Source organism: Solanum dulcamara, chromosome 7 (assembly GCF_947179165.1).
Source record: "Solanum dulcamara chromosome 7, daSolDulc1.2, whole genome shotgun sequence".
NCBI lineage: Eukaryota > Viridiplantae > Streptophyta > Magnoliopsida > Solanales > Solanaceae > Solanum > Solanum dulcamara.
Window position 1 is genome coordinate 39675886 of NC_077243.1, and position 144179 is coordinate 39820064.

Here is a 144179-nt window from a genome sequence, read left to right on the forward strand (position 1 = left end):
TGGTGAGTCCTCATAGTTCGAGGACATGACGTCTATTTCATGTTTGACAGTCATACTTTCTTACTTCTATGTTATCTATTGGTGATCTGGGAGATTGTCTCATGCCCTCATCTAGTAGTAGAGGCATGTTAGATAGAAAAGAGTCCATGTTGTCATTTCTCATTTTGAGACTTATGTTATATTTGATATTTTGCTTCCATATCTTGATTTAACTTTATTGCTTAATTTCCTTATGTATGCTCATGAATATTATGCTAAGAGGCTTGGTTGGGGTCCTTCAGGATTCTAATCATCATATTATGATTAGGTTGTAGGTCGGGTCGTGACAAACTTGGTATCAGAGCACAAGATTCAAGTTTCTTGAGGGTGTAATATGTCGCACCGAGTAGAGTCTTGTTTATCACTGTGAAGCATGCCACATCTATGAATAGGAGGTTATGAGGCATATTAGGAAATACTTCACTTCTTTCATGATCTCATGTGCTATAGAGTTGAGCTCTAAGGTTTCTTCATCTAATGCTTTCCATTTGTGATTTCAGAATCATGCCTCCATGAAGAGCCCCCGTTCAAAGGAATGTTGTTGATGAGTAGCCACATGCCCTAAATGACCATGTAAATTATCAAGTCTATAATACAGAGTTCTAAGATACTTTTCAGATGTTATCCAAAGCCAGGACTACTAAAATGAATCGAGGGGTAGTATTTTCTCAAAATATGCCTACTCCAGCTTTAACGGTTAGAGACTTCATGAGGATTAACCCTTCCGAGTTTTATGGGTCCAAGTTTGATGAGGATCCTCAAGACTTTATTGATGATTGTACAAAATTATGGAGATTATGGGAGTGTACATAGAGGAAAAGGCGGAAGACGCAGCCTACAAACTCAAGGGTGTCTGTTATATCTCGCACTTTTGCGTATTTGGAAAGAAAAAAAATTGATTTGCAAGGAATGAGGATTGTGATTTATTTTATTTATTTTATTTACTACCGGTGTAATGTTCATGGAAAAAAAATTGATGTGGAAATATTAGAAAAGTGTAGGGGTAAAAATTGGAATTTCAACTTGGAAATATTAGAAAAGGTCAGGGGCAAAATTGGAATTTCTCATGAAGGCCTTTAAATCATCAACTCTTAGAACCTTCAAGACAATTCAAGAAAGAAGAGAAAAAAAAACCAAAGGAAAAAGATGAGAGAAAATCGGCCAAGAGGAGTAAATTTTTACTCCTTGAAAATTCGTCCCAAAAATTATTTTCTCCTAGTATTCCCACTAATTCAAGGGTCCTCTATTTCATGGTGGAGTTAATTTGGAATATTGGATATTTGTTTGGTTGATTTAGGACCTTGATTAAGTGAAGAAGTTAGAAGAAAAAGGTAAGAATTAATTCCTTTTATTATGTTATGAAGATTTGCTTATGTGTAGTATGTAGTAATGGGTAGAATTTATAGAAATATGGAAGTTTGCATGGTAGTATAGTGTCATTTATACATATTCTTATTTGGGCAAGATTTATTAATTTTTTTTCTTGTTGTATTCTAGTAGTAGTTATTGTGGAATTTATATTGGAAAAGGGAAGTTGAATGAATTTAGTTGAAGTTGGTATTGAAAATGGATTGTAGGGAATTATGTCATTTTAGTATGATTTTATAATATTATGGAAATAAAGTGGTTAAAGTGTAAATTGTTGTTATTGATTATGAATTTGAAAGAAGAAAGTGCATTATAATAGCTTTATTGCATATATGGGGATTTCAGGTGAAATATGGAATTGGTAAGTATTGTATAGATTAAATTGGAATTTCTTGGCCTATGCTTGAATGAGCTTAAATTAATACATAAACATGAAAATATTCATATTTATTTGAAAATGCAAAGTTGGGTTGGAAGTTGTTGCACTATTTGAAAAAGAAATCAATTTATGTTATGGTGCATTGTCAATTGATTGTTGATGTTATTGGTTTTGTTGTTGGCATGGTTGTTGACATTGTAGCCGAGTTAAAATATCAAGGATGGTGTATATATAGGGAAAATGCTGCCGAAATTTTGGTAGACAAGTATTGGGTAAGATTGAATTCTTACAACCTTATAATTAATATTTGGTAAATATGACCAATTGTAGATTTTAGAGGAATCGGAAATTGAATTTGGATAAGCGTAAAAGGCTAATAAGTATGTAAAGCTCTTCCTTTTCTTCTTTTGGCATATCCTAAGTGTAGTAAGTTGTAATTTGAGTCTCGGGAAAAATTCTGCTCATGGGAATCAAAGCTTAAATTTTCTATAAATCCATTCAGTGAAATTGAATTAAAAACTCGTGTATGTTGGAAAGAATCGTGTAAATGTCCTTAGCTTCTACTTATGAGACCGGATTATGCTACAACCTCGATAGCTAACTCCGTTAAGCCAAATATTTGAAATTCAAGTACGCCATCTCGGCTTGGCCGGAGGTAGGCCCACTACCTCCAAAACTCGTCTAGTTTGTCCTATTTTGTTTATTTTTATATAACATAAAGGGATAATTTTTGCCTATAATTTTCCCTACTAAAAAATAATGTCCTAATCATCCCCTTATGTTCCAATACCCATTTTGGGACTACAAATATAATTTCATAAATGTTATATATATATATATATATATTGTATTAGTTTCTCACTACTCTGCTCGTGCATACTACTATGACTTCATTCGCCGGAACTCGAGCCGTCTTTGTAATCGTGCGCCCTATAATGTATTCGGCAGTATGATGTGTTATGGGTCCCGAGACCTTGCCATAGGGTCGGGTACTATTTATGGTGTCATGATCTGATATGGCATATGATATATTTTAATGATATGACATATTATGATGATATGATGTGTTCGGGGTTTGTACGGAGACTTGAAACCTTTTGGAGCATGATGTTTGGTGGTACCAGCGTTGGGGTTGGTGACCACATTGCTGAGCCTTATACATGTTTTCTTTGTTTGCATTTTATATATATAGTTCAGTACAGATTTTGGATGTCCTAGGTTGGTAAATGCTCCTTGTACCTTTCCTCTTAGTTATGATTGGATCCTATATACTTCATGCTTTAAATACTCGGTACACATGTCATACTGACCCCCTTCCTTCGAGGGCTGTATTTTATGCCCGCAGGTACAGATATTCAGGATCCGTCGGCGTAGTTTACACACCTTCTACTAATACAGAGTGCTCCTTTGACTTATAGCCCGTATTTTGGTATATGTCTCTCTGATGTACATACCCTTGTATATTTGACCATTTAGGTACGACGAGGCCCTGTCCCGTCATATGTTTTCGTTATGTTTTGATAGAGGCCTATAGATATCAGTATTGGTCATGGGTCGTATATGTTCACTTATTTATGACTTCTGCTTTACTATGGTCCCTTCCGTTATAATGGCCAAAACAACCCATATGTTTGTATATATGCTCATGTCAGGCGATGCGCATTCCATTACCCCTTTTGGCTTAATATATTATTTTCTGCACGCGCGACTACTGAAATTAAGGATCGTCTGCTATTCTAATTGAAAAAAATATTAAATTCGAATTATTTTTTAATATGATAATTTTGTATGTAAGTTCATTTGGGTGTCCAAATAGGACACCAGTCGCGGCCCACGAGGCTGGGTCGTGACAAAATTGGTATCAGAGCAGTTTGTCATCGGAGTGCCTATAAGCCGTATCTTATAGAGTCTTGTTTATCGGTGGGTTATGAACTATATCTATAAACAGGAGGCTGCAGGACATTTAGGGTATTATCTTTCCTTAAATCTTAGATCGCGCGATAGAGGTGTGCTATTAGAATGACTCTTTTCTGATTGGTTGTTGTATTTTTCAGTGATGCCTCTGAAGAAGGCGATGGCGGCCCAAAAAGGCAAAGCGGTGGTAGGAGAGACTAGTTGGATGCCGAGAGTTACCCGGGCTCATGCTCAGAGTATGCCCGATATTATGCCCTAGTCAGAGGGTTCAGCAACACCACCACCAGAGGAGCCTAGAGAAGCTCCCCCATTATCTCTAGAGGCCCCAGCGCCCGAGCCTCCAGCTCTTCAGCCTAGGGCGGAGGATAGGGTGCTGAAAGAGGCTGTGCAGTTACTGATGATGATAGTAGTAGGTTAGGCACACGGATGCAGGCTGAGCAGTGATGATAGTGATAGACATGACAGTTTGAGGGTCTGCGATTTCTTGACATGTAATCCCCCAGATTGTTTTGGGGCTAAGCCCAATAAGGACCCCTAGGATTTTATTCAATAGATACAATGCTCATTGAGACTGGTCAGGGCTTCTAATACCGAGTCTACTGAGTTAGCTTCACACATGTTATGACATATTACGATTAATTGGTACGAGTCCTGGGAGCTGTCCAGGGGTGAGGGTGCTCCCCCACCTGTATGGGATGAGTTTGTAGCTTTCTTTCTCAGCCACTTCTTTCCCCTGGAGCTGCGGTGGGCGAGAGTTGATATATTTTTAAAGCTAAGGCAGCGAGGCAGAAGTGTTCAAGAGTACATTTAGATTTTTATTCTCTAGCCTGATATGCACCTACTATTGTAGCAGATATAGAGGACAGGATGCATCGGTGCATGATAAGGTTGGATCGTTATTTGGTTGACAGTTGTATGGCGATGGAATCTCAGGTCGGCATGGACATCGCCCAATTACAGGCCTACGCGCAAGGAATGGAGGACCGGTACAGAAGGGATTATTCTTGTAGAGATCGTGATAGGAGGCCACCCAAGATGTCCAGATTAGTAGGGTATTCTGTAGATTTCCGAGGCAGGAAGTTTTAGTTGTAGTCCGGTAGGTATCTTCCTCCATTAAGATGGGGTATGCAGTCCACCGGCATACGATTTGATGGAGCAGGTCCATGTGGGACCAGCCAAAGTTCTAGAGCGTCGGGTTCACAGACAAGCAGAGGCTCTGGTCAGTCTAGGCCCCTTATGCCTCGGTGTTCTTATTGTAGAAGATCACATCCCGGGGAGTGCTACCGAGATACATGAGCCTATTTTTATTATGGTCATCAAGTCCATATCATGCGAGATTGTCCGCTGGCGAGCGATTTAGTTGGTGCAGTTCAGCCGATAGGATCAGCTATTGGTTTATCGTCTACCCTTCTAGCTGCATGTTTTGTGGGATGAGGTATGCCGGCATCGGTGGGCTGCAGTCGAGGCCATGGCAGAGTTTCTAATTCTAGCAATCCTTTGAACTGCATATATGTATTGGCTAGCTGCTAGGATCAAGAGGCATCGCCAAATGTTGTCACAGGTACACTATTGGTTTTCTCTCGATATGTATATGCATTGATTGATCCAATATCTACTTTATCATATATCTCTCCATTGTTGCTGGTACAATCGGAATAACTCCCGAACCTATAGAGCCATTTGAAGTAGCTACACTAGTTGGGGATTTTATTATAGCTAGGCAGGTATATAAGGATTATTCTGTGATTATATGTGATCGTTGCACTAAAGCTGACATGGTGGAAATAGATATGATAGATTTTGATGTTATTATAGGTATGAACTAGTTGGCTTCCTATTATGCTAATGTTGACTATCGTAAAAAGGTAGTTCGATTTCAGTTTCTAGGGGAGCCAGTAGTAGAGTGGATAGGGAGTACAACATCACCGAGAGGTAAGTTTATTTCATTCCTCAAGGCTAAAAAGATGATTTAAAAAGGTTATATCTATCATCTGATTCGTGTACACGATACTAAAGATGAGAAACTTGCTCTCCCATCAGTTCCAGTAGTCAATGAATTCCCAGATATATTCTCGAATGAGCTTCCAGGTCTTCCCCTTGAATGAGAGGTAGAGTTCACAATGGATTTGCTGCCGGATACTCAACCTATATCCATCCCTCCATATAGAATGGCACGGGCAGAACTAAAAGAATTGAAGGAGCAGTTAAAAGACTTATTAGACAAAGGCTTCAGGCCCAACACATTGCCCTGGGAATCGCCAGTATTATTTGTAAGGAAGAAAGACGAGTCACTGCAGATGTGTATTGACTACAGATAATTAAATAAGGTGACTATAAAGAATAAAAATACCCTCCCCGGATTGACGATTTATTTTATTAGTTGCAGGGTTCCAAATATTTTTCGAAGATCTATTTACGCTCGGGCTACCATCAGGTATGGGATGAGAGGCAGATATTTTGAAAACTGCTTTCAAGACCCGATATGGGCATTATGAATTTAGGGTGATGTTTTTCGCACTGACTAATGCTCTAGATATGTTTATAGATTTGATGAATTAGGTATTTTGGTTGTACCTTGACATTTTTGTGATTGTATTTATTGATGAAATATTTACTCACAATCAACAGAAGAGCATTCCGATCATCTGAGGACAGTACTCGGCATACTTTGACAACAAAAATTATATGCTAAATTCTCCGAATGGGAATTCTGGTTAACCTCTGTGGCATTCCTGGGGCATGTTGTCGGAGTAGATAGCATTCAGGTCAATACACAAAAGATTAAAGCTGTATAGAATTGGCCCAGACCTACCACATCGACAGAGGTACGCAGCTTTCTGGGGTTAGCCGGGTATTACAGAAGATTTGTAGAGAATTTTGCTTCTATTGCGGTACTCTTAACAAAACTAACTCAGAAGGCAGCAAAATTTCATTGGACTGATGCCTATGAACGCAGCTTTCGGTTGCAGAAGGAAAAATTAATTACAGCTCCAGTTTTAGCCCTTCCAAAGGGGTTAGATAGGTACGTCGTTTACTGTGATGCTTCTAGTATTGGGATAGGTTGTGTGTTAATGCAGCACGGTCGAGTTATAGCTTATGCTTTTCGGCAACTCAGACTGTATGAGAAAAAGTATCCCACTCATGATCTGGAATTAGCTGCGGTGATTCATTTCTCAAAGATATGGCGGCATTACCTATGTATGCCACCGATATAAAATATCCTCCCCGAAATACTTTTAAGACTTCTAAGGCTAATTTAACATTCGGGGACGAATGTTCTAAAGGGGGGAGGATGTTACATCTCGTACTGTTGCGTATTCAGAAAGAAAAAAAATTGATTTGCAAGGAATGAGGATTGTGATTTATTTTATTTATTTTATTTAATACCGGTGTAATGTACATGAAAAAAAAATTGATGTGGAAATATTTGAAAAGTGTAAGGGTAAAAATTGGAATTTGAACTTGGAAATATTAGAAAAGGTCGGGGGCAAAATTAGAATTTCTCATGAAGGCCTTTAAATCATCAACTCTTAGAACCTTCAAGACAATTCAAGAAAGAAGAGAAAAAAAACCAAAGGAAAAAGAAGAGAGAAAATCGGCCAAGAGGAGTAAATTTTTACTCCTTGAAATTTCGTCCCAAAAATTATTTGCTCCTAGTATTCCCATTTTTAAGGCTTAAAGTTTGAAAGAGTTGACTTTAGTCAATATCCAAATATGAGGGCGACATATGAGAATTCCAATGATTTCATCAGCTTCAAAAGGTCTGTTTTGGTCTAGAAGGAAGGTTGGTTTGGGGTTTGGAGTCTTCATTTTAAGTTTAGGTGGTTTTGCCGTTTTAACTTTAAGTTTTGCCCAAGTTTAACTTCGGTCAACATTTTGAGTAAACTCTCTTGGATGAAAATTTTATAAGTGCGGTTAGCTCTAGATCGCCGAATTTGGTCTAGAACGACCTTTGGTTCGGTTCCTAAGGTGCTCGGAATGAGTTTTAGGCCGTTTGTATGTTTTGAATGCTCTCTTTGCAAATTTTTGACTTTGGTCAGTATTTTGACGAAACAATCTCCATTGGAAAATCCATCGATTCCATTAAGTTTATAAAAATATTTCTGGATGGGTAGCATAGTCCGTTTGTGTTTGCAGGATTTCGAATAAATTTTGGACCCCCATCAGAGACAAAAACTCCATTCTCCAAGTTCAGCAACAGCTGAACTGCTGGTGCAGGAACTTTCACTCTTTGCTTTCCCGACCAAGTGGTACGCGATCGCGAAAGTTTGTGACCCTAGGCATCACGATTACGTGACTGACCATCGCAATCGTCATGGGTTATCTGAAGCAGACCTCACGATCGCGATGAATAAAATCACTTAATCCATTGAATTAAATGCCCGATTTTAGCAGTCTAAGTCCCATTTTGGGATTTAGAAAAAGAGTGATTTGGAGAAAAATTCTTGGCTATTTTTGGATCATTTTTGTTCCGGTGCATTAGATATACTTATGGGAACGTTTCAGACCTTTTTTTCATTCTAAAAACCTTGTAAGTTTCGTGTAAATTTTGTTATTTCTTGCATATTTGAACTATTCTAGAGCTTAAATTTTGTTGGGTTGTTTGAGCTCTTTCGTTGCTCGAAATGTGTCCATTATTGGGGCATAAGTTCCTTGAGTTGTTTGGGCCCTTGTGATGGAGTTGGTTTTTTGATTTTATGTGTGGGTATGAATGTCGAATTTTAACCCAATTTTAGTTTTGTTTGTAATTATAGCAATATGGGTATCGTTGGCCTTATTTTGATGTGTTCTTCGACAATTTGATAGAGTGGCATCATTCGAAGGTGACCCGGAAAGAAAAGACTCAAATATTACGGTTCAGATGCTATTTTGCCTTTTAGGTAGGCTATGGCTTACTCTTTTTAGACTTGGCTTGGCTAGAATTGGTATATTTTGAGTAGTAACGCATGATTAGGTTGATGATTTAGATTTTGATAGTTCATTGAGAAGTTCGGAGTCGATGATCATCATTAGTGACTACTTTAGGGTTTTAGTCGTTGAATCTTTAGCCTAGGTGATATCTTTGCTTGTTTATACCAATTAGAATTCTTAGAATTTGCTCATAGGTGATTTGAACATAGGATGTCATTCGCTTGACTTACTTGATTTGGTTGCCGATTGATGTGATTTTGGTGTATGCCTATATCTTGCTTTCTTTTAATATTAAAATGTTGGGTTCGACGCGGTATTTTCAGGACATTAGAATCTCAGGTTAGTGATTTGGCACCTTTGTCGGGATTTTTACTCAACTCGAGTGATATATGATTTTGACTTACTACTTTTATTGATTTATATCGCCGGCGTTAAAAACCCTTTTTAAAGAATAAAATAGTGATATCAAAATTTTTGATTGATGAAAAAGTGTAATGATTTGAAGGAAATACCAGTGATATTTTAATTATGGCATTTTTTATTAAGAAGTGAGAGGTGTGAATTTTGGGCGACCCATTAATATATATTTTGGGTTATTATTATTATTAAAAAGCTCAAGGCGTGAATTTTGGGAAGCCTATGATACATATTCGGGTTACTATTATTACTACTACTATTGGGAAGCTCGAGGCATATGTTCCGGGTACTTCATGATACTTTTAAAGGATATTGAGCCTCAGCTACGAGTTTACATATGTGTATTATTTCTTTATTTTATTAGTTGGGATTATTGATGTGCTTACTTGATTGGTCGGGCTTACTTCACTACCGTATTATTATTTATATGCCCTCTTTCCCCGTATTTGTAGTTTGTGGTCTTTTCTTATTGTTATTAGTATCATCATGCTGCTTATTTTTTTTCATTATTTTTGACCTCAGTCAGCCTATGATGTCTACTGGGTACCCGTGTTTTGGTACTCATACTGCACTTATACATCTTTTTTGATGTAGCTCCCAGTTTGAGCCATGTCCAGTGCGCGCTTGATCATCCGTAGCGGTGCTAGATATGGATTATGGTGAGCTCCCTACATTCAGAGACTTGCTACAGTCCCTCTTTTACTATGACTTGTATTTTGTATTTTGGACAGTCAGATCTGTATTGTATATTCACGCATATTATCAGCTTTTATACTGAGTAGCTTTTGTATAGGTTTCACCAGGTCCTAGGTTTGGTATAGTGTCAGTTAGTCATTTCTTTTGGTCACTATCGGGCCTTTTGTATATATATTTTGTATCGTATTTACATATTTATACCTTGGCCCAACTTTTTTTGGTTATATTCTTTTATTGCCACCTTTGTATGTTATTAATTATTTAATTAGATTGAGATTTATTTTTTGCTTGTCTTGGGTTTGGCTTGCCTTTTAGGGGCTTATAGTAGGCTCCATCATTATCCGAATTTAGGTCGTGACATATTGGTATTATAGCTTAGGTTCACCAGTCTCATCATTATAGGAGAAAGTGTCTAGTAGAGTCCTGCAAATCGATACCTTGACATTCGTATTCAATCTTCGGAAGGCAATAGGATATTGATAGGAATTAAGTCACTATTATTTTTCTGATTGTGCGCTAATGATGATGAACACCTCTAAATCTTATGTATTTCAGTCTTTCTCAGATAGCGTGGACGAGAACTAGTCAGGGTGGATGAGTACCCCCTACACCTACAGATAGAGCCCCAGCTCAGGGTAGAGGCCGAGGTCGATACAGAGGCTGGGTAGAGCTTAGGTCACAGCACTAGTGTTGGAGCTAGACATTGAGGTTCAGCAGTTCGAGCCTTAGCCAATAGAGGAGCAACCAACCCAGCCTCCATTCGAATTCATGGTCACACCACTTTTATGGGATACCTGTCCAGGATCCTCAGCTTCATGGAGGGTATGTCTTGAGCAAGGACACTACCCTGTACTTCAGTCGGACATTAGGTTCAAGAGAAGGCTCAGAATTCAGGGCAGGCTAGAGCATAGTATGATACGGCCCCAGTTCTACAGCCTACTACTACATTTCCCCATTCGGTGATACTGCTTATTCCTACGGTGGTTCAGCACATGAAAGCTAGGCCGATTAAGACTGCAGAAGAGCAGAAGATATTGGATGGGTTTATCAGATTGTGCCCTCCTAGGATCTCCGGTGCCGCGGGTAAGGATGCCCTTGAGTTTTTGATTAGTTTCTAGGAGAGGTTGCATAACCTCGGGTTAGTAGGGTCTCACGGGGTTAATTACACTGCTTTTAACCTGGTTGGACTAGCAAAGCAGTGGTGGAGGTCTTATCTCAGCTGCGGACCCATGGGATCACCACTGATGTCATGGAATCAGTTCTACAAGGCTTTCTTAGATAAGTATGTACCTCACATTTTGAGGGAGAGGTTGAGAGATGATTTTATAGCACTGGTACAGGGATCGATCACGTTTATAGAGTATGTGTCTCAATTCCATGAGCTCTTCAGGTACGCAGCCATAATTATGCCAAAAGAGGAGGAGTGGATAAGCTAATTTGTCAGAGGGTTGCCAGTTTCTTTGAGGTTTGCTATAGAGCGGATGGTTTCATCGGGTTGTTCGTTCTTATGAATGGTAGATCATGCCCATACTATTGAGGCTATACGTTGCGAGGCCTATGAAGGCAGCGACAAGAGGCCTCACCGCTGGGGCAGCTTTAGTAGTAACTAATCACACAGTAGGGGTTTTTTAGCAGAGTCCATCCATAATGGTATCCACCGAGTAGATCGGTATAGGGAGCCTTATAGCTTACCGATGGTGGATTAGCAAGTACCGATAATCAAAATAGCCAGACTTCTAGGTATTTAGGCTATGGTGGCCATTTAGGTTCATCTGGGATATTACAGGGAGGTTCATTTAGAGGATTGTGCTATAAGTGTAGTTTGATAAGTCACTTTTCCAGGGAGTTTACTACTATTATCCATTGCAAATGCTAGATGCAACAGGGTCAGTAGGTTTAGGCCCCCAAGGCCCCAGTTCAGTCCCCTAGGGTCCAGTTCAACCGCCTAGAAAGGATGTACAAGGTGGTAGAGGCGAGTCTCAGGGTACTAGGGGTGGTCCCAAGTAGGCCAGATAGGTGGTAGAGGTGGATGCAATTATATAAATGCCTTTCTAGGTAGGCCGGAGGCGGAGACATCAGATATCATCATCACAGGTACGATCTCTATCTCTCATCAGCCTGCCTATACTTTATTTGATCTGAGTCCACTTACTCATATGAGTCTGCTCATTATGCTACTCGATAGGATATTTTATCTGACCAATTGCATGTGCCTATTTATGTAGCTACCCCCATAGGTGATTCTTTAGTAGTGGATCGAGTGTATCGATCTTGTGTGGTAACTATCATGGGGTATGATACTAGAGAGGAACTGATTATGCTAGCTATGGTAGACTTTGACTTGATTCTAGGCATGGATTGGTTTTCTACTCATCATGAGGTTTTGGATTGCCTCTCAAAAATTGTTACTTTGTGTATGCCTAGTATTCCTCCGATCGTGTGGGTAGGTGCAATTAGTCATGTACCGTGTGGTGTTATTTCCTTTCTCAAGGTTCAGCAGTTAGTGGGAAAGGGGTGTGTAGCCTATCATGCTTATGTTCGTGGCACTAGTGCTGACACTCCTTCTATTGATTCATTTTTGGTGGTCCTAGAGTTCCCTAATGTGTTTCCCACCAATTTATCTGGCCTTCCTCCTGAGCATGATATTGATTTTGGTGTTGATGTGAGCTAGGTACGCAACCAGTCTCTATACCACTGTACCGAATGGCTCCAGTTAAGTTGAGGGAGCTTAAGGTGCATCTCCAGGACCTCTTGAGTAAGGGGTTTATTAGGCCCAGTATGTCTTCTTAGCTGCTCCTATTCTGTTCGTGAAGAAAAAGGATAGTACCTTGCATATGTGTATTGATTTATAGGCAGTTGAATAAGGTGAACATCAAGAATAGGTACCCGATACCGTGGATTGATGACTTATTTGACTAGATTTAGGGTACAACAGTGTTCTCTAAGATAGACCTGAGGTCCGGTTATCAGCAGTTGAGGAATAGGGAGTCAGATATCTATAAGACTGCTTTTAGGACTCGATACAGGCACTATGAGTTTTTATTCATGTCTTTTGGGTTGACTAATGCCCCTGTAGAATTCATGGGTTTTATGAATCGTGAGTTTAAGCCTTACTTAGACTCCTTTGTCATCGTGTTCATTGATGACATTCTAGTCTACTCCAGGAGCAGAGAACAGCTTGAGCTGCACCTGAGGATACTACTTAAGACTTGGAGGGATCAGCAATTGTATGCCAAATTCAATAAGTATGAATTGTGGCTTGAGTCTATGGCATTCCTAGGACCTGTGGTGTCCAATGATAGGACTATAGTAGATCCGACAAAGATAGCGGCAGTTTATGATTAGGCTAGGCCCACTTCTCCTACCAAGATTCACAGTTTCGGTGGGTTGGTAGGGTATTACAGATGGTTTGTAGAGGGGTTCTATTCTATTGCAGCACCTTTGACCAGATTGACTTAGAAGAATGTTCATTTCTAGTGGTCTAATGAGTATGAGGTGAGCTTTCTATAGCTCAAAGCCTTGTTGACGTTAGCTCTGATTCTTACTCTTCCTGTTGAGGGCCAGAGATTTATAGTCTATTGTGATTCTTTAGGTGTTAGCTTGGGTTGCGTTCTAATGCAGTAAGGTAGGGTTATTGCATATTCTTCCAAGAAGCTGAAGGTACATGAGTGGAACTACCCCACATATTATTTAGAGTTGGCAGCGGTAGTCTTCACATTAAATATTTAGAGGCATCACTTATATGGAGCCCATTGTGAGATCTACACTGACCACCATAGTCTTCAGTACATATTCAGCCAGAAGGACCTTAATTTGAGATAGTGCAGGTGGTTGGAGTTGCTGAAGGACTATGATGTCACCATTCTCTATTACCTGGGCAAGGCAAATATGGTAGAAGATGCCATGAGCCAAAGGCGGTGAGTATGGGGAGTTTAGGTTTCTTATCAGTCTAGGAGCGGTCTCTAGATTGGGACATTTAGTCCTTAGCGGACAAGATGGTTCTCTTTGATATTTCTGAGCCGGACAGGGTACTTGCTTGTGTAGAGGCTAGGTCTTTCTTAATGGAGCATATTTGGGAACAACAGTTCGAGGACTCACAGCTGAGGGTGATTCCTAATAAGGTACTCAGTGGAGAGGCTAGGAAGACGACCTTAGATCTGGAGGGCATTTTAAGGATTGAGGGTTGTATTTGTGCTCCTAGAGTTAGAGAGCTAGTTAGGCTCATCCTTGCAGAGGCTCATTGTTCCAGATATTACATTTATCTTTATATGGCAATAATGTATCTTAACCTATGACAACATTAATGGTGGTGTGGAATGAAGTGGGACATTATAGCTTTTGCGGCTAGGTGCTTGAATTGTCAGCAGGTCAAGTTCGAGCATTAGAGGCCAAGTGGTTTAACCCAGCGACTACCCATTCTAGAGTGGAAGTGGAAGCAGATCGATATGGACTTTGTAGTGGGTTTACCATGTACCTTCCAAGGTTTAGATTCTATTTGGGTCATCATAGATCGATTGACCAAGTCTGCTCACTTCTTACCGGTCCAGACTACCTATACTTTACAGAAGTTGGCTCAGATTTACATCCGAGAGGTGGTTCGATTGCATAAGGTGCCAGTATCTATTATTTCATATCATGGTACTCAGTTCCCTTCATATTTCTAGGGGTATATACTGAAGGAGCTGGGTACCCGAGTCGAGCTCAGCACAGCTTTCTATCCCCAGACTAATGTCCAGCCAGAGAGGACTATTTAGGTCTTAGAGGACACACTATGGGCCTATGTAATTAATTTTGGAGGTCATTGGGATCCGTCCTTGGCTTTGTCAAAGCTTACATATAATAATAGCTACCATTCGAGCATCAAGATGGCACCTTTTGAGGCATTGTATGCTAGAAGATGCCATTCCCCAGTGGGTTGGTTTGATGCCTTTGAGGCTAGGCCTTAGGACACCAATTTACTGTGTGAGTTGATGGATAGAGTTCGTATGATTCAAGAGAGGCTATGTACTACCTAGAGTAGGCAGAAGAGTTATACTGATTGGTGTGCGGCCGTCAGAATTTATGGTTGGAGACCGGGTATTTTTGCGAGTGTTGCCCATAAAAGGCATAATGAGATTCGAGAGGAGGGGTAAGCTTAGCCCTAAGTTCATTGGCGCTTTTAAGATCTTGAGATGGGTAGGAGTGTAGATTATGAGTTGGCCCTTCCCCCATAACTATCAGGTGTTCACCCTGTCTTCCATGTTTTTATCCTACGATGGTACATTCCAGATGAGTCTCATCTACTTCAGTGGGATTCGGTCCAATTTGATGAGCCCTTAGCCTTTGAGGAGGAGATTGTAGCTATTTTGGATAGGCAGGTTAGGAAGTTAAGGTCTAATAAGATTCCATCGGTGAAAATCCAGTAGAGGCATCATCCAGTCAAGGAAGCTACTTGGAAGACCAAGCAAGACATGAGGACCAGATATTCTCACCTTTTTGAGGCACCAGGTACCTTTCTTCCTTGATTTTTGAGGTTGAAAGTCCTTTTAATAGTAGATGTTGCAATGACATCCAAGGTCATTTTCATGCTTTTGCATGATTTTTCCATTTTACCCCTTTCCGTAGCTTCTTTATAGCTCATATATGATGTTGGAATGGGTGGCAGTCTTTTCAAGGTGTCTGGTTGAGTTTTGAGGTAGTTTTGCCATTTTTTAGGCTTAAAGTTTAAAAGAGTTGACTTTAGTCAACATCTAGAGATTTGGGCGTTGTATGAGAATTCTGACGATTCCATCAACTCTGAAAGGTCCATTTTGGTCTAGAAGGAAGTTTGGTTTGGGTATTGGAGTCTTCATTTTGAGTTTAGGTGGTTTTGGCTATTTTAACTTTATGTTTTGGCCAACTTTGACTTCGATCAACATTTTGACTAAACACGCTTGGATAAAAATTCCATCAGCGCAATTAGCTCCGAAACGTCGAGTTTGGTCTCAAACCCTGCGGCGCTCGGAATGAATTTAAGTCCATTTGTGTGTTTTGAATGCTTTCTTTTGAAATTGTTGACTTTGGTCAACATTTTCATAAAATGACCTTCGTTGGAAAATCCATCGATTCCATTGAGTCTGGAATGTCATTTATGGTTGGATAGCATAGTCTGTTTGTGTTCGCAGGGTTCTAAATGAATTCCGAACCTCCATCGGAGAAACAAATCCATTCTCCTAGTTCAGCACCAGCTGAACTGCTGGTGGAAGAACTTTTACTCTTCGCGTTTGCGACCCAGTGGTTCGCGATCGCGAAGATTTGTGACCCTAGGCATCCCGATCGCGTGGCTGACCATTGCGATCGCGATGGGTTAGCTGGAGCAGACATCATGATCTCGAGGCCCATCTCACGATCGCGATGAATAAAATCACTGAATCCAGTAAATTAAATGCCCGTTTTAACTGGGACTTAGAAAAAGAGTGATTTGGAGAGAAATTCTTGGCCATTTTCGATCACTTTTGTTCCGCTGCATTGGGAATTCTTGTGGGAACGTTTGAGACCTTTTTCATCCTAAAAACCTTATAAGTTTCGCGTAAATTTCATTATTTCTTGCATTTTAAAACTATTGTAGGGCTTGAATTTGGTTGGGTTGTTTAAGCTCTTTCGGTGCTCAAAATGTGCCTATTTTTGGGGTACAAGTTCTTTGAGTTTTTTGGAACCTTGTGACGGAGTTGGTTTTTTAATTTTGTGTGCGGGTCCCAATATCGAATATTGACTTAATTTTAGTTACATTTGAATTATAGAAATATGGGTACCGTTGGCCTTATTTTGATGTGTTCTTCAATAATTTGATAGAGTGGCATCGTTTGGAGGCAGCCCAAAATGGAAAGACTAAAATTTAGCGATTTGGGTGCAATTTCGACTTTGAGGTAGGCTATGGCTTACTCTTTTTAGACTTAGCTTGGCTAGAATTGGTATAGTTTGAGTAGTAACGAACGATTAGGTTGGTGATTTAGGTGTTGATAGTTTATTGAGAAGTTGGGAGTCGATGATCATTTTTAGTGACTAGTTTGGAGTTTTAGTCGTGGAATCATTAGCCTAGACATATCTTGGCTTGTTTATGTTGATTAGAATCCTTAGAGCTTGCTCCCAGGTGATTTGAACATAGGATATCGTTTGCTTGACTTGCTTGGTTTGGTTGTCGGTTGATGTGATTTTGGTATATGCCTATATCCTGCTTGCTTTTAATATTGAAATATTGGGCCCAGCGCTGTGTTTTCATTACACTAGAGTCTCAGGTTAGTGATTTGGCACCTTTGACAGAATTTTTACTCAACTCGAGTGATATATGATTTTGACATACTATTTTTATTGATTTATCTCGCCGTGGTTAAAAATCCTTTTTAAAGAATAAAATGGTGATATTAAGATTTTTGATTGATGAATAAGTATAAGGATTTTAAGGAAATACGGGTGATATTTTTATTATTGCATTTCTTATTGAGAAATCTCGAGGCATGAATTCTGGGTGACCCATTGATACATATTTTGGGTTATTATTATTATTATTATTGAGAAGCTCAAGGCATGAATTCTGGGTGGCCCATGATACATATTCAGGTTACTATTATTACTACTACTATAGGGAAGCTAGAGGCGTGAATTTTGAGCACTTCATGATACTTTTGGAGGATATTGAGCCTCGGCTATGAGTTTTCATTGTGTACTATTTTGGTGTTTTATCAGTTGGGATTATTGATGTGTTTACATGATTAGTCGGGCTTACTTGACTACCGTATTATTATTTATGTGCCCTCTTTCTCCGTATTTGTAGTTTGTGCTCTTCTCTTATTGTTATTAGTATCGTCCTACTGCTTATTTTATATTTATTCTTTCTGATATTGGTTGGCCTACGATGCTTACTGGGTACCCGTGTTTTGGTACTCATACTGCACTTCTGCATTTTTTTGAATGCATTTCCCAGTTTGATCCACCCCCAGCACGCGCCTGATCATCCATAGCGGGGCCACATTCAGATTGTGGTGAGCTCCCAGCACCCGAGAACCTGGGAGGGGCCAATCTGATAAACCTTTCCAACATCTTTTTCTCTACCACAGTCATAACCGATCTAGCTGCCATGTGCTGAACAACTGTGGGAATAGGTTGAATCACCGGACGGGAGCTATAGAAGTTGGTTGTAGAATTGGGGCCAGATCATATTGTGCCCCTGCCTGCCCTGAAGTCTGAGCCTCCTCTAGGACCTAGGGTTCTGCTAAAGTGCTAGGTAATGTCCCCGCTCAGGACGTAGCCTCCATGAAGCAGAGGATTCGGGCAAGAGTATCCTGTAAAACTGGCATGGCCACGAATCTAGGTAGAGGCTGGGCTTGATCCTCCTCCACCGGCTAAGGCTCAAACTTCTCAACCTCTATATCTAGCTCCAGCACTGGTGTTGTGGACTGAGCTCTGCCCCGTCCTCTGTGTCAACCTCGATCCCTACCTAAAGTTGGGGCTCTTCCACCCCGAGTATATCTCGTCCTCTCCATCTGAGAAAGGGTGAAATAATAGGGATTTAGAGGTGTTCATCATCATTAGAGCACGATTAGAAACAAGAATAGTGACTTAATTCCTAACAATGTCCTATAGCCTCCAAAGGATTGGATGCGGACGTCATCGTACCGATCCGCGGGACTCTACTAGACACTTGCTCCTATAATGGTGAGATCGGTAAACCTAAGCTCTGATACAACCCTGTCATGATCCGAACTCGGGCCATGATGGCGCCTACTATAACCTCCTACTAGGAAAGCCAAACCCAACTAATGCGGAAATCAAATCTCAATTTAAATAAATAATTAATAACATAAGAATGCGAGAGAAAGGTGAATATAACAAAAGAAATCGATATAGATATGTAAATACGATACAAAATATACAAAAAGACCTGGTAATGACCAAAAATGATAGGCTGACACTAGACCAAACCCCAGACCTGATGTCACCTATACAGGAGCTACTAAGTACAAAAGTTGACAATATTTATAGACAATAAAGAACTGACTATCCCAAAATACAAAATAGAAGCCAGTACAAAAGAAGGAAAGCAGCAAGTCTCTAAACACCGAGAGCTCACCACAATCCGCATCTAGCATAGCTATAGATGATCAAGCGTGCGCTGGGGGTGGCTCGAACTAGGAGCTGCATCAAAAAGATGCAAAAGTACAGTATGAGTACCAAAATACGGGGTACTCAGTAGGCGTCATAGGCCGACTGAGCTCAGAAGGAATAAATATATAATAAGCAGCATGATGTTACTAGTAATAATAAGAGAGAAACATAAAACTACAGTTATAGGGAAAGAGGGTACGGGAAGAATCATATGGCAGTCAAGTAAGTCTAACCAATCATATAATCACATAAATAATCTCAAATCATAAAACACTGGAAGAATGCACAAATGTAAGCTCGTAGTTAAGGCTCAATATGCACCAAAAGTATTATGAAGCGCCGGAATAACCCTCGAGTTCATTTATAAAAGGGTCACCTGAAATCATACCTTAAGCTCATCAACATCGAGATAATAACTTGGAATATGTATGAGCAGACAGCCCAAAATTCACACCTCAAGCTTATCAAATGAAATAAAACTAGCTCAAAGTCAATAAAAGGGCCGCCCAAAATCATACCTTGAGCTCATCAACCATGAATTTCCATAAGTAAGATATCACCGTATTTCCTTAAATCCCTCATAATTATTCAACAACCAAAGGTCCTATTCTCATCTTTTACTCTTTCTTTTAAGAAGGGTTTTTAAAAACGATGAGGTAAATAAGACAAGTAGCATGTCAAAAATCATATATCACTCACCTGAGACTATGGTGTATCGAAAGCACGGCCTTAGGCCCAACATTTCAATATCATAATCAAATAAGGCATAAGAATAAGCCAAAAATCACCATGAGTGGGAAACCAAGACCAAAGGAATCAACCATGCGGCATCCTAAGTTCAAATCACCTAGGAGAAAGTTCTAAGGATTCTAAGCGATGTAAACAAGCCAAGCTAGCCTCTAGACTAAGGCTCCAATGGCTAATATCCCAAACTAGGTACTAACGGTGATCATCGACTCTAAAATGCTAAATAGGATATCAACACCTAAATCACCAACCTAATCACTCGTTACCACCCAAAATATATCAATTCCAACCAAGCCAAATCTAACAAGAGGAAGCCGTAACCTACCTCAAAGTTGAGACAGCACACGAACCGCTAAACTTGAGCTTTTCCCTTTTGGGCCGCCTTCAAATGATGCCACTCTATAAAATTATTGAATAACACATAAAAAAAGCCAACGATATCCCTATTACTATATTTAAAAATGGAACTAAAATTGGGTCAAAATTCGACATTCGGACGTACACACAAAATCAAAAAACCAACTCCTTCACAAGGTCTCAAATAACTCAAGAAACTTATGCCCCAAAAATGGGAACATTCCAAACACCGAAAGAGCTCAAACAATCCCACCAATTTAAAGCCCTAGAATAGTCAAAAATGCAAGGAAACAACGAAATTATGTGAAATTTATAAGGTTTTTAGCATGAGAAAGGGACCTAGAATTATCCCGCAAGAATTTTCAACACAATGCAACAAGAATTATTGAAAAAGACCAAGATTTGCTCTCAAAATCTCAATTTTTCTAAGTCCCAAGACTGTTGGAATACGCTTTTTAATTCACTAAAACCAATGAATTTACTCTTTGCGATCATGGGACCCAGGTTCGCGAACGCGAGCCCCAATAAAAATGACCTTCGCAATTGCGACACTCATCTCAACGATCATGATGACCAAGGAGTCATTCCTTCGCGATTGCAACCCCTAGCTCGCGAATGCGAAGTACAAAATTCCCTGCACCAATAATTAAGATAGTGCTGAACTTTGGAGAATTGGAATTTTCTCCGATGGGGGTCCAGAATTCATTCGGGACCCCGGAAAAGCAAATAGACTATGCTACCCAACAAGACATGATATTTTGGACTCAATGGAATCGACAAATTTCTCAACGGAGGTTATTTCTTTGAAATGTTGACCAAAGTCAACACTTTCCAAAGAAACCATTCAAAATGCACAAACGACCTAAAATCCATTCCGAAAACCTCGGGAACCAAACCAAAGGCCATTTTATATCAAATTCGGCGTTCCAAAGCTAACCGCATTGATGAAATTTTTATCTGAGAGCATTTACCCAAAATGTTGACCGAAGTCAAACTTGGTCAAAACTTTAAAATTAAAACGACAAATTGCACAAACTCAAATCGAAGACTCCAAAACCCAAACCAACCTTGTAGACCAAAATGGACATTTTGAAGCTGATGGAACCATTGGAATTTCCATACGACGCCCGAATCTCAGGATGTTGACTAAACTCTTTCAAGCCTTAGGCCTCAAAAATGGATAAACCATCTCAAAACTCAACCGAACACCTTAGGGAGCGTGCCACCCATCCCAATATCACATAGAGTTATAAAGAAGCTATAAGAAGGGGTAAAATAATAAAAACACGCAAACGTACGAAAATGACCTTGGAGGTCATTCCAGTTCTACTTTCCAAGGTAAGGTCCATGAAACATGAGTTAACGTGGATCTACTAAGCTTAAGTTGATTGTCCAATCGGGATATCCTATGGTGGCACGTAGTTCTAGGACCTGGATAATCGCTACTAGTCCAACTCGATGCTAAGTAAACTCTTAACGGAAATATATAATATATTCATAGTCTTTGAAATGGTAAGGATTTAGTAATACCAAGTTCATCATAAAATACTTAAATCGTAAGAATATCTCCTTTCAATATATGATAATTCATAACATAATCAAATCATAAGAGATACTTAATCGAAAGTGTCTAGATCATGATAAGCTTTTCCTAGAAAAATCACACTTCAATCTGAAGTGGCTAAATTATGGAAATCTTTTATAATGAGAATACTTCAATCTGAAATAACCTTGTTTTCATAAAAACAATATTGATACTTCTTTCAAAAGCATCCTTAAACCATAGTTTCTCAATTCATAATACATGCTTAAAGTCTCAAAATATGATTTCAAAATCAACATATTCATATAGTATGGGTTCATGTAAAATTCCTTTAAAACATGTAATTAAGATCAAATTATGCATAATAAGACCAATAGGAATAAATAAAATAATAATTGATTGAACTCATAGCATAATCATTGAAACCCTAGATTTTTTAATGACATCATAAAGAGAATTTGAAGGTTCTTTGGAACTCTATGGATGAAAAGGGATCCATGGATGAAATTCCCATATATGTTGATGATTCCTAGATTTGGAATTTGAAGAGGAGACTTGAAGCTTGAAGAGTCTTAATCCATCTTGAGAGATTCCTTGAAGAAGAAGATTTGAGAGCTTTTTGAGTGAATGAGAGGGAATGGAAATAATTTGAAGGGTAAAGTTAGTTATAAGACTTAGAAATAGACTTAAAACAACATAGTTTAGGGATTAAAGGAATAGAAAATGATTGAAATAACCCTGAAAAATTAACCGTTAGACTGATTCTACGGACACCCTCTACGGTCCATAGAACACTTCATGGACCATCCATGGTTTCGTGGAAATCAGGGGAATAAGTCAACTCACTAAAACTCATCTACAATCTCACCCTACGATCCGTATCTCCTTCCATGACCCGTAGACACCTCCATAGAATCAACGTACTGAAATACATTGTCACACTCCGGGAGGGTACCCTAGATGTGACCGGCACTTGAAAGCCATTTTTGACTTTCAAGCGAACCACCTGATTCAGTCACACTATCATTCAATAATATTCACTCAAAGAAGGGTTCAATCATATCATACTATTCACAATATGGAGGCCGAAGGAAAACATTATCAACTCAACAAAACAAGTATAATAGGACTCCTCAAGGTAACAGTCCAACCTCCCCATACTCTAGTCTATGAAGCCTCTATCAAAATCTAGGAGGTGCCAATGACAAGTCCATGGATACCAACAATCAAAATAAGGAGACAAAACGAAACTATACAGGGAGCTCAAGATCCTCCGGAAACTAGGAGGACTCACCAAGTAGCTGGAAGTGTGTTGATAATCAATGGTGCACCGGTTGATGATCTCTGGTACCTGTCTCTGCATCATAAAATGATGCAGGCCAAATAGCATCAGTACGTGAAATATACGAGTATGTAAAATGGCCGGAGGAAACAAACATCAAGAAAACATCAATATCAACTCAGGATCTCAACTCATATATATATATACATAATAACTCACTCAAGTGTCCTAAGTCTAATAAGAAATAGTTTAGACAGGACTAACTCGTAAGCCACTCAACTCAACTGACTCGGAGCACTATTAAAACCCAAATGGGAGTTTCTCTTATCCGACAACCATCACCTATGAGCCAGTGATAGTACAATAATCAGACGTTATTGCCACATCCGTCCATACCTTTCCAGGGCATGAACGCCTCCCTAATCATTGATACCATCGATTAGTCAAGTCCTATCATTTCAGGATAATAAAAAAATGGGAAACATTCGACTTTAATGATTCGATCCCACAGGAAGCATCTGACTTTCACGGTTCCATCCCTACCTACATTGGCGGCGTAGTTTCTGGGGTTCGAGTATGGACTGTACTCTCACCCTCTTCAGTGCTGGATACTCCTCCAATGACTCCATGCTCATAAAACTCCCTCCAATCATCTTAAACAAGCCCTCACGGCTAGTTTCATGTAGAACATTGCCAACTCATTAACTTTATTCTCATTTCAACTCAATTAAGTCACAATGGCAAGTCTCATTTAAGACCTCGTCCACTCGTCAATTCTATCCTCCAATCAACTCAATCAAGCCTCATTTAGATAAGCATTTATGACATCTCCTCAAGACTCATCACAACTCTATGGCTTTAGCCCAACAATTCAAGTAGAATAACACATTTAAGGAAAATAACTTATACAACAAAATTACATGGTTAAAGAGATCAACAAAACATATTAACAAGTCATCTCCATCAACTCATACTAACATGAAGGTTTTAGGAACTTTTAGCTCAACAACATCAACACAAATAGGATCAAATTAATAAGAGACAAAACTCATTCAACGTAAACCATACCAAGAAACTCCATTCTCATGGACCTCTAACCTCAAAGCAAGAGTAGGGCACATGGGTAGACTCATCCCATGTTTTAGATAGCCTTACATACCTTAGTAAAGACTTGGAGAAAACCTTGATGTCGGGTCTTCAATGGAGAACTCGAATCTTGGAGCTCTTGGAGGCAATTCCTTGTTAGAAATGAGAAAGAAGAAGAAGAGAGAGAGAGACACCTAGGGCTTTTAGAGAGAGAGAGGGGGATGAAAATATATTCCTAAATTGGTCAAAGATGATACATATATAACTTGGGATAATTCCCAAATTGCCCCTCCTCAAAAGTTCTGAAAAATAGGCTAAAACTCTCCAGGCGCGATAGTGGCGCGTCACGCCATTGCAGTGCCAGGTCGATTACGCCTAAAACCTGTACATTTGTTAGTGGCGCACCGCGCCAAGGACCAAACTATTGAGGCACATTCTTGGCGTGATAGTGGTGTGTCGCGCCCTTACAGCGCCAAGGCCATATTTTCTGGGTTCTGGAAATTTGGCTTAAAAAACCCTGCACACCTCATAGTGGAGTGCCGCGCCAGGGGCCAAACTACTGAGGCATGTTCTTGGCGCCATAGTGGCTCGTCGCGCCACTGCGGCGCCAAGCCCAGATCCCCAGCAGTTGTAGCCCAGGCCTATAATTTCTGTCGTGCTAGTTCATCTTAGGATCGTCATATCTTTTGACTCCGAACTCCAAAAATTACCTTCTTGGCGGCGTTAGAAAGAAGACTCGATGAACTTTAATTTAATAGGTCGTGGTCCACCCAGATTGTCGTCTTTCAAAAGATAGGGTCGTTAGAAGTCGACCCCTTTAAACGAACTCATCCTAAAACTTGGCCACGATGAACCATTTAGACTTAAATTGGTCCTAGGGGTCCTCCGTGACCCCACATCAGCTCTAACACTCTGCAATTACTCAGGGACTCATCTTAACTCAAGCATATACTTCTCAATAATTAAGTTAGACCCTACACGTATACAAGAAGGGTCAAAATCTTAGGAAACAATTTTGAGGGGTGTTACATACATAGTCTCTGAATCTCAATAATATAAGACCATCTATGGCTCGTAACTCCTCCTACAGACCATAAGGTCCACTCGTAAAACTCAAGTTTTGCCAAAAATCTATCAAGTTTAAATCTCAGCCTACAGGCACTTCCTACGGCCCGTAAGAGTTTTTATGGACTGTCCTATTGGTCCATAGTCACGCATCAGAGACTTGACATTTTTCAACTTTAGGACCTTTTCCAAGTCTTCTTTCTACGAAAGGTAGGACTTTTTAGGGTCCATAGGTCGCATCGTAGAACCTGCATCAGCAAAGTTTTTCTATATTTTTCTTTCCAACTCAACTTTTTAATTTCTAAAGTATTACATTTGTACTAGACTTTGAGTTATTTGAGGCATTAAGAATAGAAAAGTAACAATTCATCTTGTTCGATACAAGTTCATCGATTAAGGTAGGCTACGATTTACTTAGAGTAACACTTTTCTTAGTTACAATACATAATGTGAGTTGTATTGCATGTTGATTGGTCCTCAGACATAGTTATTATTTTGATGAAAGTAAGTGTTGCTTGTAACATTTAGCATACAAACTATTGAATTGACTATTCATTAAAAATATGGATTATGAACTTGTAATTACTCTATAATATGATGATGTCATGAATGATGACATTGTGGCTATGTTATGCTTGATGTGTTGCCCTGAGAGGTTATTACAAAGGATAGCATATTGAAATATGTCGATATAGTGAGTATATAACCACTAACCAAATGATGAGTCACTTGAGTTCGATGTAAGCTTACACTACACCAAAAATGATCTTTAGCAGAAATTAATTGATGACAATATCTTAATATCCACTAAATATGATATTTTAGAGGCAATTGTCACTATTTCTAAATGTCTCTAAGGTCTATAGTGACATTGGATCCAATGGTTAACAAATGTCGGTATAGAATTTAGCACTCTTTGTTAATATGCATATTTATTGCTGCTAAAAGTTATTTTTATTGTAGTTTTACAGACGAGTGATTGTGTGGGATTGGATACCATGTCAATACGATACATAGACACCTAGAGTATCTGCAGGTCATGACTAGATGAGTAAGAATAAGACTATTTAGTATGTGTGTACAGATGAGAGTGTGACTTATTGAGAGGTATGTGAGTGATTCCTAGTAGGCACAGTGATTATGCAACTACAAAGCCATGATGGATATAAATTCTGTTTATATTGTTGCATTATGACAAATATGTTGAAGTATCTTGTTGCATTATGACGAGTGTGTTGAATTATCTTGTTCCATTATGAAAAGTGTGTTGAATTGACTTGTTGCATTTTTGACAGGCATGTGATAATTTGTATTGACGAGTAATAGTGATTAATGTTCTTGCTCGGCGCTTCATTCTTTTTCATGCATAGTTAAGGACTAGTGATATTAAAAGGGTAGTACCCGCTTAACTCTTGCTAATTGAATCCTCTTATAAATGCTAAGTGTTATTGAACTACTGATTTATACGTGATAAGTCTGTTGATTGGGTTGTGAATGTGTTAAAAGGCTTGTGAAGTTGTGTTGTGTGTTAACTATGTTCAAATGCATGTTTACGTATTCTATGACTGTGATTATATATTTACTACTAATCTTAGTCGTCCTATGATTACTACTAATCTTAGTCGTCCTATGATACCTATATGTATATAGTCTTCGTACTGATCTGAGGATGAGCTACTTCCGTTCGAGTTGTCATAGATCCTCTTATTATCTTATGTCTTTCTTCCCAGACATTGAGACTGATTATTTATCAATTGTTACTATTCTTAGATTTGTTATATGATTTAGTACTATGCCTTTAAGATTATGAGGTTGTAATAATTAGACTTCCGCATAATTAATTATTTATTTATGACTACCTTTATTTTGTTGCGTTTTCTCATTTTGGCCAGAATTATTTAATGAATGCATGAATTAGGTTGATTAATATATTTTTGCCCATTGGGAGATTAGTGTGAGTTCTAGTCACGACGATTTGAATCGTGACAAATGGTCCGATTGTATCATTTTCGATGGTGACTACCAGGGGCAGACCCACGTGTGTTCAAGAGGGTTCAAATGAACCCACTTCATCAAAAAATTATACTATTTTTATAGATAATATCAGTTCTTAAAATAGTGAAAAGTTAATAAGTAAATAATTTGAATAACCTTGAAACATCCCTGGCCTATGCTCAGATGATCAAGTGGGTTCATTTTCGCATCTTGGTCATGTGTTCTAGTCCCCAATGAGCCTTTTATTACCTTTTTTTTTTGCTTAAACAATTTATTACTTTCACATCTTTTATAACCTTCCTTTTTTGCTTAACAATTCATTTCTTTTATTTGATTTTTTATATTGAAATTTCTAAAATTAGTATATAACTTCATTTCCTTAATTATATGTATTAATGTAGTTTAGTTGTGTAACTTTTATTTGGTGAAATTCATTTTTTTGTTAAAATATTTTTTCCAAAGTTAAATAATTTAATTGTTAAAAAATAGAAGTAAATAATTTGTTGCTCTTTCTTTTCTTAAACAAAATGTTTTCAACTTTTTTAAAATTACATCCGGATTTAGTGGGAGCTCCACGGGCTCTCTGGAAATTGGGTGAGAAATAAAAAAAATAAAAAATTACAAAGTGTTGACTTTAAAATAACTTCATTTTGTGATCGTCAAAAAAAAAATAGAAGCCACCAAGTCCGGCTGGTCATGTCGAATACTACTTATACTATTGGTTATAGTCGTTGCAAATTGACCCTCTTTGTATAAAATTCTAGAATCCACCACTGGTCACTGTCTTATGTGTCTTGGATGGTACATTTCTAAGTGCATGTGAGGCTTGTGATGAATAGTCATGAGTGAAACGTGAGGTCCATCTGAGCTTCTGATGAATGGATTTGTGGAGTTTCGTTAGTTATGCGATATGACAAATTTCATTAGTTCTTTGATTTTTTTTTATTTTTTTTTGCTTTTCCTTAAAAAGAATTACTGAAATGTTTCCTATATAACAATATCAACCCAACTAAATTAAATCTCGACGTGGCAATGTACACCTAGCTCTATAAATGGGCTAGTCACAGGCTAGGGGTGACCAACCCTCCGAACCGTATAGACTTCTTAGTAATGTCATGAGATCCTAGAAAGGAATATGCAGCTCTTTTTTTTGTGATTTTAATTTCCTCAAAACTAAGGTTTATTAAAATAAAGTAAATGAGTTGCATAGTAAAGTAAAACTTAAAAGAAATATAAAAAAGAATAAAGGAAAAATTGGGGAGGAAGTATCTCTAATGTGAATTACCAAATTTGTGGATGCGAGACAAGACAAAAAAGGGAAACAAAAGAAACGTAAGATCGACTTTGTTCACAATTAGAATGTGTGTGCTTCCTATTACTTGCTTTTTCATGCTTAGTGAAGATGCTTTTTATTGGACTTTAATGTTTCAAATGGTATGAAAACCTTCACTTAATTAAACTCTTTGTTTTGTCTTCTCAAATCGGTGCTAGCCATGATTTTAGTCCTAACAAACTTGCTTCTTCTCTTTGTAGTTCTTGTTTCATGCAATGGAGAAGATAAAAAAATATATTTGGTTCTATTGGAGGGTGATCCTGTTGCATTTCATCAGCTTAAAACATTTTCAGAACAAGGGAACAAGCTTGATGCAAATAGGTATTCAAAAAATTTATACACTTTCCAATATGATAATTGAGGTGTGTACGAGTTTACAATTTTATTTAGGAAACAAAAAAAAAATGCTTGCTAGCTATATGAGTTTAAACAATCTTCCTTACTCCTAATTAACAATATTGTATCCCAAATCCCTTAATATTAGTATGTTTTTGTGTCACGTAAAATACCTTTTTTTTTATGTAACAATTTAGAAACATCTCACGAGTCGGAATTTTATTTTATATATTTAGGGAAGAATCGAAGGCTTATGCAAACGAGTTGACAAAATCCCATGATGAATTTCTGCAAAGTTATTTGGAGACAGGGAGCTATGACAAGATTTACAGCTTCAAACACATCGTAAATGGCGTTGCAGTCCACACTACTCCATCTCAGGTATTTACCATCTTCAAACTATTACTTATCTAACTCCACATGATCTTCACTTATTTGCTAATTATATCTTATTTCACCAAAGAAAATGTAACCAAATTATCAATAATAAAGTATATATATATATATATATATATACTAGTCTCTGGGAACGTGCATTGTACGTTTGTCTTAAAATACTTAATTCAAAGTTTGTATTGCAAATGATAAATTTTAAATGAAAAATATATTATTGGACTTTCTTTGTGCTATAAAATAAAATCAAAACATCAAAAAAAATAAGAAGTAACAACTCATAAATTGAGGATACAAAATTTTGCAAATTTGATACTACTTTAGTGACATAAATAGTACTTTAATTTAAATAAATACATGCTAATAATGCTATAGTAGAAGTGTTTGTCTCCTAAAATTAACCATGATGCATGACAAATAAAAACTAAATAGATACATATGTCGAATCGCATCATGATCAATCCAAATGCAGTTAGAAGTCATTGAACCTTATTGTTACTCAAACATTTGAATATTAAAAATGTGTAGAAAAAATTTGGGGAGATGATAAGTATCTGAAACTGAAGATGGTGGAGAAGAAGACTCAAAAAGTTTTGATCATTTTAACCAAATGAAATAGTTGATATGGCTTGCTTATAATTAGATATTAGGAATAGTAGAAAAGACTCATTTGATTATGAGTAATAGAAAATACCCAATTTATTTGAGATGTTTTTATTTTAAAAAAAATATTATAGAAATGATAATACTACATTAGATGGAAGTAAGCAAAAATATATTTGTATAACAAGAAAAGAAATATATCTTGTCCTGAGCAAAATATCCGAAGCTAGAAGATCAATTAGTTTTTTATGGAAAATAAAAATTTTAGTAGAAAGAAAAGAAAAGGAATACAGTGCTCAAATGTTGACTCTTTGTGCTTTTATAAAGGAGTCTATAACAGAGAAACGAAAACAGTATACATTAATATAACATTTTAATGGTGGAAACTCAAAACACCAAATAAATGATATATATATATATATATGTTGCACAATAACTACCTACAGTTATGAAAGACAGATGAAGCTATTTCTGCAAATAACTGGCCAACAGTAATAAATGGCAGATGAACAATTGTTTCCACTATCAGGTTATTGACTGAATATTTAATTATTCATTAGTAGAAGGCTTTCTTAAGGATAAAATGGTCCACTAAATTTAATGAGCATTTTAGTAAAGTATTATAATTAATATTTAAGTAATAGTATAGGGGTAAAATGATAATCCAACTTTGAAATTAGGTTTTTTCCACTTTTATATATATATATATATATGCTTGTTTGTTTTTTAAAATTTAGAGTATTAGTTAGTGATAGTAACACTAGCAACGTTTGACCAACTCCATTGAAGTGATAATTTACCAAACTCACTACAACTATAGAATTAGCAACTCTTTACCAAGTATACTATTGTTTGTTTGTTTCAAAAATGGCAGTAACTTAATTTTGATGTTGGAAACTTTTGACCTTAAGTTTAGCAAACATCTTAACTTTCTCGTCAAAGATATTTTATTTGTTGGTGAAGTTTTAAAACTTGTTTGGCTCACCGAAACAATAATTACTATGCCCCAATTCCAACAAGTTGAGGTTGATAATATGAATCATCACTCACCATGTATTTTTCATTTCAATTACTCTCATGCCAATATTATAAAAAATAAAACTAAAACGTAAAAATTAATAAAGTTCTCTAAAGAATCTCTAATGAAAATAATAGTCCCCTTGAAAATTCTCTCTTTACAAAAGCCTTCTACTTAAAAAAAGGGTAATAATAGAGCCAATGTGCGGCACCACCATGAACAACTCCGGCAACACCAGACAGTAGGGAATTTCACCTATGGAAGACAAAGAATTGAAGAACTTAGGGACAAAGAAAGGTGCATATTGGAGCCTATGATTATAGACATGCCATTGTCGATTTTAACCAGGAATCAAACTTCAGTTATGTATGCTCCAAAAGACTCATGAGTTTCACATGATCTTTGATGAGGTCTTTAGATCTTGATCTAAATGAAGAAATTGCTTTGTCCCAGTATGAGTCCTCCTACCTGAATTCAAATACCACCTTTTCAATTGGACTATCTACGACAAGTTCAAGCTCAGGCTGGCACACCAATGAAGAAGGATCTTTCCACTCCTCATATGGCTAGTGTTGGTGGAAGTCTATCTAACAAAAAACCTCTAAAACACTTTGTATGGGTTAGATTAGAGGGTGAAGGATTATGCCTAGAGGGATACGAACAAAAATTGAAGTACAAGGGAGGTACAGATTATGTGGCTTCAAGGACATACAGCTCCAAATGCAAGGTTGAGACAAGAAAGCAATCAATATCAAAGCACAAAGGGGGGAGAAGGAAAAAAATATTATCGAAAAAGATAGCCAAGCCCCTGCCAAAACAAGATGGAGCACATATCACAAGTACAAGACAAGAACAAAAGCTTGGAAATGGAAAAAAGTAGTATGGTAAATTCAACTTCTAGAAAGAAGAGAAGAAATACAAATGGGAAGGAAGTTAAGAACAACAATCTTAAGGAATCAACTATAGTGCAGGAACAAAGAACAACAATCTTAAGGAATCAGCAGGAACAAACAAATAAAAAACTAAGTTCCCATACAAAATTAGTTGAGGTCAAGGAATTAGATGATAAACAGCTGAAAAGGAATAAAAAAGAAAGAAAGAAAAAGAGGACCAACACCTTCTTAAAAGTAAAGAGCATTCTTTGGAAAAAACAGAAACCAAGGCAAATGACAGAGGAAAATATTAGGGAGACTTTTGGAGCTGTAGAAAAGGAAGATAACACTTCATCAATTAGAATCACAAACAAAATAACTAACAACAAAAAGTAATCCAAGAAAGAGCAAAGTCATAGGCAACAACAAATAAAGGGACAAAGGGATAAGAAAAACTCCATGATAGACAGTAACCGATGAGCAACCATTGCATGAATCAAACATCGTTGTTCATTAAATCTAGTTTTTATACTATGGTGTCATCCTTTGAGATTGTAGAACCATGCTCGCTTGAAGACTGAAGACATTCACAATTGCGCCTAAACATTTCGCAGATCTAGAAGTCAACTTATCCAAATAAATCTCATTTATTCTCCATGATCACGACCACTAACCCCTAATGGGAAAGACCCAATTGTCGAGAACCTTGTGATCATGAGATAAACTCTATGATCACATTGTACTAGTTGACAAAAGAAAATTTATAATTTCAAATCTATTCAAAAAAAATTAATAATATGCCCAGTGATCTAATTGTGCTAAAATTCATCATAGCCCTCAGATCCTAACCCAAACGATCTTAACAAGGCTCCAATGATAATATTTATATGGCTCAAACATGAAGTGGATTGTAAAATACTCTAAACGAAGGGAGGTGAGTTGTCATATATATAGTAAACATTAAATTTGGAAGCCATGAATTTAAAAATTTAAGTGCTAAGAACCTAAATCTTGAACTCATCATGTTTTAATCCTGATCCTCCTTTGGAATTAAATTTTATCAGCTTTCTTATTTGTAATATTGAACAATTTTAGATTCAAAAGTTGAAGAATGCCCCAAGAGTGAAGTTGTTGGAGGAAGACAGGAGGTTTAAACAGATGACTACTTACACTCCACAATTTTTGGGGATACCTGCAGTATGGACACAAGAAGGAGGAGAGAGAAATGCCGGTGAAGGAATTGTGATCGGTTTTATTGATTCAGGCATTAACCCAGAGCACCCCAGCTTTGCGTATGATCCGACAATAAATAATTCTTTTACTGATAGCTTTTCTGGAGCTTGTGAGGAAGGTCCTTTATTTCCCCAGACTTCCTGCAATGGTAAAATAGTATCTGCGAGGTATTTCTCAGCTGGAGCACAAACTACTACAGCACTTAATGACTCCATGGATATTCTCTCACCCTTTGATGCTGTTGGACATGGCAGGTAAAATGCATATTGACTTGTACTTTGATATCTATTAATCTACGTCAATATTTCATCAGTATGTATCTAAAATGGAACTTTGATTCTATTTATCAATAAGTTTCATAATCCAAAACTAAAAAGGATGCATGATCGAAATTCGACAAGAGTTTCCCTATTGACAACCTTTTAACCTTGTCTTATAACCATTATATAAGCATTAAGAAAGTCAAAGAACATCACAAAATTCATTACTCAATTTTAAAGTCATACAAGATATGAAGCTTTCAAGTAGACACTTTTCAACATTTAAAAATTCAAAGTCACATGATCAACATTCAAATCACTCATCAAACATGTGAAACAAGCACCCGGTCCGCTCATCTACACTCGCATTTTATCACAAAATCATTCAGTTAATCATTCAAGCATTACATTAAACACCCTAAAGTCATGCAATTTGCTAAAATACACTTGAGTCTCAACTTTTCTTGTCCTTGAGCAAAAATTCAATCTTCTCAAACCAACAAGTTTGCTCAAGAGCGTCAATATCTACATAATAGTACTAATTCATAAAAAATATACTCAATAAGTTCAACTTACCATAATTGACTTAGGCCATACACATCCCATTTTATAATTCAATAGTCAAAAATTGTGGACTAGTTTTGAGGTATTCTTTGGTTCATAAAATGATATATATGATCATTTATGACTATTCAATTCATCACCCAGTGTTGTTAAAAAGCGCTCGCTTAAAGCGAGAAGCGAAGCAAGGCGACAAGACGACGCTCTAATGCCTTAAAGCGAGGTGATATTGAAAAAGCGTGCTCTTTTGGGTAGAAGCGAGAAGCGCGCTTTTTATAAAAGAGAGAAAAAGCTCGCTTAACTCGCTTAATTGAAATAGAGCGCTACTAGGGTATTTTTTTTAATTTCTGTAAAAATACTTACAGATAATTAATCCAATTACTTTCACTCCTATCAACTACTACTATGACTGCTACTGAAGGTTAGTTCTTCTCTTCTTCTTTCCTCTCTTCTCTTCTTCTCTTCTTCTTTTTCTGTTTATCTTCTGCGCGACTATTGCTGAAGGTAATTAGGTTTTTTTTCTTTCAATTTTCTGTTTGTAATGCTACTTTCCAAGGGAGAGACTGCATCCCTTTCCTTTGGTAGCTCGTTTGGTTTCCCAAGGATAGCGATAGCTGGGGCAAAGCCCACTTAAGTTGTTCTTTTTTCCCCTGATTTGAGGTTCTCAGTATGCTCTGTTTGTAATGCTGTGTGTATGCTCTGTTTTTATTGTTTTGCTGCCAGCTGCTCTGTTCTGTCTCTATTTCTTTTTTCCTTTGTTTTTTTGTTGTTTTGACTTCTGTGATTGAGTTACTGTTATGAATTGTGAGGATTATTGATATCTATTTACTTTTTAATCTAAGAATTGGAAGATTTGCTTAATATGTTACCTCTATTGAGTTTTTGATTATTTATCTATACATATTTAATATTTTTTATTTTTATACTAAATAGCGTTTTTTCTAAAAAAAAAAAAGCATGCGCTTCACTTCACCCTTCTCACTTCTGTGAAGCGAGCCTCGTCGCTTTTTTCCGCTTATTGCTTCTTAAAACACTACCCACATCATCTCTAGTCTCTATGACATGAAAAATAGAAAAATATCGAGACAAGGTCCGACTATACCCAAGTATATAACAATAAACCACTTGCCACCACAAAATAAAGTGGAGGTCACCAAAAATAATTGAGAAAGTGAAAGAGATGCCTAGCACGTATTAGCATCACCTAGATAATCAATACTTGGGTCCACCATAGGAGTACACTGTACACCCTCCCTTACCAACTAACCCCATAAATTCACTTAAATTTATATATGATCACATAAATGCAATTGGGATGGTGAAATTACCTCAAGTGAACAAAATCTTGAAACTCAATAGTGAGGTGTTCTTTACCAACTTGAGGATTCAAGCAAGAATCTAGAGATTTCAAGGTTATACATTGTAGTACTAGTGTTAAGGAGTAGTAATAATTCAAAAACACACTAAAAAGTTACCTTGTTTGATGGGGAGAATGTAGAAATGGCCATCGGAGAGTTCTGAGAGAGGAAATTTCTAGAGAGAAGTTGAGAAGAGGAAGTGAGGTTCTATATATTCTTGAGAGAAGAAAATATCTACAACCACTTTTTTTCTTATACCCAGCTAACTACACTTAACCATCTAACTCCCATAATTAATTTGGGACCCACATCTAACTAACATCACACATACAAAGCTAATACCACTATTAACTAACTCATTATTTACACCACATACACCATATTATTTACACCATGTGCATATGTGTGCACAACACATGTTATCATCTAATACTCCCCCTCAAGTTGGGGGGTGCAGAATATCTAGCACTCCCAATTTGGTCATCAAATATGAATGTTGTTGTCTGTTGGCCCCTTTGTCAATAGGTCTGCTTGCTGATCACCTGTGCTTAAGAACTCAGCTCTGATTGTTCCTTCCTTTATTTTATCTCTTATGAAGTGGCAATCAATTTTTATGTGTTTAGTACGTTCATGGTATACTGGATTTGCAACCAACTGGATTGATGACTTACTATCACTCCAAATCTTCACTGGTTGGTGTACCTGTACTCCCATCTCCTTAAATAGCCACAACAACCAAGTGACTTCTGTTGCTATTGCTGCCATGCTTCTATACTCAACCTTAGCTGAGCTTTTTGACACTGTTTGTTATTTCTTTGATTTCCAAGAGATCAATGATTCTCCAAACTTCACTACATACCCTGTGATGGACCTTCTTGTGTTTGGGCATGTTGCCCAGTCTGAATCACACCAGCAAGTCAACTTTTGTATCTGTTATGATCTGAAGATGAGGCCTTGTCTTGGTGCATTTTTGAGGTACTTGACCACTCTAATGGTTGCCTCTCAATGTGATATTTTTGTCTCTTGCATAAATTGCCTCAGTGTATGAACTGCAAAACTGATACCAGGTCTTATAATGGTGACATAGAGGAGTTTACCTATTAGCCTTTGATATTTTGCAGCATACTCTAAGACTTCATCACCCTTGACTCTAACAATCCTGTCATACTCCACAGTGGTCAGCTTGCTTCCAGCTTCTAATGGTGTGGCAGCTGGTCTTGTACCTGCTAGGCCCATTTTTGATATGAGCTCTAATATGTACTTCCTCTGATTAAGGATGATACCAGGCTGTGATCTCAAGACTTTAATCCCAAGAAAGTATTTAAGCTCCCCTAGGTCCTTGACTCTAAAGTCATGATGCAAAATCCTTTTGGCTTCTTCTATAAGAATACTGCTATTTCTAGTGATGAGTAAGTCATCTGCATACACTAGAATTATTACAATATGAATACCTGATTTCTTTTTTAATAGAGAGTAATCATGTGCACTTTGTGTGAACCCTACAGATACCAAAGCATTAGTCAGCTTTATGTTCCATTGCCTTGATGCTTGTTTTAGGCCATATAAAGACTTCAACAGCTTATTTATTTTGGTCTCCCGCTGTCTCTTGAAACCTTCTGGCAGCTCCATATATACTTCTTCATACAGGTCTCCCTGTAAGAATGCATTGTACATATCCATTTGATGAAGATTCCAACCCTTTGATGCTACTAGTGCAATCACAGACCTCACAGTAATTATTTTGGCCACTGGAGAGAAGGTTTCATGATAGTCAAGGCCTTCCTTTTGGCTATACCCCTTTGCCACTAATCTTGCCTTGAATCTTTCAACATCACCATTTGCTTTATACTTGATCTTATACTCCCATTTTGAGTCTACTGCATTCTTCCCATTTGGGAGGTCAACAATCTTCCAAGTATGATTTTCTTCCAAAGCCTTGATTTCTTGCTTCATGGCTTTTATCCATTTGCTGTCTTTTGAGGCTTCCTTGAAGGTTTTTGGTTCAGACAGATTTGAGAATTTGGCCAAATAACTCTTGTACTGATTTGATGTTGCTGCATATGACATGTATTTATTCATAGGATAAGTGCTAGTTCCATTATGGCTAGCATTGGAAATGTAGGCATTCAACCACCCAGGCCTTTTAGTGATCCTAGTTGGTCTTGCATTCACAACAGGAGGAGTAACAACCTGCAATGGAGTTTGTTCAACAGGAGTAGCATCATGATCAGCAATAGCAATAAAATTTGGTGGCTCAATCTCTGTTGGTACTTCTGGTGCAAGAGCAGGAAGAGCATCTGTTGAAGGATTACCACTATTGTCAGGTGCTAGTGGCCCCCTTGCTCCTACTGGTGTGGATTTAGGAGGATGAGGCTGGACTTGTAAATCAGAATAGGTGATAGTTGGCCTTGTTGAAGAAATAGGTCAGGACCTGAGTCTAAGGTGCTGAGAAAAGGAAACTCAGCTTCTCTGAATACCACATCTCTGCTAACAAAAAACTTATTAATAGCTAAGTCAAGGACAATGTAACCCTTTTGTATTTTTGAGAATCCCATGAGAACAGCTGTTGTGGCTCTGGAGGCAAGCTTGTCAGATCTTGGTAGTGCAGTGACAAAACATAGGCAACCAATGGCTCTAAGATGATCAATGGTAGCCTTCTTATGAAACAACAATTCATAAGGAGCCTGACCTTGTAGAATAGTTGATGGTAGCCTTTTCATGAGATAGACTGCAACCTTGACACAGAAACCCCAATATTTAGTAGGGAAATGAGCCTGGAATTTGACTGCCCTGGCCATTTCTAGAATTTGTCTATGCTTTATTTCAACCACCCTATTCTGCTGGGAGGTATATGGACAACTGCTTTGATGAACTATGCCTAAGCTATGGAATAATTCATAGCACTGTGAGTTGAAGAATTCAGTACCATTATCAGATCTAACAATTTTGATTCCATAATTGAACTGAGTGTTAACATAAGAAACAAATTGTCTCAAAATAATAATTACTTCAGTCTTCAACTGTAACAGATAGATCCAAGCATACCTTGTGTGATCATCAACAATAGTGAGGAAATAGTTTGTTCTATCAAATGTAGGGGTTTTATAAGGACCCCATAGGTCTAAGTGAATCAACTCAAAAGACTTATTAGTTCTAGAATTAATTAAGGGAAATTGCAATCTAGTTTGTTTTGCCATGGAGCAAATTTTACAGTGGTTATGAGTATTGACATCAATCTTATTTATGAATTCTGGTATGTTTTTCATGGTAGAGATGGAAGGATGATCCAGTCTCATTTGCCATAAGTTGCATCTCTCATCAACAGCTGCTAGGTAGGCCTGTTTTACACTTCCTTTCTGCTCTGTATCTTCATCTGACCCTTCAAAAATATATAAACCTCCTTGCAATCTACCAATCCCCTTTACCCTGCCACTGTACAGATCCTGAAAGATACAGTGATTAGGAAAAAAATTGACTGAACAGCATAACTCCTTGGTCAATTTTGACACTGATAGAAGGTTATATTTAAAGTCTGGCACAAACAGCACATTTGATATTTTCTCCATTCCAAATAGTTCAGTATATCCAGTATGTGTGATTGGTAATGTGTCTCCATTTGGAAAATGCATTTTTAAACCTCTGCTGACATGTGTATTGTGTATGTTCTTTAGTAACTTCTTATTTGCAGTGACATGGTGGGATGCACCAGAGTCAACTATCCACTCACACTTTGCTAACTGAGATAGAAAACAAGTTATAGTACCTCTCATATGAGCTTGATACTCTTCAGAGTCCTTGCAATCTGGAGCATAGTGGCCACTCTTGCCATCTTCTCTTCTGTTATCATCAGCATATTGACTTCGGTTGTCAGTTGTGCCTGAGTGTTTCTCTTGAGAAAAACCTACATTGTTAGCAACTGTAGTATGCGTGTCTCTTCTCCATCCTTCATTGTTGTCTCTTTTGTATCTATCTTTGTATGTGTCCTTCCCCCAACCCTCACGATGGTTGTTATGCCCTTCATAGTTATCTCTCATTCTTCTGTTAAACTTATTGTCTCTTTCTGCAGGGTACCCAATGATCTTATAGCAGTCATTCTTTGTGTGGTTTCTCATGTGACAGTTCTCACAATACATGGAACTTCCCTTGTAGTTGTCCCCTTTTTTGGCCTGCATTGCTATTGGATTAGACCTTTCAGTATTTGCCTGCTGAATTTCATCTTGCACTATCAAGGCATATGCCTGATTCACAATTGGTGTAGTGGACTTCATCAAAATTTGCCTCTTTGCCTGATCATATGACTCGTTCAAACCGCTTAAAAACTACATTAATCTTTGTTGTTGTAAGTACTCAATATAGTCTTTCGATTTTGGATAACCACAATTTGGAGAGGGGCTATCACATCAAATTCACTCCACAGTTCCTTCAACTTGGAGAAATACACAGACACTAGGTCAACCCCTTGCTTAAGATTCGCAGTTGTTGTGTGTATTTGAAAAATCCTTACACGATTCACCTCATCGAAACTCTCCGTCAAGTCTTCCAAAACTAGATGTGCATCTAATGCATATACGATACCACTGAGTAGGTTTTCCGACATTATGTTCATGATCCACGAAAGAACGATTGCGTTGACCGTCTCTCATTGCTCATGAAGAGACTCATCAAATGAGTCCTTTGTGCATGTGCCTGTTACAAAGCCTAATTTCTTCTTGGCCAAAAGTGAAATTCTCATGGCTCTGCTCCAAACTCCATAGTTTTCAGATTCGGTGAGTTTCACCAGTGCAAGCACGCACCCTGATGTGTCTGATGGATGCACATATAAGGAATGTCCATCTTCTACGACCATCCTTTCACGTGAAGAGTGCGGTTGTGATGAATCTTTTGGTCTTGCTAAGTGTTGACCATCCACCATTATCCCTTTCGATGTTCTTCATCTCGAGCTCTAATTGAGCTCTAATTCTTCACTGTTGTTCTTCAATTCGAGCTTCAATAGTTGATTGACTCCTTAATCCCACTCTGATACCATGTAGAAATGGCCATCAGAGAGTTCTGAGAGAGGAAATTTCTAGAGAGAAGTTAAGAATAGGAAGTGAGGTTCTGTATATTCTTGAGAGAAGAAAATATCTACAACCACTTTCTTTCTTATACCCAGCTAACTACACTTAACCATGTAACTCCCTTAATTAATATGGGACCCACATCTAACTAACATCACACATACAAAGCTAACACCACTATTAACTAACTCATTATTTACACCACATACACCATATTATTTACACCATGTGCATATATGTGCACAGCACATGTTATCATGTTATCATCTAATAGGGAAAAGTCTTTACCTGCAATATTTTCCTATTTTCTCATTTTTTGTTGGCTTAAATGTTTTGAAAAATGTTTTCCAAATCAACTTATGTTGCTAAATTTGAGGAAAATGACTTCCTTCCAAAAATTAAAGAAAATATTTTCCAAAACTCTCCTAAAACCTCAAATTATAAAAAAAAATTCTTAGCCCACCCGCACCCCAACCCTACCCATTCAAAAGTATTACAAGTAAAAAAAAATTACCCCTGACACCCATATCCCCAAGCCAGCCCCTAGTCTCCCCCCCCCCTCTCCAAAAAAATTAAAATTTTAGTTTTTGAAAAATACTTTAAATTTTAAAAAATTCAATTCAACCACCCCCTACCCCAACCACCAAGACCCCCCTCCCTCCCTCTACACACACAAAATAAATTTATTTTTGAATATTTCAAATTTTAAAAATTTTATTTTTTTTACATCACCCCTACCCCCATACTAACCCCCACCCCCAACCCCCACACACACAAAAAAAAAAGTTTATTTTTGAAATATATTTTGAATTTTGAATTTTTTTTCTTTACCCCAATCCCCACTCCGACCCCATACCATCTCCCCTCGCTCCCACAAAAAAAATTAAAAAAAAAATTTTGTAAAATATTTCAAATTTTAAAAATTTTAGTTTTTTACTACATCTCTATCCCGATCCCCTACCGGTCCCCCTCTCCCACGTCACCCAACCCAGCCCATCCCCGCCCCCCAAAAAAATTAAAAAATTAATTTTTACAAAATATTTCAAATTTTGAAAATTTTATTTTTCTTACTCCGACGACCCTATCATCCCCCCTGCCACAAAACAAAAAATTAAAAATATATTTTTTAAAAAAATCAAATTATGATTTGAAAGTTAGGATCGAAGGTGGAATTTCAGTTCGAATGTAGATTCTCGGATCGAGAGTCGGGGTCAGCTCCCAGATTGGAGATTGGAGTCGGATTCCATATCGATCATCGGGGATGGATCTTGAATCGGTCATCAGGGCCGAATTTCAATTCAGGTGTCGTGGTCAAGTCCCTAATCGATTCATGGGGTTGATTTTCATGTCAATAACTATTTTTTCTAAAAAATACTTTCCTCTTGCCAATTTGCATTACGTGAGACCCTAAGCACTGATTTTCTTTTGCTTTCAACTTTGGTCATTCTTTCCACTTCAAACACTTTCCAACTTAGACCAAGAATATTTTTTCATGCTTCATTTAATTCTTCACCCTCATGTAGGCTTCACACCCCACAACGTTACTATAGCTACTTCTTTTAACTCGTACTTAGCCCTAATTGAAGATTTAAATTTATGGAACTTACACATCTTCTCCATCAATCCTCCGTTGACACCCATTAATAGTGTTTTACTATTTCATCATACACAACTCAATAAATGTATTTAACGCTCTTAATACATCACAACAAGAAAGGACAAAGGACATGACGTAAATTGCCAAAGCAGCCTAGAAATCTACCATAACTGGCATTTTCAGTACAAAAGCAGAAGCAAACAAATAGGAACAAAAGTGTCCTTTTTAGGAAATTAACCGGACCTAGGTACAAAATAGAAAACTTATACTTGAAAAAGACCAGAGAAAAAACTGCATAATTGAAACTAGCCAAAATATGAATACCCTAACGACTTTAACTACCATGTACCACTTCTCAAGCATAGAGTATAACTGAATCCAACTTCATTTATTTATTATTGCATCATTCTTCTTCTTTAAAGGAAGGAAATTGGAAAACCTCGATTTCATGGTATTGTAGTTCTCCCAAGTCGCATCTTATTTGGGCAATTGGGACCATTGAACTATGATTTGATGAATTACCTTGTTACCTTTTTTGATCATCCTCCTGCCAAGAATATCATGAGGTTACGTATACAGAGGATCTGCCAGGTTGATGGAGGGATATGGTTGAATATAGTAGGGACTTGTTAACAAGAAATCAACTGTGAAACATGGAATATGTTGTGAACTAGTGCTTGAAGGGGGGAAAAGAGTTTGTAAGATATAGGGCCAACCATATGAAGAACTTAAAAGGGGCCATAATACTTGGCTGACAAGTTAGAAAAGGACTAGTTTGTATATTTAACTGCTTGTAAGGTTGGATTTTCAGATAAATCCACTTTTCTTCATTAAATTGTTTGTTTGTTTTATGCAGACTAGGTAGAGATACCATCCTCTACCAAGCTCAACAATATGAAATTTGAGAAGTTGAATCTTAAATTCCCTTGTAATGAGACTCATATACATCTCCTCTTTTGCTGAATCTCCTAAGAATATGTATGGGCGGGGGTTGAACATAGAGAGCCACATATGGAATTATTTGAATAGTTGAATGAAAGGTAGTATTGTACCATCACTCTGCCAATAACAAATAACTAGCCTTATCCTTTTGACTATCACAACAGAAACACCTAAAAATGTTTCCACTGTTCTGTATGATATCTCTGTCTGGTCATCTATTTGAGGGTGGTAAGCTGTAGATGTACTCAATGTCAACCCCTGCATTGTAAACATATCTTGCCAAATTTTGCTCGTAGAGACTAGATCTTTGTCACTGATATAATTTTTTGGAATCCCATGAAGTCTATACACATGATCCAAGAAGATTTGAACCATACAAGAAGAAGCAATATATAGATGGCTAATAGCCAAGAAATGGCTATAGTTGGTAAGTCGGTCTACCATCACTAAAATTGTGGTCTTCCCTGTTAACTTAGGGAGCCTATAAATAAATTCCATGCTTATGATAGACCAAACTATTTTAGGTATTTTGAGTGGTTGAAAGAGACATGGATAAGCAAAAGTATCATATTTGCTTCTTTGGCAAATTGCACATTGCCTAATGTAGTTGTTCACTTCTTCCTTAAGCCCCTTCCAATAGAAGAAGCTTCTTATCCTTTGGCAAGTGTTCTTAAGCCAGAGTTATCCCTAACTGGTATCCCATGCCAAATATGGATGATTTCTTGCCTCACAAATGACTCATTTCCCACTACCATCTTGCATTTTCTCCTAATTTTTGTGTTTACAAAAAGAGAACCCTTTCATGTTGTCTTCTTGATCATGTATTTTTATCAGAATCTCCTGAATTACAGGATCATTTTTTTCATCTCTTTTTTGATCTTTTTAAATAATTTAATCGGTTGGTAGGCAGGTACCTGGCATCTTCTTAGCAATATCTTAGACTCATTGTGCAGATATTATTTGTTCTCTGCCAGGAGAACTTCCAGATTCAGATTCGGACTACTTCTTCTTCTTCTTTCTTTTTCTTTTTCTTTCCTTTTGCTTGTTTTCCAACGAATACCTCCAGATCTGTTCAGATTTGGCCTAGATCTATTGATTTTCGACGTCGTCTCGCGGTTTTCCATTTTTCCGTCGTGAACAGTGTTTTCCGGCGTGAACAGTATTTCCGGCGTGAATCAGGTTGTTTTCAACTGGAGTTGGTACCTCCGGTTTACCTATATTTTTGTTCATACACTTATCGTTGCATTTTGCTAACTTTAAATTTTTGAATAACTTATTAATTCCTACGTATTTTCGTGACTTTAGATAGTGATGGTAGACTAAGGTCATGTTCTCATTCAGGGACGGGGTCGGGGACGAGGGTAAGGAGGGGTAAGTGGGTTAAAGGAGCGTCTAGACTGAGAGTTGGTTCTTGGAACATTGGAACGTTAACGGACAAATCCATAGAGCTGGTTAAGATCCTAAAGAATAGAAAGATTAATATATCTTGTGTCCAAGAGACCAAATGGGTAGGTTCTAAAGCTAGGGAGGTAGACGGGTATAAGCTTTGGTTTTCAGGTAGATCAAAATATAGGAATGGGGTAGGCATTTTAGTAGACAATGATCTAAGGGATCAGGTGGTGGAGGTTAGGAGAGTCAACGATAGGATGATGTCGATTAAGGTGATTGTTGAAGGAAGCACATTCAACATTATTAGTGCTTATGCGCCACAAGCGGACTTAAGAGAGGAGGATAAGAGGCGCTTTTGGGAGGATTTGGACGAGTTAGTGGGAGGTATACCACCTACTGAGAAGCTTTTCGTGGGAGGAGATTTCAATGGGCACATCGGGTCTATTTCAGGAAGGTACAATGAAGTGCATGGAGGCTTTGGCTATGGGGACAGAAATGGAGGAGGCATTTCACTTTTGGAATTCGCAAGAGCTTTTGGGTTGGTCATAGCCAATTCGAGTTTCCCAAAGAAGGAAGACCACTTGGTAACATTCCATAGTTCGGTGGCTAAGACTCAGATAGACTTTTTACTCCTGAGAAAGGTCGATAGAGGTCTGTGCAAAGACTGTAAGGTCATTCCGATAGACAACCTTACAACCTGACATAAGCTTTTGGTGATGGATTTAGGGATCAAGATGATGAGGAATAAGAGGGTCGGTGATGATCGGTCTAAGATTCGATGGAGGAGTTTGACCACTGTAAATGCCCTGGAGATGGGAGAGAAGTTGAAGGTCATGAGGGCTTGGGATAGTAATGGGGATGCGACCAGTATGTGGGATAGGACGGCTAGTTGTATTAGGACTGTGGCAAGGGAAGTGTTGGGAGTCTCGACTGGTAGTCGTAGTCGGCATCGAGGAGACTAGTGGTGGAACGAAGAAGTGCAAGAAAAGGTGGAAGCAAAGAAGATGGCGTACGCAAAGTTGATAGAAAGCATAGATGAGGTGGAGAAGTGGACGAATATGGAACTTTATAAAATAGCAAAAAAGGAGGCGAAGTCGGCGGTTTCGATGGCAAAAACAACAGCTTTTGAACGCCTTTATGCTGAACTAGAAGAGAAATGTGGGGATAGAAAATTGTTCAGGTTAGCCAGGGCGCGGGAGAGAAGGGCACGCGATGTGGACCAAGTGAAGTGCATTAAGGATGAGCATGGAAAAGTATTGGTAGATGAGACCCTCATTAAACAGAGATGGCAGTCCTATTTCCATAAACTCTTGAATGAGGAAGGGGACAGAGACTTTGTGTTGGGAGATTTAGAACATATAGGGAGGCGTCGCAATTTTGGATATTGTAGGAGTATTAAGGTCGAGGAGGTTAAGAGTGTCATTCGTAGGATGCGCTGGGGAAGAGCAACCGGATCTGACGAGATTCCTGGGGAATTTTGGAAGAGCACGAACTCGGTAGGTTTGGAGTGGTTGACTAGGTTATTTAATGTCATCTTTAAAACGGCAATGATGCCTGAAGAATGGAGGTCGAGCGTAATGATCCCTCTATACAAAAACAAAGGGGATATCCAGAGTTGCAACAATATAGAGGTATTAAGCTACTAAGCCATATTATGAAATTGTGGGAAAGAGTGGTAGAGATGAGGGTGAGGAGAGACGTGTCTATTTCAGAGAACCAGGGTAAGGACAGTAGGAGGGGACTCAGAGCACTTTCCAGTGGTGATGGGGTTGCATCAAGGATCAGCTCTTAGTCCTTTTTTATTTGCCTTAGTGATAGATGGATTAACGCGACAAATTCAAGATGCGGTGCCATGATGTATGCTTTTCGCGGATGACATAGTCCTGATCGATGAGACTCGCCGCGGAGTTAACGCTAAGCTGGACGATTAGAGACATACCTTGGAGTCTAAAGGGTTTAAGTTGAGTAGGACAAAGACAGAGTACTTAGAGTGCAAGTTCAGTGAGACGCCTCAGGAGGTTGGCGTTGAAGTTAGGCTTGGTGCTCAGGCCATCCAAAAGAGAAGTAGTTGCAAGTATCTTGGGTCTATCATGCAAGGCAGTGGGGAGATTGACGATGATGTCACACATCGTATTGGGGTAGGGTGGATGAAATGGAGGCTCGCTTCCGGAGTGCTGCGTGACAAAAATATGCCACCAAAACTTAAGGGCAAGTTCTACAAAGTGGTGGTTAGACCGGCTATGCTGTATGGGGCGGAGTGTTGGCCAGTTAAGACTTCTCACATTCAAAAGATGAAAGTTGCTGAGATGAGAATGCTGAGATGGATGTGTGGGCACACTAGGAGCGACAGGATTATAAATGAGGCTATTCGAGACAAGGTAGGAGTGGCCTCGGTGGAAGACAAGATGCGGGAAATGCGACTGAGATGGTATGGATATGTGAAGAGGAGAGACACAGATGCCCCAGTGCGGAGGTGTGAGAGGCTGGCCATGGATGGTTACAGAAGAGGTAGGGGTAGGCCGAAAAAGTATTGGGGAGAGGTGATTAGACAGGACATGGCACAGTTACAGCTTACGGAGGACATGACCTTAGATAGGAGGGTGTGGAGGACCCACATTAGGGTAGAATGCTAGTTCATAGTCTCGTTATTCTTCTCTATTCATAGGCGTAGTAGTGCATTACGATCTCTTGCGCTGTGAATTCTGATTTCTGTTATTTATGTTATTATTTATTACTTTCTATGCTTTGATTACTCTATTGAACCTGTGACGCTATCATTATTTATTTAATCGTTATTTGTTATTTGTATTTATTTATTTGTATTTATTTGTTATCTATTCGTTATTTGTTTGTTGTTTTTCTCATAAAGCTTTTAATTTCCTATTCTTATCTAACATTTTTTTTATGCATTATGCTTTTACTGAGCCGAGGGTCTCTAGGAAACAGCCGTCCTACCTTGGTAGGAGTAAGGTTTGCGTACATTCTACCCTCTCCAGACCCCATGTTATGGGATTTCACTGGGTTGTTGTTGTTGTTGTTGTTAAATAATTTAATCACCATAGGAGTCATCATCATCTCAAATACTTCTCCTTGCTTCACTCTAGATAGTGAATTTGTTGCCTTGTTCTCCTTTCCTCTCTTGTATTATAACTCATAATGGAATCTCATAAGCTTACAAATCTATTACATGTAAGCCCCTATGGCCAACTTCTGATCCAGCATGAATTTTAGATCCATTTAATCAGTTCTCACTATAAACTTTCTTCCCATTAGATATTATGTCCATTTAGTAACAATCATAGCTAGTGCAAGTAACTCCTTGTCATGTATAGACAAGCTTTGATGCCTAAGTGATAGACCTTTACTCAAGTAGGCTATATGATTTCCTCATGCATCAATAAAACCCCACTTCCTTTATCACAAGCATTATTAGCTAAAGCCAAGATAAAAGCAAAAAAGCATTATTGAAAATTTATCTATGATTGTGACCTTGTTGATCTCCTATAGTCCATACAAAGTCTCCAACTTTCATGTTTTTCCCACCAAGACCATTGTAGATGCATAATGACTAAAATTAGGTTGTATAATGCCCTGGTCCAGCATTTCATGTACCACTTTTCAAAAAAAATCCTTTTATCTTGAGGAGTACATGTATAGTCTCATATTAACGGGGCTACTGCTAGCTATCAATGATATTTCGTGATCAAAGGTTTCCCTCAGTTGGAGGCAACCCTTGTAGTTCTACAAACAAGTGAGGATATTCTTCTGTCAAAGTATGGATTTCCAAAGAAATATATTGTTCTCACTCTTCTTGTTCCTCTTCTATATGAGTTATTCTTATCATGAACAATTGGCTCCCAACTTGGCCATCTTGTCCAATCTTTTAGCCTCCACAGTTCTCACAATATCCACAGATCCTTTGAGAATACAATCTTCCCCTTGATAAGTGTATCCCAAAGCTAACTGCTGAAACTTTAAATTCAAATGTCCTAATGGTAGTAACCATTGAACTCCAAGGATCAAAACAAAAAACATCAAGGGTAATATCAAACAATCATCTGAATAATTCAAATTATGCATCTTTAATGATAAAGATTTGTGTACCTCATTAGTTGGACTATCATAACTGTTAAAATAGGAATAGGAACAAGAATAGAATATACAATCCTACTTAGAATAGAAATATTATATAGAATCCTACTTGGAAAAGGATTATAATGTAGTATCGATAAATAGAATCTCAATGTAATAATGTAGATACACAATTAAATAATATTTTGTCACGACCCAACTCCGGGGCCGCGACTGGTGCCCTATTTGGACACCCAAATGAACTTACATACTAAATAGTCATATCACAGGAGAATTCCGATTTAGTATTTTTTTTTTATCAGAACAGAAGGCAATTTTTATTTTAAGCGGTCGCGCGTGCAGAAAATATCATATCAAACCAAAAGGGGCGACGGAACACGTATCACCGGATATGAGCATATATACAAACATATGGGCTGGTTGGCCATTATAACGGAAGGGACCGTATTAAAACAGAAGTCATAAACAAACGAACATATACGACCCATGACCCACACTGATGTCTACAGGCCTCTACCAAAACATAACGAAAATATATGACGGGACAGGGCTCCGTCGTACCCAATGGTCAAATATGCAAGAGTGGGTACATCGGAAAGACATATACCAAAATGCGGGCTCCGAGTCAAAGGAGCACTCTGTAGTAGCAGAAGGTATGTAGCCTACGCTGACGAATCCTGAACGTCTGTACCTGCGGGCATAAAATGCAGCCCTCAAAGAAAGGGGGTCAGTACGAAATGTGTACTGAGTATGTAAAGCGTGAAGTATATAGAATCCAAACCGTAGCTAAGAGGAAAAGTACAAGGAGCACTTACCAAACCAGAACATCCAAAATCTGTACTGAAATGTATATACAAATTGCAAACAAAAAAAAACATGCATAAGGTTCAGGAACGTGATCACCACCCCGACGCTGGTACCACAACACATCATACTCCAAAAAATTACAAATCTATGTACAAACCCCGAACATATCATATCATCACAACATACCATATCATCAGAATATATCATATGTCATATCACATCATAACACCGTAAATGGTATCCGGCCCTATGGCGAGGTCTCGGGACCTTTAACACATCATCCTGCCGAACACATTATAGAGCGCACGATCACAAAGTCGGCCCAGGTTCCGATGAACGATATCATAGTAGTATGCACGAGCGGAGTAGTGAGGAATAAATGCAGCACATATAGATATAAAGCATTCTAAAATCATATTGGTGGCCCCAAAATGAGTATTAGATCATAATGGAACGATTTGGACATTATTCCTTAGTAGGGAAAATCATAGACAAAAGTTACCCCTTTATGTTATACAAGAATAAACTAAATAGGACAACATAGGTGAGTTTAAAAGTTAGTGAGCCCACCTCCGGCCAAGCCGAGGTGGCGTACGTGAATTTCAAATATTTGGTTTTACGGAGTCATCTATCAAGGGTATAGGATGATCCGGTCTCATAAGTAGAAGTTATGGATATTTGCACATTTCTTTCCAACATACATGAGTTTTTAACTCAATTTCACTGAATGGATTTAACTCGGATTCCTATGAGTAGAATTTTTCCCGAGACTCAAATTACAACCTACTACACTTAGGATATGCCAAAAGAAGAAAAGGAAGAGCTTTACATACCTTATCCTCTTCTTACGCTCACTCCAACTCAACTCCCGTTTTCTCCAAAATCTATAAATGGTCACGATTACCAAATGTAAGTTATACACCTTTAAGAGTTCAATTTTAATCCTCACTTGTCTACATAAATTTGGGCAGCACCTCCTCTATACATTCAACATCCCCGAGAATCTAACTCCGCCGAAATATCAACAACAACAACCACAACAATACCGAAAATATCAACAATCACTACAAAATACATTGTAACATTAGTAGTTTTTCTTCTTCTTCTTCTTTCTTCTTGTTACATAAAGCAATAATTTCTACTCCAACTTCACACCTTGCCACTAATATCAACATTTCATATTCACTCACTAACTAATTTGAAACCATTTAGACATAACTCAAAAGAAATTTACATTATTCCATACAATATATCAAAAATTTCACCAAAACCATAATCCATCCAAAACTTCTACGAACACAAGGAAACTACCAAATCACATTACCTTCTTCCAAATTCGTTAAGGATGAAAATAATTTCCATAATAGAATTCTACTTCCATAATTACATATAAAATATACTAAAATCACATAATCCCCTATAACAACTTGTAACCAATTTTGAGGTCGTCTCGAATCATGAAACTATTAATTACACCATAACCGCCATAACGACACCACTAACAAGCTAAATAAAGTTCAATTCCTCTTCTCCCAACCATCACCCCACACGGCCACACCCACCCACTTGCACACCCACATGGTCACACACATACATCACAATTACATGATTTTCACTTAATTCTACTAGCTACAACACACCCACTTCTTCCATAACATGAGAAGATAGAATTCTTACCTTATTCTTCAAATTTCGACTTGTCACAATCATAGTTTTCTCGCTTACCCAATTATACCACGTTGAAGAGGAGCTTGAACTTAGCAAGAATTCGAGAAAGACGAGAATTTTGGATCAAAGTTGAAGAACTTGGAAATTTTTCCCCTTTTGTTTCCTCAAGTTCGGCCCTAGTCTCACTCCCTCTTTAGTTTTGATGACTTTGATTTTTCTTGAAGCTTTTAGTGATCTAGATGATATATCTATATAGATAATATATGGGTAATGGGTCTTCCTTGCTTTGGGCCTCAACTTCTCTTATTATTATTATCTTCTTCTCTTTTTTTTTGAGCCCAAAACTATAAGTCTTAGTAGTAATTCACAAAACTAGTTTTCCAAAATTCTCAATTTTTCCCTCGGCCTTCCTCCGTATTTCCACACCAATTTTTTCATGAACATCACACTGGTACTAATTAAAATAAATAAAATAATTCACAACCTCTTTCTTTGCAAGCCAAAAATATTTTTTCCTCTTTCCGAATGCACAAAGGTGCGAGATGTAACATATTTTTTCTCCTATATTTCTCACATGGTATCAGAGTGAGGTTAAAAACGGGTCTTCATCTTGGCGAGTTCAATTCTAGACACAACCTATTTGACAATAAAGATTTTGTTGGAGAAATTTTTCAAGAGATGTTCTCTGTGTTGAGAGATAGATTTAATGGAGGAGATTTTGCAAAGGATATTCAACTTGTTGAAGATTATGTGAAAGTGGAGCAAATTTATTTTGTCAAAAATTCAGGCCAAAGGAGAGAATTATTGGGTGTTTGCCAGTGTTTTGAGAAGCGAGAAGCGGAAAAAAGCGACGGGGGCTCGCTTCACAGAAGCGAGAAGCGTGAAGCGAAGCGCATGCTTTTTTCAGAAAAAGCGTTATTTAGTATAAAAATATAAAATATAAAATATGCATAGATAAATAATCAAGAACTCAAAAGAATTAGATTAAAAAGTAACTAGATAGTCAATAATCCTCATAAGTAACAACATATAAAGCAAATGCATAACCAAATCACAAAGAGAGCAAAATCCTATTCTTCAACAAGATCCTCAAACTCTTGAAGTGCCATCAACAAGGGTTCTACTTCTACTTGGTCCTCATCTTCTTCCTCATCGGAGGACTCATCAACAAGAGTTCTACTTCTATTTGAACATGAACTTGAACAGAGCATATGCTTTATCTTTAAAAAAAAGGTCAAACTGCTGAATAAAAGTTGAAAAAAATAATTCTTCGCAGACAGCAGTTGCGCAGAAATAGAAAAAGAAGAAGAGAAGAAGAAAAGAAGAGAAGAAGATCGCAGCAGTTGAGAGCAGAGCTGCGCTGAATGAAAATAAAAATAGAAATACAAAGAAAAGAAGAGAAGAACAGAAGAAGAGAAGAAGAAAAACTAACTTGGTTGACGTTGAAATGTTGAAGTTGGACTGTCGAATTGAAGAAGTCACACTGAAAGAGCAGCTTGGAGAAGTCACAGAAGTTATACAGTTTTTTTTTTAAAAAAAAACCCTAGCGCTGCTTTTTTCCAAAAAAGCTCGCTTTTTTCTCGCTTTTAGATGAAGCGCGCTTCTCGCTTCTCCCGTGAAGCGCTCGCTTTTTCGAAATCGCTTCGCTTCACGATGTTGAAGCGCTAGTACCTCGCCTCGCTTCGCTTCACGCTTAAAGCGAGCGCTTCAGCGCTTTTTCACAACACTGGTGTTTGCCCCAACTTTCCTAGCATATTTGGATTTTTCTTTTCCTAAAAGGAAAACACAAAGTCTCTGTATGTGGCTAGTCCAATTTCTCGGACTACATTCTAATATTTAATTTGCGTAGTACCATGCATCTTTTCGGTGACTACTTTTTTATATCTTATTTGTGTAGCACTGTGTCATCTTTTTGGTAACTATTTTCTTATATCCGATTTGTGTAGCACCGTACCATCTTTTCGGTTACTACTTTTTCATATCTGATTTGCATAGCACCGTTCTAGTGACTAGTTTCTTATTTGTGTAGGATCGTGCCATCATTTCAATCCTACTCATATAATCTCTTTTTCAATAGGGTTGTGCCATCAATCCTACCCTAGCCATACAATTCTCTTTCTTAGTAGGTCGTGCCAACATTCCAACCCTATTCATATTATTTTATTTCTCATATTGTGACCACTTTTATACATCAAATCTAATACTTCAACGCATGAGCATGTTCCGGCTAGTTTTTTTGATAATTCTCTTGTTTAATACCGACTCATCTATTGATTCTCAAATGATCCATATATTTTATATCAGATTTTGAGCATTTTTTACTTATCATTGCACCATAAAGAAGTCTGCATGGAGCAACCACCTAATTTTGTTGCTCAGGGGGATTTTAGTAGCATTGTATGTTTATTATGCAAGTCACTCTATGGATTGAAACAGTCTTCTCGAGCATGGTTTGGAAAGTTTAGCACAATAATTTAAGAGTTTGGCATGACTCATAGTGGATGTGATCATTATGTTTTTTATCATATTCTGCATCAAATCCAGTATTTCATGAGAAGATAATCACATTGAGATTGACTGTCAATTTTATGAAGTCGAGTGATCAACTTGCAAATATCTTCACCAAGCTCCTCACCGGTCCTCGTATTACTTACATGTGTAACAAGCTAGGTACATATGACTTAGAATAGGAATAGGAATAATATATAGAATCCTACTTGGAAAAGAAATATAATGTAGTGTCTATAAATAAAATTTCAATATAATAATGTAGATACATAATTCTATTACATTTTTTCTCCTATATTACTCACAATAACCATCAACTACATTAATAACATGAGGTTTTACCATATGTATGTCACCCATGAGCTCCTTGACTAATCATTATCCATGAAGTTATGTGAATTTCCTCAATCAATAAGAATGTGTGGTGTCCTCTTCTGGAAACATCCTTCCTCTCTTAAAGTGTTGAATATTGGGATGAAATGAAGGACATGTACAAAGATCTCACAGACCACTTATTTCTCCACTTTTGTTTCTACCTCAATAAATGGTTGCTCAACCACTTCTTCTCTGTCTTTGCTAGTTTCTTACTCCACTTCTAGTAATTATAAGGACTTAGATCCCCCCACACTTATGACCAAGGAAGAATTTCTCATCACAAAATAAATATAATCCTTTCTGCTTCTTCTAATTCATCTTATCTGGAGTTAATCTCCTGCTGTTATTTCTATTCAGACCGGAGGATGTATTCCTCTTTCTTGGACCAACATCCATTCTACTGTTGGATACCTTAGGGTAAGGAATAAAGGAGTTTCCCTTGTCTTTTGAACTGCCACCCCTAAAAAAAGAAGGTCTGATCAGTTTAAGTAGTGCATTTACCTGAGACTCGGTGTTCTTAGCTAGCTAGTAAGCTTGTGGAAGAGAAAGAAGTCTATGGTTCTTGACAGTGTATCCAATCTTAGGTTTGAACCCTGTGATGATCTCACTTATAGCATATTCAGGTAGTATACTAATTCTATTTATGATTTTTTTCAAACTTATTCTAATAATCTTTGACATTATCAATTTGTCTAACTAATTTCAACTCAGCCATAGGGTCTACAAACTAAGCTCTAAATTTTCCTTGAGAGCAAATAAGTACTCTTTCCAAATAGGATTTGTCACGACCCAAAAACTGAAGTCATGATGGCACACATCCCAAACCCCATCCCAATGTGTAAGCCTAAAAGTGAAACCATACGAGACTCCCAGAGGGAAGTCAAGCCACAAATAAACGACATGGAAAGGACAACAAAGAAATTATCTTAAAACCTAAGGGTAAGAGCATCTAATTACAAGTTTGAGTCCAAATATAAAATGTAAGTCTCCGAATAAAATAAAGACTGGAAATGTAAGATGTAACTAGTGATGATCCGAATCCCAAGATCTCACCGCTGATCCGATAATAGTATATCTGCTAGAAATCAACTATCGCGCTGGATACACTAGCTAGAATTTGCATCGAAAGGGATACGAAAGTAGGGGTGAGTACAATCAACATATACTCAATAGGTTTAACCAACTGAGTATAAGGAATTAATCAAACATATGAAATAAACTAAGGACGCTTCCACCTGCACGCAGAAAAGTCCCACTCCAGCTATGCTGCCACTAGTTTATATAGAACAGCGCAATTAAAGTAAACACATAAGAACAGTTCAATATCACTGTTAATCATATAGGTCAAGTATCACATATATCAATGCAATGCAATATGGTAATGCAATGATATGATGGTACGGTGGAATTAAGGCTATTGCACAACCTATTGTATACCCCTACCGAGTTGTGCTACTAAGCAGAACCCATGGGGTCTCGCAGACCATTTACCCTCATCACAATCTCAATGTATCAACTACCTCACCACTCAACTCGTGGCCAAGGACTTATGATACTAATATCTCATCCGCTTGCCACCTAACTCGTGATCAAGGATATAAAAAGGTGTCACATTTTCTTTCTGCGTACAATAGACCCTTGTGGTCGGGCCCTTCCCCGAACCCTGCGCATAGCGGGAGCTTAAGTGCACCGGGCTGCCCTTTTTTCACATTTTCTTTCTCAAAACGATTTTCCATGGTACTCAACTTCCCAATGTTAAATGGTAATAGGAATGAAGATGAATGCATTCACAACACATAAGGCATGGAGGCAGTATTCAACTCAACATGTAGTATCAGGTTTAAAGTTTTTAAAACTTAACATAAACATGATATTCACTCTCAATAGACAATAATGAGAAGGAAATACCTTAAATTAAGTGTTCACCCTTTTTCAAAAATATTTCAGTACTCAGGTATGGTCAAACACCCCCCCCCCCCAACTCAACCCCTCAAGTGGGAATTACAAGTCAATAGTCTCCTCACACCTCTCTCGCAAGTAAATCATGATCCACATATTCTCAAAGTAGATAAAATGGCAAAATAAAGCCCCCACATGGGCTACACATCACAAATAAGCCTCCACACTTACCATAATATAAATAAGCCTCCACACGAGCATCTCAAAGTAAATTAACAGTCCCAAATTATACTACAACCCCATCCCAAAGTCTATAACATAGGATTAACTAATTACCCCAACTCAGGCCCAAGAAGGATAGTCAAACCTACCTCAATTGTCGAAACTGTACTCGAACACTTCTACCAGAAGAACAACCCTTGAATCTAATGCTCAAAACAACAACCCACTATCAAGAATGAAACATACGCATCACAAGGAGTCTAACGACACCCATATTGCAAGGATTCGGGACCAAGTATGGAAATTGAGTTCAAAATCATGTTCTATACAAAAAATGGGGACTCATGGGCAAAAAACCCACAAAAATGGAGCAAGATTTGAGGTAGAAATCACCAGTTTAAGTTTCAAGAAGAAACCCCCCCTCCCCAAAATTTGAGTTCAAAAACCTTGAATTTGAAGATGAAATCACAAAATAGTTGATGGAAATTACAAGGTTTAGGTTGAAAATCACTTACCAATTGAAGTTCCTCGAAAATCCCCTTCAAAAATCGCTCCTCAAAGCTCCAAAATTCAAAAATGGGATAAAAATGGATGTTTTCCCAAAAATACACCTCTTAGTCCCGAAAAGTCAAGTCTTGGATGTCGTAAAAGCGACCAATGGGTCGCTTAAGATACACCCACCCAAATAAACGGGTTTCGCTTTAGCGAACACAGATCGCTTTAGCGATGGTCGCTTAAGCAACCAAGTCTCACTTTAGCGAGGCCTGGCACCAGCAAACTAGCAACTCAAATCCAACACCCATCAAAATTCGGAATCACCCCTCGGAATTTGTTCGGAGTCCCATAACCACAAACCATATATGCACTCCTACTAAATCCCACCTTCCAAACTCAATGGAACCATTGGAACTTGAATTCGAGGTCTCCTTGACCCAAAACTCAATAAGTCATAACTAGACTAACTTCGAAACTCAAAAAGGCCAAAGTGAGCTCGGGACTTCCAAAAAATATAACGAAATCGCTGCTATGCCTAAAATCACCTATTGAAACCAACGGAATCATCAGAAATCCAATTTGAGTAACTCGAATTGTTGACCAAAGTCAAAATTAGTTCTTTTAAAACCAAACTTTCTAACTTGGGACCTCGATTTCACAATACAACTCCAAGTTCAAAAATGTAGTCACTCCTAGACCAATTTCCACATTCCAGAGCTGATGGAAATGACGGAATTCCATTTCGAGATCCGTAGCTCTGGTTGGTACTGAAAACCACTTTTAAGCAACTTAACTCTTTAAACTCAAAAACTTGTCCAACTCACATACTATTAGGATTTTAATAAATTCAACTACACAAATTGGCCAAATAACACTTGGGGACACTAACAAGAGGGGGAAAATGATAATTTCTCAAGAATTTCTGAAAATAACCCTCAAGGTCATTATAGATAAGTAAGTTGTTGTGTACTCTATGAGTAAGCTAAATGTCATTCAATAGCAAGACCATCAAAATGCAACAAAGCTACCTTAACTTTTTTATTATAAGGAATTTCATCAAGTTATAAGAACCAGTCTACCTTATACAAACAATACTTGAGATTTGTGACATTAAGCCTTTGGAATTCAATTTTTGATAGTCTTGACATGTTTTTCATGAACTAGTTATTTGCTAGTTGATAGCCTCCTCCTCTTTGGTAATCCATTTGAGCTTGTCCGTGGACTCCACGTGTTGGAGCCTAGTTCTGACCTTCTCCTTGAGTTTGTAATAGAGTTGAAGCTCTTATTCTCACCTATCCAGTGAACCCTAACCCCATAGTTGGATTCTAAGGCATGGTTCCTCTCAAAGGTGACTACAACTAATAACCACAGTAGTTACCATGTTAGGATTTCTATCAGTTTGTGAAGAAGAGATCCAAGTCATAGGATAAACTGGATTCATTTTTTAATCTCCCATGGACCTTAAGAAAGTGCTTTGATACTAAGTGATGCAATTATGAAAGATGAATAATGGAACAGTAAGAAAATGATACCAAAATGAAGGTATCAAGGAAATAAATGCAGATAAGAAGAAGCAAGAAGAAGAATTAAGAGAAGGAAGAAGAAGAACAGAGGAGGAATTGAGATAGAATTAGAGAGGAAATACAAATTGTATTGAGCTATCACATTCAAATCACGCCTTACAACTATTATCCATTCCTATTAATACTACATAATCAGAATTAAAGGAAAATGCAATTGAACTGTGAAAATGTACACATTAACTAAATCTTACAATTTTTTCCGCCAAAACAATGATCATGCCAATGGTGTGTGATCGTCCAGCTCAGCAATGATGTGGCACCTGTCATGTGACTGGAGTATTAGGTGGTTCTTGAACCAAAATTGGTACCAATACCCCCTTGTGAAACAAAACCCTTGTCCTTAAGGGCGATAAAAGGAAATTGAGCCTGCAGGGTAGAAACCAACTCCCAAGTAACATAATATTGATCAAGACCAGACCACTGAATAAGCCACTGAGCAACAGCCTTATTACCACGTTTCACCATGCGTCAATCCAAGATATATTTAGGCTCAGGGCAATGGGGACTAGACAAGTCAATGACAGGAGGATGCACTATAGTTGAGGGAAGTTTATGACAAAACTTAAGCTGAGAAATATAGAAGGTGGGGTGGATTTGTATCTCAGGAGGAAGGAGGAGTTTGTAAGCCACAACACCAATCTTCTCCACAATGGGATGTGGGCCAAAGTATCTAGAAGTGAGCTTGTGATATGAAAAAATAGACAAGGAAGATTGCCTATAAGACTAAAGTTTAACATAAACCCAATCCCCAACTTGGAAATGCCTATCAGACCTATGAGCATTGGCATGTGCACTCATCCTTTGTTGGGCTCGATGCAAATGAAACTTAGCCAACTGGAGTTTAAATTGCCTGCCTAACATTAAGGGGGTGTTTGGTTACTCGTTAGAATTATTCAGGTATTAGTTATGTAGGTTTTAGTTATACAGATATTAGTTATGCAGGGTTTAATTATGTAGGTATTAGTTATGCAGAATTTAGTTATGCACAGATTAAAATAAATTAGTGAGCTAATTCTTATTTCTTAATTTCAAAATATTTAGTGAGCTAATATTTATTATACTCATTAAAATAAATAACTATCTAAATGACACATTAAAATTTAAATAAATACCAATAGCTAAAACAATAAAGTAAATAACAAATAAATAAAAACAATTAAGTAATTTGTATTGAATAGGATTAAGCAATCAAGACCAAAAATCCAAAGAAAAAATTAATTATACTTTTTTTACATGTATTAATTATTTAATTTGTTGTAAATTAATATATTATTTAATTTCTCAAATAATTAAAGCACCGTTACAGCGGCCATCTCAAATAGTTACAGCACCAGTACAACAATATTTTATACGTACTAAAAAGTATAACATCAGCAAATTATTTTTGGTCTTGATTCGTTTTTATTACTCTAAAAAAGTAAGAAGTAAAATAAAACAAGAAACTGTAAAAATTCAGTTTTTTTAAATATATATATATATATATCAAGCCATTGTAAAAGGGATAAATATATAATTTATTATTTTAAAACATGTATAACTAATACCCACATAACTTATTCCACCTTCTATCCCAAATAACTTATATATAGATTCCCTCGTCAGTTATGTAAGTATTTATTATGTAGGATTACAAAAAACGCAACCAAATGTTGTATAAAAGTAATACGTGAATAACTTTTATCATATTTGCAAACCAAAATGGTATAAAATTAATACATGAATAATCAAAATTGTTCATGTATTAGCTTTGTATTTATCCCATAACCAAACAGCCCCTAAATCCTCGATAGCATCAGCATCAGAATCACCTGGCAAGTAAGGGAGGTGTAAGGGAGGAGGGTAGCCATACAACAGCTGAAAAGGAGAGCTGTGAATAGCAGAATGTGGACTAGAATTATACCACCATTCAGCTAAATCTAGGTAAGAAACCCAATCAGCAGGAGCATCAGTACAAAAACATCTGAGATAAGTTTCAACACATATATTCAGAACCTCAGTTTGCCCATCAGTCTTGGGATGGTAAGCTGTAGAAGTCTTCAAGGACACCCTCTGAGCAGTCAAAAATACTTTTCAAAAGTTACTAATGAATATAGGATCCTTATCACTATGATGGTTGCAGGGAACCCATGCAACTTGACGATGTTATCCAAGAAGATAGGAACAAGAGATTATGCACTATAAGAATGTGGTAAAGCAATGAAGTGACCAGCTTTGGTCAGTCTATCAACATCACCCAAATAACAGTTTTTCCTTTAGATCTAGGAAGCCCTTCAATGAAATCCATACATATATTTGTCCATGGCAAAGCAGGCATAGGCAGGGGCTGGAGTAGATCAGGAGAAGCTGAGGTATCATACTTGTTCCTTTGTCACACATCACACTTGTGCACAAAGGCAGCTATATCATATGTACTTCCCTTCCTATAGAAGTAGGTCATAACCTCCTTAGTAGTGGCATCAATGCCTGAGTGCCCACCAGTAGGAGTAGAGTGCCATAGAGATAAAATTTTCGTCCTGAGAGCAGCATCACCACCAATAACCAATTTCTCCTTTCTTCTGAGTTGCTCACCCAGCTAAGTGAAATGCTTATGAGGTTGTACCTATAAGGATTGAATAAGGACTTGTAATGCAGGATCCTTAGTCCAACTAGCTTGGATCTCATCCATAAATCAGTTTGGACTGAAGACATCATTAGGGACATAAGTTCTGCACCTTGGATCCCGGACAAAGCATTAGCAGCCAGATTTTCCTTGCCCTTCTTATATTGAATTTCAAAGTCAACAAGTAACAGTTTAGCCAACAATCTGATCTGAGAATCAGTATGCAACTTTTGCCCCAATAGATACTTCAATGCTTTTTGATCAATTTTACAATAAAGAGTTGACCAAGTAGGTACTGAGACCACATTGTGACAAAAAATACCAAGGCCAGTAATTCCTTCTCATACACAGATTAAGTAGCATGAAAAACATATAAACCCTTGCTAATGAAAGAAATAGGATGGTCTTGTTGCATAAGGACAACACCAATGCCAGTACAACTGGCATCTATTTCAACCACAAAAGGAATAGAGTAATCAGGTAAAGCAAGGACACCTTAAAATATCTCAACAACTCAAACAACCTAACTAAAATTTAAAATTCAAATTCATTTAAACTAAACAAGTTATTTTGCTAAAATTTACTGTAGCTAAAAGCAAATTTCAATATTCCTTCTTTGCTTTAGTCACTGCAATTAAAAAAGTTGCTCCTCCTCAATTTTTGCTCTAGTAGTTGATGCTGAATTTTACTTGGTTATTTTTGAACTTGCACATTTTTTTGATATTGATCTTTCTCTTTTTCTTTTTCTTCTTTTGATTTTGTGCTTCAAAAACACCTTTCATGATATTGTCTTGTGTAAAAGTTCTTTTGAAAGTGCTTTTATTTGGACAATTGTAGGATTTGCAGAGTGTTGTTGTAAGTATTTTTCTTACATTACGACAACACATATGATATAGGTTATAAAATATGATTGCATTTTCGCTGACCAAATCTGATAATTTTTGTCATTGAAATTTTTTTGAACATTCAAAAAGAGACTGCTGCTTAACATCTCTATTTGTTGAAAATAGGCCTACGCTTTTAAAATAAGCACAGGTTGAAAATGATAGCCCTGACGGGTTAAAAGGTAGCCCTTACGGGTTAAAATGATAGTCCTTACAAGTTAAAAATGGTATGGTAGTTCTTTAAAAGTACTCACAGATCTCGTAAGATCAATAAAGTTCTGATACCACTGTTGGTTTTTTTAAAAGATGGGGTAGCAAAAAGTATTGATTGAAATATCTCTCAATAGATTAAAATGACTTTGAATTGCTTTTCAATAATTTTACTAAGCATTGAGGGGCTTTAAATAACCAACATAAAACACATAATCTGCATAATTGAAAATTTAAAATACCCTAAAATATCTCAAACAACCTAATTAAAATTCAAAATTCAAAATTCAAATTCATTTAAACTAAACAACTTATTTCGTTAAAAATTACTGCAGTAACTAAAAGCAAATTTCAACACATAAAGAGCCAAATTAGCCTAGAAATCAAACATAACTTGCCTTTCCAGTAAAAAAAACTCAAAATCGAAAAGGAAAATTACACGACATAACAAACATATGGTATGTTATTTATAAAACATAGCAATTGTTTCAAAAAATTATTATTCGCCCCTATATGTTGTATTTTGTACAAATTCCCACTTTATACGCAACCACCTCTAATACGGCGAAATTCACTCCGCCTCAATCCCACTCTCTTTCTTTCCTCCCGCTTCTCTCTCTTTTCACTCCAAAATAAGTTCAAAACGTAAAATTTTCTTCCAAATCGAATCAAATTCTTAATGTGAAGGACCAAAAGTGTCATTTTTAGGAAACTATCTGCACCTGGGTGCAAAATAGCAAACTTAAACTTTAAACAGAGGACTAAACCGTAATTATAATAGTGATATCCTAACAACTTTAACTACCACCTACCACTTCACAAGCACATAGTACACCTGAATTCAACTTCATTTTTTAATTCTTGCATCACAATCCCAATTGATGGAATTACCTTTGAAGTTCTACCCTTTAGGATTCTTGATGGATTTTTTGTTTTCTATCCAAATCACAATTTCTGATGTCAAATTTCATGTTAAGGAGTATTAAATAATGCAAAGAAGCCTTAAAAAGCTTACCTCAATGTTGGGTCTTGAACCTTGGTAAGAATTCCATCTCCAAATTTACAATTTTCATTCTCTCTCCGTGAAGCCTGCTAGTTATATCACACAGTTACGACAATGATCCTCGTGATGCGAGGTCATCATGCTTGGCAAGAATCCTTGTCTGTGTGTTGCTAGCTCATCTCCCCCATGAAGGGTTAGTGATGTCCTAGAGCACATAGTAAAGGAGGAGGCCTTGCGAGATCTAGTATCCTGAAGCTGACTATGACCTTTCTTCTTCCATTTTAATAACGCTTTAATACAGAAAAACGTTTCAACACTCTTCCAAAGCATTCTCCAATATGATACATATAAGAAATCAATTTTCCATAGGTATAAAACACTATTTAAACATGAATGTAAGCTTTAAAATGTATCATAAAAATTCAAGGAATGAAAATTTTAGTTTGAGACATACGAGAGTAATATTCTGTTATCTTTTTTTTTTTCTTTACAGTCATGTAGCTTCAACTGCGGCTGGAAATTTTGGAGTTCCGGTAGTGGTGAATGGCTTGTATTATGGACGAGCAACTGGAATGGCACCACGGGCAAGGTAATTTCATACACATACATATAGGCACAGTAAAAAGGACTATAGATGGTTTCTAAAGGATTGTTGTGGAATTGCTTATGAAAAATAGGATTGCAGTGTATAAAGCTATTTATCCAAGCATAGCAACTCTTTCAGATGTATTAGCGGCAATTGATCAAGTAAGTATTACTTGTAACCTTTTACGATTTAACTAGCTAGCTAGAGGTAAATTTTAGAAACAAACTTTTAAAATGTGAATAATATCTATCCATCATTAAAGTATTTTCATTTATAAACTATTTTCTCTTATTCTAGTGTTTTAAACTATTTGTTTCTCTCTTTTGGCACTAGACTACTCAAGTATGTCATAGAAGGTCTCTATTGTTTGATTACTCAAATTTTTGAAAGTGCTTCCTCAATATGCTGAAATAAACCAAATTGCGGAATAACCAACCCGGTGATTATATCCAAATCCCATAAAATTACATGTAGCATATATGTAATCTTGTCGGGACATAGCCCTGTAAAATAAGAAAAATGGTGAAAGAAATATGCATAGCCACAATGGTAAAGTGGGCGAGTCAGAACTAGAAGCTTGATGAACCTATCAATAACGATTCACACTAATCTAGGCGTCGAATCTATACAAACATAACATAAGTAGGGTGAAGAGGAGTGAGCACTTTCGTACGTACTTAATATGTGGTTGTATCGGCACACGATGTCATGAGTTCACTATCGAGCGAATTAACCAATAATGGCATACTTAACATATTATGTCATGAGTATAAAACATAAATATTTTCCTAAATATTTGTAATAATGTAAAACATCGTATTATAAAAAGATATACATGTCATATGAGACTTTTACATAAGTGGAAAAACATGAACTAAAATCACAACATATACGGAACCTCTATGACATGATGATTCGAAACACGATCTCGGTTATACCTAAATGGAAGAAAAACAATAATTAACTAGCCACCACGAGCATAAAGTGGGCCTCACCCAGCAAATGTTGAGTAAGTGAGAGAGAAGCCTGACAAGTAATAGCATCATACGGAGTATCAATACATGCAATTAGAACATCAATGCAATGCTACCGCTAAGGAGTGAGTACAATTTAAATTTCAGTCAATATGCATTGTAGATTCCTTCATACATAGAACGCTACAAGACTTTAAAAAATCAACATGTGATATATATGCAACATTTTTTATAAAGTTTTTTCATGTCAAGGGGTTATTTATCAGAAGGAAATTACCGACCGGGCCAGGCCGAGTCAGAAAGGCTTTGGACTTGGTCTTACCTCTGAACACAACAAAGGATAAAAACTTGTATCCTTCACAAGAACAGGGAAGGGGAAGCTAATAAAAACATCTTGACCCTCAAAAAGAAGAACTACCTATACAACTAACTAACAAACAAAATTAGCTTTGTCATATTTGAGCCTCATAGAAGGCATCTGGCTCTTTTCCAGTTGGAGTGGACATTTAGCCCCCACAGGAAGATGCTTATAGGAGTCATAAAGGGATTCATTCTGGTCGAGGCTAATTTGACAAGATAGTCTGCAACCTTATTGACCTCTCTATAACAGTGTTCTGTTGTGACATTACCAAGTTTCTTTAGCTGTTGTATCTCCTCAATGGTCCAGTTTAGCTTGTAGCTATCGCATTTTTTGTCATTGATCATCTGAAAAAATAGATAGGGACTCTACCTTAAGGGTGAAGTTTATGTAGTTCAAAGATATACACATGTGCAAACCATATCTTGCAGTCATAGTTTCTGCCTTCAAGTTGTTGCCACACTGCACAAGCAATGAGAAGGCAATAAAATGTTCACCCTTATCATCTCTCAATACCCATCATATTTCAGCTTTTACACTTGCATAGATAAAGCTCCCATCTGTGTTCAGCTTCAAACAACTCACACTAGACAAATTCCAGCACACAATGGTTTTCTTGGGACGTGGTTTCAACCTTGTAAGAGTATCACAACAATAGATTCAGGGTAATGTCAAGCTGTAGTAAAAGCCTGTGAGATTGCTCTTAGAATACTCCTTGCAGCTTGTTGAATCATAATGAAAACTCTGAATTTCCTTTTCTCTCCATATTTTCACTCACAATATTGCTTCCAAATCTCCCAGCATATGAATAAGGGAACAATTTGTGACACCTTTTTATGAACTGCATTAGTGGTAACTCTGAGTCCACCATAAATTGATTAAGTACCTGATTGTGCCTTGATATTGAGTGATACCAAGTGGTCTTCCAAAAGGCATCCAAATCTGTTGTGCAGCTTTTCCAAAGATGAGGGTATATTGCAGTCTCGTTTACTGGAGTAGAACAACATCTGCAGTTAAGTAGACAAGTAGTAGTTGAAAATCATTCATGAAATTGATCATGCCTTAAGAATCTTAAACATGTGTCACTAGACCTTTCATAGCTTATTATAGCATTTTATCACGCCCCAAATCCTTAATAAGGCCGACTGGTACTTGATGTCTTTACTTTGACTGAGAAGACCAACCTTACGTACATCCATAAATAAGTTACATACTTAATTGCAAAAGAAAAAGCATTCCGTAAAATATTTGATATTTCAATAAGCATGAAATCACAAACCAAATGAACAGTATTCATAAAAGCCATATAAGGTTACATTTGAACCGATCTAAATGAAAAAAGATATCATAATTGTATGTTTATGGAGCCTCTATGACTTGCATGAATTTAAAAGATATCGGGATAAGGCCCCGGCTATACCCTGAAGAATACGAGGTCTGTATTATAACAAAATTACACCTCAGATACAAGTGACATTCACCAAAAGAGGAAAAATGCTGAGTGTGTCTAATGAGGACCCATGCCACCATGTGTATCAGTACTTGCATCCACAATAAAGATGTAGTGCCTCCAAAAAAAGACGTGAGTACATACAAAATAGAACTCACATGAAGAGAGATACCCGAACATAAAAGGTACGTAAAACAATATACATAAATCAAGGCATTAGACAAAATAGGTTTCACTCAGAAAAAACATTTAAATTAAATTTGAACATTAAACAAGCATAGCCTTTTCTTTTGTGGTAGTTTATTCTATTACCAACCTTATCATTAAACCACCATGTGGAGTCTGATCTTAGCTCAATCGTCAAAGTCATTCACCACAATGTTGTATGGATCGACATACCATTTTGCTAGTATTTCAAAATTCCCAATAAAGGGGATCCAACCAAGGAAATCATAAGAAAACGCCCGACCAAACAAAATGTTCCTTGTCCTACATCGACACATGTAGTTTCAAATATTTGACACTTCTACAAAATACACTCTTGGGTTAACTTAACAATACTCCCAAACCATTTATTGCATTTGGTGCCTTTGGTCCATTTCCTTAAATCATAACATTGGGGTCATTATCCCATAATAATCTTTATGTTCAAAATCAACAACAACAACATAACCAGTGAAATCCCACAAAGTAGGATTTGGGGAGGGTAAAGTGTACGCAGACCTTATCACTACCACGTGGAGGTAAAGAGGCTAGTTCCGAGAGACCCTCGCTCAAGTGCATAATCCCAAATAAAAGAAGAAAAACAATTGGAGAAAGCATAATGGTTAATAAGAAAAGTAGTATAAAATCTACAGAAGTGAAACAATAACAATGATAAAATAGCCTGATAACCGATTTATGTTCAAAATCATTTAACATAAATGCTTAGAAATCATATGTTTCATATGGAAGCAAATAGGAAAACTAAGTATCATAGTTCAATAAAATTGAAACATAAGAACGTTCATACATCATGAGATATGACAACAAGAAAGGTATGACATTTTGTAAATAGACATTTGATGCAAAGGTTTAACCCAACATACCTATAGCTAGTCGAGCAAATATAGCTCGTTCATTCCCAACCAACAAGCACGAGTAAAAACTATCTGATTTAACAAGTGCGAAACATGAATCCCCCAATCCCATAAATTTCAAACCATATTCACCCAATTTCAATCCCAAACCCTAACTTATGGTGTTCAACCAAGAACAAGTGAATGTCCTAATTCAACCACAACTCTCAACTCAATATATACCCATAATTAACTACCTTAACTCATATTTGGATTCTGGGAAAGAGACATTACCTTTTGCGTTTGAAGCCCTAGGTTGAGTGATAGCAATTTTTTGAACTTTTAGATGAGTTCCTACAATTTGAATTCGTTAAAGTATTAGAATCTAAGGGTATTGGTATGGAAAAATTGAAAACCCACTAAGAGACTTACATTTGGTGTTGGTTAGTGGGAATAGCTTTTCCTTCTCCCTAAAATTGAATTCCCGAGCCAAAATATGAAATTTATTTTCTCTCTCCTCAGAATTTCCTATCTATAGATAGCATGATCTGTGTCCCATTCTACAGACTGTAGAATGGTTTTGTGAGACACAAAAATTGAATCCAGGTGGGCAAAAAGTTGATAGATGTTGGCCTAAGAGAGCATCCTGTGAGCATTTCTACATATTGCAGAACAATTCTACGAACCAGGAAATGTATCCGGTAAATCCTTCCAGAAATTTCAAACTTGAGGGGATAGTCTGCGGTCTACTTTGCAAACCGCAGATCCATTTTGCAGACCACAGGTCCCATCTATGAACCACTATCTGTGTTTAGTATGAAAAAACATTTTGGAAAAAGTTTTTTAATTTTTTCATTTTAGATTACAACAACAACAACAACAACAACCCAGTGAAATCCCACGACGTGGAGTCTGGGAAGGATAAAGTATACGCAGACCTTACTCCTATCAAGGTAGGACGATTGTTTCTGAGAAACCCTCGGCTCAAAAGAAGCATAAAAAGAGGTCAGATAAGGCTAAGAAATTTAAAGCGATATGGGAAAGTAAATAACGAATAACGCAAATAATGAAAGCGACACAGATAAAATAGAGTAATCAAAGTACAGAAAGTAATAGAGAGATAATAATAGAAGTCAGAGCACAAGAAATTATAGTACGCTAATGTGCTTACTAATACGGAAGAATAACGAGACTATGTACTAGCCTTCTACCCTAATATGGGTCCTCCACACCCTCCTATCTAAGGTCATTTCCTCGTTAAGCTGTAACTGCGCTATGTCCTGTCTAATCACCTCTCTCCAATATTTCTTCGGCCTACCCCTACCTCTTCTAAAACCATCCATGGCCAACCTCTCACACCTCCGCACTGGGGCATCTGTGTCTCTCCTCTTCACATGCCCAAACCATCTCAAGTCGCATTTTCCGCATCTTGTCTTCCACCGAGGCCACTCTTACCTTGTCCCGAATAGCCTCATTTCTAATCCTGTCACTCCTAGTATGCTTATACATCCATCTCAACATTCTCATCTCGGCTACTTTCATCTTTTGAACGTGAGAGACCTTAACTGGCCAACACTCTACCACATATAACATAGCCGGTCTAACCATCACTTTGTAGAATTTGCCCTTAAGTTTTGGTGGCACCTTCTGGTCACATAGTACACCGAAAGTGAGCCTTCATTTCATCCACCCTGCTCCAATACGATGTGTGACATCCTCGTCAATATCTCCGCTGCCTTGCATGATAGACCCAAGGTACTTGAAACTACTTTTCTTTTGGATGGCCTGGTCACAAGCCTAACTTCCTCGCCAACCTCCTGAGGTGTCTCACTGAACTTGCACTCTAAGTACTCTATCTTGGTCCTACTCAGCTTAAACCCTTTAGACTCCAAGGTATGTCTCCAATCCTCCAGCCTAACGTTAACTCCGCTACGAATCTCATCGATCAGGACTTTGTCGTCCGCGAAAAGCATACACCATGGCACCTCACCTTGAATTTATCACGTCAATCCATCTATCACCAAGGCAAATAAAAATGGACTAAGGGTTGATCCTTGATGCAACCCCATCACAACTGGAAAGTGCTCTAAGTCCTCTCCTACTGTCCTTACCCTGGTTTTGGCTCCCTCATACATGTCCTTGATCACCCTAATGTACGCCACAGGTACACCTTTAGCCTCCAAACATCTCCATAGTATCTCTCGTGGAACTTTATCATAAGCCTTTTCTAGATCGATGAATACCATATGCAAGTCCCTCTTCCTCTCCCTATACTGCTCCACCAGTCTCCTCATTTTAGATTGTACTTAAATATTTTAGAAATTATTTTTCAAATCTAACTTATTTCCTTCAAATTTAAGGAAAATGACTTACCTCCTAAGAAAAAACATTTTTCAAAAATCTTTTTTAACCTCACACCTCAACTTTCCACCCAACTCAAATCTTACATACTGGTTGATAATATTAATCCAAGATTCGACTATTGTCGCAATTCAAGGCTCGACTCCCGACCTCAATTCGAGACCCAACTCTTGCATTGAGGTTGGATCTCAATTTGGGTGTTGGATCTCGAGTCAGGTGTCAAGGTCGAATCTCAAATTTGATATCGGAGTCGGATCCCGAGTAAGGTGTTGGGGTGGGTTTTGGATCAAATATCGATGTCGGATCCAAGATCAGCTATTGGGTGTCGGGGTCAAACTCCTAATTTAAAAATTGGGTCTCGGGTTGGGAGTTCGAGTCAGTTCCTACATCGGATGTTAGGATCGACTCTTAGTTTGGAAGTCGTGTCGTGGTTCAAATGTCAAATCAGGTGTTGGGGTTGGATCCCTATTGGAAAGTTGGGTCCCGAGTTCAAATTCCGGATCGGGTCCAGCATTGAGTGTCAAGGTCGAGTCCTAGTTCAAAAGTCGTATCCTGAGTTAGGATAAAACATCGGAATCCAATCCTAGATCAGTTATCGAGATCGGGTATCGGTGTTGGGGCCAGGGTCAAGTCTAATTCAAATGTCGGGTCTGAGGTTGTGAGTTGGGGTTGTGTCCAAGTTTGGGTGTCGAAGTCATATTCCGGATCGATTGTCGGATCCCAGTTTAAATGTTGGATTCTAGGTCGGGTGTCAGGGTCAAGACTTGAGTCCTTTCTCAGGATCGGATCCTAAATCGATCTTCGGGATCGTGTCCCAATTCAAATGTTGAAGTTGAGGTCGGATCTCAATTTAAATGTTGGATCTCGGATCGGGATCCGGGGCAAGGTCTCGAATTGGGTGTCGAAGTTGGGTAACAAATCGGTTATCGAAATTGATGTCCAGATCAAAAACTAGTTTGTTAAAAAGAATTTTCTACTTTTTAGTAAAAAATAAAAGATATTTTCTAAAAAATATTTTTTTCATTAACCAACCAAATGTGAGAAAATGAGTTAGAAATCAACTTATTTTTCAAAAAAAACATTTTCTAGCAAAATATTTTCCTCGTACCTTGCTTGTTCCATTTTACTCAGTCATCAGTTTTTTGTTCTTGAGTCCAAAGCGCATCAACATCCCTCCTTGTCTTGTATACCATTTAAATGACTTTATTATCATTTTAAAGGACCCATATTCCTAGACATAATTAACAATAAGTTTCTTTAACCAGAGTTTCACCGAATCCCGAGGTACGATTGTATGGGGTCTTACTTTATTTCCTTTTGAAATATTCGTCCTTGAAGGTTGAGTCGCTTACAGTTATCAAAAATCATCATATTATACTAAAAGTGGGAAGAATGTTAAGCAAAAGTTAGATTACGATTTTACCCTTATATTAAATTTTAAATGTTATAAACTATTTAATAAATTAAATATTAAATAGTAAATCATCATATTAGTACATTAATCAACCACCATAAAGCCTCTTGAATATGTAATCTTTGTATTAATTCCATGCTAGAGAAAATTCATGAATATTTTGTTTTGTTCATCATCCAATTGAAAATATGAAAGATTATGCTTGCCCTTCACAAAAAGAAAAAAACCATATATATCTATATTATATTCTTTTTTTATATATAAATATTTTTATTAATGTGAAGTACATTACATAAGTTTTATTTTCACTAACTCTCCATTACGTAAATATATGTAACTCCCACTAATAATTATATTCATTATGTTTTTTACTTCCACTTCTCATCCATGACCTCAAATGGATTAATGTCATATTCATGCCGACTCTTTGTGTTCCTCAATCTTATCCTATAAATAGAGACATTTGACACTATATTATACACACGTAAAACAATTGAAAAAAATATATGAGAAAATCTCTATGCTCTCTTCTCTTGTCTCTTTTTGTTTGTTTTGTTTAATGTTTATGTTTTTTGTTTGTTTTAATTGTACATGTTTCTATTGTTTTGTTATTATTATTAAAAATTTACAATGGTTTGTTGCTTTGTATATATTAGCCTAGAATGTAGTATTTTAGTATACTCATTTGAATATTGTATTTGTACAATAGTTAATAATTTTTACTTTACACATTTTTCATTAATTTTATAATTAAGGATGTATTTTTTAATTAGAAAGATATATGTATTTTCTATCATAAAAATGATGGATTTTTTTAGTAAATACCAATAGATTTGAAGGGGATAAAATATGTCATTTGCAATACAAAATTTATATAAAATATTTTGAATAAACGTGCAACGCACGTTTCCAAGACTAGTAATTAAAACATAAGAACTTTCTTACATGATGAGATATCACATTTAGAAGGGCATGTCATTTTCAAATATACATTTGATTCAATGATTCAACTCAACATATCTATAGGTAGTTGTCATGATCCAAGCTAGACCCTAGACGTGACATGGGGATTAGGATCTCGAGAGATCTCAATCAAGTCTCTTAGCATATCATTCATGAGCATACATAAGGTAAATAAGAAGCAAGAAACTTAAACATAGATGCAAAGTAAAAAGTCTCAAAATGAATAACTCGATAAAAGAGAAGTCAACTAAATCCCCGAATAAACGGGACAACATAGACATAATAAATCTAACATGTCTCTACTAGTCTAGACGGGGTGTAGGAAAAAATCCTAGCTCACCAACATAAGAAATGAAAGTCATAAAACATAAAGTAAGGAAAATCATAAGTGTCATGTCCCCGAAATATGAGGATTCACTAACAAGGAAGTAGTATCTCAATATATAGCCACGAACGGGATGCGAGTGAAGATCATCGGACCCTACATTATGATACAATGTAGATAAAAGTATGCATTAGTACATGGAATGTACTAAGTATGTGAGAAACATGGATGAACAATAATAGTCGAACATAGTCAATATGAACATGTGATGCATGGACAATTATCTTTAAAACATGAGATAAAGCTTGAAAATACTTGAAAATATTTAATAAGGTCAATGCAACATAAAACATCATAAGAGCTTATAGGTTATAGTAAATACGTATGTTGGATATTAACCTTAACTGACATTTAAGACCATGTGAGCTATATAACATGGAATTTGATATAACTCCCAAACCGAGAAGAGAGAGACTACTTGCCAAGGTAGACTCCGTATAAACATGAACATGAGCTATATGTGAATCCAGGTAAGCCATAAAGGCACCTATGGCTGCATGTAGTTTTAGAACTAAGGGGTCATTTGGTTGGGAACAAGTTATCCCAGGATTAATTATCCTAATAAGTTATAATGGGATAAGTTATCCCACCATGTATATGGATAACTTATCCCATCACTATGGTATAAATGGTAGGATAAGTTATCTCAAACTTGCAACCAAATAAGACATCAGAATTTTATTCCTGGACTATTTTTTTTATCCCATGACTATTTATTTTTATCCCTCACACCAAACGACCCCTAAGGGTTGCTACTAGGATTCCCTTGTGGATCCCCACCGAAAATTCACTCGGTGCTAAGTCAATCAATGGAATACATGAAAATATAATCATTAGGAAAGGAAAATAAATATCAATCCACATTCATAAAATGACATAATAAGAATAGCTTCTTGAAAACCATGATCATAACATAACATGTGGACACTTACCTTTCTAAGCATCCAAATCATACTTTTCTTCATATAGTGAGAAAACCTTTCATAAAATCATGGTTACTTGTTTGAAACATACTTGAAAACATAGTTCATGACTTTCATAAATCATTCATAAATTCATAGTTTAAAACTTGAATTTTCATAGCATAATACATGAATCCTTGCATAACTTAGAGAACAAAATAATTAAACTTAAATCATGCATGAATAGACTATTGAAATTGAATAAAAGTATAATTTAATTGACCCAATGCAATTTGATCAAAACCCTAGAACCCTTGAATTGAAAGTGATAGAAAAGAGAGAAATCTTTGGAACTCCATGGATGAAATAGGATCCATGGATGAATTCCCATGTACCTTGATGGATTCTAGCCTTAAAATTTGGAAGAGAAGACTTAAAGCTTGAATAACCCTAATACACCTTGGGAAGATTCTCGGAGAAGAAGGCTTGAGTTCTTTTGGGGGTTTTGAGTGAATGAAAAGGAATGGGGGAATTTTGAAGGAATTAGGTACTTATAGGCTTGGTTTAATACCCCCAAATGGCATAGCTTAAGTGTAGAAGAGATAATAAATACCCAAAATAACCCTCATTAAAACTGTTAGATGGGACCTACGATTGGGACCTACGGGTTGTAGGTCCTTCGACGGGTCTAGGGATAGAGTCGTAGGACTAGTGCACTAAAATTTGAGCTACTGGAAATTGCATAATCACTCTACAATTCAAGTTTAAGGGTTGTCGATGGTCTTACGGGTCATCGAAATGATTCATCAAACATCCCAATACTTTAGCAAAATTTCAAAAGTTAGGACCCATCCTACGAGTCAAGTTATGGGTCGTCAAATGTCCTATGTGTCGTAGGACCCGTTCGTCCTGCCAACTTTTCCAAAACCCAAAAACAAAGTCTCTGATCACTTTCTATGGATTGTAGAGACTTCTAGGGTCCGTAGGACCTCCTCATAGAGTTATTGGATACTTAGTCAAATTCCCTTTCCTAGAATCCTTCTTATGAGCCTCACCTACGGCTCGTGTAACTTTCTACGGACGTCAATTTGGCTCGTCTCAAAACTCCAAAAAATATTCAATTGTCTAGGCCTTCCATGGCTGCCTTTCTACTGCTCGTAGGACTTCCTATGGCTCATAGATCGGCTCGTAAAAGCCTGTATCAGATAAATTTCTGCAACTTTTCTTCTTTTTTTGGCTTTTCAACTTTCGAGGTCTTATAATAGTAAAACTAACATAACTTTTTTGACTCTCAATCAACAAGCATGCATGAGCCAAACTTGTATGTTTAATGAGTATGAAACATAAATCCCCCAATCCCTCAAACCCCATTCTCCCAATTTAAATCCTAAGCCCTAACTTATGGGATTCTACAAAGAACCAGTGATTTCCCTCATTAAAACCATGGCGCTCAACTCATCTATACCCACATTAACTACTCATATTTGAAAGGATCGGAGAGGCATTACCTTTTGAGTTTGGATCCCTGGGTTGTATGGTAGGAATATTTTAAACTTTTGAATGATTTATTATATATGATGTTGAATATGTCAGAGCGTTAGATCAATCAGTATTGGGCATGGAATAATCGAAAACCCACTAAGAGTTACCTTAGGTGTTAGGTAGTGATAGAAGTTTGTAGTGATAGAAGTTTTTCCTTCTCTCTAAAATGGAATGCCCAAACTAAAATATGTTCTTAATTTCTTTCTCCCTAAAATGCTCTATTTATAGAAAGCGTAATCTGCATCACATTATGCAGTCTGCAAAATGATTCTATGAGCAGTAAAAAAGATCCAGGGTGGGCACAAAAGTTGACAGATGTTGGCCTAGTGGGAGGGCTTTATGCGGAGCATTTTTATTGATCGTAGAACAATTCTGTGAAGTGTAGTATGTGCCACAAATCCTTTCAAATTATTCCAACTTGATGAGGTAGCCTACAGATCGCAAGTCGGTCTACAAACCACTAAAGTTTATTCCATTTTCCTTTGTCATCTCAACCTTTCATTCTTGAGTCCAAAACACATCAACACCCCTCCTTGGACTTTCCATTATTTAAATGACCTAATCATTCTTGTAAAGTCTCCACATTCTCAGAAATAGTTGGTGACTTTAATATTCTTAAACTAAAATTTGATTCAATTATGAAGTAGGAGGCTAGTACATAGCCTCGTTATTCTTTCCTATTCGTAGGCGTAGTAGTGCATTACGATTTCTTGTGCTCAAATTTCTGTTATTTCTGTTATTATATAATAATTTCTATACTTTGATTACTCTATTTTATCTGTAACGCTTCATTATTTGTTATTCCATAGAGCATTGAATTTCTTAACCGTATCTGACCAATTTTTATGCTTTTATTGAGCTGATAGTCTCCTGAAAATAGTCGTCCTATCTTGGTAGGAGTAAGGTCTGCGTACACTCTACCCTCCCCAGACCCCACATTGTGGGATTTCACTTGGTTGTTATTGTTGTTATGAGGTAGGAATCCATAGGATCTTACAATTTTCCTTAGTTGGAGTACATTCATCACTGACATAAAACAATTAGTGCACTGTGTGTAAGGCATATCCTATGATACCAACCAGATCGATTACGTCATCTCACCATAATATCATTTGTATCAACGTACTTTACTATAATTTATTTGAAAAGAAAAGTCAAAAAAGGGAAAAAAGGTAGGCACAGGCAACAGACAACAGTTTTTGTTGAAATTGCTAGTAGTTTTTGTTGAAAAATTATGCCAGCAACACATTTCATTAAACGCGTAAAATCATTTCACGCATGTTCAATCTTCTATAAATAGAGGGCCTCTTTCCCTCATTTAAATCAACCCAAAAAGAGAGAGTAAGAATACAAAGAGAGTTATACACCAAAAAAAATATTGTAGTCTTGAGTGTCCTCTTTAGTAGTCGTTCCTTTTACAAGAGAGAAGTATTAATTATTGTTTTCTCCTTGTATTTGAGAACAGTGTACTCCATATTTTAATAATGAGATCCTTCTACCTCGTGGCTTTTCCCTTTTATCTGTTAGAGGGGTTTTCATATAAAATTCTCGTATCTAATTTATTTTCATATTTATTGTCATATCAAATTTTAATTGTGGTGCTTCCTCTACCCAAAAGTGGTATCATAGCCATCGGTTATTCTGTTTGTTTTATGCGAAGATACTATTCATGAATAGTAAATTTTCGTGAATAGTAAAATTCGGTGAATAGTACTATTCACGTGAATAGTAATTTTGATGACGGTTCAATTTATCACAATTGTTCACAAAAATATTCATAAATAATCTAAAAGGATGTGAAGCAAATAACAATGTCGAATATAATAAAGTTTGACGTTGAGAATTCAATGGGACTAATTTCTCATTGTGGAAAATAAAAATAAAAGCGATATTGAGAAAGAACAATTGCTTAGCTGCAATTGAAGGCAGACCCACAGACTTTACTAAGGACATCAAGTGGAATGACATAGACAGCAACACAGTTGCTGATCTACACTTGGCATTAGCTGATCAAGTGTTGTCTAGTGTGGCTGAAAAGCGGACGGCGAAGAAAATATGGGATACTCTTACGGGGTTGTATGAGGCCAAGTCTTTGCATAATAAAATCTTCTTAAAAAGAAGATTATATACTCTTCGAATGGCAGAGTCCATGCCAATTACTGAATACATCAATACTTTGAATACTCTATTTTCACAACTTACGACAATGGGTTGCAAAATAGAGGGGACTGAACGTACAAAGCTTCTACTTCAAAATCTACCTGACTCGTATGATCAACTCATCATCAACCTGACGAACAGTACAGACAATCTAGTTTTCGATGAAATTGCAGCCACTGTCTTAGAAGAAGAAAATCGGTGCAAAAATAAGGAAGACAGACAAGCAAGTTTCCAGCAAGCTGAAGCTTTGATGATGGTGAGAGGAAGACCAACGGAATGTGGCCCCATTGGGAGTCACAATCATGGTAGATCGCAATCAAGAAGTAAGAAGAATATCAAGTGTTATAACTGTGGCAAGAAAGGGCACTTCAAGAAAGATTGTCGGTTCAAGAAGAAGAGTGAACACTCCGAGCCATCAAATGCTCAAGGGAATGTTGCAAGTACCTCGAATGATGGCGACATTTTATGTAGTGAAGCAATATCAAATAATGAAGGCAGAAAATATTTTACTAATTTCTGGATCATGGACACAGGAGCAACATAGCACATGACTTTCCTGGAGAGAATGGTTCCATCAATATAATCCTATCTCAGGAGGGTCTGTATTCATGGAAGATGATCATGCTTTGGATGTTATTGGTATTGGGTCCATCAAAATAAAAATATATGATGGAACGATATGCACCATCTAGAAGGTATGATATGTAAAAGACTTGAGGAAGAATCTATTATCTTTGGGACAATTAGATGATAATGGATGTTCATACAAAACTCATGATGGACTCGTGAAAATATCCAAAGGAGTGCTTGTAGTGATGAAAGCAAAAAAACTTGCTGCAAATCTATATGTGCTTAAAGGTGAAATACACTAAGAAGGAGAAACATCAACCACGTCAGCAAGTTCATTTAAAGAATCAACGATGATATGGCATCATAAACTTGGCCATATATCGGAATGAGGTTTGAAGATTCTTGTTGAGCAAAAGCTTCTTTCAGGGCTTAAAAAGGTTTCACTACCCTTTTGTGAGCATTGTGTTACCAATAAGCAAAATAGACTGAAGTTTAGCAGTTCTTCTGCTAAAACCAAGGAAATATTAGATCTGGTCCACTCTGATGTCTGGCAAGCACCGGTGGAGTCCCTAGGAGGAGCGAAATATTTCGTGTCATTTATCGACAATTACTCCAAGAGAAGTTGGGTGTATCCAATCAAGAGGAAGCATATGTTTTTTCAGTTTTCAAACAGTTCAAAGCGCGGGTAGAACTTGAATCTGAGAAAAAGATCAAGTGTTTAAGGACAGATAATGGAGGAGAATACACTGGTGATGAAGTTGATAACTTCTGTAAATAAGAAGGTATTAAATGGCAGTTCATAGTGGCATATACTCCACAACAAAATAGAGTAGCAGAGAGGATGAACAGAACCTTGTTGGAACGAACAAGAGCTATGTTGACAACTGTAGGGTTGGAAAAATAATTCTGGGTAGAAGTAGTCAAAACCGCATGTTATGTGATCAATCGGTCATTATCAACCGCAATTGATCTGAAAATGCCAATGGAGATATGGACAGGAAAACCAGCTGATTATTCTCGCTTATATATATTCGGAAGTCCTGCTTATGTTATGTACAACACCCAAGAAAAATCGAAGTTGGATCCAAAATCCAGGGAATGCATTTTCTTAAAGTATGCTGATGTAGTCAAGGGGTATCACTTGTGGGATCCCACAGCCCGCAAGGTGGTAATCAGCAGAGATGTTGTATTTGTTGAAAATAAGATACAAGCAAAAGAAGGTAGCACTTAAAAAAAAAATCAGAGACTACTACAGTTGAAGTTGAAGAAAAAGAAGTTCCAGTTTCTTCTGAAGCAGCACCAGAGCACGAAGAACAAGAGCAAGCTGAGATCAAAACTCCACATGTTCGATGGTCGACTAGGGAGAGAAGAGAACCAGCTTGGCACTCAGATTATTCTATGGAGAGTAATATTGCATACTGTCTACTAACAGAAGATGGAGAGCCTTCAACTTTTCACGAGGCTATGAAAGGCCAAGAATCATCTCTGTGGGTGGCAGTAATGCAAGAAAAAATTGAAGCTCTTCATAAAAATAAAACATGGGATCTTTTTCAATTACCACAAAGAAGGAAGGCCATTGGAAATAAATGGGTCTACAAGATCAAACGCAATGGTAATGATCAAGTGAAGAAGTACCGTGCAAGATTGGTGGTGAAAGGATTCGCTCAGAAAAAAGATATAGACTTCAATGAGATATTTTCTCCGGTGGTTTGACTCAAAATAATTCGAGTGGTATTGGAGATATATGTTATATTTGACTTGTACTTGGAGCAGTTAGATGTCAAAACTGCATTTCTTCATGGAGAACTTGAAGAAGAAATTTACATGCTCCAACCAGAAGGTTTTGAAGAACAGGGAAAAGAGAACTTGGTTTGCAGGTTGAATAAATCTCTATATGGTCTCAAATAGGCGTCGAGATATTGGTATAAGAGATTTGATTCCTTTATTATAAGCCTTGAATACAACAGCATAGTTCAGATCCTTGTATTTATTACAAGAGATTTGGTGATGACGATTTTGTTATTTTACTATTGTATGTTGACGAATATTGGTAGCAGGCCCCAACAAAGATCGTCTCACAAATTTAAAGGCATAGTTGGCTAGGGAGTTTGAAATGAAGGACATGGGACCAGCAAACAAGATTCTAGGAATGCAAATTCACCGAGACAAAAATAATAGGAAGATTTGGATTTCTCAAAAGAACTACTTGAAGAAAATCTTGAGACGCTTCAAGTGCAAGACTGTAAGTCAATTTCTACCCCACTTCCTATTAATTTCAAGTTATCCTCAAGTTTGAGTCCTAGCAATGAAGTAGAGAGGATGGAGATGTCTCGAGTACCGTATGCATCAGTAGTGGAAAGTTTAATGTTCGTCATGGTATGTACACGACCTGACATTGCACAAGCAGTGGGAGTGATTAGTCGATACATGGCTAATCCTGGTAGAGAGCATTGGAATACTATTAAGAGGATCCTAAGATACATCAAGGGTACCTCAGATGTTGCAATGTGTTATGGAGGATCAGACTTTAATGTTAAAGGTTATGTTGATTCAGATTATGTAGGTGATCTTGATAAAAGCAAGTCCACCACCGGTTATGTGTTTACTCTTGCTAGAGGAGCTGTAAGCTGGGTTTCAAAACTGCAATCTATCATGGCTATATCTACAACGGAAGCAGAATATGTAGCAGATACACAAGCTAGCAAAGAGGCAATATGGATGCATATGTTACTGGAGGAACTCGGGCACAAACACGAGAAGGTTGCTCTATTTTATGACAGTCAGAGCGCTTTGCATCTTGCAAAGAATCCGGCATTTCATTCAAGGACAAAGCACATACGATTTCAATATCACTTCATTCGTGAGAAGGTGGAAGAAGGCAGTGTGGATATTCAGAAAATTCACACTGATGACAACCTAACAGATATGTTTACATAGCCAATCAACAGTAACAAGTTCATATGGTATCAATCTTCTATTGGCCTAGCAGAAATGTAACATTGTAGTAATTGGATAGAAAGAATGGTGTGAAAATTTAATTAATTCTCAATTAAATCTTCAAGTGGGAGAATGAAAAGAAAAGTCAAAAAAGGGAAAAAAGGTAGGCACAGGCAGCAGAAAACAGTTTTTGTTGAAAAATTATGCCAGCAACGCGTTTCATTAAGCGCGTAAAATCATTTCACGCATTTTCAATCTCTTATAAATAGAGGGCCTCTTGCCCTCATTTAAATCATCACAAAAAGAGAGAGTAAGAATACAAAGAGAGTTATACACCAAGAAAAATATTGTAGTCTTGAGTGTCCTCTTTAGTAGTTGTTTCTTTTATAAGAGAGAAGTATTAATTATTGTTTTTTCCTTGTATTTGAGAACAGTGTACTCCATATTTTAATAGTGAGATCCTTCTACCCTGTGGTTTTTCCCTTCTATCTGTTAGAGGGGTTTCTACGTAAAATTCTCGTATCCAATTTATTTTCATATTTATTGTCATATCAAACTTTAGTTGTGGTGCTTCCTCCACCCAACATTATTCCCCGACACTATCATGGTACAATCAAGTTGTCCACTCCAATGGTCTCACCCATTAACCTAGTCAAAGTCAATCCTTAGGAAACGAGGTTAAATCTTTTGAGCTACCTTGATCTGAATATAGATTCAAGATCATAAGGATGATTGATAAACATTGTACAAGTGAAAATCTATGTAGAATAAAGATGGACTAAAAAGTAAAGAACCAGGTCCTAATTAGTAGATCTATAAAGGAATTGGTAAAGATGACAACACTACAACAAGTAGAGAATATAGTCCTTCAAACAAAACTGAAGATTATTTGGTTGACGCAAAAAAGAAGCTACATATTCCACGCACATAAAAGGAAACCTTGAAGAATTGTAATTAGCCTTAATTCAATACTACAAGAAACTGGAGTTCAAAACATGAAAAGTTTCCATATTTGAACAAAAAGAACTAGATTGAAATTAGAAAAAGTTTGGCCGACTCCAAATGAAGTCAAACAAGGATTGGATTGTTGGAAAGTCTTGAACCAATTCTTGGTTGGATTTGGAGAAACATAAACGGTGATTCTACTCTTGTATAAAGTATTGTTTTTATTCTTTATAGGCTGACCATCACAAAAAAAAAGGGCAGCCCGGTGCACTAAAGCTCCCGCTATGCGCAGGGTCCGGGGAAGGGCCCGACCACAAGGGTCTATTGTACGCAGCCTTACCTTGCATTTCTGCCAGAGGCTGTTTCCAGGCTTGAACCCGTGACCTCCTGGTCACATGGCAGCAACTTTACCAGTCAAAAGAGAGCCTATATATAGAGAGAGATCTATATGAAAGAGTCTTGAAGAAAAGAGTCAATTACTACAACAAAGAACATGTTCCTATCAAGTTTCATCAATATAGTTTCAAATTGCAATAGTTAGATTCTTGTGGTTCCAAAGTGTATGTTCTTACATTCCTATTTATTTGTGTAGTTGTTGATTTTGTATTGAGTTGAAAAGGGACTTTTTAGATTGCATAGAGTCTTTGAAGAACGGAGAGTAACCAATAATTAGGGAGAATTGTTGAGGTTAAATGTGGGGGCGGTAGGAGTCAATTCCTTAGGTGTACAAAAAAGTTGTAATCTTAAAATTTGTTATGTGTGATAGTGAAGAGTTAGGGAAAATCATATTGGAGATAGGTCGTGATTTTTGCCTCTATTGAACAAGGAGTTTCCCACAAAGAACTAGTTCATTCGGCAAGTAGGTCACATTCAAATTAACAAAATTCATGGACCAATAAGTTTATAATTTGTCCATAAGCCATCGAGTTCAATTATGATTAGTTTTCGAATCGGAGTTCATTTGTCATTGAATTCCTCAATACTAGTTGAGGTTTTAGGCCTCAAGTCCATAAGTTTCCCGTTCAAATTCTTACGTTTTAAAAGTAAAAATCAAGTATAAACATGCATGAAACATCATTTAAAATAGAAATACTCAATTTAAAGGGACGTTTCGTTACAATATCTTAAAAGTATTGGTCATTTTTCCTTTGCAATTTTGCCGCTATTCTTCAGTAATTATCATTTTAGTATAATGTGTGCAAGTTGATTGGACACTACTATTATTCATTAAAAAAAAGGTAAAAAAATTAATATTGTTTTAGCATTAGCATATACAAATGTCAAATTCCAAAATTAATGTCGAAGAGATTGACGGATGGAAATGATTTGCAGGCAGTATTAGATGGAGTAGATATCTTGACTCTGTCAGTAGGACCAGAAGAACCACCCGAAGATACACTAACTTTGTTGAGCCTATTTGAGATTTTTATGTTAGCTGCACACAAGGCTGGAGCGCTTGTTGTTCAAGCAGCTGGGAATGGGGGTCCTTCTCCTTACACTGTCATCTCTTATAGTCCATGGGCAGTGGGTGTTGCTGCTTGTGACACTGATAGAACCTATCCTGCTACTCTTATCCTTGGTAACGGTCTCAAAATTGGAGGTGTAGGATTATCAGGTTAGTACATTATGCTACATAATCATTATTTTTTACTTTATCTCAGAGTTTTTCTTCCTAGATATATAGCCCTTAACTTAGGAATAACCCAAGTCATTTAACTATTGAAACATTACGTTTTCTTCAAAACTCTTGTTAAAAATGTCAAACACAAATACAACAAATTGAATCTTTGTTGTTATGCACCAACACTATAAAGATAAAATACACCAGCGGGCATTACATTTTGCTGAGTCTAATTAGGCCTCCTCTAGTTCTCTGAAAACATTGAAAGAAACGACTGGGTACTTGAAGTGCTAGGCTGCTACGGGTAATAAATGTTGGGTTTTAAAGGATGAATGGGAAATAAAAGATTGTGACATTTACGAAAGATTGTGACTGTTCCGAAAGGTTATGACTTTTCGAAAGGTTGTGACCTTTAAAGTGTTGTGACCATTCCGAAAGGTTGTAACTTTTATGAAGGGTTGTGACTTTTCCGATAAGCTACAATAAGCACCTGTTCACACTACCTTAGTTGTCTATAAATAGAGGATTTTTCTCTCATTTTTAAATATTGAATTTCTCCCTCTTCTGCATGTATTTTCTTACAAACAAAGTTGAGTCTTTGTGTGATTTTGTTGCTGGCTTTTGAATTCGCTGAAATTATTGAAGTTTGAGGTACCGCTACTTCTTTAATAGTTTATCCGTTTTATCTTGAGAGGAAATAATCTATAACCTCGGGTACAGTGAGGGGATTAAATTCCTTAAGGACACACAGTGAATTCTGTGGACTCGGATACTATTTTTTTTATTTTCATCTTTATAGTTTCTGATTTACTAACCTTAATACAGGAGGAATAACAATAAAAACAAATATTATGTAGTTGGTAGGCTTATTAGACAACAACCACATTTTGTGGGACTGCACAAGGTATGTTGTTGTTGTAAGCTTATTTGATAAGGGAACATAGAACTCGAAGATGATAATAAAGCTAGCTAGTTTTTTTTTTTTTTTTTGAGGGATGTATATATATTGAATTATATATTCTTTTGTAGGAGCTACAGTAGGAGATCAATTGATGATTCAGTATAATAAGTTGGTTTTGGCTAAGGATGCGATTAAGATAAATACCACATTGCCAAGAATAGCCAATAATGCCGAGGAATGCCAATACCCAGAGGCATTTGACCCTCTTGTTGTGCAAGGCAGTGTTGTGATTTGCACATTTTCAACTGGTTTCTATAATGGGACTTCTACTCTTACAGCCATCATACAGACAGCCAACCTTCTACGATTCAGAGCATTTGTTTTTGTTGCAAATCCAACTTATGGAGATTTCATAGCCGAGCCTATTCCTTTCGCTATTCCTGCCATAATAATACCAGCAACTAATGATACACAGGTTTGTGCCAAAACAAGTATATTTAGCCTATTAAGAAAAGCACTTTTTAGATTATTTAGTCAAAAACAAACTCCGACTCTCCCAAAATACTTTTTTGATAACAATTGTACTTCTCAAAATAAATTAATTTCAACACCGTACTTTAACCAAACAGGCTTTGATATCAAACTGCATTTTTAATTAATTAAAACTTCATTTCTATTCGCAGAATATATTGCAGTACTATGAAAGAGAAACTGTAAGGGACACAAACGGGTTAGTGGTAAGATATGGTGGTAGAGCAGCAATAAGTGAAGGAAGAAATGCTTCTTACAAGGGTAGAGCTCCTATTGTTAGTAGATTTTCTTCAAGGGGCCCTGATTACATTGATGAAAGTAAAAATCCTACTGATGTTCTTAAGCCTGATATTTTGGCTCCTGGACACCAAATTTGGGCAGCTTGGAGTCCCATCAGTGTTTCAGATCCCATTCTATCTGGTATGTCACTATTTCTTACAAATTTTTCATAACTAGTTTAGTCCTAGTATAAAGTTAATACTCCTAGTTTAGTCCTTTCAGTATAAAGTTACTAAAACTAAAAAACCAACAACTTATAATAAGACTTCCAACTGCTGCTACTTTGATCTTTTCCTCTGTTTTATTTTGTTTTCATCCGATGTCCACAATTTATTTTGGAGCCGACTGACATAAAAAGGCGAGTCAATCACAAGACTCGAACCTGAGACCTTTAAGTATAAATAGGGGTTTTTAGCACCTCACCTCAATCAAGATCATTCATCTACCTCTTCTTCTATACAACCTAACAGACTTCCAGCTCTAATAATATACAAATGCCAAATGCGCAATTTGTTTATGTGTGTAGTTGTTCAAAATGATTATATATATATATATATATGTCGAGAGAGAGAGTTGAGATTACAAGGAATGAATGCAGGACATAATTTTGCTCTAATGTCTGGTACAAGCATGGCAACACCGCATATTGCTGGCGTAGCTGCAATAATAAAGCAATACAATCCATCGTGGACACCATCAATGATAGCTTCAGCAATATCAACCACAGCCAGCACCTATGATAATCTTGGAGAGCCCATAATGGCGCATGGATTTGATCTCTACAGCTTGCACACTTCTGCACCTTTTGGTTTTGGTGCTGGCCTTGTCAATCCCTCCCGTGCTCTCCATCCTGGTCTCGTCTTTTCAGCAGGTATATTTCTTTTCATTTCCATATCCATATAAGTGAAATTCATGTCTACTAATTATATTTCTAGCATGATCAAGTTGTAAGAGAATTTAATGAAATGACAAAATCAATAAGTTGAAGTTTTTAAAATTTCAATGCTCAATTTCTCAATCAAAAGACCACATGTGACAGATTCTAAATTCAGTAAAAAAAAAAAAAGTATTTTTTTCCTGCTAATTTTTATTCTTTCATCTCTTCTCATCTCATTTACTTGGATTTTCTTATTATTGCGCGACAGGGTACGAGGATTACATCAGTTTCCTCTGTTCTCTACCAAACATTGATTCTACCATGGTCAAAACTGCAACAGGAGGAATTTGTGGTCAGTTATTCGAAAATCCATCAGACCTAAATTTGCCTTCGATTACAATAACATCCCTTAATGGATCACGAATAGTACATCGGACAGTCACGAATGTTGCAAGAAAAACAGAGACATATCTAAGTGCAGTGTTGCCACCAAAAGGAGTGACGGTTAATATTGAGCCGTCATGGTTTAGAATAGCTCCACATGGAACCCAAGATTTGCACATTTCGTTCAATGTCACTCAGGCTCTTGATGACTTCACTTTTGGTGAAATTGTTCTAACTGGATCTTTAAATCACGTCGTGAAGATGCCACTATCAATTTTTCCTATATCTACAACGTGATATAATAAAAGGTAATGTAGTAAAATACATTATTAGGTACACTTTTTATCTTGTGTCAAGTACGTACCTTCATAGCTTGGCTCTGACTGTCACATAATTGTATGAAAAATGGACCTAACATTACCTGTATACTTTGAAAATGACACAGTAACTTATATTAGGTTTTTCTATTACTAGTATTTTCAAATTATGAAACATTGTGGTTAAGTAAAATACATTAGAAGATGAAATTAATTAATTGAAAATGTTGAATCCATGATTTTACAACTGAATTGGTATTTCTCCAACTTCATACCATTTTTTTTTTGGTTGAAATTGTAGGAAAATAAGGGCATTTGAGATTGGGTTTGGTGAATTTTCTGAACAAAATGGCAATTGATTTCGTAATGTGTAACAATCGGTCTAATATTTAGTAAGCTATACTAATAATCTTGGGAAAGAAAGGAATAATAAGTAAGCGTTTGGATATGCAATTGTGATTTAAAATCATGAGATGAAATCAGTGTTTGAACATGCAATTTCATCTCCTAATTTTAAATCATGAGATGAAATGTCAAATTCTCCAAAAAGCATGATTTAAAAATTTTATACCATGATTTTATAATTTTAAATACAAAAATTGACCACAAATTTATATTTGTATGTATACACATGTTTCCATACACGTATGATTGTCTTTTCCACTTTTACAAACCTTTCTCCTACACTAAGGAGTCATTTGGTTCAAATACAAGTTATGTTGGGATTAATTATCCTGCCTTTATTTTTTATTGACTTTTTGGTTTGTTGTACTAAAAATAATACTCATTGCATACTTCCCAAAATTAAATTATTTGTTTACAAAAATACCCTTTTATTTAGCTTTTTGTATATTTTTCTGGTAGATCTTTAGTTAATCATTCTTAAAAACAAAACTTCCACCTTATTTAGGCTTAATTATTTTTATGTATGAATTGTCATGAATTTTCTTTGTGTTTAACTATGTACTAATTTTGGAGGTGTCAATACTCCACTCTAAAAAAAAAATATGGCGTGATCACAAAAGTTTTTTACATATCACATTTACTATAAAACTGTGTATAAAAAACAAAGCAACTTATGGCTCAAAATATAGCAGCGAATGATCGAAAATGTAGCAGCGTTTGGCCTCAAAAAGTGGCAACAGTACAACAGTAATTTGTATCCATACGCAGCAGTAAATTGGTTTAAGATACAACCATAAAATTTGATCCACGACGTACTGATCAGTAGCAAGTACTGATGTTTATGGAAGAGAATATGAGTGTTGATTAATGGATCTTAATTACTTCTGCCATATAATCCTTCTTCTGTAATAAAAGAGCTCATTTTTTTCATGAATCTTCAAGAAAGAAGAGAGTATGATATCTAACAAATAGGAAATGCTTCCATATATATATGTATATGCTGTGAAGTTATCTTCTATTGTATCTCAATGTACTGATATTGCTCGATGAGATATTGAGACTAATTTGAAAAGTGACAAGTGATAAAGGGTTTGAAGGGTAATTTTGTCATTTAATAATTTTTCACATGACAAATTATGATGGAATTATTATACCACTCAAGAGGAGGTATAACTTGTACTATTTATTAATTCCGAGATAAGTTATTCCGAATTCGCCAATCAAACAACAACTTAAATAACACTATGATTTAATCCTTGGATTATTTGGTGTTATCATTCAAACCAGACCACCCTAATGTTCTTCTTCCTTGCACTTCACAAAAAATTACTTCCACTTTTACGGACCTTGATAAATTTGTGGTGGTCCGTTCCATATAAGTATAATTCCTCATTTGCCACCAAGACAAGTACACATTTGTTTACTAGTATAGCAGAAATTAAGTCATAAAAATATCTACCAAACTTTGAGTTTTCTATAGTCACTGATGTCATTGCTTACATCATCATGGACCATTTTTTTTCTATAAAAGGAGCCCTCTAGATCATTTCTGTATTTTCACTCATTTTTCGTCGATTAGAGCTTTTCTATAGCGACTTCGGTTAGAGTTTTCTGTGTTGGGAGGCCTGTTATAGCTTGAAAGACTATTTTGGGTTAAAGCCAATTCCATCAGCTCCAAAATAGCCAAATTAGGCTAGAAGCGTGGCTGGCTCAATACCCAAGGCTTTTGGTGCGAGTTTAAACCATTTTTAGTGTTTCAGCTTCATAAACTAGTCAATAGTTGACTTTAGTCAACATTCTTGGGAAATGTATCCGGATGAAAATTCTGATAGCGCAGTTAGCTCCAAAATGTCGAGTTTAGTCTAGAACAACCTTTCATTCGATTTTCGAGCTTCCGGGTTCATTTTGACCCCCTTGGTGGATTTCTGTATTCGAAGGTGAGACCAACATTTGATTGTAACAACCTCTGATAGGAATTTATACTACACCGTTGAGTCCGTAATGTTGTTTTCAATCAGATTTCATATACGGTTTGTATTTTTCCGACTCCATATGAGTCGAAGCATCAATACCAAAAACTCATTGTTTGCTGAATTTGGTGCACGATCGTGATGACGTGGCAGTAGTATATATAGGTGAAATTTCCAGATTTATCCCAAACATTTCCCCCAACTTTGGCTTGCGATTTTGAGAGTAATTTTGATCCGATTGGAGTGATTCCAGAGGCTATATTGCATGGAATTTCAAGGAGAACATTGTGAAGATTTCGAAAACTGCTTTTGACATGTACTTTGAGGTAATTTTGATTGTTTTTGCTGCTGATTGGTATTGTTCTTGCCGGAAACTTCAGAAAGTGATAACTTTGTTGTTTTGGCTCAGATTTCAGTGAATTTTGGGCCTAAATTGAATAACATTTTGAGGCGATCGCCGTGGTGTGGTCTGATTTTGCTGGTGGTACTACGTTAAGGTAAAATTTTCTGATTTAGTTGTTGCCCTAAGCTTTAAACTATTGAAAAGGAATGTCACATTTGTGTTGGATTGTTTACTATCGTTTTGAGCCTCGGATTGAGCTCTAATTTGAGGTACGGGCTCGGATAGCTGTAAGGACCGTTATATGGGCTTTGTTTCGGGATTTAGGGCATGGGTCCCACATTTTCCCCTTTTAACTTGGAATTGACTTCTTCTCTGCTTCTTGAGATATTGGTATCGATATGACCGCATCGGCGTCGTAAATCCTATTTTGACAATTTGACAGCGCTCTGCGGCCGCTAGAAAGGGTAAATCTCCTATGGACTGAGTTGAAGCGCGCGTGATCGGCATTCAGATAGGCTAGGTCTTCCATTCTCTTTTAGACTGAGTTGAATATGTAAATCTTGTTTGGATAGCATGAATATTGGGCAGGGAGTTATGTCCAAGACTGTTCTTGCTAGATTTGATATGTCTGAGGATGTGTTTTTTAGATTTGCTATGTCTGGGGCTGTATCTATTAGCTTTGTTGTAGTAGCTGATATATGGGGCTGACAGGGTATCTGTTTGACATGTTATAATTACCTATGATATGTATACTGGTTATCTGTTGTGGTTCTGATTATCCGCTAATTAATGGGCCTTAGTCTAGGTTTAGGCTAGTGATGCCTTGGACTTGCATTGTTCAGAGCCGATTACATACTATATACTCACTCGGTGTGATTTGAGAGACGTAGATCCTTGTAGACTGGCATAGCAGACTTGAGTCTGTAGATTGGAGCCTCAGATAGGCCATACTATGACAGGAACTTGAGTACTCATGTGATCTGCATATTCCTTGGGAGTATTTTCGGAATACACCAGACCTTGCTCAGGATTTGGAGGTGACTGACGAGCTATATTGGAGCTTGGAGTATAACCCCCTACAGTTTAAGGCCCGAGCACTTGATTGTCATTTATTCTCCTACTACGGATTTGACAGACGGGGTTCAGCTATATACCATATACCCCTGGTCTGAGGCCATATAGTCTGAGGTGATGTTGGATTATATCTGAGGTCTTAGGCCATTATTAGATCATATCGGTCATGTCTGACCATATCCACATCGTCTGAGGCAATGATGGATTTTAGACTGGGTCTAAGGCCAGGTACAGCCTGAGTCTAAGGCCAGGTCGGGTTGCTACGTGGGAATTAAGACTACACGTGTATCATTTTGGTTGTGGGTTCACCTGAGACCTGACATTATTACACCATACTCCGCACACCTTTCTTTCTTATCATTATGTGTAGGTGTATCTTCTAGGCTTATGGGGGCTCGATTGGCATACATGCTTAGTCGGTAAGGCCTTACACCTGTGTACATCCCTGCACCGTCGTCAGATTCTGGTCACTTCCATACTTGCACACAAACTTGCTGGTTCTGGTGTTTAGCTATTGGGATGTTATATTCTAGCTTATTCCATCTTTATTTATTATTCTTACTCAGTCGATCTATGATGCCTACTGGATACTTTATTTCTGGTAATCATACTACACTCAGCATTTGTATCGTGATGCAGGATCGAGCACGAGCCAGCAACGTTGATTCCCCCTGCGTAGTTGTCTGTTCCGGAGACTTGTGGTGAGCATCGGTATTCTTGGATCCTTTCAGTCTCCATCTACATTATGGCCTGTCTTTTTTTTTTTATCAAAGACTAGCATGTATATTTGTTTTATTTTGTATATGTATATATATTATTCTGGTTCAGTTGTGGTGTATCTTGTCTATAGTAGCTCTGTACAGGTGACTTTCAAGTTTTGGGAGAGAGGTTTTGTAGTTGTTTGTACCTAAATAGCATCAGCTCTTGCTTTTATTGTAGACAGGTTGCCTATTGACTTTTTTCGGTTATATGTTACCCTCACACTCGCTACTAGCCGTTTTGGCTTTGGGTTGGTTTGCCTATCGGTGGGTATGAGATAGGCGCCATCATGACCTGTAAAGTCGGATTGTGACAATTAGCTCATTTGTTAAATACATCAAGATAGAGAGAAAAAATATTAGAGAGCAAAGTGAGGTATACCATAGACTATACACGAAAATAGTATGTAGAGAAAAATAGAGTGTACGCGATATTTTTTTAAGTAAGATGGAAAATCAAAAGAGTATTATTTCTTTTGAGTGTGTAGTAGTCACTTTGATTATTGTACTCGTGATTACGCGGTGTAAAATTTTTTACTATAATAATATCAATTGTTTCTCTTGTCCCATGGTTTTTCCCTTATTTAAAAGGATTTCCAAGTAAAAATTTTGGTATCATTATTTTTTCCATTTTATTTTTATTATTTTGATCATATATTTTTTGTGTTAGTCCACATTTCTCCAACAAACTGGTATGAGAGCTTTGGTTTGCAATAGCCATATTTTTTGGGAGAAACGATGGAATTCAACACAAGTAGAATGATTACTTTAAATGACGTTAATTATGTCATTTGAAAGGGAAAATGAAAGATTTATTTTATGTCAAAAAAAATTATCAACCAGTCTTTACCATTATAAAACCATATGATAAAACAGATGAAGAGTGAAATATGCTGCACAAACATGTTTATGTATTTATTAGACAATGAATTATTGACTAGATGTGTTGAATCATTAGGAAATAGATTTATTAGCCTGATTGTACTTGGACCTATCTTTACCGGCCATCGTTATTTTCCCAATGTTGTAACTAAATGACCAAGCAAGCCATCATCATGGTTCTGAGCCATCGGGAGATGGAAATGACCTTACCAAGTGAGCTCAAGTGTTGAGGTAAGCCTGTTAAGTGGCTGACTCGGCCCACCTTTTTTTTGCCGAACAATTACCGGGTCGGGTCGGGTCGGACAACACCCTTACTGGGTCGGTTTAGTCCGGTTTCTACCATGAAAAAAATGTTAAAAAACCCAACCCATGACCCATTATGGGAATAGTGTCCGGGCTTAATGGGATGGGCCAAGTCGGACTCGTTGGGCTTAATTATTTTTTTTTGCGGCGTTTATGTATTTGAAAATTTGAGTCAATCATCAATATAGTGTATCATTATCTATTTAATTTAGAAATAATTGTAACAATTTATATGCTCACAATATACTATCTATTATAGTGATATACTTAATTGTATATTATATATATACTTACAATGTATATCTAATATACTAACATTATACTATATATTATAGTGATATAATTAATTATATATTATATATATACTTACAAAGTATACCAAATATACTCACAATCTATTATCTATTAGTATGTATATACTTATATTATAATATTTATCTAATATACTCATAATATACTATCTATTACAGTTGTATACTTATATTATATATACTTACAATATATATCTAATATACTCACAATATACTATCTATTATAATATATACTCACTATATACTCACAATCTACTATCTATTATAATTATATACTTACATTATATTATATATATGTACTGTGTATATCAAATATACTAACATTATACTATATATTATAGTGATATAATTAATTATATATTATATATATATACTTATAAAGTATACCAAATATACTCACAATATACTATCTATTAGTATGTATATACTTACAATGTATATCTAATATACTCACAATATACTATCTATTATAGTGATATACTTACATTATATATACTTACAACGTATATCTAATATACTCACAATATACTATCTATTATAATAATTTACTCACTATATACTCACAATCTACTAATAGGATTCTTCCAACATGACTTCAAAAAATTTATATGCATATTGATTAAAAATTATAGTTATAGGGGCTTTATAAATATTACAAGTCTTTAAAAAAATTATAAGTGGAATTCCACCTAGTCTCAATTTCTTCGGGCATTAATCTAGGTCTAAGATTATTTTTCTCGAATTTTCTTTTAAATTCTTTAAGTCTAGCTTTTCTATTATATCCTTAAATAAAATCAACTGCATGCCTAATTTTTTCAATTGTTGGCTCAAAAAAATAAAGTCCATCTTTTATAATTAAATTATATATATGACAAGCACATCTAATATGAAAAATATCATCTAAAGGGGGGGGGGGGTGTAACACTCCTCAAAATTTCTCCCTAAAAATTCAGACCTTCCTTGTACACGTGTAGGGTCAATCGTATTTATTTCGAAGGATGTGCTTGAGTTAAGGTGAGTTCCTGAAAAATTGAAGAGTGTTGGAGGTGATGTGGGATCACAGAGGACCCCTAGGACCGAGCTAAGTCCAAAAAGATTCGTCGTGGCTAAGTTAGGATGAGTTCGTGTATGGGGTCAACTTCTAATGACCCTATCTTTTGAAAGACGACAGCCTGGGTGGCCCACGATCCACCAAATTAAAGGTCGTTGAGTCTTCTTTCCAACGCCACCAAGAATGTAATTTTAGAATTCGAAGTCAAAAGATATGATGATCCTAAAATGAACTAGCACAACAGGGATTTTCAGGCCTGGGTTGCAATTGTTGGAAAACTGGGCTTGGCGCCGGAGTGGCGCGACACGCCACTATCGCGCCAGAAACATGCCTCAGTAGTTTGGGCTCTGGCGCGGCGCGCCACTAAAAGGTGTGCAGGGTTTTTCAAGCCAATTTCCAGAACCAAGAAAATATTGGCCTTGGCGCTGTAAGGGCGCGACGCACCACTATCGCGCCAAGAATATGCCTCAGTAGTTTGGTCTTTGGCGCGGCATGCCACTAACCAATGTGCAGGTTTTTAGGCGAAATCTGTCTGGCGCTGCAATGGCGCGACGCGCCACTATAGCGCCAGGAGCATTTTAGCCTATTTTCAGAACTTTTTGAGAAGGGGTAGTTTGGGAACTTACCCAAATTATATATGTATCGCCCTAGACCATTTTGGGATTATATTTTCAGCCCTCTCTCTCTAAAAGCCCTAGGCGTCCTTCTCTCTCTCTCTCTCTTCTTCTTCTTCTCCATTTTCAACAAAGAATTGTTCCAAGAGCTTCAAGATTCGAGTTCTCTATTGAAGACCCAACAATAAGGTTTCTTCAAGAGTCTATTCTAAGGTATGTAAGTCTATCCAAAATATGGGTTGAGTCCACCCATGTGCCCTACTCTTGCTTTGAGGTTAGATGTCCATGTAAATGGAGTTTCTTGGTATGGTTTATGTTTGAATGAGTTTTGTCCCCTATCTATTTGATGATATATGTGTTGATGTTGTTGAGCTAAGAAGTTTCTAAAACCTTCATGTTAGTATGAGTTGATGGAGATGACTTGTTATTATGTTTTGTTGATCTCTTTAGCCATGTGATTATGTTGAATGTGTCAATTTCCTTAAATGTGTTATTCCTCTTGAGTTATTGGTTTAAAATTCTTAAAGTTGTGTTGAATCCTAAGGAGGTGATAAATGAGAAGAGGAATGGTTTGTTACGTTATGAGATGTTATAAATGCTTACCCTATGTAGACTTGAGTGAGTTGATTGAGAATAGAGTTGATGAGTTGACAAGGTCCTAAATGAAACTAGCTGTGAGGGCTTGTTTGAGATGACCAGATGGAGTCTTATGAGCATAGAGTCATGGGAGGAGTATCGAGCACCGAGGCGGGCGAGAGTATAGTCCGTACTCGAATCCCAGAAACTACACCGCCAACGTAGGTAGGGATGGAACAGTTAAAGTCGGATGCTTCCCGTGGGATCAAACCGTTAAAGTCAGAGTTTCCCATTTATTTGTCCTGAAATGATAGGACCTGACTAATCGATGGAATCCATGATTAGGAAGGCGTTCATGCCCTGGCAAGGTATGGATGGATGTGGCAACGACGTCTGATTGTTGTACTATCACTGGCTCATAAGTGATGGTTGTCGGATAAGAAAAACTCCCATTTAGGTTTTGATAGTACTCCGAGTCAGTTGAGTTGAGTGGCATGAGATTCGGTCCGGTGTAAATCATTCCTTGTTAGACTTAGGACCCTTGAGTGAGTTGTTATGTATATGTATATGAGTTGAGATCCTGAGTTGATATTGATGCTTTCTTGATGTTTGTTTTCCTCTGGCCATTTTACATACTCGTACATTTCATGTACTGACGCCATTTGGCCCGCATCATTTAATGATGCACTGAAAGGTACTAGAGATCATCAACCGGCACTCCGTTGAAGATCCACATACACTCCCAGCTAGATGGTGAGTCCCCCTAGTTTTCGGAGGATCTTGAGCTCCTTGCATAGTTTTGTTTTGTCTCTGTATTTTGATTGTTGGTAGCCATGGGCTTTTCATTGGCACCTTCCAGACTTTGATAGAGGCTTCATAGACTAGAGTGTGGGGAGGTTGGACTGTTATTTTGAGGAGTTCTATTATACTTCTTTTGGTGAGTTAAGCATGTTTTACCTTCGGCCCCCATATTGTAAATAGCATGTTATAATTGAGCCTTCCTTTGAGCGTATAAAGTATATGACTGAATGATGGAATGATTGGGTTAGGTGGTTCGCTTGAAGGTCAGAAATGGCTTTCAAGTGCCGATCACGTCTAGGGTCCTCTCCCGAGGCATGACAAATATGGTATCAGAGCCTAGAGTTCTAGTGTCCTAGGGAGTCTATGAAGCCGTGTCTAGTAGAGTCTTGCTTATGGGTGTGTTGTGCACCACACTTATAATCAGGAGGCTATAAGATATAAGGAATTGTTTTACTTCTTTCATGCTCTGAATTCGTGCGATAGAGTTAAACTCTATAAAACTCCTTTCTAATTAGTGCGTTTACACGTTACAGATAATGCCTCCTAAACGTAGGGCTAGCCAGAGGAATGTTGATAATGCCGAGATGCCCTAATTAGAGATACGTACAGCAAGGGCTAGAGGCCGACTTGCGAGATACTCGGAGGCACCTCAAGTGCCAGCTACTCCACCTGCACTCACATCAGAGGCAGAATTTCGAGGGGCAATTGCAATGCTCACGTAATTAATGGCTGCCCGGAACGGTAACCAGAGTTCGCCGACTCTTAGCTCCAGTTCCCAAGAGCCGTCTGCTGCCACTAGAATTAGAGACTTCCTGAGAATGAATCTGTCGGCATTCACGGGTTCTAAGGTTGATGAAGACCCCCAAAACTTTATTGATGAGATGTGGAAAATTCTTAAAGCTATGCATGCTACGGAAATTGAGGGGGTTGAGTTGGTGTCCTATCAACTCAAAGGTGTGGCGAACATTTGGTATAGCCAATGGGAACAAGGTAGGGGTGAGGATGCTGAACCTGCTAGGTGGGATGAATTTGAAGGAACTTTTCTTGACCACTTCTTTCCCCGAGAATTGAGGGAAGCGAAGGAGGAGGAGTTTGTAAATCTGAAACAAGAAGGCATGACTATTAAGGAGTATGGCCTGAAGTTCATCTAGCTGTCCAGGTATGCTCCAAAAATGATCCCAGATATGAGGTCAAAGATGAGGAAGTTCATCTCCGGGTTAGGGAGGCATGTGAAGAAAGAATGCAAAGCAGCATTGTTGATCTCGGACATGGATATTTCCAGATTAATGGTGTATGCTCAACAGGTGGAGGATGAGAAGAGAAAAGACAGAGAAGAGCATATGAGCAAGAAGGCAATATTAGCGGGCCATGAGGATGAGTAGAGGCAAAATAAGGGCAACAAGTCCTTCTTCTAGAAGAGGCCTTCCAACTATGCCTCATCTATAGCAAGTGCACCTATGCCACAAAACAGGTATGATCGACAGGGATAGAGTCGCCAGAGTTTTTGACCCCAATGCTCTCAATCCCAAGCTAGTGTGAGTCAAGGTTCGAGAGGGAAGCCACCATGTGGCAAGTGCGGTAGGCTCCACTTGGGGGAGTGCAGAGGGGGAAGGGTTGGTTGTTATAAATGCGACCAAATGGATCATTTTCAGAGGGAGTATCCAACAGGGGGAAATAGAGCCCAACATTCTACCACCGCACCACCAGCTAGAGGCAATCAGAGAGGTACTACTTCAGGCACCAGCGGAGGTACAAACTGTTTATATGCTATGGGTAGTCGCCAAGATCAAGAGAACTCTCCAAACGTTGTGACGGGTATGACTCGAGTCTCTTCTCTTGATTGCTATGTTTTGATGGATCCGGGTGCCACACTATCTTTTGTGACTCCTTACGTGGCTAGCAAATTCAATAAAATTCCTGAATGTCTTCTTGAGCCTTTCAGTATAGCTACTCCTGTCGGTGATTCTGTCTTAGCTGAGAGAGTCTATAGAGATTGCACTGTGTCAATTCATCACAGGGATACCTTGGATGACTTGGTTGAGTTGTACATGGTTGATTTTGATGTGATCCTTGGCATGGACTGACTTTATGTCTATTATGCCTCTATTGATTGTAGGACTCGGATTGTTAAGTTCAAATTCTCGAATGAGGTTGTCATAGAGTGGAAGAGTAGTCCTGTTGTGCCTAAGGGTAAGTTTATTTCTTATCTTAGGGCCAAGAAGCTAATCTCAAAGGGGTGCATTTATCACCTTGTCCGAGTGAAATATGACAGTATTGAGTCTCCATCCCTTGAGTCGATTCCGATTGTCAACGAGTTTCCGGATGTCTTTCCTGAAGATATGTCTGGAGTCCCTCCTGATAGGAAGATTGACTTTGGGATTGATGTTCTTCCTGATACCCAGCCTATCTCATTTCCTCCCTATAGAATGGCTCCAGCTGAGTTGAAGGAGTTGAAGGAGCAGTTGAAGGACTTGTTAGATAAGGGGTTCATTAGGCCCAGTGTATCACTATGGGGAGCTCCGGTCCTATTTGTGCGGAAGAAAGACGGGTCCCTTAGAATGTGTATTGATTACAGGCGGCAGCTAAACAAGATCACCATAAAGAACAAATACTCTCTCCCCAGAATAGATGATTTATTTGATCAACTTCAGGGTACCGCGTGTTTCTCAAGGATAGACTTGAGATCCGGCTACCATCAGTTAAAGGTGAGGGAATGTGATATTCCGAAGACCGCTTTTCGGACTCGTTATGGCCACTTTGAATTCTTGGTCATGTCCTTTGGGTTGACAAATGCCCCCGCAGCTTTCATGGATCTCATGAACCGGGTGTTTAAACTATATCTTGATATGTTTGTGATTGTATTCATAGATGATATTCTGGTCTACTCCAAGAATGAAGAGGAGCACGCCTATCATCTTAGAGTCGTTTTACAAACCTTGAGAGACTAGGTATTGTATGCAAAGTTCTCTAAATGCGAATTTTGGCTTGCATCAGTGGCCTTCTTAGGCCACATTGTATCTGAAGATGGTATTCAGGTTGATACCCAGAAGATTGAAGTTGTGAAGAATTGACCCAGATCCATATCCCCGACGGAGATAAGAAGCTTCTTGGGTTTGGCCGACTATTATCGAAGGTTTGTAGAGGAATTCTCATCCATATCATCACCATTGACTAAGCTGACCCAAAAGAAGGCTAAGTTCCAATGGTTTGATGCTTGTGAGGAGAGTTTTAGGAAATTGAAGACCAAGCTAACCACTGTTCATGTCCTGACCTTGCCCGATGGAACAGAGGGCTTTGTGGTCTACTGTGATGCATCCAGAATTGGTTTGGGTTGTGTGTTGATGCAAAAGGGGAAGGTGATAGCCTATGCTTCAAGACAGTTTAAGGTCCATGAGATAAACTACCTAACTCATGACCTTGAGCTGGTAGTTGTGGTGTTCACGCTTAAAATTTGGCGCCATTACTTGTATGGAGTGCATGTTGATGTGTTCACCGATCATAAGAGCTTACAATACGTCTTTAGCCAAAAGGAACTCAACCTGAGGCAAAGGAGATGACTCGAACTACTCAAGGACTATGATATGAGCATCCTCTACCATCCAGGTAAAGCTAACGTTGTTGCTGATGCTCTTAGCAGGTTGTCTATGGGTAGCACTACCCATGTAGAGGAGGGAAGGAGGGAATTGGCAAAGGAGGTACATAGATTAGCCCGATTGGGAGTTCGTCTAGAGGAGAACAACGAAGGCGGAGTTACTGTTCAGGATAGGTCTACATCCTCACTTGTGGCAGAGGTAAAGGAGAAACAAGAGCAAGATCCCATCCTCCTCAAATTGAAGGGAGTTGTTCACAAATAAGGGGTGATGGTTTTCACCAAAGGGGGAGATGCTGTGTTGAGGTACCAAAGTAGATTGTGTATACCTGATGTCGATGATATTCAAGAGAGGATTATGGCTGAAACGCATAGTTCCAGATACTCTATTCATCCAGGCTCCATAAAAATGTATCATGACTTAAGGGAAATCTATTCGTGGAGTGGGATGAAGAGGGATATTGCGAAATTCGTTTCTAGGTGCCCGAATTGCCAACAGGTGAAAGTCGAGCATCAAAGGCCATGTGGTTTAGCTCAAAATATAGAAATTCCGGAATGGAAGTGGAAGATGTTCAACATGGACTTTATTACAGGTCTACCGAGGTCCCGAAGGCAACACGATTTGATTTGAGTGATAGTGGATAGAATGACAAAATCAGCTCACTTCTTGGAAGTAAAGACTACGGACACCGCAGAAGATTATGCAAGATTATATATACAGGAGATCGTCAGATTGCATGGGGTCCCTTTGTCTATCATCTCAAACAGAGGAGCTCAATTCACTTCCCAATTTTGGAAATCCTTTTAGAAGGGATTAGGTTCGAAGGTGAACTTGAGTACGGCTTTCCACGCCCAGATAGATGGCCAGACAGAGCGCACCATCCAGACATTGGAAGATATGTTGAGGGCATGTGTGCTTGACTTCAAAGGAAATTGGGATGATCACTTACCTCTCATAGAGTTTGCATATAATAATAGCTATCATGCAAGCATTTGAATGGCTCCTTATGAAGCCTTGTATGGGAGGAGGTGTAGATCACCAATTGGATGGTTTGAGGTTGGTGAAGTCGAGTTGATTGGGCCTGATTTTGTTCACCAAGCCATGGAGAAGGTGAGGGTTATTCAAGATAGGCTAAAGACAGCCCAAAGCCGTCAAAAATATTACACCGATGTGAGGAGGAGAGACTTGGAGTTTGAGGTGGGTGATTGGGTATACTTGAAAGTGTCACCCATGAAGGGCGTCATGAGGTTTGGAAAGAACGGGAAGCTTAGTCCTCGATATATTGGTCCTTACCAGGTTTCAAGGCGGATTAAGAGTGTTTACTATGAGTTGGAGTTAACCTCAGAGCTATCCTCTATTCATCTGGTGTTCCACGTTTTGATGTTGAAAAATTGCTTGGGCGATCCCTCGTTGGTAGTCCCCATTGATAGCATTGGAATTAAGGATAGCTTGTCTTATGAGGAAGTTCCGGTCCAAATTCTTGATCGCCAAATTCGCAAACTGAGGAACAAAGAGATTGCCTCAGTCAAAGTCCTATAGAGGAACCAAATTGTTGAGGAAGCCACATGGGAAGCGGAGGAAGCCATGAAATCTAAATATCCACATCTATTTATGCCTACCGAGGAGAATGTTGAAGGTAATGTCCATTTCCTTGACTTGAATTCATTTGTGCATTTTGAGTTTTGATTGATAATTGTTTGAGAATTTGATTGGTTGAATGACTAAAATGTTGATTGTGATTTGTACCCCGAGTCCATTCTTGGTTACTCGTCATTCGAGGACGAATGATCCCAAGGGGGAGATAATGTAACACCCCTCAAAATTTCTCCCTAAAAATTCGAAACTTCCTTGTACACATGGGGTCAATCGTATTTATTTCGAAGGATGTGCTTGAGTTAAGGTGAGTCTCTGAAAAATTAAAAAGTGTTGGAGGTGATGTGGATCACAGAGGACCCCTAGGACTGAGCTAAGTCCAAAAACGTTCGTCGTGGCTAAGTTATGATGAGTTCATGTATGGGGTCGACTTCTAATGACCCTATCTTTTGAAAGACGACAGTCTGGGTGGCCCACGACCTACCAAATTAAAGATCGTTGAGTCTTCTTTCCAACGCCACCAAGAATGTAATTTTTGGAGTTCGAAGTCAAAAGATATGATGATCCTAAGATGAACTAGCACAACAGGGATTTTCAGGCCTGGGTTGCAATTGCTGGAAAACTGGGCTTGGCGCCGAAGTGGCGCGACGCGCCACTATCGCACCAGAAATATGCCTCAGTAGTTTGGGCTCTAGCGCGGCGCGCCACTAAAAGGTGTGCAGGGTTTTTCAAGCCAATTTCCAGCACCCAGAAAATAGTGGCCTTGGCGCTGTAAGGGCGCGACGCGCCACTATCGCGCCAAGAATGTGCCTCAGTAGTTTGGTCCTTGGCGCGGCGCGCCACTAACCGATGTGCAGGTTTTTAGGCGAAATCTGCCTGGCGCTGCAATGGCGCGACGCGCCACTATAGCGCCGGGAGCATTTTAGCCTATTTTCAAAACTTTTTGAGAAGGGGTAATTTGGGAACTTACCCAAATTATATATGTATCACCCTAGACCATTTTGGGATCATATTTCCAGCCCTCTCTCTCTCTCTAAAAGCCCTAGGAGTCCTTCTCTCTCTCTCTCTCTTCTTCTTCTTCTTCTCCATTTTCAACAAAGAATTGTTCCAAGAGCTTCAAGATTCGAGTTCTCTATTGAAGACCCAACAACAAGGTTTCTTCAAGAGTCTATTCTAAGGTATGTAAGTCTATCCAAAATATGGGTTGAGTCCACCCATGTGCCCTACTCTTGATTTGAGGTTAGATGTCCACGTAAATGGAGTTTCTTGGTATGGTTTATGTTTGAATGAGTTTTGTCCCCTATCTATTTGATGATATATGTGTTGATGTTGTTGAGATAAGAAGTTCCTAAAACCTTCATGTTAGTATGAGTTGATGGAGATGACTTGTTATTATGTTTTGTTGATCTCTTTAGCCATGTGATTATGTTGAATGTGTCAATTTCCTTAAATGTGTTATTCCTCTTGAGTTATTGGTTTAAAATTCTTAAAGTTGTGTTGAATTCTAAGGAGGTGATAAATAAGGAAAGGAATGGTTTGTTACGTTGTGAGATGTTATAAATGCTTACCCTATGTAGACTTGAGTGAGTTGATTGAGAATAGAGTTGATGAGTTGGCAAGGCCCTAAATGAAACTAGCCGTGAGGGCTTGTTTGAGATGACCGGATGGAGTCTTATGAGCATAGAGTCATGGGAGGAGTATCGAGCACCGAGGCGGGCGAGAGTATAGTCCGTACTCGAACCCCAGAAACTACGCCGCTAACGTAGGTAGGGATGGAACCGTTAAAGTCGGATGCTTTCCGTGGGATCGAACCGTTAAAGTCGGAGTTTTCCATTTATTTGTCCTGAAATGATAGGACCTGAATAATCGATGGAATCCATGATTAGGGAGGCGTTCATGCCCTGGCAAGGTATGGACGGACGTGGCAATGACGTCTGATTGTTGTACTATCACTGCTCATAAGTGATGGTTGTCGGATAAGAGAAACTCCCATTTAGGTTTTGATAGTACTCCGAGTCAGTTGAGTTGAGTGGCATGAGATTCGGTCCGGTCTAAATCATTCCTTGTTAGACTTAGGACCCTTGAATGAGTTGTTATGTATATATATATGAGTTGAGATCCTGAGTTGATATTGATGCTTTCTTGATGTTTGTTTTCCTCCGGCCATTTTACATACTCGTACATTCCATGTACTGACGCCATTTGGCCTGCATCGTTTTATGATGCAGCGACAGGTACTAGAGATCATCAACCGGCGCTCCGTTGAAGATCCACATACACTCCCATCTAGTTGGTGAGTCCTCCTAGTTTCCGGAGGATCTTGAGCTCCTTGCATAGTTTCGTTTTGTCTCTGTATTTTGATTATTGGTAGCCATGGGCTTGTCATTGGCACCTTTCAGACTTTGATAGAGGCTTCATAGACTAGAGTGTGGGAGGTTGGACTGTTATTTTGAGGAGTCCTATTATACTTATTTTGTTGAGTTAAGCATGTTTTACCTTCGGCCCCCATATTGTAAATAGCATGTTATAATTGAGCCTTCCTTTGAGCGTATAAAGTATATGACTGAATGATGGAATGATTGAGTTAGGTGGTTCGCTTGAAGGTCAGAAATGGCTTTCAAGTGCCGATCACGTCTAGGGTCCCCTTTCGGGGCGTGACAGGAGGGGAACTCAATTTTTGAAGAATTAATAACAGCGGTGTTGTTAGATGCATTATTAAAATAAATACATAAAATTTTGTGTTCAAGACCATAATATTTTGCAACCATTGATATAAAATCAGAAATAAATTGTGCATTATGTCTTCCGTTTTTCATCATATTGAAATGCTAAAGTACGTTTTTACGTAATAAAATCACTATCTATCCAATGACAAGTAACAATTAAATAATCATTTTTATTTATATCACGACTAAGATCAAAAGTAAGTGAAACTCTATATGAAAGATTTGTTAATAACCAACGTAAATAATATGCATCTTGTCCATAAAATCTAAAAATATCTGATCTACAAGTGCTTCTAGAAATACCGTCAACACATGAGATTATAATTGATTGTATATAATGAATAAAAGCATCAGAAGAAGCAAATGAAAAATGTAGACAACCCACGTCTATCATTTTCACTATCTCTTCATGGTCCCTCATTTTATTATACGTCCCCATTAATTTTTTGATCTGTGGGTTTATTCTACCTTGAACTGGTTCAGTAGCACCCCCTAATGGTTCTTTCCAACTAGGATGCTCATTGTCTAGATGTCTAGTCAATTGACCCGTTCCACCTCTATTATCCCCGGTCTTATGCTCGAATTTTTTTTACACTCTTTACATTAAACTTTGATTGTTCCGGCTATGTGTTCAAAATAATGTCATACTAAACTAGTTTTTTTCTTTCTTTTACAGGTTGTGGAGGAAGATTAACAGTTCTAGATTGAGCATTATCTAAATCTAAATCAGGACTAGTTGGTATAACATCCACATCATCATTATCATCTTGTTTTATTTATAGTTCAAATTCATTTGGTTCTTCTATATCGTAAGTTTCTTGATATTAATTTTCATTCATAGCATGTGCACCTACACCTATTTCTCCAAATTCACTAGGTGGTGCTTCAGACATATGAGAATAATTTCTACTTGAACTACCTCTATCGGAAACACTTTTTTTCTTACTACCACTACCTCTGTCGGAACAAAATTTTTAAATACTTTTATCTATATTTTTTAATCTATCCATTATGCAAATTAAACTAATAAAAATTATAAACGTAAAAATTAAATATTTAAATATACTAGAATTAATTTACTAAATAAAAGCAAGAGAAGGAACGATTATATCAAATTATCGGAATTAAACAAAGAATCATAAAATTGATGAAATGTTGAACACTTGAAAGTTAAAAACTTCCACTTGATGTTGTTAATTGCAAATAATAATAAAAGATTAATATCACTTTAAGAGAGAATTAGATGATTGTTGGTGGAAAAAAATGATTAAATGTCGTAGGTATTTATAGAAAAAAAATTTAATTAATAATTTTTTTTTAAAAGGCCAAATTTCAGAATTGGCCTTTGGGCCAACGGCTATATAGCCATTGGACCCAACAACTCTTTTTAAAAAAGTGGCCCAAACGTTAATTTCAAAAAAAAATAATAAAAAAAATATTTTCCGAATCAGGCCGGTGGATCGGTGAGCCGGCTACCGGTTTCTTACCGGTCCAAGGCCAAAAAATGACCTGAATGATCTAATTTTTTTTTGTATTGGGCGGGTACCCAATCCGATCTCTCTCGTGTCAAACCCTGAGCCGGTCTTAGGGGGCCGATTAGTGGGCCATCCGGCCCAGTTGACAGATTTATGTTGAGGCATTGTCAATTTTGCCGAGTCTATCTAATTTGCCCCCCCCCCCCCCCGCCCAATCTCCACGTGCCACTCTTTGATTCGTCCAACTACTAAACCCAAGTTTTATCCATATAATAGGTAGTGAATAACATTACCCTCAATTTGAGCATCTAATGGGGCACCACACTGACTTTTTAATTTGGATAAATGGCCAAAAAAATTCTAAACTATCACAGTTTGCAAATTTCATACTTAACATAACTTTCAAGTAGAGTCAAAGCTCCCCCAACTCAATATTTATTAATGTATGTATTTTACTCTCCTAAAACAATTTAAAATTGTATCAAGTGACACAACACATGTCATTTGAACTTAAGAGTTAATATACAAGCCCCTTAAACTATCACTATTTAAGAAATTTCATATTTGAATTAGCGGGTGTTTAGGTTCCCCTTCATGAACTATAAGTTTTGAAGATTATAATTCCACAAAAAGACACTTTTGACACTACACTTTGACATTATAATTTCAACCCAAATTAGAACTCTATCAAAATTAGTACAAAAAATTAAACAAAATAGCTAAAACTAAATCAAATAAAATAACCAAAAAATTAAAATAGAAAGGGGGTCAATCGTTGGTTTTGTCGTAAAGATTGCAGAACACTGGTTCTTTTTATTTTTTTATTTTTTATATATACACTCTCTCTCTCTCTCTCTCTCTCTTTTTATTGACACTAGTAATTATTATGAAAATAAACTTTATATGGTTTGGGACTTCTTTTCTTTCAAACATTAGTATTTTCTGGGTTTGATATGAATTGTTCACTGCTACATAGAATATTAATTTTCATTCTGAAGAAAGTGTTCTTTCAATATAAATATGGAGAAAATGAAAGAAGAAAAGGATGGATAATTTCAAATGAAAGACAAATATATACAAGCCAGATCATACTGGTTTTGGAAGAAGAAAGTGTAATGAAAATAAAGGGGAAAAAGGTAAAACAATGTTAACTTTAGACTTAATTAGTGGTTAAAGAATTCAACGTGGCATTAGTTTTCACCTACCACGAGTCATTCAGAAAGTGAGTGAAAAATTGAGCACAGTTGCAGCTAAGAGCTACCTCGCCGGGAGGTACCAAGGTAGGGAGACTGCTGAGCTTCCTCCAAACACTAATCAACTATACTCCCAGATATCGTAAAATAGTAGACTCGAAACAAAATGACATTCAAATTATACTCATTAGCTTGTCAGAGACTTCAAACCACTAATAATGTAAGATGAAGATGTTGAGTTAGCACAACAATTATCTCAACTTCATTTTCAGACATACATATCACTTTCTCAATTTACAAAACCTAAATTATCCCAGATCGTATATATGGTTAGAACAAAATCATACACTTGTAACAACTATACATACATCTACAAACTAAGTAATATAGTATTCATACATCACCTGCAGGAACCAGGTTACCATTACCTTGAAGTCTTCCATATCAACAACATTGCCAAGACACTTGGTATGCTGAAGCATTTATGGGCTAACTCTATGATGTGAATGTCAGATATAACAATCACACAAAGGAGAAAAAATGGACTCTTGGATATGCTCTTTGAGAAAAAACCAGTAATTCATCGACACATTCTTATCCTTGACTAAGCTTTCTTTCTCTCCAATTTAGGATACAGCTCTGGCCTTGCTCTTTTCCGGACGTTCTTTAATCAACTTCCTTGATAGGTTCTGCAACAGAATGAATAAGAAACTTCAGGTCATTACAGAATTCTTTTTATAAATTAAGATTGAGAAATTTAAGGTCATTCCAGTAAACTTTTCATCAGTTGAGATTGTTAATGTTCATGTCACATTTTAAATGAAAAAAGGACAAGAAAGGAAAGAACCTCAATTCATAATCAAAAAAGAAAGGAAAAAGGAAATACCATAGCCGTGAAAGAACAGAGCATGTTATTCTTCATACTCCACTTGATAACCTTCAGTAGTTCGGTGGCTAAGACTCAGATAGACTTTTTACTCCTTAGGAAGGATGATAAAGGTCTGTGCAAAGACTGCAAGGTCATTCTGATAGACAACCTTACAATCCGACATAAGCTCTTGGTAATGGATTTAGGGATCAAGATGACGAGGAAGACGAGGGTCGAGAATGATCGACCTAGGATCAGATGGGGAAGTTTGACCACGGCTAGTGCCTTGGAGATGGGAGAGAAATTGAAGGACATGGGGGCCTGGAATAGTAGTGGGGATGCGAACAGTATGTGGGATAGGACGACTAGTTGTATTAGGGTTGTAGCAAGGGAAGTGTTGGGAGTCTCGACAGATAGTCGTAGTCGACATCAAGGGGACTGGTGGTGGAATGGAGAAGTGCAAGGGAAGGTGGAAGCAAAGAAAATGGCGTACGCGAAGTTGATAGAAAGCACGGATGAGGTGGAGAAGTGGACGAATAAGGAACTTTATAAGATAGCGAAGAAGGAGGCGAAGTCGGCTGTTTCGACGGCAAAAACGATAGCTTTTGAACGCCTTTATGCTGAACTAGAAGAAAAAGGTGGGGATAGGAAATTGTTCAAGCTAGCAAGGGCGCGGGAGAGAAGGGAACGCGATGTGGATCAAGTGAAGTGCATTAAGGACGAGCATGGAAAAGTATTGGTAGAAGAGACTCTCATTAAACAGAGGTGGCAGTCATACTTCCATAAACTCTTGAATGACATAGGGGACAGAGACTTTGTGTTGGGAGATTTGGAACATACAGAGAGGCGTCGCAATTTTGGATATTGCAGGAGTATTAAGGTCGAAGAGGTTAAGGGTGCTGTTCGTAGGATGCGCTGGGGAAGAGCAACCGGACCTGACGAGATTCCTGGGAAATTTTGGAAGAGCGCCAGCTTGGTAGGTTTGGAGTGGCTGACTAGGTTATTTAATGTCATCTTTAAAACGGCAACGATGCCCGAAGAATGGAGGTCGAGCGTAATGATCCCTCTATACAAAAACAAAGGGAATATCCAGAGTTGCAACAACTATAGAAGTATCAAGTTACTAAGCCACACTATGAAAGTGTGGGAAAGAGTGGTGGAGATAAGGGTGAGGAGAGGCGTGTCTATTTCAGAGAACCAGTTCGGATTTATGTCGGGACGCTCAACTACAGAAGCCATCCATCTTATGAGGAGACTGGTGGAGCAATATAGGGAGAGGAAGAGGGACTTGCATATGGTATTCATCTACTTAGAAAAGGCCTACGATAAAGTTCCAAGAGAGATACTATGGAAATGTTTGGAGGCTAAAGATGTACCTGTGGCATACATTAAGGTGATCAAGGACATGAATGAGGGAGCCAAAACCAGGGTAAGGACAGTAGGAGGGGACTCAGAGCATTTCCCAGTTGGGATGGGGTTGCATCAAGGATCAGCTCTAAGTCCATTTTTATTTGCCTTGGTGATGGATGCATTGACGCGACAAATTCAAGACGAGGTGCCATGGTGTATGCTTTTCGCGGATGACATAGTCCTGATTGATGAGACTCGTAGTGGAGTTAATGCTAAGCTGGAGGATTGGAGATATACCTTGGAGTCTAAAGGGTTTAAGCTGAGTAGGACCAAGACAGAGTACTTAGAGTGCAAGTTTAGTGAGACACCTCAGGAGGTTGGCGTGGAAGTTAAGCTTGGTGCCCAAGCCATTCAAAAGAGAAGTAGTTTCAAGTATCTTGGGTCTATCATGCAAGGCAGCGGGGAGATTGACGATGATGTCACAAATTGTATTGGGGCAGGGTGGATGAAATGGAGGCTCGCTTCCGGAGTGCTATGCGACAAGAAGGTGCCACCACAACTTAAGGACAAGTTCTACAAAGTGGTGGTTAGACCGGCTATGTTGTATGGGGCAGAGTGTTAGCCAGTTAAGATCTCTCACATTCAAAAGATGAAAGTTGCCGAGATGAGAATATTGAGATGGATGTGTGGTCACACCAGGAGCGACAGAATTAGAAATGACGCTATTCGGGACAAGGTAGGAGTGGCCTCGGTGGAGGACAAGATGCGGGAAATGCGACTGAGATGGTTTGGGCATGTGAAAAGGAAAGACACAAATGACCCAGTGAGGAGGTGTGAGAGGTTGGCCATGGATGGTTACAGAAGAGGTAGGGGTAGGCCGAAGAAGTATTGGGGAGAGGTGATTAGACAGGACATGGCTCAGTTACAGCTTACCGAGGACATGACCTTAGATAGGAGGGTGTGGAGGACCCACATTAGGATAGAAGGCTAGTACATAGTCTCGTTATTCTTCCCTATTCATAGGCGCACTAGCACATTACAATTCCTTGTGCTCTCATTTCTGCTATTTCTGTTACTATTTATTACTTTCAGTACTTTTGATTACTCTATTTTATCTGTGATGCCTTCGTTATTTATTTTCCTATAGCGCTTTGAATTTTTTAACCTTATCTGACCCCCTTTTATGCCTTTTTTGAGCCGATGGTCTCTCGGAAACAGCCGTCCTACCTTGATAGGAGTAAGGTCTGCGTACACTCTACCCTCCCCAGACCCCACGTTGTGGGATTTCACTGGGTTGTTGTTGTTGTTGTTGTTGTTGTATAATAGACAAGCAACCAATACATACAATGCATCTATATTCAAATGCATTTTGGGGTATTTAGACCTATAAAAAGAATATTAAAAGGCAAGGTTTTAGATGGCAACGAATGAATGCAAAAACCTCAAATGGCTCATGAATACTCAAAGGAAAAGCAACATCATAATTCGTTATAGAAGACTTTGCCAGGAGTGTAACAACTAACAAGTCTCAGAATGAACTACTATCAACGAAATTATAAAATTAGAGGATCAATCTTCAAATGATGCATTTGTTTGAAATTTTAAGCATCAAATTCAATGTTAATGGCACATCAAATATTTAATTCTTTTCCAAAGGAACAGGAATTATGAATAAGTTATACTAGCAAAAAATTAAACATCCAGGTGTTGGGCAATTCAAGATTCAGCAAGCACAGATAGGAAATAAATGATTAGAAATTGTATCAAACCTCCACAATTCTGCCACGATTGTCGTACCAAATGAGATTTTGAGGCAACCCATAATTTGTAATGGTGCAATCACGTGGGATCTCGAAGAAGGAAAGAGAAAACTGCTTAGAAACAACTCCCACATCAAAATAAATCAAGCCAGAACTGGGAATGTCGACACGAATCCCTTTAACAGAGAACCAAAGGAAAAGTTCCTGAGCCGCAACACCAGAAATTTCTGAAATCTGACCATAATTGAGGGTACCAGAGACGGTGCTATCATAACGTAAATGGGTTTCGAATTGGGCGGCACATGACTGGGGCAGATGTACCTCAAATCGTCCTGATGCAGGATCTATTGAAAAATTGGTAATTCCCTTGGGTAGAAGACCAACAGGGAGTCCATGGGAGTTGAGAACGTCATAAATGGAAGATGATGATGGATGGAGTTTAAGGAAGAAGATTGTGAAGAGAGTGAATATTGTGAAATGCATTGAGGCCATGTCTCAAGAGGAATTTCGTTCAGGTTAGGGTTTAGGGGAGGAGAGGATCCGAGGTAAACTGGTAAAGGAAGGAAACAGGTCCTTTCTCTTTTTGTTCCTTTTTTGTTATATATTTGTATAAAGTATTGTATTTTCTTCTTTTTGAGTTTGAAATTTAAATATGATCCCCGCATTCATTCTACTTTCAATAGCAAATTTAGAAATTTTCCTCAGAAAAAAATAGTTCCTATCTACTTATTTAGAAATCTAAGTGGGCGGTCATTAAAAATTAAACATTTTTTATTTTATTTAAGAAATTGTGTTTGATTATAATTTTTGCAATTAATATTTAGAATTTGAATATATTTTTTTGAAATATGATTTATAACTTTAATTTTTAAAATATAAAAAATCACTCAATTTAATTAAGTTATCTGAAATATATGGTTAAAATTTATTATAAAAAAAAAATCTCAAAATAAATAAATACATAATGTCATAGATTAGATCTCATATAAGAGTTATTACATACTATTTTAAATATCTTTTTACTTTATTTTAAAAAGTTTATATTGCAGTTAAAGTGAAGTTGTGTTTGGTTATAATTTTTACAAGTAAATATTTGGTTTTTTAGATTTACTTTTCCTAAAAAATATGAAATATGATTTAAACATGAAATAAATTTAAAATGAGACATTTTTATAAAACATTAAAAAAAAAAGTAGTGTTAAAGTAAAAGAAAAAGTGAAAATTATTGCAAAATCAATCTAAAAGAGTTGGTACAATATGTAACAAAAGATTAAAGTAGATAAAAGAGAGACAAGAGATGAGAGCTTTTCTTATACCATATTTATTTTTGCACTGAATATAAGTTTGAATCTGAATGGTTTAGATATTAGAAGTGCATTTGTTTTCACTAAGATTTTAAATACTTAATTGGTCTGAATAAGAGCCCATTTAGATTTGCTTATAAATTACTTATAAGTCCTTTTTAGTTTTTTTGAGTGTTTGACTAGTCAAATTAAAGCAATTTTGTGCTTAAAGTAAGCCCAAAAAATAATTGATTCTGTTTGGCTTAGATTATCTAAAGCAACTTATAAGCTGAAAACAACTTATAAGTCAAAAAAATAAATTAAGCTAAACAAGCACTAAGTCTTAATCATTATGATCTAGAACAAAGTCTTAATATCATTAGGAGGTATTTTTGTATGAATAATATTTACCGTCACTCCATCCACAATCACTAGCCATTACCACTCACCATCTATGCCATCACAACCACCACCACCACCATCATTGTCAACCACCATTACCATCGTCTATCACTAACCACCTCTTCATCACAACCACTATTGTTGTTAACCACTACTCTCAACTGTTACTACACTTATCTCTTCCATCATTATAATTATATTAATTGTCATCACTCTATAGCCACCGCCACTTTCATCATCACTATCAACCATTTCCACCATTACATTGATTTTCTACTACCAACAAACTCTCGTATCACAATTGACAACGTCGTCAACTATCATTATACATTCTTCGATCATCAACACCATTGCTGCCACCTTCATCATCACTATCACCCACTATCACCACTATGGTCGATCTCTTCTACCAATCACCTCCATCACCATAACTAGCACCTATGTCAACTACCACGAACATATCATCAACCACCACACATTCTTCAGCCACCAACATTAATACAACCAACTACCACAATCACATCAATCAACACACATTCTTTAGTCACCACCACCACCACCAACTACTAACATTAACCAACTTCAGCATTACAACTGTCAACATCACCATCAATCATCATCATTATGAAAATCACCACAACATTAACCATATCCATCGTCACAACATCATTATGAGAGTCACAACAACAACAACCACATCCATCGTCACAATTATCACCACTATCACTACTAGCCATTAAAAATTATTATTATAATCACCACTATAAACTATCTCCACCATCACTAGGAAGCATAAGTGTTTCATTCAAATAATGATTTTATTTTATCAATATTTAATTAATTTTTATTTAAATTATATATTTATTATGTACATATAAATAAATTATATACATTTAGATATTTTAAAAAGAAAATAGTCTTAATCAGTTCAAATTTAGAGGTAACAATTTAATTATTCAGATGTGCATTCAGATTCAGACGTCTAAATCTTAATGAAAGCAAATGACGCTATATTTCTTCCAAATCTTTCAAGTGTATATAATATTGTGTCTAATGTCACAATATGTAGGATATAATTAAGGGACTCAAAGTGTTTTCATGAATATGACATTAACCCATTTGAGAACATGGACAAGAGATGGGAGTAAGAAATACAATGAGAATAAATAGTGGAAGTTATTTCATAATGGAGGAGTTAGTGGGAGTAAATATTTTTGTAATAGACATCCACATTAATATAAATATTTATAACACTCCCCTCTTGATGTCCATATGATAATGTGTCTCGTTAAACCTTACTAGAATATTTTTTTGTGAAAAAAAATTTAGTGAAGGAAAAAGAGAAAAATATTTGATAATAACATTGCTAGTTGCCTCATTAAAACTTTGCTAGAAAAATTTAGTGGGACAAATTTTTGGCTAAAGAAAAAAGAGTACGACACATATTATATTCCCCTTGATTAGTATTACTTAAGTAAATGATGTCTCCCACTTGTAGATATGTAGCTTTTCAAAAGTTGATATTGATAGTGTCCTTGTGACTAAATCACATTCATAAATATGTTTGTATTCTTTAGCTTGTACCAATTTTTTTTTTTTGAATATGTTGAGTCTTTGAGCACAACAAATATATTATTGACAATCACTCCGTTCGTGACTTCATCATTTTAGACAAATTATTCATTTTACTATTTCATAGCAACAACTAAGTAGCAGATACTTTTCTTTGCATGATAATAAAATTGTCTGTCTTTTAAAATAATGTGACATGACATTGTTCTCACATGCAAATGGACTACTTTCTTGAGATTGAACTTCATACAAATCATAATTTTTTTGCACTTTCATAACAAATAAACCTTCACAAAACTAGTTAGAATAAATAAATTAATATCAATTAATTTATTTTGTAATATATGGTTGATCATAATCCAATATATTCATCATTTTTATGAGGTCTAAATGATTTTTAGTTATATCTAGTAATATCATAATCATTGGGCATTCAATGAAATCAGTTTAAAACCTTTTAAATCATTTAAGGATTTCATCTAACATTCATCGTCTAACTAGATATGTCAAACATTCATTATACATATTCAATTTTTTTTATAAATCGCTAGACTGAAATAAACTTCATTGCATCCACAATATGAGAACATATCTCTACACGATAAGAATAGATTTTTTACAAAAATATTTTTATGCCACAAGGCACAAGCCATAATTTAAATCTTACAATTTTTTTTTACTTTTGAATAAGAATTCATTTGTACCCAATTGACATTATATTTTGCTCATTATAAGTTTAAATATTATTTTTTCGGGTGAAATAAACTATACTTGAATTACATATCTTTAATTGATCAATCACTTATCTGTCCATACTTTTTGACAAATTTGAATTCAAAATTTTTATAACCATTTATAATATTGAGAATTACATGGTATATCAAAAATACCTTTGACAATCACTTAATATCGGTTATATTACAACATAACTTATTAAGATCTCTTCAGTTTTCATCATTTTCAAGTACCTGAACCTTTATTACGGTCTTATGAAGTATTATGTCGTGATGTTTTTAAAAAAAAATGCTTGCATTATTATTCTAACCATCTTGATCATTTGTTCTCTCATTCTTCAAGAAATTTTATATTTGAAACCCATTGGTCTATCACGCTCAGACATGCCATAGGCTCTATTGTTCAAGGACTTTTCATTGAAGTATTTGCAGCTGAAATATAACATAGTGTCACGGACTTAGACTTCAACTAAGATCTCCGTGCGGCACTTGACAACTTACTCACGAATCTTTCACGATCTTTCAAGCTCAAGTAAACCTTTAAGACTATATCACTAAGGGAACGCTAGATTGTAAGAAAGACAAGAGAGCTTTTATGAAGAAGACTTTGTATTACTCGGAAGAATGCTTGATTTCTGGATGATTTGTTACAAATGAATGCCCCCTCTATTTATACTACTCCTAAGGGGATTAAGTGTAAATAAAAATAATTATACAAGTCCTTCCATATTTACAAACAAGTCCCTACTCTAGAATTCTCTATACACTCTAGAGAATTCTAGAGAACTCCATGTCTTCCAAGACTTCTCTGCCATATTCTACAAGAATCTAGAGTCTTCTATAAACATCTCCAAGACTCTAGGTTCTTACTCCTTCTTCAAGATCAAGTGGCGGGTCACAACATTCTTCTCCACCTGATGTGGCGACGACTACAACGCACTGCTTTTGCAAGAACTCCCGAATTTTGTCTTTAAACTGCCACAGCTCTTCATATCTCTCCCAGGTGGCCTCCTCCAGAGATTGTCCCTTCCAATGGACTAGGAACGTAGCAGTGGCCTATTGTACTCTTCATGGTACGGCTTGAGGACACTATCATGGAAAGCAGGATGAACCTTAAGATGCGTTGGTAGCTCCAACCTATATGAGATCTTTCTATCCTTGGCAACGGTCCTGAATTGGCCCTTATACTTTCACATCAAGTTTTGATGCATGCCTCGCAAGGCTTTAAATTGCCTTGGGTTGAACTTGACCAAGACCCTGTCTCCAACTTTGTAATCCGTGGGACGACGCTTGCGGTCAGGAAACTTCTTCATCTTTTCTGCTGCCTTATCCAAATAAGACTTGTCAGTGTCGAGATGCTTCTCAAAACCTTTGGCCATGTGATAAGCCCCCAAACTCTTTCCTTCAAATGCGGCTGGTAGTGAATGTGGAGTTTGTGGATGTTGGCTTGTGGCTAGCTCAAACGGTGTCCGCCCTATGGCTTCACTCTACTACAGGTTGTATGAGAATTGGGCTACGCCTAATAGCCTCACCCAATCCTTCTGATGAGAGCTCACAAAGTGCCTCAAGTAGCATTCTATCAAGGCATTGACTCGCTCCGTCTGGCCGTCTGTCTGCAGGTGGAATGTAGTGGAGAAATGCAATCTCATGTCAAGAATCTCAAACAATTCTCTCCAAAAGTTCCCGGTAAAGCGTGGGTCTCTGTCTCTAATGATGTGCCTTGGAAATCCCCAATACTTTACCATGTTTTTGAAAAATAGCTTGCAGCCTCCTTAGCAGTGCAACCTGCAGTGGAGGGCATAAAGCTACCATACTTGGAGAACCTGTCCACCATAACCATAATCGTCCCGTACCCATCGGACTTCGGCAGATAAGTGATGAAGTCCATGGTCATGCTCTCCCATGGATGCTCTACTATGGGCAGGGGCTCCAAGAGCCCTTCTGGTTGATGCTGCTCCAGTTTGTCTTGCTAGCACATAAGACAAGTCTGCACATAACATTTGATATCATCCCGCATGTGTGGCCAGTAGTAAATTGCCTCAATCAAAGCCCTTGTGCGACACTGTCCTAGATGCCCAGCCCACAATGTGTCATAGATTTCCTTCATGATACACCTCCTGATGGTTTCAAATTTTGGCATGTAGATCCTCCGCCCGGCGGTAAGATGAAGTCCGTCTTCTATCTAGAAGCACCTTGTTTTACCCAGAATGGCTAACTCCAGAAGCCTCTTTGCCTTAGGATCGTGCTGCAGATTATCCTTGATTGCATCTTGGATGTCAAAATATGCTGTAGTGATGGCAGCCAGCTCAAACTTCCTGCTCGAGGCATTGGCCATAACATTGCCTTTGCTTGGCTTGTACTCCAGCTCATAGTCAAACTCGGCCAAGAAGTCCTGCCACCTAGCTTGCTTCTTTTGTGATTTGAAGTAGCTAGTGGCGACATTGTCGGTCTTGACCAAGAACTTGGAGCCAAGTAAGTAGTGCCTCCACATGCGTAGACAATAGACGATGGCCATCATTTCCTTTTCCTACACGGTGTTCTATCGTTTTGTCTCATTTAGCTTGCGGCTCTCAAAGGCAATAGGGTGCCTCTTTTGAATCAATACTCCCCCAATGGCATAGTCATAGGCATCCATGTGCACTTCAAATGTCTTGCAGAAGTCAGGCAACGCTAGGACTGGCTTCTCTGTCACGGTAGTCTTGAGGTCTTCAAAGGCCTTCTTGCACTCCTCGGTCCAAACCAATGACTTATTCTTCTTCAGTAGCTTGATAAGTGGAGCATCTTTAGCAGAGTAAACACTTGTGAACCTGCGGTAATAGTTAGAAATTCCAAGAAAAGATCTAAGCTTGGTTACCTTTGTGGGCGCCTCCCACTCTTTGATGGCCCAAACTTTTACCTTGTCCATCCGTAATTCTCCCTGGCTGATAACATGTCCTAAGAAGTGCACTTCATATTGGGAGAACTCGCACTTCTCTCGCTTGATGAAAAGCTCATTCTTGCGTAAGACTTGGAACACTTTCATCAAATGCTCCACGTACTCATCCAAGGTGTTGCTATAGAACTAATGAAGTCAAACTCAATACTTTCTATTGGAGGAAACCATCAGCTCACATGGTGAAGTTGAATACTGATGGCAGTGCACTCCATAATCCTAGAAACATAGGTGGAAGAGGACTTCTCATAAACTCTCAAGATGACCTTATCTTTGTCTTTGCAGTCCCTTTTGGAGAAGGCACAAATAACTAGTCTGAGATACTGGTAGCCATCTTTGGCTTATCTTGGTGTCTTTATTTGGGGTATACAAATGTGACCCTAGAAGTAGAATCTAAGTTACTAATCATATGGCTAAAACATCTAGCAAAGCCCTCATGGTCTGTCAAGGAACATCTTCAGAAGCTGCAGAAAATCAGCCACTAATTCCATGTCTTCAGGTGTACCCACACATATAGAGAAACCAACTTTACAGCTGATACTTTGTCCAAACACAGACACAAATGCTCTTCTCCACAAATTTACCTTACTAAGCAAGAACTTCCCAAAGAAGCAAGATCATATTTTGAATTAGACAAATTAGAAATAGCTAACTTTAGAAGAAAAAGACTCAAGAGGATCAAGAAACCACCATGAGCTCTCCATTTTTTGATGTACTGCTTGTTCTTCATATTGGATGTCTCTAGTAGTTAGTTATAGCCTTTTTTGAAGAACTTAGAGTTAGGATTATATTGTAAAAGGGAAAGTCTCCCTCATTTATTTCTTTCCTAGACTAACCAACTTACCACTAGAGGTTAGGACTAGAGTAGGTTCTTCTTCTTCTTTTCTGCTGTGCAGGTATATTGCAGATACTTTACAAACCTGCAACATTTGATCCAACACATGGACTTCCTCCTTGTTTTCTTTTTTTGTGCAGGTACACTGACCTGCAACTCTTGATCCAACTCTGGGAGTGTTAGAAGAACAAATCTAACAAGGGTAAACAAGACTTATTGTCCTTTGGACTTCATTTTGAAGTTGTAGAAGTCACCTTGTATCTGCAGAGTCCAAGAAGCTGCAGTTTGGCCCTGCATGGTGTTCTCAATCACCAACAACTTACAAATACTTGTAGTGGAGTAGATTATATCCATTGGAGCTCTTTTATACTTATTCACATAGATGAAGAGGCTTTATTTGTTGAGCTTTGCATGGTGCACTCCTCAATAAGAGTCTCAATTACACTAATCACCTACAACATTATAACCTCCTTGTAGGATAGTTCCTTTATCTATTCTATATTTCATTATCTATAATTGAATAGACTTCTTCCTTATGTTTATATGAGGGGAGAGTCTCCCTTTTTTATGATTTCCTAGATCTATTGTATTGAGAAGAGTCCTCTCTTAGGTGCATAGTCTAAGTTTACTACTTGTTGTAAATGGGGATAAGTCGAACGGCCTTAGTATGCCCTTGACTTATGAACTACCATAACTTTAGAGGTAAGGTCTATGCCCCCCTCCTTGTGCTTTTGCATTCTTATATTATGTTAAGGCTTGGGGGTGTTTGGCTCAATTCCTGACCGCCATGAGGGGTGAGATCCTTGGGTAAAGTCTGTTATATAAAAAAAAGGGTGTTGCTATAGATGACTATGTCATCCAAGTAGACTACTGCGAACTGATCCAAGTAGGGGTGGAATATCTTGTTCATTAGTGTGAAAAAGGTGGCGGGTGCATTGGTTAAGCCTAAGGGCATCACCAACCACTCGTAAGCTCCGTACCTCATCATACATGTTATTTTTAGTTCATCTCCCTCTACTATTCATACCCGCTAGTAACCCTTCCTTAGATTTACCTTGGTGAAGTACTTGGCCTGTCCAAGTCTATCAAATAAGTCGGCAATGAGCAAGATTGGATAGTTGTTCTTTACGGTCATCTTGTTGAGCGCCCGGTAGTCTATGCATAGGCGCAATGAGCCATCTTTTTTTTTGAAATAAAACCAGCGCGCCATAAGGTGCCTTAGATGGACGGATATGACCAACATTGAGGAGTTCTTTCAACTACTTCCTCAGCTCCTTTAACTCTGGTGGATCCATACGGTATGGCATGTATGCGGGTGGCCTCGTTCTTAGCTCCAGCTCAATCTTGTGGTTTACTTCGCGCCTCGGAGGTAGGTGTCCCGACAACTCTTCGGGCATCATGTCTTTGTTATCTTCAAGCACTTCTCTATTCAAGGTGGCAATGCCTTTTTAGCACCATTATCTTCATCCAAGCTCGCAATGGTGGCTATGAACATTGGCTCCCCCTTCTTTAGGCTCACATGCTACATGGCTGAAAAGTAGGCTTGTCCTTCCTTCTTTAGCACCTTGACTAGAGGTACCATGTAGGGTTCCTCTTGCTCCATCACCAAGAGTTATTGGAGATAAGGATCGATCATTGTATGGCATCGTTGGAAGAATTTCTACCCAAGTATTATATCAAAGATATCTAAGGGGGCGACAGTGAAGCTAGTCTTACCTTTCCACTTGCCCAACGTGATGTCTACTCCATAAGAGACTCCACACATGGGAGTCAGTGGGGCATTGACCATCTTCAAGCGGGTGTTGCTTGGCCCATAACTTAGACCCAACCTTGTTGCCGTTATCTTGGTCATTATATTGGCTTCTGCTCTAGAGTCCACCATAGCACGAGATGGTCGTCTGTTGATGGATATGTCAACATATTGTGTAGGGTAATCTCCCACCTTTTCAGCTTGCTTTACGATGGCTCTACAAGCCCGATCATGCCTAGATAGGTCGTGCCCGAACTCTGCCCTTCTTTTAGTTCCTTGTCCTTTCGCTCCTATAGTATGGCACCAAGGTTCTTCATCTCTAGGCACCTAGCATAGCCGTAAGGCCTCCACATATATAGAAACTACTTCCCTTTGTGGTCTGCTCCTTCTTCTCGGTATAGCCTTGTCGTCTGTACCTTCTGCTATCAGACTTGTTGGCATCATGACTACTCCTTATTTCTTTGCCCTTGCTCCTGTCATGCCTAAAGTCCATCAGGGCTTTAGCTTGGGTGATGGCCTAATCGATGGTGCTAAATTGGCAATGCTCCAACTCAGTCTTGGACCAACTTTGTAGCCCATCCATGAAATGGAAGAGCATGTCTTCATCCGTGAGGTTGGGGCTTTGAAGCGTAAGGGTAGTGAACTCCTTCTCATAGGCTCGTATACTACCCCATTTACTTCAATTCTCAAAACTTGTATTTGGCCTCATAGATGATATTGTTGGGGAAGAAGGTCTTCTTAAACTCATCCCAAAACTGCTCCCAGGTGTTAATGGTGCATAGACCCTTCCCAATCTCGTACTCCTTGCACTTCTACTATAACATGGCCATCTCCGAGAGATATAGAACCTCTGTGTTGATTCTCGTCTCGTTATTCTTCACTTTGTTACACTTGAAGTAATTCTCTAAGTGCCAAAAGAAAGTTTTCCACCTCTTGTGCATCACATGCACCCTTAAACATTGGTAGCTTGGGAGCCTCAATCATGGCTTCCCTATCCGCGTTGTATGTGACGCATCTCCCCGCTTCTATATCTCCCTTGAATGTTGCCATCTCATCCATCATGGTCTCTATTATGCTTAGCGCGTCCATGAGCTAACACTCCAAGAAAGTGATTGTCTCCTTCATCTTGTACTTAGACACTTTGCGCACATCCAACTCCTTATAGATGTTGTCATTCTCCTCAAGGGTGAATTTCTCTAGAGTCTTGAAATTTTCGTCGAACTTATTCAAGCACTTTCCCAATATCTCTATAGCCTGCCGGGCAATATGCACCCTTGCGATCCACTCCATGCCGGGTGTGATGTCTATGGGCTCCTCACTTCGCTTATCGTCACTTACCTCGGTAGCCGAGGGTGAGTAGGATATTAGAGCCTCGCTTGGTGTAGGCTCGAGTGGCACCTCCTTGTTTCTCTTAGAGTTCTTATTTCCTATGCGGTGCTTCTTTCCAACATCTTACTTAACGTTGGTGGCGGTAGTGTCATTGATGTCCCCCTCACTTTCTATTTCCCTTAATAGAACCTTACTCTGATACCACGTGTCATAGACTTAGACTTCAACTAAGACCTACGTGCACTTGACAACTTACTCACGAATTTTTTACGATCTTGCAAGCTCAAGTAAGACTTTAAGACTAGATATCTAAGGGAACGCTAGATTGTAAGAAAGACAAGAAAGCTTTTATGAAGAAGGTTCTGTATTACTTGGAAGAATGCTTGATTTTTAGATGATTTTTTACAAATGAATTCCCCCTCTATTTATACTACTCCTAAGGGGATTAAGTGTAAATAAAAATTATTATACAAGTCCTTCCATATTTACAAAAAAGTCTCTACTCTAGAATTCTCTACACACTTTAGAGAATTTTAGAGAACTCTATGTCTTCCAAGATTTCTCTGCCATATTCTACAAGAATCTAGAGTCTTTATAAACCTCTCCAAGACTCTAGGTTCTTCCTGCTTCTTCAAGATCAACTGGAGGGTCATAACAATAGGGCCAGCAAATACATCTGGTAATTAATTTGCAATATTTTGTAAATGAATTATCTCTTGAACTTCCGTTCACATTTTTTACGAGAATCTAAATAATTTATAGAGATATTTTTTCTATCTCAGTATATAGAAAGATTTGCAACATTTACATCACGAACATTCTAGATTTATAAAATTTATGAAGCTTCTAACATAATAAATAAATTATTTTATCAAGACAAGGCATCTAACATACCTCTAAGCAAAACTAGAAGAGTTGAATCTAACAGCTAGGCCCTAAAGAAAGTACGGCTTACCAGAAGCAAAATATGTAGAACCTAAGTGTTTTTCGGTCACCTTTCTTCGTATCTATGTCTACATATTTAAAATACAGTGCCCACAATAAAATATATGTAAATATATATAAAATTTTACTGTATATAATACGGTAGAATAAAAACCTGAATATAATTGAAGTAAAAGGACAAATAAGAATCAAAATCATAGCATGGACAAAACCTAAGGGTATAAATTCATTAGGTTGACCTTAGCGTATTTATGTTTCATCACTCATTAGTTCGTTATGAGTGGTTATTAGTTTAATCAACATGAACCACCATGTAAGTACATGTAGTTTGATCTTTTCTGGATCAGCTAAGTCATCTCATACCTTATCGAGGTATGATACATACACTACATATTTCTAGCAAAGATCCATAATAAGCTCTTATCATAAATAGATAGTGGATTCACCTAAACCAATGAATTATTAATCCACCAAATGTTCACAATCTATTCAAAAGATTATTAACCAAGTCAAACTTATAGATGAAATACTTACCTAAAATCTCTCAAACTGAGTTCTCCAAACCTAAGAAAGTAAAGAATGAAATAAAATCGTGAAAAATGACTATTTAGACTTGGAAATTTGACTTTTCCCTTGTGCCTCAGATGATGGGTGTGTTCTGAAATTATTTGCAATTTTTTCATCTTGTTTCCATGATGCCGAAATTGTTATGGTTGATAAGGAGAAGTTCAAGGGTAAAAAAAGGAAAATACATGATTAGAGGGTTACTATAACTACTTGTTCCCGTCATTATGGATAAATCAATGGGGGGAGAATTTTCGCTAAAAAACTTTTGAGTAGTGACTTGGGAGTTTTGAGTCTAGGACAAACTTCGATGAAGTATGAGTCAGGTTAGTTCTAGGATAATTCGGTAATGGATGGGTGATTTAATTTTGAGTTTGATCATTTGAGTTGATAGCCAAGATGATATTGAGCCTATACGGCTTTATGAAATTGAATTCGGGCCAGTAGAACTCTCATAATTTGTCTTGGCATAAAGGATTAAATTTAGAATGTCATGGGTTGAGGGTGTGTTGCAAAATGGGAGCTTGGAACTCAAATCCCAAATTTCTATCTCCGTACAACCCATTAGGGTGGGGCCGCTGTGGAAGTATGGGGCCCTCTGTGGTGGGCTAGTCCGGCCCAAAAATGGGAAAAGTCCTAAAAATGTTATTTTTCTGCAAACCTCGCTCTTGGAGAGAAAAATGGTGTCCTAGGGCTATTTCTTTGAGTTTTCCATGAATTCTTGAGCTAAAGATAAGTCAGTTACTTCCCTAATTCATATTTTGATTCTTAGAACCTAAAATTATGGTTAATTATCCTTGGGGGGACAATTTGGGCTCAAAATTAATGATGGAAAAAGACCTAGTAGGACATTAGGATCATGAACTTGGATAAGGATCAATATTATGATAGAATCCGGGTAAGTTAGGCCATTTTATTGATCCTTTGCATAAATGTAATTGTTTTAGACCAAGAACAAGTTGAAAGACTCCGCAAAGCAAAGGCTCAAGTCTTGTAAGAGCATTCAGACTTGGTTTTGAGGTAGGTGTTGGTTTGTTTTCTTATCTGTGTCATATATATCTATTAACTGCTCCGTTGTATGCATATATGTATGTGAAGAAGGATAGATGAAATAAACCAAATGAAATGACTGTTTGTGATTAATTACATGCAATAAACTGTTACTTGAGAGTTGTAACTGTGTGAGACTATTCATTGTGGTTGTTACTGTGATTGTGGTTGATTGGATTGGGTGTCACATTTCAATACATAATTGAATCGAGTGTCACATTCTGACACAATATTGGATCAGGTATCACATTCTGACACATCATTGGATCGGGTGTCACATTTCGACACACTAACAATTTAGGCGTGGATTCCATGAGAAAACCATTTTTTAACTTAAGCATTGAAGTTGAGATTGTTAACATATGTATATGTTTACATTTACTATGTTGTGGTTACTTGCTTATATTTCACTTAATGGAATAGCCGTGTGATCCTACTAGTACATCGTTATCATGCTCTGAGAGGGTATTCTAGGCGTGGCCGGTACTCAAAGACCTTTTCTAATCCCCAAGTAAACTACTTGGTCCAATCACACATTCATTCATTCAGTGGAAAACTTCATATAGGTAAAAGGGCATTCATTTAGAAATAAGTTTCAAGTCAACTTCAGATCAAATGATAATTTTTAAAAACTAAAAATATTTTACTCAACACCATCACTTTCCTATCTGTCTATGAAGCCTCTATCACCATTCAAAAGGTGTCAATGCCAAGTCCATGGCTATCCAATAAAGGAAACTACTCAATAAAGTAAAAATTAAATAAAATGATGCCTCTGAATTAAGGAGGTCTCACCACTATCGAGAAGCAACTAGATCTTCAACGGAGCGCCTGTTGATGATTCCTAAAACCTGTATTTGCATCATGAAATGATGCAGGACAAAAGGGTGCCAGTACATAAAATATATGAGTATGTAAAATAGATGGGAGAAAACTGACTCAATGATACTCAATTCTAGGACTCACTCTGGAATGACTCAATTCAATAAAGCATGAAATAGAATAACACAATGCTTTAAAGGATATGCAATAATAAGTGCAATTCAGTATATAAAATATAATATTTTACTCTTCGGAAGTTTCTCTAACCGACAACTATCACTCATGAGCTAGTGATGAGATAATGAAGCGATGTCATTGCCACATCCATCCAATACTTTGCTAGGGTAAAAGACATCACATCTATAGATCCAATCATCTAGTCCTTTTTGGGGAAAAGAGAGACATAGCCTTTATTCTATATTGGCTATGTAGTTATGAGGTTTGAGTGAATTAAACTCTTACCCAACTCGTTGCTCAATACTACTTCCAAAACACGTGCTCATATTACATCATCATTTAGTCTCACTTGATGGATAACTGCTAACTCTGATGGCAAATCCAACTCACAAGCTACATTTCCAACTCTCTTCATAATTTGATAAAGACTAATGTAACGAGGACTCAACTTTCCTTTCTTACCAAATTTCATCAAGACCTTCATGGGTGAAACCTTCAAGTACACCTAATCATTCACTTCGAACTCCAAATCTCTCCTCGTAACATCATTGTAGGACCTTTGGCAACTTTGAGAAGTCTTCAACCTTTGTTGAATGTTCTTGACTTTCTCCATAGCTTGATGAACCAAGTCTGGCCCAATCAACTCATCTTCACCAACCTCAAACCAACCAATCGACAATTTATATCGCCTCCCATAAAAAGCCTCATATAGAGCCATTTGGATACTCAAATAGAAGCTGTTATTATATGCAAACTCAATAATAGGCAAATGATTATTCCAATTATCTCTAAAGCCGATGACACATGCTGTCAACATATCCTCCAAAGTTTGAATTGTATGCTCTGCCTGACCATTTTTCTGTGGATAGAAGGTAGTACTAAGGTTCACCTTCGAACCCAAACCTTTCTGGAAAGACTTTGGAAACTGTGTAGTGAATTGATCTCCTCTATCTGAGATGATGAACGAAGGAACTTCATACAATCTGACAATCTCACAAAAGTACAATCTGGCATAGTCCTATGTTGTATCAGTAGTCTTAATTGGTTAAAAGTGCATTGATTTGGTCATCTTTTCCATAATCACCCAAATTGAATCATGTTGCCTTCGACATCACGGTAAATTGGTAATAAAGTCCATATTGGTCATCTCTCACTTCCATTATGGAATTTTTATATTTTAAGCCACTCCACAAGGCATTTGGTTCTCAACTTTGACTTATTGGCAGTTCGGATTCTTGGACACAAACTCTGCTATATTTCTCTTCATTCCACTCCACCAATATACTTCTCTTAAGTCATGGTACATTTTCGTAGAACCTGGATGGATGGAATACCTTGAGCTATGGGCCTCTACCATGTTCCTCTCTCGAATTCTATCAATACTTGGGACACACAATCTCCCTTTATACCTCAACACTCTATCTCCCCCTTTGGCAAAAGCCACTACTTTTTGCTTATGAGCATCATCTTTCAACTGGAGGAGAATGGGGTCTTGTTCTTGCTTTTCCTTCACCTCAACAACAAGGGATGACTCAGACCCATTCATAACAATAGCTTTACCCTTACTAGAGTCAATAAGCTGAACTCCCAAACGTGCAAGTCTATGCACTTCCTTGGCCAATTACTTCTTTCCTTTCTCAACATGAGTGGTGCTTCCCATGAACAACCTGCTAAGAGCATCAGCAACAACATTATCTTTACCTGGGTGATAGAAAATGCTCATATCATAGTCCTTCAGCAACTAAAGCTATCTTCTCTGCCTCAAGTTCAGCTCTTTCTGACTAAACACATACTGCAAGCTCTTGTGATCAGTAAATATATCAACATCCATGCCATAGAGATAGTGATGCCAAATCTTGAGAGAGAACACTACGACTACCAACTCGAGGTCATGAGTTGGGTAGTTCCTCTTGTGGATCTTTAGCTGTCTAGAAGAATATGTAATAACTTTATCCTTTTGCATTAACATACAATCCAGTTCTACTCTGGACATATCATAGTAGATCAAAAAACCATTGATTCCCTTAGGTAGGGATAAAACTTGAGTAGTAGTCAATCGGGTATTCAATTCTTGAAAACTTCTCTTGTAATCATCGAACTATTGGAACTTAGTATTTTTTTGAGTCAGCCTCATTAGTAATGATGAAATAGATGATAAACCCTCAACGAATCTTCAGTAGTAACCAACCAAGCCCCTAAAATTCCTTATATTAGTCGAGAATGTGGGTCTATTTTTTATTGCCTCAATCTTCTGCGAATCAACCCAAATCCCTTTACTGGATATCACATGGACTAGGAATTCCATGAAAGCAAGCCAAAATTCACACTTCAAAAATTTAGCATACAACTCCCTATTCTTGAGAGTTTGGAGGACAATTCTGAGGTGGTTGGCATGCTCTTTCATCATTTTTGGAGTGGACCAGTATGTTGTCGATAAACACAATCACGAATATGTCTAAGTACTACTTGAACACTTGATTCATCAAATTCATAAATGCCTCAGGAGCATTAGTTAAACCAAAGGATATGACAAAAAACTCAAAGTGACCATATCGGGTTCGGAAGTCCATCTTCAGAATGTCACATTCCCTCACTTTTAACTGATAATAGCCTGATCTAAGGTTTATCTTTGAGAAAATAGTGGCACCCTTAAGTTGTTCAAACAGATCATCTATTCTAGGAAGAGCATACTTGTTCTTAATCATGAATTTATTCAAATGACGTTAATCGATACACATTCGGAGGGAACCATCTTTCTTTTGTACGAACAGGATAGGAGCGACCCAAGGAGAAACACTTAGCCTAATGAATCCCTTATCTAATAGATGTTTCAACTGTTTTTTCAACTCAGTAGAAGCCATTCTATATGGTGGATTAGAGATAGGATGTATATCGGGAAGAACATCAATTTCAAAGTCAACACAATCAATTTCAAAGCCACTCTGAGGTGGTTGGCATGCTCTTCTTCATTTTTAGAGTAGACCAGTATATTGTCGATAAACACAATCACGAACATGTCTAGGTACTACTTGAACACTCGATTTATCAAATTTATAAATGCCTCAAGAGCATTAGTTAAACCAAAGGATATGATAAAAAACTCAAAGTGACAATATCGGGTTCGGAAGGCCATCTTCAAAATGTCACATTCCCTCACTTTTAACTGATAATAGCCTAATCTAAGGTTTATCTTTGAGAAAATAGTGGCACCCTTAAGTTGGTCAAACAAATCATATATTCTGGGAAGAGCATACTTGTTCTTAATCATGAATTTATTCAGCTGACGTTAATTGTTACACATCCGGAGAGAACCATCTTTCTTTCACATGAATAGTACAGGAGCGACCCAAGGAGAAACACTTGGCCTAATGAATCCATTGTCTAATAGATTTTTCAGTTGTTTTTTCAACTCAATAAAAGCCATTCTATATGGTGGAATAGAGATAGGCTGTATATCAAGAAGAACATCAATTTCAAAGTCAACTTTCCTATCGAGAAAGACTTCAGGGAACTCATTGACAATCGGGATTGACTAAAGAGTTGGTGACTTCATACTATCATCTTTAATTCGCATGATGTGAAAAATACACCCTTTGGAGATCAACTTGCTGGCCCTAAGGTATGAAATGAACTTACCCTTAGGCACCACAGGACTATCCTTCCACTCTAAGATAGGTTTATTCGGGAACTGAAACTTGATAGCTCGAGTTCTACAATCAATAGAGGTATAATAAGCATAAAGCCAGTCCATGCCAAGAATGATATCAAAATCAACCATAGACAACTCCACTAAGTTAGGCATGGTATCTCTGTGATGGATATATACAGTATAATATTTATAGACCCTCTCAGCTAAGATGGACTCACTAACTGGGTTTGAAACACTGAAGGGATCAAGAAAACTCTCGGGAGGGATATCAAATTTATTAATCACATAAGGGGTCACAAAAGATAATGTGGCATCCAGATCAAGTAAAGCATAACAATCAAAAAAGAAGACTCGAAGCATACTAGTGATAACATCTGGTGAGTTCTCCTAATCCTGGCGGTTAGCCATAGCATATAGGCGGTTTAGACCTCCGCCCGTACTTAAAGTGGTACCTTTTTGAGGTGCCGTAGTAGAAGATTGGGATCTGTTACCCCCATCACTATAATCGATTGGCCTAAACCCTACTTCTCTTTCACTACTCAGGTTATAATATTGGTGCCCATGCGGTACTCTCTCAAGTGGAGTTTACCACACTTTTTGCAAGGTGGCTTTCTTTTTGAACCCTGAGCCATACTTTCTTAGGATTAAGAACCTTGAACTCGAAATTTTTGGTGGCTTTGTGACTTTTGATCATACCTGATATCCGGCGCAGGTGCACTCATTGATGATGGAACATAATTAGAAGACTTCTTTAGAAGAAAGGTATGTTGCCCTTACTTTATTTCTGTTCATGCTCATGCTCGGCTGGTTTGGTATTCTTGATCAAATGCTTCTCCCTATCTTTCTTCTTTTAATCCTCAATCTATTGTGCATACACCATAAGCCTGGAAATGTCCATGTCAGAAATCAGCAATGATGCCTTGCACTCTTTCTTCACATATTTTCCTAACCCAGAGATAAACTTTCTCATCTTAGATTTCACATCAGGAACCATCTCTGGAGCATATCTAGATGACTGAATGAACTTAAGGTTGTACTTCTTCACAGTTAGCCCTTCTTACTTCAAATTTATGAACTCCTCAAATTTCTCCTCCCTCAATTCTCTAGAAAAGAAGTGATTGAGGAATGAGCCCTCAAACTTATCCCACACCGCATGCTCAGCATCCTCACCATGACTCTTCTCCTATTGATTATACCAGACATTAGCAACATCTTTGAGCTAGTAAGAAACCAACTCAACTCCCTCAACCTCAGTGGCATGCATTGCCATTAGAATTTTCCACATCTCGTCAATGAAGTTTTGAGGATCCTCCTCAACCTTGGATCCTGTGAAAACCTACGAGTTCATCCTCAGAAAATATCAAATCCTCTTGGCTGTAGATGGCTCTTATGAGCTAGAGCTAGGAGCTGGCGAACCTCGGCTACCACTTTGGGTAGCTACCAATTGTGTGAGTATAGCAATCGCTCCTCTGAAGTCTACCTCTGAAGTTGGAGCAGGATGAGTAGTAGGCACTAGCGGTGCCTTAATAGACCTTATGGGTCAGCGACTAGTTCTTGGTCCAGACAATAGAGGCATATTGGACTGTGGAACCTTGGTGCTATCGGGGTTCCTCTAGGTAGTTGTACGTTTAGGAGGCATTATATGAAAATGCATAACTCCCTAATTAGGAAGGATTTTTTGATAGAGATAAACTCTACTGCACAAACTCAGAGTAGGAAGAAGTGAAATGGTTCCTAATATCCTATAGCCTCTTGATTATAAGCATGGTGCACGACACACCCATAAGAAAGACTCTACTAGACATGACTTCATAGATACCCTAGGACTCTTAAACTCTATTCTCTAATACCAAGTTTATCACGCCTCGAGATGGTACCCTAGGCATGACCTACACTCGAAGACCATTTTTGGTCTCCAAACGAATAACTTGGTCAAATCACACATTCATTCATCCAGTGGAAGACTTTATATAGGAAAAAGTGCTTTCAATTAGAAATAAGTTTAAAGTGAACTTTAGATCAAATGTTAGTTTTTAAAAACTAAAAATATTTTACTCAACACTATCACTTGCCTATGTGTCTATGAAGACTCTATCACTATTCAGAAAGTACCAATGACAAGTCCATGGCGACCCAATAAAGGAAACTACTTAATAAAGTAAGAAACGAAATAAAATGATGCCTATGAATGCAAGGATCTCACTACTATCAGGAAGGAGCTAGATCTTTAACGAAATGCCTGTTGATGATCTCTAGCACCAATATTTGCATCATAAAATGATGCAGGCCAAAAGGACATTAGTATATGGAATGTACGAGTATGTAAAATAGATAGGAGAAAACTTACTTAAAGACACTCAAATCAGATCAACTCAACTCAAGGACTCACTCTAGAATGACTCAAATTAATAAAGCATGAAATAGAATAACAATGCTTTAAATGATATGCAATAATAAATGCAACTCAATATATAAAATATAATATTTTACACTTGGTGAGTTTCTCTAACCGACAACCATCTCTCATGAACTAGTAATGATACAACGAAGCAATGTCGTTGCCACATCCATCCAGTAATTTACCAGGATAAAGAACATCACATCTCTGGATCCAATCATCAAGTCCTCTTTTGGGATAAGAGAGGCGTAGCCTCTATCCTACATTGGCTATGTAGTTATGGAGTTTGAGTTAATTAAATTCTTACCCAACTCGGGCTCAATACTACTCCCGAAACATGTTCTCATATTACATCATCATTTAGTCTTACTGGACTTTTAATTTAAACATCAATCTCATTTTGAAATACCATCATCATTATTTCTCTTCACTAATCATTATACCCCTTTTATTTTATAATGGAGAAGAAAATGTCATTTACATCGTCATCAGTATCTTGCTAAAAATACTCATTTAACTATATGCTCAATTTCATCAAACTCATTAAAATATGCATTATCTCAATTTTGAAAGAAATACTTTATTTTATGCATGACAACCATCAATCTCAACCTTAAGTAATACATGAACAAAGTATGACAATAAATCGACTAAGGTCCATGTGACTAAATGCATGGATATGTATCTCAAGGTCTGCTCAACATTAGGAACATCATCAATACAAACTTAGATGCAAGAAAACTCAACGAAGTATCAGCTGACTTAAGAACTCAATTCTAGAATTAGGGTAAAGCTCAAATCAAACTCAATTTAAAAGAATTTCATGTTAGGGTACAATGCTTTGAATAACCTTACATACCTGGGACTCGAAGAATGATTGAACTTGGAAGGCTTCGCTTGAAATCCTTAACCTTAACTTTTTTCTCTTCTCTTCAATCTCTTCTCTCTGAAGTTTTAAGTGAGAATGAGAGGAAAAACCTATTGGGTAAGTTAAGGGACTGATTTTGGGTCCCTAAATGTGCAGGGTTTGGAAAGAGGTGGAAAAATACTTGATTGCCCTTCATTAAAATTGAGTCGGGCACCTTTACAGAAGGACACCATGGCCCCTGAAGCTCACCATGGTCCGTGGTGGTGGCCATGGTCCTGGAGTTGGATAGGGTTCTGAGAGGTTGACCTCTACGAGATCCATCACGGTGCATGGTGATCACCACGGGCCATAAAGCCTATCTTAGTTACATCCCCTCTTAAGGGGTCTTAGGGGTCAAGTACGGGGCCATGAAGCCCTCTGTGTCCCCTTCCTTGAATCCCCCTTGATTCTTGCCCCTTCCACAGACCCTCTCCACGGTCTGTGAAGCTCGATATGGCCCATGAACGGTCTCATGGTCCTGACCTGGTGCAAAACTTACCACGGATTGTGATCCCATCCATGGCCCATTCCTTAAATCCCACTTGATTCCTGTCCCTTCCACATACCCTTTCCATGGACTGTGAAGCTCAATATGGCCTGTGAAAGGTCTCGTGGTCCTGACCTGGTGCAAAATTTCTGACCATTTTGAGTTAGTTTAGGCTAAGGACTTCGGGGGTGTTACAATCATTATTTTATGTACTGATACTGCACTTGATGTTTCTTTGTTGAGTAAAGGGCATCTTCTAGCGACTGTTGAGAGACCTCAATTAGAAGATTGTTGATTTTCAGAGTTCAAGGGTGGGACAATCCTTTCAAGCTTCCATAAATTCTTCTCAGTCTTGTTCCTTCCATTTAGAACTTAGACTTTCCAGACTCTAGATTTATTTATAATTATTAGGGTTGCATTCCTTTTCTTTATACTTGTTGTTTAGTAGAGTTTTGGTATATTGACTTTCAGATTCTTGGAGTTAATTTCCATATGTTTTGTTTGTTTGGTTAAGCTTTTTGAGTTTATGAGAGCTCAACACTTATTTCATCATTTAAACCTTTTTTTGTATCATTAAATGCCTATCTCTGGTTACTACTGCTTAGTTGAGTTGTAGTAGTGGTTTTTCCACCGGAGGGTTAGAGTGGGTGCCAATAAAAGCGGATTAGGGTTGTTACAGTTACGTTTTGGATCAGGGATAATCATTTGTGAGACTTAAGTATAAAGTGCAGAGAATGCAAACTATGAGGCAATAATAACAAACTCTTCTCTTACTCATAAAACTGGTAGTGGAATCAGGAGCTATCGGTACCAATACCGATCCGGTAGCAATTAGTGGGGAATGAGCCGGGGGTTCTAGGATAGGGAGCATAATGACCTTGAGGAATTTTATCAGATAATTCCGATCTACTCTAGCTCGCAGGAATATTTCTTCTTAAGATAGCCATTGAAAACGGTTAGTGGGCTGTCATGATCCAACCTTGTAGGCCGTGATTGGGTTCTAATCTGGATCCCCGTATATGTATCTATCGGCTATAGTCAAGTTGAACTTTGTATAATGTGATACTACACACAAAAACTCCAATGGGTCAAAATTTTTTCATGTACATGTAGCCTCTTTCCTTTATATCATATCATGGAAGGGCATACAAGTCGACAAGGCTGCCCTAACATAAAAACATTTACAATGCATCACTTAGGCACAATTGAAACAAACTTATAAACAACCCTCATACACATGTATAGAGACCTCTAAGAATAATAATGGTAACATATAGCGAGATAGGTCCCCCGCCTTACCCCTGAACAAGCAAATAGGGATTTCATCATTACATATGGCATAGGAGGACCAGTAACCAAAAAGCTAGGCTCCAGGATAGTAGAGCACTTCTAACATGGATGAGTGGAAATTCTAAGCTGGCGGATCTCCAAAATGAACATCTGTACCTGCGAGCATGAAACGCAGCCCTCCGGAGAATGAGAGGTCAGTATGATATATGTACTGAGTATATAAAGCATAACATAACATAACTGAGATAACAACTAAAATAGGGATTCAGGAAATAAGTATAATATTTAACAATTCAATGTACCTGCATCTTATAAAATGAGGGTATGTATATCATCCTCCTATACTATACCCGGCCCGCTATGGGACTCAGGGTTATCATATCATCGTATACGGCATCATATCATTGTATACGGCATCATCTCATATGTTACAAATACATTATTATATTTTTATATGCATGTCTATCTATCATATCCGGCCCTTTAGTAAGGGACTCGGTGAAAGAGTAGTGTACATATCATACCGCACCCGATCCATTATAGGACTCGGTGCTATTATCACATAGTAAAATATGCCAAGGAACATTTGGCCTGATCCATAATTTAAAACAATGCCGAGGAACGTACGGCCCGATCCATATTTTCATCATATCATCGTATATATCATCATATATATATCTGACCCGAGATGTGGTGAATTATCATATTATCGCATCTCCATATCATCATATCATCACATGCGGCATTTCATCATTACATGTGGCATAATACCATCCTCGCATACACTGCTCGGTTCGGGACTTGGTGAAAGAAGTAGTAAAACTATGCACGATAACGCTCGCGGCCTCCTTATGGGACTCGAAGGAAGATAAGTTACAGTATGCATGAGTAGAGTAGTGAGAAACCATATGCAATTTAAATTATCATCTGAGATCAATGAAATAGTCTAGTGAACCGTCACTTGAAGACCAAAGTAGTAATTATCTCAGGTATCCTCTATATGTCGTTAGGAATCGTATTAGCTGGAGTATCAGGAATCGTAGACGTGTATCGAGACAAAGCTAAACAACTTACAGAATTAGAGACGTTTGTCATTGTCGAGTCCTTACAAAAAGGAGCTTATACATTCAAATACTATTCATCAATAGGAGACTCGATGGTAGTAGTTCAATTACTTTAACATTCGAAAGTGAACACGAGTCACGAGTTATACTCGAAGCTTATAATTGGAACTACCTCCAACCCATATCATATACCATTTCATTTACATGTAAGACATTCTGAAAGGAAGAAGAGACAGGCTTTACATATACTACTGTTCATCATATAGGAGCCTTAAAAGGCAATAACTCAACTATTACAGGAGTTTTAACATCACAAAGTGAATAAAGTCTATGAATCATACGTGGAGTTTCATGAGTGGAATTATCCCCATATTTCATACACAAACCATTCATAACTTATACCTAAGATATGCCAAAAGAAAAGAAGGATAACTCTACATACCTCTTATCGATTGTTTTTAACCTAGCTTGTCTCGTCGTCCTCCGAACCTATTTAACACGAAGGTAATACTAATATTAATAACCTTTAACTTTCCATCTTCTAAATCCACAACCAAGCGCCCATAGGAATCAATTCCTTATTCGCCTTTCTCGACTAGTCTATTAGTTAGTTAAGAAGTTAACGGAATTCGGGCAACATCTTCTCTATAATTCGCCCTATCCGAACTTCCAATTACATATTCAATTAGTACAGCCAACCAACTAAAACAATCAGCAGCCAATAAACAATTATACCACTTCAACATTATACAAAACAAGTCCCAAACAGCCCGCTCAAAACTACGACTCTAAAATACGGTTTTCATTCTTTATTTCATAAAATCTTAACCATACGAAATGGAGCATAACATAGCTGCAATAAGCAGCACTTATACCCCTATTTCAACACGTTTCCAGCCTTCAAACATTACAAACTACCTCCAAATACGACACCTCAATAACAACGACACTAGTTAAACTTTAAGCCAACTAGAATACGCCAAAACAGTCCCTACCCGACCTGCAACCTTCTTCAGCAGTAACGTGCATAATTTCATGTTCCCAACCCATATTTACACATCCATAACATTTCCAAACCCTTACTAAAATATGGTAGAAGAGAATCAAGCCATACCTTGCTGAAAATTATCCTCAAAAGCTTCTTAACGTGCTAAGAAATTGATGGGCTGCTCGCTTCACTTCCTTTCTACCCCAACGAGTAATTTATGTTATTAAACACCGTTACTTATTTAATGAATACCTTAGCTAATTAACTTACGAAATGAAAATTTGAGGCTTACCTTGGAGGAGCTAGAGCCATAGCTCTCTTCTCTCTCTCTACATTTTCCTCCACTTTTCTAAGGCTTAAACATGCTGAAAATGAAAGATTACTCATATTTGAACATATATATACTCCTCCTTAGGGAGTGATATGTGGCATCCCCTAAGGGTGACATATGTCTAGCCCCTAAGGGTGCCACCTTACGTCATTCAACCACCCATATACTACCAGGTGGCAGGTGGGGGGGGGGGGGGGTCCACCCTAAGCAGGTGAGTCACCTACTTGGTCCAAGTAGGTGCATCATCTACTTGTTACCTACTTGCTTCCTTTTTTGTGCATTTGTAATCTCGTCTCACTTTAAGAACCTATGTAGTCCTCTCTACTTAAGCTCGACATGTGCTCCATGAGCTTGTTATGACATCCAAGTCGGTAGCTTACGCAAGCACGTCAAGTTCCACAACTTGTTATGTGGCCTCCAACTCCTTTTAAATCCTTATAACTCTATTTCCAACCTTCCCTATTATGGGGCATCACATCCTTTCTTCCTTAGAGACATTTGATAACGTTATAGATAATATGGATCACGTGACAACTTTTAAGAAGCTTAAGGAAATATTCCGAAGTAAAAAAGTACGGGTTATAACATGGACCCAACCCAACAACTATTACAACCCCTTCCTAAAACAACCCCTACCCCCCACCCCAAACTTTTTATAATACCCTAAAGTTATTAAAAATATATTTTTATCCTTTTTTAACTCTAGAAAACCCCTCCTCTTCATTATTTATTCACACTAATTTTCTCAACCTTCATCTACTATTCTACTCTCTCAACTCTGAAGTGTTCTACTCTTAATTTATTGTTAATTTTATTAGTTTGAAAATTTTGGTAGAATATTTTGGAGCATTTTCAAACTTCAAGTTTCATTTATCAATATTTGGCAATTTATGACTCAAAGTGAGGATAAAACTCAAGCAATTTATAAAAAAAATATAAACAAATTATGAATAATAGAACTGTGGGAAATGGGGGTGGGAAAAAACATTTAAGAAATTATTTGATGAGATATTGTAAAAGAGAATTTTTGAAAGCTAACGAGATACCCGACACTATAAAAATAGTACTCCACTTCATGATGCATCTGTAGGAGTAGGGAGATCTAAAATGGTCCAATCACAATTAAACTCTTCTAATATTTCTGTCCCTAGTACACATCAGACATATAGTAGAGAAAGAGATCTTGAAGAATTAGCTAAAATGATTGTTGTTATTGGCGTGCGTTTTAGTTTGGATGAAAATCTTGGTTTATTCATTATATTCAAATAGTTTATAATTCATCTTTTAATGGTTTTTAAGAAACACGATTAAAAAAGTTATTTTTGATTATCAAGGTCAATATTTTTATTATCTTTGTTGTTTATTTCATTATAATACTTGTAAAATAGCTATCATTTCTGATATGGGTTGTAGTGTTAATGGTAATGATTATTTCACTATTAATGACCATTGAATTGATGAAAATTGGAACACACAAAAAAGAATTTTAAGTTATAAAAATTGTGAAATGCAAAAAATCGATAGTTATTTAGCTCAAACTATTACATGAAATACAAAATTTATGGAATAACTAATAAAGTAATTAGTGTCACCCTAGATGATGCTCCTAATGATACTTCTGTTGTTGATATACTAAAACTGATAGTTTGTCCTATTTATGATGATGGTTTTCATATTAAGTGTTCTACACAAATATATAATTTAATTCTAAGAGATGGTATAGTAATGTATAACAATGATTGTATAAAATGTGAAACTATATGTCATTTTATTTTTAAGGAAAAATTATCTATGTACACATCTTTATTTACCGTATTTTCCATTATTCTCTACCATTTCAAAATATTTCAAAAATTCCTCCTTTTACCTCAAAATTCTAACTCCATCGGATACATTGCTTCTCTCTCCTCCAAACCCACGTTTCCCTCTTTCTTTTTCAATTTCTCCAATTTCTCCCTATTTTCACTCTCACAATCTTAGCACTTAATTACAAGTTTGAAATTCAAAATAATTCTTTCTCCAGTCAATCTACATCAACTTCTTCAATAGGCATTTTTTCCTTTTCTTCATCTTACAATTCTTGGTTTTCCTTTTGTATATTCAAAGTCATGATACATATGGATGATGCTCCTTCTTTTAGAATTGGTATTACTTAGTTAAACGTAGCTAACATTGATCGTACTTATGATTCTAATAATGATGAATGGGCTGAAAACAGATCCAAATAAGTGCACGATCAATTACATCAATTAGCAATGGCAAAATTGTTGAATGTATCTAATAAGGAGAAATCTAGGAAGGATGTATCCTCTTCTTCTAAACTTAATGTGTAAAAAAATCCAAAAAAGAGATAGAAAAGTTGGATCTGTAATTTCTCGTCCTTCGCTACCTAAGGTATACATTTTCTTTGTATTCAACTATTTTTTGATGTTTAATTAACATTTACAAGTTTTTTGTAACATCCCTCAAAATGCTCACAAGTGCCTTAAAAATGCCTTGGGAATACGCCGTTCATATAATGTATTATCCTTAATCTTTTTGGAAAATCCGAGTTCGGAATATCGATCAGGGGATCAAAATCTGCAGAAAATTAGTTTTGGTGGATTTTTAGAACTCGTAGATCGAAAGATAGATTTTTCAAGGAACTGTGTAAACCAGTAAGGTGGGCGTCAAGTCTGCATCACAGACTTGCTTACCTCTGCATCGCGGACCTGGTGTCACGACCCAAGCCTAGGGCCTAGACGTTAGATGGCAAATAAGACAACCGGAGGTACCTCACCCAAGCCTCTTAGCATTCATTAAGCATTTTATTGGTAACGATAAACAATAATAAGCAGAAATAAAAATATTTTTCCATTTGTGTCCAAACATACCTCTACTAATAGACTTGGCAGGGGCTAAGATGTGTCCCTAGCTCACTCTCAAAATAAGTGTCAAGAAATACCTTAATAAAAGTCTTACTATTCTACATAACATAAGCTTAGAATAAAAAGGATGTTGTTCCCAAAACATGGGAACTCACCACAAGCAATCTTCAACTAACTCGAGCTAGCTAAGTGGAGGAGGTCGAGGAGTGACGTCGGTTCCTACATGGTGATATCATGTAGGCAAAAGTATGCGTTAGTACTTTGAATGTACTAAGTATATGACTATGCAATGCAATACATCATTATACAATAAGGTGATGCAATGGACCATGCTAAAACCTTACGATCATTTGAGATATCCTTTAGAGTTATGAAGCTTAGTCAATGAAATATAGAAACCATTATGAATCATAAAAGAAACTTGAACATTATAGAGGTAACCATGAGTCATTATAAGAAACCATATACTTGCAAAATACCATGGATCATAAATAAGTATTCTATAAACCTTTTTGAAAGAAATCTTTAGCTTTGTGAGAGCACATACTTTACTTTGTGATATACATAGTAGACATCATATGATATATCTTAAATATTGAAAGAGGGACCTTGTACCTTTGTGAGAGCGACTGTTAACCGACATAAATTATGTGAGCTATAACATGGAGTCCCGATGTTACCTCTACATTAGAGAAAAGGGGGAGACTAATTGCCAAGGTAGACTCTATCATGCCTAAGTGGATCCACTAATCTACTTAAGGAATCAAGCCTCTACTAATGGGTGACCTTTTCTAAGGTATCAAACCTTTACTAACGGGTGATCCTTCTTCCTATGGTAGCACGTAGTTATGGGACAATGGGATCTTTCTATGAGTCTCTTGCCTTTGCTACGGGAGAGAATGCCTATCCCAAGGTTCACTCGGTGCTAGGTAAACTCTCAATGGAATAGATAAACCATAAAATATAAAGTCAATCATCATGGGGGAGGGTTCATATCTACTACCCGTCCATTCTTCATAAGAACAAAATCATAGAATAGCTCCTTAACTTTGTTTCATGTGATGTGAATGTAGACATTTCTTCATCACATTTCTTTAATCATGAAATATCTTTAGGGCCTTAACTTACCCTATCATTAACTTGCTTGAACATTATAGAATCATCATTCACAAAACTTATTTGGAAAGAGCACCATTAAACTCATTTGTAGACATTGTCAAACATTCATTTCAAATTTACTTTATCATAAGAAACTAGGTGGGTCCAAATAAATTCACCTTCAAGTCATTTAAATCAATGCTAGCATGCATGAGAGTGAAATAATTTATCATTTAAAACATCTTAAAACAACCCATCGATATACTTTAAAACTACTTTCAAGCCTTCATAGAGGGACCTTGATAAATCATTCATTTCATGTAAATAATAATCACCATAAATCAACATAGACAAACAAACTTCAAATGTTCAAGAATCTATACATTTGAAATCGTAGTATGAAAATCCATAAAAACTCATCACTTGGAATTGAGAGTCAATATATATCAATATAAGTAAATACACTTTAAATATAACATAATCTATGCTTTTGGAACCATCATGTAAAAACCCATAAGATTTTATTATTTTGAATTGAAATGCTAGGTTGAGAAAATAGTTGGGCTCCATGGGTGGAAGAACCCATGGATGAAAACTCACATACCTTAAGGAGTCAACTCTTGAATGAAAAACTTGAAAAGAAATGGAGGCTTGATCTTCTTAGAGATGGAGAAAGAAAGCTTGAGAGGAGCTTGAGAGGAACTTGAGAGGTTAGGGTTTTTGTTGGAGAAGTTAGAGTGAAAGAAATGAGGGGTTTGAAGGGTCTAGGGTCTTTAGATAGGAGGATTTTGCCTCCAAAACGACACCACTTTTGGCTAAAACACAAGAGAAGACTAAAATACCCCTAAAATCTGGAAAATGGGCTCAAAACCCTATTGGCGCTATAGTGGCACGCTGCGTCAAGGGCCAAACTACTGAGGCTAGTTTCGGACGCTATAGTGGCACCGGGTGCCACTGTAGCCCCAGGCCTGAAATTCCTGCAGTGATAGTCTATAGAAAAATGGTCATAACTTTTGACTCCGAACTCTAAAAATTGCAATCTTGGTGGCGTTGGAACGAACACTCAAAGAAATTTAATTTGATAGTCATGGGACACCCAATTCATCATATTATAGGAGATATGGCTGTTTGAAGTGGACCCTTCTACGGTCCCATACAAAAACTTAGTCGATAGAAATTCTTTAGGCTTGACTTGGTTATAGAGATCCCTTATAACCCTAAAACACACCTAATACTCTTCAAATACTTAGGAATAGGTCCTAGATCATATATATAATTATATGTCATTGATTTTGTGATGAAAAGGGTCTTCCTAAGCCAATTTTTTCTACTTTACCCTAGTATGACATAATCCCACCTTTAAACCATGCGGGATCTTACACCTGGCAATGTGGTTTTGGCCAAATTTAGTTTTTAGTAAGGGAACTTTAGACATTTTCCTAAATTATTAGATAATGAATCTAGACATTTTTAGGAGCTAATTCAACTCTATAAATTGACCTAAACCTCTAATTCTATTCATTCTTCTACAACTCACCTACTCAAATATTTCTCTCTCTACAAAAGACTCTTAAGGGCTCCATTGAAGACTTCAAGTAAATTCACTCAAGCTATCCATCAAAATTCTCAAGTTTTTCCAAATTATTTGGTGTCCTCACTTAAGGTATGTGAGTATTGATTCATGCATTCTTTCATCCATGAAGCCCAATCAATTTCTCAAGATTTTCTATCATTAAAGTATGATATTTTATGGGTTTTATGATCTCTATTCCAATTGCATGAATTATGATTCAAAGTATGATCATGAGTCTATTTTGATATAAATTGATGGTTATTGCATTAAATTCAAGAGTTTTTTCATGAATTCTCCTATTTTAATTTCTAGGATTCATGATGTAAAATATGAGTATTTTCAATTATACTTTCAAATGATATTATCTTTATTAATTATGTATGAGTTGATATAAAGTTTATGATCATGCATGTTTTCAAGTCAATTTCATGATTTTCAAGTCAATTGATCATGCATTCATGTCTTACCCTAACTTCAAGTACAAGCTATGGTCATGAATTTTCAAAGTATGAATTATGATTATTTATTTCAATTATGATATGAACTATTATGTATGACTTGTAATGTGGAAGGAAAATGCCCACATTGCACTTATGTTTATGCAAATATGATTGTAATGATGAAAGGACAATTCTCACATTACAAGTATGTTATAAAAATAAGCTACTCTATGATTTCAAACCTATGATCATGACTATAATATATGTAATTATGATTTCTATGCTATGCATGTATTTCTGTGGGATTTGACTTAACACCTAGTGGACTTGAGGTGGGGGCCCTACCAAAAGCCCTAGTAGCAACCTTATGTCTCATAAACTACGTGCTACCGTAGGATTGCCTTTTGGGCCTGGCTAGTGGATCCACATATAGCGTATGCATGACCCACCTAGCGGGGTAGAGTCTACCTTGGCAAGTATATTCTCCTTTCCTTCGATGTAGGGGCAACATTGGGATTCCATGTTATAGCTCGCATGGTCTTATTGTTGGTTATGGTTCCTATCCCACATATGTATGGTCCTTTTTATGTTTTAAATGACTAATCATATATTTTACTTTATATGATACTCTTATGATTTAGTATGCATTGATCCTTCTTAAAGACTACTTATGAGTTTTACTACTTCTCCTATCATGCTATTTAAAATGGTCATTTGTAAAAACATGGTTTTCTGTGCATTTCATTGCCTACATACTTAGTACATTCCAATGTACTAATGCATACTTTTTGTCTACATTGTCTCATAATGTAGGGGTTGAGGTTGAAGATCATATTCCTTTATGTCGCTAGTTAAGTTTTTCTATCCGGTGGTGTTTGTGGTGAGTCCTCATTTATCGGGGACTAGTCCTCGAGTTGGTTATTGTTTCAAAGACTTTTTATTATGTTTCATATTGAGGGTGAGATAGGGACATATCTTATCCCCCGCCCATACTCATGTGTAGAGGCATCTAGTTGGACAAATGTTTTGAGTCTATGTTGTCATGTGATATTCCTAAATTTCTATTCATGGTTTAGACCCTCTTATGATGTTTCCGCTTTTACTTTACCTTATGTATGCTTATGATATGTAAAACAGGCTTGGTTGGAGCCCTTCGTAGTTTCGATCGCCGTATTATGATTAGGCCCTAGGTCGTGTCATGACATTTTGTCAATGTTCCAATACATTAATCATTCATGGGTTCAAATATATCATAGTTTAAATAGTCTCGTCTGATGCATAAAACCCTAATTTTATTCGTACCATGTGTTGTTCTTATAATGTTAAATACAGAAAATGTGTTAAATGCATTGTACCAAGTTATGAAACTCATTATAAATGTATTCTGAAATCTAGTTCATCAGATACAAAAATATATGATGTACCTAATACATAATAATATTAATCATACATTAACATTATATCAATTTTCAATGAATATAAGATTCAAATATTTAATGTACTTGATAGATAAATATAACCTGATACTGTTATATTCTATTAGTTTTAATGAGTATATGATTGGTTCCCTGTGTATCAGGTACACATATTTTTGCTTATTTCAAAGCCTGGCACTTTAGTTCTCCGGATGCTGTCAATGTTGATTACCTCCGCATAAAATATTCAGCACTGCTATGGAGATATGGAACTGAAAATGCCAAGGGAGGATATGCCAGCGAAAAAGATGATACATCAAAGCCTAAGAGTCATGTCACTCAACTATCTGTGGAGGATTTGATTAATGTTGAATAGTATGTATCAATGGAAAGATACCTTTAATATATATTTTTTTTGTTTTTGAAGATACATTTGCTTAAATTTATCACTGTTACTCTTAAAATATATATATATTTTATTCTTAAATATCAATATTTTATGTTATTCATTCTAACATATAAATAGTCATGTAGTGTCTAATACTTAATACTTTATATGATACAATGTATCTGATACTTAATACAATAGTTAGTCCATGTATCTAATCCATGTATCTAGTCCATATATCAAATTTAAAACAATGTATCAGATACTTAATAATTTATCTTTAACAATAAAATTCCTCGTAGGTAAGTATCAGATGAATGCCATTAACATTAGTTTGTTTACTGTATATCTAATATCAACATCTTAGTTGCTTTATATCAGATACACTATTAATAAAAATTCAGATAAACAATGTATCAGATATATGAAATAAAGTATCAGATAGCTATCACTATTTTTTAATAAAGTGATACATTCAAAGTTTTACTTTATGAAAATGAGCTGCCATATAAATTTTATTAGATACAGTTTTAACTAAAATAAAATGATACTAGATGCACAAAATTTCACCTTTTAATTTTTTTTGACAAATTTTTAACAAACACTTCTGAATCAAATATTAAGAAAGTTTCAGATTTTATCAGAAATTTTGAATTTTGAATTTTGAATTTTGAATTGTGAGAAGTTGTTAGGAAGGGTGTAATGACCTAGCCCATCATTACTAGATAATATCCGCAGTAAAGGTATACAAATCTAATTTGTCATAAGATTAGGATCAATTCCTTCGTATGCGAGTGTATTAATTATGAATTAAGGTTGTACAATTTCCCTATCTCAAAGTTAAGTTGAAAGTGTCTTTTCGATTTAGTTTTGGATTTGAGTTTAAACTAGGGTAAACTTTGAATAATTATATATCTCAGCTTGTAATGAATTAGGTAGCCTATGACTTATCAAATTAAAGGTCTATGAGTATTCTTTCCAATGCCACTAAGTTTGCCTCATTTGAAATTCAGCATAAGAAGGTATGCCCATTTTACTGAGCACTGTTTGTGCTGAGCCGCCGTAGTGGGATTAAGTCGCCAGAGCAAAATTCGACAGGACAGATTAAAAAAGTGATGTATTTTTACTATCTCCTTCTTCTCTTAAGTGTCAGAATAGATGAGGGTTACCCTAGAAACCCCCCCAAAGCTGCTCTAGGCTTGGAGAGAAGGGAAGAAGGGAATTCTAGCACAAGAAAGGCTACAACACACAGATTTCAGGCCCGTCTCCATAGTTTCTCCTTTCGGAAGTTAGGAATAGTGCTATAATCCTTATATAATTTCTTGGCACCCAGGTAGACTAGATTTTCCCTATTGAATATTTATAAATTCATTCCCAACGCTTAATATAATGTAGATTGACGGGAAATTTCATGCTTGGACTTTGGGCACGGAGTCTAGATGGTTAAATGATTGTCAATTATTGTTTAGAGTGAGAATGTATGTTGTGGGTCATGATTATTATGTGACTAGTGAT

General features: G+C 37.2%; 3 protein-coding genes and 1 long non-coding RNA gene across 13 annotated transcripts; 2 read left to right on the forward strand and 2 right to left on the reverse strand.

Annotated features, from left to right (window-relative positions):
• The first annotated feature begins 28412 nt into the window (after positions 1-28412).
• LOC129894715 (subtilisin-like protease SBT2.4) lies at positions 28413-85904 on the forward strand. The gene is made up of 10 exons (XM_055970371.1): positions 28413-28573; positions 28825-28969; positions 32570-32961; positions 62710-62805; positions 62894-62963; positions 82154-82436; positions 83472-83818; positions 84027-84294; positions 84752-85024; positions 85299-85904. Exons 1-10 carry the CDS (start codon positions 28413-28415, stop codon positions 85709-85711), a joined length of 2448 nt encoding a protein of 815 aa, XP_055826346.1. The 3' UTR covers positions 85712-85904.
• LOC129895700 (uncharacterized) lies at positions 62958-67446 on the reverse strand. 10 transcript variants are annotated; one of them, XM_055971447.1, is made up of 3 exons: positions 66308-66646; positions 65021-65141; positions 62958-63740 (listed from the first exon to the last, which is right to left on the reverse strand). In XM_055971447.1, the coding sequence occupies exons 1-3, from the start codon at positions 66503-66505 to the stop codon at positions 63703-63705; spliced, it is 357 nt and encodes a 118-aa protein (XP_055827422.1). In that variant the 5' UTR covers positions 66506-66646; the 3' UTR covers positions 62958-63702. The 10 variants fall into 10 exon arrangements, 2 of the variants coding, with proteins under 2 accessions (XP_055827422.1, XP_055827424.1); XM_055971449.1 differs by lacking the exon at positions 62958-63740 and adding an exon at positions 63748-63828 and having other exon boundaries at positions 66308-66662; XR_008767827.1 differs by lacking the exons at positions 62958-63740; positions 66308-66646 and adding exons at positions 66937-66996; positions 67075-67446 and having other exon boundaries at positions 63918-65141.
• Positions 85905-87768: 1864 nt separating the features above from the next.
• Positions 87769-90676, forward strand: LOC129896628 (uncharacterized). The gene is made up of 3 exons (XR_008768006.1): positions 87769-88432; positions 88516-88603; positions 90163-90676. It is a non-coding gene; the product is annotated as an uncharacterized LOC129896628 (long non-coding RNA).
• A 14954-nt stretch (positions 90677-105630) lies between these two features.
• Positions 105631-109989, reverse strand: LOC129896073 (uncharacterized). Its single transcript, XM_055971888.1, has 2 exons — positions 109384-109989; positions 105631-106085 (listed from the first exon to the last, which is right to left on the reverse strand). The coding sequence occupies exons 1-2, from the start codon at positions 109864-109866 to the stop codon at positions 106023-106025; spliced, it is 546 nt and encodes a 181-aa protein (XP_055827863.1). The 5' UTR covers positions 109867-109989; the 3' UTR covers positions 105631-106022.
• Between the last annotated feature and the right edge of the window lie 34190 nt (positions 109990-144179).

Excerpts from the sequence above, each read along its gene's own strand:
- LOC129894715 (XM_055970371.1), top strand. The coding sequence starts at position 28,413 with ATGATTTTAGTCCTAACAAACTTGCTTCTTCTCTTTGTAGTTCTTGTT. Across the intron at positions 28,574-28,824 it reads AACAAGCTTGATGCAAATAG|GGAAGAATCGAAGGCTTATG; the intron begins GTATTCAAAAAA and ends TTATATATTTAG. Across the intron at positions 83,819-84,026 it reads CAGCAACTAATGATACACAG|AATATATTGCAGTACTATGA; the intron begins GTTTGTGCCAAA and ends TTCTATTCGCAG.
- LOC129895700 (XM_055971447.1), bottom strand. The coding sequence starts at position 66,505 with ATGTTAAATGATTTTGAACATAAATCGGTTATCAGGCTATTTTATCAT. Across the intron at positions 65,142-66,307 it reads CTCCACGTGGTAGTGATAAG|ATGTTGTTCTACTCCAGTAA; the intron begins GTCTGCGTACAC and ends ACTTAACTGCAG. Across the intron at positions 63,741-65,020 it reads CAATATCAAGGCACAATCAG|GTATAACCGAGATCGTGTTT; the intron begins GTACTTAATCAA and ends TCTTCCATTTAG.
- LOC129896073 (XM_055971888.1), bottom strand. The coding sequence starts at position 109,866 with ATGGCCTCAATGCATTTCACAATATTCACTCTCTTCACAATCTTCTTC. Across the intron at positions 106,086-109,383 it reads ATCGTGGCAGAATTGTGGAG|AACCTATCAAGGAAGTTGAT; the intron begins GTTTGATACAAT and ends ATTCTGTTGCAG.